This window comes from Anser brachyrhynchus (assembly GCF_964034855.1).
Source record: "Anser brachyrhynchus genome assembly, chromosome: 4".
NCBI classification, from domain to species: domain Eukaryota; kingdom Metazoa; phylum Chordata; class Aves; order Anseriformes; family Anatidae; genus Anser; species Anser brachyrhynchus.
The window spans coordinates 62580150-62702045 of record NC_137698.1 but is presented as its reverse complement, the minus strand read 5'-3'; the positions used below and the strand labels follow the sequence as shown (position 1 = coordinate 62702045).

The 121896-nt window shown below is 37.9% G+C and overlaps 1 protein-coding gene and 1 long non-coding RNA gene across 15 annotated transcripts; one reads left to right on the top strand and one right to left on the bottom strand.

Annotated features, from left to right (window-relative positions):
- Window positions 1-672: 672 nt before the first annotated feature.
- Window positions 673-80360, bottom strand: LCORL (ligand dependent nuclear receptor corepressor like). Of its 13 annotated transcripts, none has more exons than XM_080590074.1 (9): window positions 80075-80239; window positions 54775-54840; window positions 49808-49891; window positions 47511-47590; window positions 47146-47275; window positions 37737-37991; window positions 27814-27904; window positions 13712-18600; window positions 673-1559 (listed from the first exon to the last, which is right to left on the bottom strand). In XM_080590074.1, exons 4-9 carry the CDS (start codon window positions 47556-47558, stop codon window positions 1546-1548), a joined length of 5427 nt encoding a protein of 1808 aa, XP_080446200.1. In that variant the 5' UTR covers window positions 47559-47590; window positions 49808-49891; window positions 54775-54840; window positions 80075-80239; the 3' UTR covers window positions 673-1545. The 13 variants fall into 13 exon arrangements, with proteins under 13 accessions (XP_080446200.1, XP_080446196.1, XP_080446191.1 ...); XM_080590071.1 differs by lacking the exon at window positions 673-1559 and adding an exon at window positions 1570-5676; XM_080590072.1 differs by lacking the exons at window positions 673-1559; window positions 80075-80239 and adding exons at window positions 1570-5676; window positions 53387-53447 and having other exon boundaries at window positions 54775-54825.
- A 12749-nt stretch (window positions 80361-93109) lies between these two features.
- On the top strand, window positions 93110-101478 carry LOC308194101. Of its 2 annotated transcripts, XR_013950271.1 has the most exons (4): window positions 93110-93452; window positions 93687-93775; window positions 97081-97227; window positions 100635-101478. It is a non-coding gene; the product is annotated as an uncharacterized lncRNA (long non-coding RNA). The 2 variants fall into 2 exon arrangements; XR_013950270.1 differs by lacking the exon at window positions 93687-93775.
- Window positions 101479-121896: the final 20418 nt, after the last annotated feature.

Here is a 121896-nt window from a genome sequence, read left to right as displayed (position 1 = left end):
TGGTGCTCCACTGAAGTCAGCTTCAGCGCCTCTTCCCCAGGAAGCTGAATTCTCTTTTGGCTCTCTTGCCTGATAGAATTCAAATACCTTAAATAGTTAAGGTACATAAAGACCCTCTTAGTGTGGTGTGATGATGAATGTTCACTCTGCGTTGTCTGACATCTGGGTGACTCAGTATCCTTGTGAGAACTTAAGGTTGTTGTGAATTCCAGTAAGTCTTTATTTGAATTACTGGATTGCATCTGAAAGCTAACAAACTTACGTAAAGAAGAGTTGCATCTTCATTTTGTTAAGTAAGATGATAATTTTAAGTAAACCCTTGCAATGTTTGTTTTATAAATAGTGTCTTCCAAGGAATTGCCCTTCTGGAAAATTTGTTCTTTGCAAGTAAAGGACAGACAACTTAATGAATTAAAAACCCTCTACTCTAGCTATTGAATGTATGACTCCAGAAAAGCGAAATAGATTGTATGGTTTTATTCTAACACTCTTGTTATAGCTCTATTAATAATAAAGTTTTGATGAATGAAGTACATGAACCTTGCTAAAGCTGATTTAGGCATGGAATGTCTACAACGTAGTCAGCTACAACCATTTACTACTTCTTTGAGTAGAGTTTAAAATTTTGTTGTTTACATTGAATTTCCAAAGTACAAGGAAAAAAATGAAATAGGAGGAGCATTTACATCCATTTTAATTGGTGTCAGGCATAAATTCATAAAAACAAAAGGGGAAGAAAGACCATTTAGCAGAAACCTCAAAAAGTGCAGATACAGATTAGTTGAATGACAATCATTCGAGATTCTCCTGCAAGGTTGGCCTTTCTTTTAGACATTACAGTCATTAAACACTGTCACACAAAAGTTCTCAAGATAAATGAAGATGAAAGCATACTGCAGAAACAAACTAGTTGTTCGATACATTTTCAATCCATTTATGATGAAGGGAGATCTCGGATAATTTACCTTCTCTTTACTGCTTTGCTTCGAGGTAGTCGGTCTCCACCTGTTACAGATTTGTTTGAATTATTACCATAAATCTTTACATGGTGACCTATGCCACAAATTACATAATATATTAACTTTCGTGCACAAAAATAAAATTGGGAAATAATAATTAAACTTAAAGAACATAGAAAAATCACAATACCATTAAAGGGGAACATCTGATTCTGATGTAAATTTGTACTGTAAGAATCCCATGATGTGAAACTTCATATTTTAAAAAAAAGTACATCAAAATGAATAATGCTAATAGTAATATAAAGCCAAATCACACAAGATCATTTCAAGATCAATGTAATAAATGCTTATTATTCAGCAGAAAAAAAAATCAAGAACAATGTACAAAATAATAGTGCAAGAACAGCTGCAATCTATTTGTTCTCATCAGTTTGAAGATTTTGGTTAAAAACTTTACAGCTGGCGAGAGATGCTGCTGAAAAACTCAGATTCCACTCAGTGGGCTGATTAAGGCACATCTTTATGGACTTCAAATGTTCATTTTCTGTGTTCACGTCTATTGAATTCTGCGGCTCAGAGACTTTCACTTGTAGCGTGCTGTCAGAAAAGAAGCAGGGGTGGGAGGGGAAAAAATGAGAAAAAGTTTAGTACGCTTTCCTCTCTCTGCAAACAAGCAAACTGATATGAGGCAAGGTGAGGTGGCGGCAGATTGTGTATACTCGTTTTTGGTTTTGTTTTATTGCAGTGTGTTCCAGAAACACCAACTGAACCTGACCTGTGCTCAGCTCTCCATGTGGCAAAGGCAGAAGGGAATGTTTGCATAGAAGCAGCTGGCCTTGCTGGTGTGCACAGGCTGTATTGGGTCAGTCTCCTGCTACCGCCATTCCTCTGCACAGGAAGAGCGATCTGCAGCCTGACCTTTCTTAATTCAAGTTCCACAAAGTAAACCCACAGAATAGGAACTGTGCAAGAAGTATTTTTTTTTCTTTATGACATTAAGTTAGTACAGCCATAAGAGGACTAATACAGAGGTAACTTTTGTTGTGTTTCAAATCTAGGAGAATAAGTAATGGAAAGGACAAGAAGGTTAGGTGATGATCATGCTACCTGCACCCAGTTTCTCCTTTTACAGTGGCATTTGCAGCAAGAATCTCTCATCTTGTTGCATTTCAGGAAGCCAGGTCTACCACAGGACTTAAATGCAAATTATCAAGGATTGAGTCTGATGAAATATAGTGTTCACTGTAGTTATTATTTACTGACTATATAACCATACAATTGATTTTGTTGTACATCTTGAAGACTTATGCAAAATTGCTTATAATACGAGTGAACGGTCGGAGGACACTGAGTAATTATGAGTATAACCTAAAATGTATTGGTTTGTGTTACACTGTTGACTGATTTAGTTTAAACTTTTTCGTACTGGATGGCAAGAGGGAACAGCGAGTGTAACCGCTGAAGTGACAATTCAGTACTTTTCACAGATCACCTGAAACACAACTTTTATGCTTTTATGTTCTTATGCAAGCTCTCTGGAATGTTATGTGCCTCTGTGGCATGGCACCTCTGATTTACCAACCCTTGTTTCTAGCCCCCCGTAACTGGGGGTATGGCTTGTCCAACCAGTATTTCATTGTGTCCTTATTCTTCTGTGCTATCTTTTGTCTTGTTTTTGTTTTTGCACCCTATCTGTTCATTGTTTTTCTGGTTTGTACATGCTTTTTTTGCTCTGATCTTTTCTTTCCAATAGGAAACGGCATGTAGGTGGAAGTGACAGAAGACTAGTCTGTAAGGTTAACTTCTTGAATTTACAGCCTCTAAACATTTGAACCATTGTCCGTCCTTGCTTACTTTCAGGAAAGCCCAAGCCTCTTCTCAGGACCATGAGATGAAGCATATATGAGATGGGGCTAGGGCTGGCTTCTGACTTGCTGCTTTTGTCCCCCCTGCTCCTTATGTGCTTTCTAGGTAGCAAAGCTTGCTCTTAGCAGTGAACAGAAACAATCAACTGCTTCATGAAGTGATAGTGCTGGAGCTATTATTTTTGTTGTTGTTTTGAAAGGAACACAGGCCGTGGGAGTCTAGAAATTGTAAGCTAGAGGGTTGGGCAATCACCAGTTGAATGAAGCTCTACAAGAGCAAGTGCCAGATTCTGCACCTGGGATGGAGCAATCCTGGCTGTACGTACAGACTGGGGGATGAGAGGCTGGAGAGCAGCCCCACAGAAAGGGAGCTGGGGGTTCTGGTTGATGGCAAGTTGACCATGAGCCAGCAGTGTGCCCTGGCAGCCAGGAGGGTCAACCATACCCTGAGGTACCTCAGGCACAGCACTGCCAGCCGGTTGAGGGAAGGGATTGTCCTGCTCTGCTCTGCACGGGTGCGGCCTCACCTCAAGTACTGTGTGTGTGGTTTTGGGCACCACAGCATAAGAAGGACATAAAACTTAAAACTATTAGGGAGCATCCAAAGAGGGGTACAAAGATGGGGAAGGGTCTGGAGGCAAGGACATATGAGGAATGGCTGAGATCCCTTGGTTTGTTCAGCCCAGAGCAGAGCAGGCTGAGGAGAGGCCTCATGGCGGCCTGCAGCTCCCTCACGAGGGGAGCGGAGGGGCAGGCGCTGAGCTCTGCTCTCTGGGGACAGCGACAGGACCCGAGGGAACGGCATGGAGCTGGGACAGGGGAGGGTCAGGCTTGGGGTTAGAAGAAGGTTCTGCACCCAGAGGTGGTCGGGCACTGGGACAGGCTCCCCAGGGCAGTGGTCATGGCACCGAGCCTGCTGGAGCTCAAGAAGCATTTGGACAACACTCTCAGACACATGGTCTGATTTTTGGGTGGCCCTGTGTGGAGCCAGGAGTCGGACTTGATGATCCTTGTGGGTCCCTTCCAACTTGGGATGATCTATGATTCTGTGAAGTAGGATATAAATGCAAAATGCTTTGAAGAGCGAAGTTTGCACTGTCTTTAAAGCAGTAGACACACAAACCTTGCTTAATGCTGGGCAAATGCCAGATAGAAAATGACAAAGGTTTGGGCTTTTTCTGTGATTTGGCATGTTACTTTCCTCCAGAAACTAGGAATTGTACTGAGTAAGGATGGCCTGTTTTCCAACCAGACAGTACACCTACATTAGGATTTGGTGTAATTATGAACATAATTCTTTGCCATTAGATTGAACCACAAATCACAATGTGAAGAGCTAGAGGGGCATTCTTAGAGGGGCTGTCCTGCTATTTACCAAGTAATGTTCACAATGCCTACAGCTATGATCAATGTTCTGCCCTGCCTATATTACATAAACACATAAGACCCTGGTCTTAAATCTCTAGTCCATTTAATGGGGCAAGTTTCTATTCCCTTCCTCAAAGAAAACCTATGCATTTCATTCTGAACACGTATGTTGCCCATTCAAATCTTAACATGTTTTATTCATTTGAGCTCCTAATTCAAGTATTAGGGAAAGTATTTTGATATTCCATTGACTGAAAGATGACAAAATTGACTTTATTGCTAGGAGCTAATTGTTTTTATTTTTCTAGAGGATAGAAATTGTTTACAGCTTTATGGATTCACGGCTGACTAAAATATCAAACCCTGGAAGAAAGCTATTGTGGCAGACTATCTGCTCTTGAGGAACAACTGAAAGAAATGATTTGAAAACAGATCAGACTGACACGTTCCAATGTGTATGTTTTTAATCTAGTTTTGTAGAGGTTTCTGTATATGAGGCACAAATAACTTCGCAAAACTAGACCTGAAGGACATGCTGGTAATTTACCTTTTACGGAAGAACAGAAAACTCAAGTGTTGGGAATTTCAGGGGAATACTTAAAAACAGGAGTAGAAAGATGTTAAATCAACATCTTTTTCACTTCCCCAGTATGGGTAACATCAACATAAAAAGCTTGAGTATTTTTAGGAAATTTTAACCTTAATAAAGGCAAAGTGGAAAAAAGTAAGGTTAGAGATCTGCATTAATATATTTTTTTAACCAACATGGGGTTAGTCTTTCATCGCGCTTTTGGTTCTCTTTTATCTGTTGTGATTTATTTTCTAGTTGTTGATGTAATAAGTATGCAAATAGTGTATTTCAATTATATTTTTAAAATAAAGGACTGTAATTATGGACTAAAATTAAATAGAAGCGGTTGAATTTCTCCAGTCAGATTCGTCAGTATATTCTACTCTAAATTTTAACCCATTCTGCTTGTGAAAGGTGTGGTGTGCATTAAGCAGTCCTAGTGCAAAGAGGTGCTTTGTACAGCAACCCTTCTGCTAGGAGGAACTGCAGATTACAGCCTGGTGCTACCAGAAGCCATGAGGCCTATTTTGGTAGAGCTTGGTGTGGGGCTGTATGGAGGCTGGCTCCTCTACAGCCTTCTTGTGCTCTCCACTCTCAAGGCTTGCCCTGGGAAGAGGATGGAGCTCTCTTTAACTTCTTGAAATGAAATGTCTTGACAAAAACAGGCATTTTACTGATCTTAAATGGCAGTCTCTAAAAAGGTTAAAATTCTGAAGACATCTGTTTTCTATTATAGCAATTATCATCTGCTTTGGTTTTGTTCACTTGTCACTGACTCAGTCAAGCGGATTCCATGCACGCAATTTTTGGAAGTTGGATACAGGTGCTTCTGTAGTATGGAAAACAAATCCCAGCGATGGCACATTTGATAGTTCTGCTTTCCCTAGTGGATTTGTCACAGTCCACAGTGCTAAAAACCCAATGAAAAAGAAGAAAACACTCTTTGTTATCTCACACAAAGAAAGAATGTTTAAAGAATAGTGATAGTTCTTGAAAATTCAGCCTCTTTTCTTCTCTTTCAATTACACTACTCTGTATCTGCCCTTGCCCTCTAAATACTCAGGGAGTGCTGTACCATTGCTCAGTATACGGAGGATGTTCAGTTGTATGAATTTTTTTACTCCACATCATCTGGATGCTGCTGACAGCGCTGAGGATGAGGGATCACTAAGGCTATGTTCCCAAGTCGCCACCACTAATCACCTCTGAATTTGCTGTCTTTCAACAGTGTTGGAGAAGAGTAATTGGTGATGTTATTATAACAAGTCATAGCAACCAAATTAGATTAATGCTGATAGACTCCAAAGTCCTATCTAGTCCGCCTTGGCTAAGTAGGCAAGCCTGGATGTGGTCAAGTCTCCAGGCTTGCTAGGACCTAAAAGGATTCTTTCTCCCCACTAAATTTCCTTCCTATCATTAAAGCAAAAGTAATTAAATAGAAAGGTCTTTGAATCCGATCTTCTACTAAAGGAAGCAACAAGGGGCCTTCCCATGCTCAAAGATCTATAGATCTTTTCGATTCTTCTCCACACTTCTTCTATTTAAAACTACTTGAATACAAATATTTCTTTCTGAAGTTTTGCATTTGCTACTTTAGCTTTACCCAAATCATCCAGTTACAATAATAAAAAAACTGACTTTTAATAGTAGGACTAGAGAGCACTTCTGTATGAGGTGATAGGCAGCCAAGCATGAAAAGAAAATAATGTTCTTTGAGCTTTTTATTTTCTATGCAGTTTGTAAGTGCATTCCTCAAGAAAAACACGACTGTCACACCTACTGTATGAAAATGACAAAGTTGAGAAAATCCATTTAGCTGAAGTGCATACGTTTGTTGCATTACTCTCTGTTTACCAGGTACCAAGGCCACACAGAAAAAGCAGGCATAGGGATAACTGTTAGGTGCTCCTCAGCCCTTTCCATTGATAAGATTACTGTCAGATGGTGTGCATTTGTATTCTGTAAAATGACTATGAAAGTGTCATCGCAGGGTTATGTTTCTCTAAATATTTTGCAACATTCATTTCATAGCTTAAAAAAAAATCTCTTTCCCAACTAGCTGAGCTACCTCAAACTTTTTTTTTTTTCTCCTGACACAAATTCTGCAAACTGAACTTGTTAATCAAAACTTCATTAATGATGTGAAAATTTGTAACTTGGAAAGCAAATGTGCGTTCTTGACACACAGCACTGATTTGAGGCTTTTACAGAGAGGTTTCAAAAAGACTGAGTGGAAGTAGTAAAACTTAAGCAGCATAAATGATTTTCTATGTATAAACCACTCGAAGATCTCCCAGAAAAGGAAAATATTAGAACTCATACAAGTTAAATGCTACACTGACTACCGTAGCCTTGGCATGCTTGCAAGCAGGGATTGATTTGCTAATGCAACATACATTGAAATAAAGGCAAACCAAGCACGCACAGTCAGATTTATTGTCTATGAAATTTATACTCATCTTTACACAATGCCGAAATGCAACAACAAAGAAAGCTTTTTATGCCTCATTTCTAGTTATCAAACGGTTCTTGTTGGAATAAGAAATAGTATTTTTGAGGTGAATGGATGGAATCATTCTTGCTAATATGTGAGAAAGAAGTGCCCTGGAAATAGATGGCATACCCAACTAGATCAAAGGAATTCGGGGGGATAACCAATATTCAGGGACTCTTTCAAAAATTAGATATATTAGATATTGTATTTAACACAGGTGGGGTACTGTGAAAAATAAAACAGTAAAAAAGACCATAAGGAAGACAGGAGGTGAACGGAGTCAAAAAAAATGGGGCAAGAAGTCAAAACCAGTCATAGTAACAGACTGAAATTATGGTGGAAAAGTTTCTTCTGCTCTTCACACTAACTCAGAAAATGTTTTCTTGGTCTGAGAGAAAAAAATGTGTTGAGAAGAAAGGAAGGTTACATAAAAAAGAAGGAAATAGGCACGAAATACACAGGAAATATACAAGAAATATAACTAAGAGTTTGATAAATTGTCAAGAATATTTTATTAGTGATAGTATTAAAACTTAAAAAAAAGAGTTCTGTGATCTTTAATCTTTCATAGCATACTGCTTTCAAAAATCTTGGAAACAAAAAACAGCTAACAGTTCAGTAATCTAACAGTTGAAAAGAAGCATCATTAATTTCATGAGGAACATAATTCATTCTTAATATGGAGGCACTGCTGTGAAACGTCTGTCTCTTGCATGAAAGAAAACTAAATTTCTATGCATTACTAGAAGCTAGCAGCATACAAATCAATTAAAGAAGCAACAAAAATGTTGTGCAATGAATAGTGTTGAGTTCTTAGAAACATGCTATAACAGAAAAAAATGGTTTTGCTATTTTTATTCCACTTAATTATAAAAAGCATTTGAATAAGGTTAAAAAAAGGTTAATGTTGGAGGTTCAGACCTTAAGATGCTGGTTCGGGCTCATCTCAGAAAAACGAGAGCACCACCACCTCAGTACTATGATGAATGCAGCTACGTAAATCTTGTCATATGAGCTGGATAAATCTTTATTTATTTATTTATATTTTTTTGGCTTTACAAATGCAGTTATATTATGGAGGGAGATCATCTCAGAAATATGATGAGACAGTCCCCATGTGGCTTATAAGCCACCAGACTTCTGAATTAAGGAAGGTCAAACAATAATTTGCAAATAAGAAGTAATTTCCTTTCCTGAGATTTCTACTACATAAACTTTAAAACAGCTGTGAATAATGAACTGAGAGATACGAACTCAGGAGCAAAACATACAGAAGAAGAAAATTTTTGAAACACACCTCTCAATTTTAAACTAGAAATACAAGTAATCAACACGACCACAATTTTAAGAATTGATACCTTAAGCATAGCTCTTAAATCTTTTCTTGCATTGTAAATAAATTTCCTAAATTTGAAAAACAAATGATGAGTGCTTTGAAATTTATGCTGAACGCCCCAATAGGAACACTGAAATCTAACTTTAAGTACTTATTTTCTCCCCAAATGTAGCCTCCATTCCAAATGTCGCAAACATGTCACAAAGATAAAAAAGAACCATCTAAGTAAGCAAGAGACTATTTTTTTTTGATTAAAAAAATGTCATATGGTATTCTTACAGCTTCTAGATTTTTTTTTCTGCTAGGCTTCCATTTCATATACAGGAAAATAATCCTTTATTTGAAGCAACTAATCAAGATGTTAATGGTTTGAAATACACAACATGGACAGCAAGCCGTTACCAGTAAAATGCCAAATATACTCTCTTGTTTATAAGAGGATAAGAGGAACTTGTGACAACATCCATCTGAAGAGACTGACTTCCCTAAGCATCTTATTCTCTCTGTTTGCATGTAGCTTAATATGAAATGTGGAAGTCTCATTAGCCTTTCCTAGCAGGGCCACTATTTAGAAATATTCTACCCTGAGCTGCAAAGTGAAAACCAAAAATAAGAGCACTTACTTATTACACAGAGCTGTTTGGAAAAAAAACATGAAGAATATAGCCCTATTACTCACTCATGGCTTGACAATGTGCAACTGATATAAAACATTTAGAACCAAGTAGAAATGCATAGGCTTATGCTCTTGAAAGGATTCTAAACCCTAAGCTAGTGTTAAATTAAGGCAATTGCTAGTGGTAGGCAAGGCTAACGATGGTCATCACTAAAGAAAGAGCTAGAGCCAAGTTAAGGTGCTTGCCCTGCTTACAGACATACACCGTGTCGTAGGACAGAAGCACAGATCCCTTACACGTCTGCCGGAAAGGGGAGACAAAAGGAGCATGTAGCATTAAGTAAGAGGATGGAGAGTGGGTGAGCTGAATAAATGTTTGTGAAATAACTGTCTAGGTTTCATCTGTGGTAAGGGATAAAGCTGAATGCAGACCGAAGTCAGGTGAGTTTCAACTGCTGAAAGAACAAGACGGTGAAACCTGCCAGACTGACAAAAAGAACCATCAAAGGAATACAGAAAACAAGCCTAGATCCCATAAAGCACGAAGTTTCTCACTAGATATAGATTTACATCTTAATAAAGCAATAGATATTATTTGTACTCCAAAGAATACTGAAGAACAACCTAGAACATGACAGATATCCAGAACATGTGAGAAATCATCAGAAAAAGGTCCCCTTCCTTCAGTTAATTAAAAATTGAAAGAAGAACATAAATTGTTTCTAGACCTGTTCCATAAGTGCAGAAACAGTAACTTTTCTAGAACTCTGAAGTGTCCAAAGCTGCTGGCCAAAAAGCATGGAGCTAGGAAGATAACTCTACCTATACACCTGCTTTGGAAAAGACATGCAGCTTGGAAATAAGCAGCTGATGCCTTATGATAAGAAAATACTGTTCTTAAAATACGGCCAAAATCTCATTTCTTTTTCACAGCGGGGCAGGACAGGCTACGTCATCGCATGTGGCAGGGGGAATCCCGCCGTGTGAAGCCCGCCAGAGCATCGGGTGGTGGTAGGAGAGCTGCTGGTGCTGGATCAGGGGAATGAGGCAGAGACCATGAGGTTCATTAAACGAGTCAGGATTTATTATACGTGTAGTCAGCTATATATCAAGTCTACATTTCTGCTTTTATACTTCTGCATTAAAAATAGTCCACTTACTGAAAATAGTTGTTCTTTTCACTATTTTTTCTATGTTTTCAATCTATTTTCTTACTTTCTTTATGGCTGTGTGAAAAAGTAACGTCCTGCCTGGCAGTTACAGTTAGGAAAATGTCCATCTGCATCACAGGTGAAACAGCCTGAAGCCAAGTACTTCTGATGAAAAGCCTTCCAAGAAGAGCTAAGATATGGCTGTTAAGAGGATTGCTTGAGATCAGTAGACTTAATGACCGTTTCAATGCGTCTCTTTTGCATTTTACCTCATCTAATATTTAAAATTGGTTCCACTTAGGAGTGTAGAATGTGCTCCTTCATGAAAGGGAAAGCTGGGAAGACTTGCTAAAAAATGTGAAAAAACTGAAAAAAACCTGTAGAAAATATCCTAGGTGATCAGAAGTCATTTTAAAAGCTTTTCTATGTGTTCCAACCTTACACAAAGGGTATGCGGATGCGGATGTTGTGTCATCCGCACGCAGTGCTGCCTGCTACTGTATCAGGTCAACAGTCTTCTTTGTGTCTCTGATAAATCCACACCCTCTGTAGTAATGTAAAAATATATTCACTACACGGTGAGTCTTTTACTGTGTTCCATTTTATTGTGGGATAATAGTTTTTCTTATTTTAGCTTGGCTGTCTTGAAGTTTTTGGATTTAGCTTGGCTGTCTCCAGGGCATGTGAGTGCGGTCTGAACCACCCTCATGGCAAGACACATAAATACTTTTCTAAAAGTTTTTTTTTATATAATTTTCTTTGCCACCACGGACAGTAATAATGTTTCAATGTTCTTAAAGAAAGTAATTTATATAATCATAACACATATCTACAGTAAAAGGGAACTGCCCTCAACACATCAAATGCATTGTTGAAGCAAGAGTTCAGAAGTTGAGTAGTAACATACAACACACAGACCAATGTATCTACCATCCACCTTGCCTTGAATAAAACAGCTAATGTGAAAAAGGGATTAATTGTTTTCTGTTGCTATATTGATTACGTGGCTAGTTCTAGCTGCTTGGTACTATCCTGAGCCATAAGAACTCGACTGACTTTATTCCACTTGCATATTCTAACAAAAATCAGGTACACACAAAAATTTGACAACATTCTGCCTACTTGCCACAATGCTTCATAATAAAACAGCATCACAATACCTCCCTCTTTCAGGAATATTTCATAAGACACCAAGATCAGTAAAATGTGAAGGTAAACTTTAAATATCGATTGTGCCACCATAAAAACATTTCAAGCATGGCAACAGAACAATGATATAAATTATGGTACCACATCAACAAAAATACAATCCAGAGAACATATGAACGAATAATGATGTTTTCATGTGCATTAAACTTCCAGATGCAGGAACGATGTTTGAAAACACATGCATGCACAGCTAGAAATCATGTTCCTTCTTTTTTAGCCAGTAACTTACATGGTAGACTAAAAATATTTATATGATTTCCTTGGCTAGTGCAGACAGTACACAATGTTGAATCAACATGCTTAAACAAGACATCCTTTTCTATACTGCAAGAGTACACTGAAGAAAGGTTTGGGGTTACAAGCATGGAGAAAGCTCCAGAATCATCGTTTATCTTTTAACATTTCCTTAATCAATGACCCTTCTGTTACATCCTTTCTAAAGACAACAATTAATATGAGAAACTATGAGTAAGAAGGAAAATAAAAAAAAAAAATTGTAAATGAAATAATGTAAAATAGTTATCAGATTTCCTAATGATCCAAAACTAAGGGAGGAAAGTTATCAGGTAAATAAAATTGAGTCCCAATTAAAACTAACACGAGACCATATCACAGTAATAGGTCTTACATTGCTATAGCAAGAAACAGTGTGAAGATAAATATAAATTGAATGCAAAATTTTCTTGGCTACAGTCAAAATTATGAAAGAAAAAGAAGTATGAGAGAGCTCTTTCTTCATTTGCAAAAAAAAAGAAACATAGATGTTACCCATTCCTTTTCTAGTTCTGGCTTTTTTATAGCAATCTTGTGTCAAGGTTTGAACTTCTTAAAAACTTTTTTTTTTTTAATGTTGAGTTTGACGCCAAGTCAGTGAATTAAAATACAAAACAACAGTTTAAATGTAAAAAAACTCTGTATCTTGGAAAAGTGCTGAATGGTTACACTGAATGAGCTTAATATGAAGAATTGTATATATTACATAAAGCACAAAAGAAATGAAGTATACAAGAGCCATAATATTGTTTATATTGCAACTTAAATTAATACTTCAGTTTATTATCAGGGATAGTTTTCTACAATATAAAATACAAAGGGGTACATAAGATTTTGCTCTGTTTTGAATAGATTTTTTATCCTTTAGGCAATATAATCTGATTAGCTAATACAGTTTTGTTTCTAAAAATGAGTATTCCTGCAGTAATTTAATTCCTTATGCAGAACTCTTCTACTCTGGTGAATACTTAACACCTTAGTTATTTTATTGAAATGAGTTGAGACTTCTGTTTAAGGAGATCTCTTCACCCAAGAGAAGAAATAATTTCACAAGTGTACCCTCTTTGTAAGTAAAATAATGGCCTTTCTGTGATCACAGTTGCATAACAATTATTATAAATATCTAGCTTTAAAAATGGATTTAATTTCACACTAGCCTAAAACCATGCCAAACGAATGCATTTAGTATGGTAACTGCATGTTGAGTTTGACTAATTTTGTATTTGAAATTGTTCTGTAAGGATTCAATGCACAAACCCTTTAGAGTCAGCAGATTTCATTTGGCATCGAATGGATACTAAAACGGATCTCTGAATGAATACTTCTCAGAAGTACATAGTACTATTTTTTACTATTTCATTACAAAACCATTACAGATTTACATTAGAAATCATGACATGACAAAAATGTTCTGCTTTGTTTTTAAACAACTCTGTTGGTTAATAAACTAAATTTCTACTTCATTTTATAGTTTACCCTTCCTCACAATATGAGTAACTACACCATGGAATGAAATTCTGTTCATTTTGAAATCAATAACCAGCTGCCACTGACTTCAGAAATGTCAGAACTTGATCTGTTGCCTCTCTGGACAGTATCAGTTAGCATTTTTCTTTCATCTTGGCATGCTATAGCCATAACACAACGCAACTCACCTATTGTGGCTGAAAAGTTAGTGTAAAATATTCTGTATGTGTTAAATTTGCACTTTCTGCGTTATTCTGATGCTATGTTTAATTACTTCTCTGAAATTAAAATGATTATCATGCAATAAAAAATAAAAAATAAATCCAAAGTGCTTAGTTGCTTGACCTCTCTAATTCTTTAAGATTGCATTTTAAGGTGAAGGGGGGAACAGGAACTTACCTACTTGGCACTTTGGGTAATAAGTTGCCATTTGTCCACTATTGCATGATTGTCTCTTATGCCTTTTTCTTACATTTGTATCAGTGGTCTCCCATTGTGGACTTTTTCTTTTGTTTATTCTGATAACAACTTCAGAACTACCAGCAGGAATATCATCATGGCTTACACCACTACTTAATTTTCTGCTGTGAAACTGGTCATCCAGCCTTTCAGTCACTTTAGATGAATTAGATCCTTTAGATGTTTCCATTTCATTTTCTTGTTTCTTTAATGCATTTTGCTTAGTAGAATGGGACCTTAAAAGAGGATGCCTTTTTTCTTCCAAATAGGCCGGATGGCTTTTACTTTCAACAGCTTCAGGAGAATAAATGACATTATTTAACTTAAATGAATTGTGCTGCTCAATATGGTTGATTTTTCTCAGAAATATTCTACAATCTTTAAAGGTTTTGGCTTTCCATGTATTCTGAAACAGTTTATCTTGGCTTTGTTCTTTTCTACCATTTTGCTGGCAACAAATTGTTCCATTTGTCTCTGCATGTGACTTATAGAGTATATTTGCTAAACCGGGATGTGGGTTAAAGTCAGAAGATCCCATCATCTGTTGAACAAATGCATCTCTGGCTTCATTTTCAGTTGGCAAGAGGCTACTCTGAGATTCTACCAAAGTCTGAGTGGGCTGCATTTCTACTGTGTTTTTTTCCTGGAGCTTGGGCATTCCATCATTGCTTTCCCCACTTGTACTTTTAAACAACTGGCTTTGGCAAAAGAACTGTAAATTTTTCCTTTTTGATTTCCAGCCTCCAGGAGCCTGGTTATACAGCTTTTTTTTTGTTTGTCCCCACCTATCATGCTGTAACTTCTTAAAGTCATTTCTTTTTAATCTGGCTAATGTAAAATTACTTTTCATGCTTAAGACTGGAGACCTCACCATGTTATGTAATATCTGTAGTTTCCCTGCTGGTTTTGAAGGAGAGGATAGTGCAAACTTTTTAAAGTGCTTTCTGAAAGGGCAAGTACTAAGGTCAGATTGCTTTGTTTCCACCTTTATCTCTCTAGTACTAACTACTTCTAAAGGATTGCGAGCATTTGCCTTTCTCACTAGAGAGAGAGACTGCGTTTCTGTAGTTTGCATAAACCAGGTGCAGAGCTCATTCATATTACACTTTTTCTGGAAAAGCATTTTTATAGGTGATGTTTCAAGTTCTACAAGGCAGGAGTCTAAAGGGTTTGACATTTCAGTGTTACAGTCCTGTTCAACGGGATCCCTGTTTTCACACACACATTTATCAAACTCATTTCCCCCCACTCGCAACCAGGTATTCGTTATCTGTTCAAATCTATTATTTAGTTCTTCCATCAATGTGTCGCTTGAAGTGGAAGTAGCCCACCACCTGAGAGAAGGCTTCGATGAAAAGATGGGATCCGATGATACATCATTAATGGGCCCAAATTCGCCATCCTTAAGATCCTTTTTTGCACTTTTTTGCACTGAATTTCGCATTTCTGAGGTATCTTTGGATGTGGCGCTCTGATTTGATTGCCTACGTCTTTCCTTTTGATCTTTAGCTTTTCTCAGATGGAGCTTATAAGACTTATGTAACAAGGCACTTCTACAAGTAAACGCACTAGAGGATGCTAATGAATGTAAAAAATGCAGTGAAGGTTTTCTGTCTCTAACAGAATGTCTTAATGGAATTTCACGTTTCCTTGACACTGTCGTAATAACGTTGTTTGATCCATCTTCTCTAGAATCTTTCTGCATGCTCTTTACTTGACCCATATTATTGCACAGTTGATTGTTTCTCTCCTGTGGTATGTTTTTTTCTAACACATTCTGCTGTTGTAAAGGAGGCAAACAGTTGCTAATACTCACTTTTCTTTCCTGAGGTGAAAATCTATTAACAGTCACGGATATACCAGAGATTTTTACTTTTGCTGGCCTACCAGGCTTTCGAACGGTGGTTAAGGGTTTCTTAATCGGCCGTATAATATTGCTGCAAGGGTGTGGTGATGCTAGGTTACTCTTGATAGGTCTAACATAGTCATAACCAGAGACCTCATTTTCAGCAGAAGGCTTCTGTAAGGCTTTTACTATTTCATTCAAAGCATTTTCAGTTTCCGTGCTATGCCGCACTTTGCTGTGGTCATTGGCAACATTGAAATCAACGTGTTTTGTGGGCAGAGTGCCGATGACATTTGGATTACCTTCAGAAACATATCTTTTAGTTCTTCTTGACCTTCCAAAAACAACCGTCACAGTAATATTTTTGTTGCCGTTAACTTCTTCCGTGACTGCTGCATCTGATTTGGTACTTTTACCGTCACTGCTAAGTGCAGGTCTATGTTCCATACTTTCAGTTACGTCTATTTTTGGTTTTGGAGGCCGCCCAATAGGTCTCTTAACCTGCTTAACGACTTGAGGACCTATTTTCTTTGGTCTACCAGGCTTTCTTTTTAAAACCGATTCACTGCTACTGTTTGATTTCTCCACAACTTCATTTTGCTTTGAGTCATTTAAGTTAGTTTGAACAACTGCACAAGAGCTTGTAATTTCTTCTGCATAAGCACAGTTTGATTCCTCCTTGGCATCATTTTCTTTGCAATCAAAATCCTTGTCACAGACTGCATGAGAAAGATCCTTTGTGGTCTGTTTGTCTAACACAGTGTTTGCATGCCCCTGAAATAAACAAATATCCGTGTTTCCTTTAGAAGATGCAGTTGCAGATGTCAAAGTGTATTTGACTCCTTCACTACTATTAACCTCTGAGACAAACATAAGCTTAATAGGACTTGAGTAGCTTAAGGGAGATGAGATCTCCCCAGCTTCAGAAATTGTATGTGAGTTCTCATTATTGGAAGTAGAGCTGGATGAATCAAAAGTCAGAGACTTCAAAAGGCAGTCATTAATTTCTTGATCTATAACCATCTCTTGTTTGTTTGTCGTCACACACACAGTTTTGGTTTTACTGCTGCTTGGCACATGTGAATGTGGAAGGAAGCTTTGTCCTGTGTATCCAGTTTCACTCAGACTGAAAGGTAAACCTTGTCTAGCAAGTGGGTTGATAATCTGTTCATAGGCATTATCTTTTAATTTTTGGCTTATTTTGTAAGCATCCAACCATGAGCTGTTAGTCTTTTTAGCTAAGTTTATTGTATCTTCTAAACGCTCTACAACAACTTGCAGATTTGTGTCTCTCACAATTTTGCTTATATTTATGTCACTGCACCTTTCAGCATGAACATCTTTATTTATTTCCATATTTTCCAAACCTTCTAAAGACTTTTTTGCATCAGATGATTTCCTAAATACAATATTGTTTGTTACATACACAGAGTACCATCCAGGAGGCACAATGTTGCGTTTAGTTCTGCCCGGGATTCCATTACTTTCCTCCTGAGGAATCTGATCAGACTCTTTTAGGCTTTCACAATCTCCTTGTGTTTTTGCAAATTTAGCCTGGTTGGCTGCAATAGCACTGTTTTCTGAAAGAAATAGAAAGTCAGAGCTGGTTTGAAAATTAGTAAGAGGTAGTTTGAAAGACTCTGTTTGGTGTACTGGAAAGCACATTGGTTTGGTTTGGCAATTCGTATGCGGATTACTTTCAAGACATTGCAAAGCTTTATCTTCTATCACTGTAAAACTGTGTCTTTTGCTTGGGTATATCTTATCAAAAGTCTTTGTAGATTTTTTTGCATTTCTATCAGAAATTGACTTTTTTCTTACAAGTGTTTCATCAAGGCTTGCAAGCTGCCTCTTGATTTGCAAAGACTGTCGCCGAATGAATGGTGAATCAGGAGAATTATACATTGCAAATAACGTTTCCTGACGCTTGCGGAATCTTGTTTGGATAATTTTATTTTCCATTTGTTTATCATGTTGGCGAAGTAATTCCATAAAACTATAATCACTTGCCTTAGCGTTATGCAAAAGGGAGGTTATGAAGTCTCCTAATTTTACATCATTTTCTGGTGCCCTGTCACTATTAGAAAACTTTACAAGATTTGTTGCTATGTCTGTAGTGTCTATTGATTTTAACTTTTCATTAATACGGTCCATTAAATCTTGAAAAATGGCATAATGTTCACTGTTCTCAACCTTCTCAGAATTTATGTAATTTTTGCCTTCTTGATCTGTTGATTGCAGTGTTCTATCTGAGTATTCAGTCACTTTTCCTCTGCATGTTTTACCTTCACATTCAAATTCTCCATTGCTACTTTCAGCTGGCAAGAGGGATGGAGGCTGGTTGATGGATATTTCAAGCTTGTTGTTATCTAAAGTTGGAAAATCTATGCCTGATCCTTCTGATATTTCAAATTCTTTACTCTGTACAGGTGACAGGGGAGGTGGTGATGGGCTGCGAGATCTATTTGAATTTTTAATGCTGTTTAACAGATCACAGTCCTTGGTTGAAGACGTACATGCTGCTGCTTTTGCAGAATGCCTGTTAGAATTTTGCGATTGTTCAGCACAATACTTATGAGAACTACACGCTTTGTTCACCATTGTCTTAATACATCCAATTGCTACAGCTTGGCATGACAAAGAATGGAAATCTTTAATACAAACAGATAGAGGTGGTAAACAAGTGTTTGGTCTTTGATTTCGTAAACAGCACCTTTTTGTCAGCACATGTCCATTGCAATTGCAAAATGGAACGTGAACATCCTCTTCAGTAAGGGAACTGGGAGTTTCAGAGTGGACCAAATGTGTTTGCTTGCAACTGCAAGCTATAGGAACATTTTCATCTTGTATTAAAAATTTTAACATAGCCAAAGTCTGTTGCCAGTGATATGAACAAAAAGACTCCAAAACTTTGTTTAATGTTGATTTTCCTTTTTCCAAACTAGTTGTTTCCTCTGAATTTGCATCAGCTGTTGAGCTTGAACTGAAAATGAAAACAAATCAAAACAAAACATAAATTATAGTAAAACACCACATCTAATGTTTGTTACAATGGCTAAGCTCAAGACTAAAAACCTGAAGTCTGCAAAACAGTTCTGTTCTATTTGCACAGTTCACTCAAACTTGCAAGTTTCACTAGAAATGATGTGCATCTTGTATATAGCAGTGGTAATCCTACCATAAGAAGAAGAATAATCAGAAAGAAACTAAGGGACAAAAAGAATAGTTCTAAAAATAGCTTCTCATATCTAAATGTAATTATAGTAATGTTAACTTCCTCTTATTTCAAATTGTCTTGGTCATTAATGAAGTAAAACCTCACCATGAACCTGGGGGGCGTATTTTTTACTGCCATTGCACAAACTGAGTAGCTGAGGCATAGAGAGGGAGGGTAAATGACTTGCCTAACGTCACAATTCAAGCTTGTGGCTGAGGCAAGAATGGATCCATCTCTCCTGAGATACCTCCTAAGATAATCATGTATGCCTAAGTGTATTGAGCGCTCTTAGGATACTCGTTTAAGATCCTCTCAAAGACACTTATTTGTTCTTTCAAGAACACTTAATAGGCTCACAAAGAATTTTTAAAATAGCCATTTGCTACTGTTACTGTTCTTTTCAGATACAAGCTTCCCTTCTGGTTTTTAAATAAATTGCAGTGGTGCATCACAGGCTCTTCATTGCAATATATTACACACACATATACACACGCACACACAGTTTCCTTATACAGAAACAGAGATAATCGCCACTGGAATATGAAACTGCTGTGTCAAAGGTTAATATCCATTAAATCTCAAATATAGGGTAGGTCTTTATCTGAGAAAGACTTTTGAGCAGTTGTTCCCAAAGATATTAACTCAAAATAAAATCACTGATGAAATACTACCTTAACTATTTAATTCATTTCTCATAAATTATTAAAACTAATGTCACTACTTACCTAATCAATCATTTATATTGAAAAGCTGAAAAATTTCCATGGTAGAAATTAATACAGATAGTTCTTCAATTAAATACAAATTCCTTACACTGGATAGCAACTATCACCAGATAGTTATCATCTAATTCAAATGTTTTACTGAAACCAATTGCACGAGCAGAAAGTATTAAAAGAATTCTGTTTTAGAAAAGTATGTATTATTTAAACATATCACCAAACTCTGAACATGACACTAACTTTTTGTCCTAATATTAGCTTATGTAACTTTTTGCATTTAAGCCTGTACTTCAGAAAACCTTCATTTTGGTTAGTTTTACAACTGTGTTGAACAAGGAACATACATATTTAAAATGTAATATATTTATTAAAAAGTTACCTATTTTTTTGTTAGCTCATACCCAATGTAATTAACATCAATAATAACTTTTAGCTTCAGGTTTCTTACTGGAAGTTATACACACAAATTTGTATTTTTAATGTCCCATGTGGATTGTAATGTTTAGAGTTTAAAAACAGCCAACTATGCTTAATAATCCCTTGTGTTCTTTCCTTCCTCTGCAATATTTAGTAAGAAATGGAATATATTGAAAATCAATCATTAGGTTCCATTGTTAACTCAAAAGCCTAAGGTAATTGTGACACTACTAATTGAAAATGTGATTATATTTAAATTGGAGACATAAAAAGACTAAAACCCTCTTCGTACTTGTAATCCAAAATAAAAACATTATTCAAGGGCATGTTATGTCAGGTTTTAACTAATTTTGAAACACTCCTGCACTGGGAAGAGTCAGAACATTATTTCTCTGGAGTCACAAGGTGTCGAACTGTATCACTACACTTGGGAAAACAAAGCTTATTCTAGTAATACAATTATGGATAAAAATTAATTGCCCTCCCCACTTTAATGCCCTCCCATGACTTTAATGAAAGAATGTATCAAAAGGCTAAAGACAAAAAAACACAAACCAAACCAAACCAAAACACCCCAAGCACCAGGTCTTCAGTATTTTGTTTGTAAATCACAGTCCTTTTGCTACGTAATAATTTGCTACCTGATGGCTACTGTACAGATTTTATGGACCAAATCTCTAAACAGATGTCTGTGTCTTTCCAGGCTTTCAAGCTCTGTCTAATGCTGTTTCACTAGAGATATTTTAATGGAGGCTGCTTGTATCCATAATGTAAGTAATTGGTACTTCATATATGCTCACTGGTGGAAGAACCTTCCCAAGTGCTAAAACCTTCTCAAAGTTAAAACTGCTCTGAATTTGATATGTTGAGATTAATCTATTAAAAATTAATATCCTGGTTACCATGGACATACTGGACACTCTCCTAACATGATTTCTTTCCTGGCTACCTACCCTTGCGTAACACAACTATAACCTGCTTTCCCTTTGTGTGTGTTAGTTTCTAAAGCTGACAGACAACTTCACCTAGGGCAATGCTACCATACCCCAAAAGGTCTCTGAAGCTTGTGAAAATGCAGCATGGTCACCATTTAGGAGTAGTTTACTCTGCAAACACATTGAAGCCTTAAAGCAACGCTTTTTCTTTCAAGAGAGAGTCTCTCTCTGTAGAGATGTCCATATATTTAGACAAACTACTTTAATAGCTTTTCAATAAAATTGAAAGGGCTCCCCGTAGCCCTTTAAATTTGTGTTGTCACACAGCAGTTAAGACTCTCTTTGGGACAAAGGACTTTAGCGTTAACTGCACAGAAGGACGAGCTATTTCACAGCTGCATCCTTCCTTCACAGAACTGCCTTACACTTCCTACAAAAGACACAAAAAAAGGTGGCCAGCGAGAGCGGATAGGAAATGGAGGAGTTGAGAGGGGAAGGGACCAATACACGCTGCTCCCCCAATACCTTTTGTGTACAAAACCCCTGAAGACAAAAGTCAAGCATGGAATTACATTACTTGCAATGGCAGGGGCATTTAATACCACAGAGTGACGATTGACTGGAGTCCAGAACTGGCACAAAGGCAGAGGTGTGGTAAGGTTAAGAACTAGCCCTTCAGCACCTTATTTTAGATATAAGCAAATATTTCTCCTCAAATCCAGAAAGTTCTCAGGAAAGTGTTCTTATGAGAGGACTCCCAAAAGATCTCCTTCCCTAAAGTTCTGTCCCTGTTGGACCGACCTAGCAATGTCGCTGCAGACTGAGCAGAGGAGAACTGGGAACAGAACGCATCTGCAGGTACTTGTACGGACCGCACAGAACTCCGAAGGAAATATCCATTTGTACTTACAGAAATTTCCTAAGTAAATAAATCTCTCCCCAAAAGCTGTATTTTATCTATAATAGTATTAGTAAAATGAATATTTGTTTCAATTTAAGCACCCATATAGCTTTTGATAATTTTCACTGCAAACTAATTATCCTATCTACATAGTGTTGTATTCCGAATTTCCTCTCATTTATGAGTAATATTTCAATTCTAAGCAACCACCCTTCCTTAAAGCTATGATCTCTGCTATATAAAATTGTCATAGTAAATTAGTCGTTAAATGCTTAATTTGTACAGGTCTTGATCTAATGCCCATGTTAAATATGTGCCTCAGGAGTAAGTCAAATGAGTCAGTGTACAGGTTTTTTGTTTCTTTTCTTTTTCTTTTTTTTCTTTTTTTCTTTTTTTTTACTGAATGAGCAAATCAATCACACATCAGTGTTGTAAATTTATGTGCAAAAGCATTGAAGTGCTTTACTACAAATTACAACGTAGAAACACGTTAACTAAACAATTAAATTCATACAATCAGATTTAGGAATATAACAACACAAAGAAGAAACAGAATTACAGTACATTTACAACACAAGACAAATACATGGAATTCATTAGAAAATATTGTAATAAATAATTCATGAATTATAGTGCAATTGATTTATGCATAAATATAACTAATTGCCTAAAAATCAGTTGTTAACAAAAATCTGTCAAAAATCAAGGCAGCCACAGAGTTTTACTAAATTACTGCGACAATGGAAATACTGCAATTAAAAAACAAATACAAGTATTTGTACTGTAAACAACTAAAAAATCAGTCTCACTAAAGTTAATATACAATTTAATATAAAATTGTCATTAGCTACCAGAAATGGTTTAAACAGCTTTACTGAGCAGTAGTTCTAAAAACAGAGGCACTGTTTTTTAATATAAAATACTTGAGAAACATTCAAATAAGTAGAAAGCATGTAGGGCTTGCTTTCGCCTTCATTTAAAATTCTGCTGAAACATGGATTTTCAGAAAATGTCAATTACTAAGTAGTGACTGGTAACTGAATTTATAAAACAGTTCAAAGTGTGTAATTTAAATGACATTTAATGGAGTACATAGGGGTTGGGGAAGGAGAATCTACACATTTCCCTGCCTTTCCTTAGTTGTGTAATCAAGGTTAGCCTAATAATTAGAAACAAATAATTCTGTTCCTTTAAACACTTACAGGTTGAGTATCATCTATAAACTATCAAAAAATATTTTAATATACTATTTCTGACCAAAAAATAAATACAAGTACTAAAATGTTGAAAATTAATTATAATATTACATACAAAACTACTGAGTACTGTTAAGTCAATAGTAAAATGATCCCTGATATTATGAATCCTGTTAATTTTTTGGTCAGGTCATCTTTTAAATGATATAAAAAGAGTACTGTAACTTGCCTTCAATATAAACTTCGGACTCAAATTTATAATATTGTCTGAGGAGTAGAAAACACCAGTATGGTACAAATATTAGGCAAAGTATTGAAGCCCCAAATTTCTGCAAGTAAAACTGTATAAAGACAGATCTTGAAACGTTTAAGGTTTTTTTCAACTTCAGTTTTCAGTGGGGATGCATTAAGAATTTAATCCTTCTGGCCCTCACAAAATATGGCTTAATTCTTTTAAAAGGAAAGATGACCCTGACATTTGCTGTTTTGTAACCTCCTAGTTATCAGGTACAGTTCTGCGTAAAAAAGGATTCATTTTGTAATATGCAAGTAAACCTTAGTCACTGAAGAAGATTCAGTATAGATCTGAGAGACCAAAGAAGTGATACACTGTTTGTGCAGCTTCACATAAGGAACATTATTCTATTTTAAAATGTAAGTTGATACTTTTTAATAAAGGTTAATAAATATGGGCTAGATTTTGCCATCAATATTGCAAGTATGTTCTCTGCTGACTTTAATGGCAAGTTTATCTAGAAATCAAGTTACCTGATGTGGCCCATATGTATCTAATGTCCCCTTTCAGTTTTTATAATTAACCTATACACAGGCAAATTTAAGTGGGAAAAAAATTGACAATGTATGCATGTGCAACAAATGTATAAAAGTTGGAGTCTTTTTCTATCCCAAATTAAATGCATACAGAAGTAATAAAATTTTGAGAGGAAAAGGGCATTGATGTTCTGTATCAAATGTATGAAGCAAGCCCCCATTCTTCACATGTAGACACGTTCTTTGTGATATTCCATGAAAAAATTAAGTATGATATAAAGTCCAATGTGAATACTTTGAAATTCATTTAAAAACTGCAATATGAAGGTAATTGGTCTCCCTTAAATTCTATTAAAAGTTACCTATTTAAAGTGAACTGTCTAGCTTCTAACTACCAAATTTATAAAGAATGTATATTATTGAACGTTCAAAACAGCTTCACTGTTCAATATTTGTATTTCTATCAAGACCCTGAACTGCAAATTTGGTTATTAGCAAAATGATAATGTAACTTGGTATTCATTTTGATAAACTGAAAATGTTTTGAAATGTCACAGCAGCAAATACATTACAGTTACAGTGAGGTTTTTCAATAGGAGTGTGACACAATCCTTAAATAAATTTTAAGTAGTCATAACGTCAACTAACCAGCACGTTTAAACAAAAAAAAAAACAACAAAACAAAATGCCATTCTCAAGCTCATTCTGTGCACATTATGAACATGCTCTAAGTTGCATTCCAACCTTCTTTTTAAACCTTACAAGTCACCTTATTTTTCAAACTAAAAAGGAAAATTAGGTTTAAGTTTAAATTATTTTATGCTCTTAGTATTCCATCTTATTTCATATTTAATAATTCTATAACTACAGTAATTTCTCAGGTTTCATAAGTGTACACTTTGTAAACACCACTTTCTTTCTAAACCACCAACAAAATTGTCTTAAAATGATAAAAAAATGCAGTTTATGCCTGCTAACACACATTTTTAGTAATGAAATGTTTATTTCTTACTTGTATTGGATATTTAAGTAACGATGAAGTTTTTTTTTTTCTTTCACAGAATGTACTATATCCTACTAATACTTCACAAATTCACTTTCTTTTAAGGAACTAGCTTTTTAAAAAATCCCTTGATTTGTATAATCTGAGTTACTTACAATTTATTGCAAGTATTCTGTGAAGTTTAGAAATTTGCTAACCATTGATCGTGTATTTCCGTAATAAGATGGTTTGTTGAATGGGTAGAGTGGTTCTTCACCAATTAAAAATTATGTTTCACATGACAAATACTTGTTTTCCCAAAACATCTTTATGCTATTGACTACTAAATAAAACCTGAATCTTTTCACCTATTTATACAAGGATTATATTAAATACACACTATCAGAATTAAGTGAGCAACTCTATAATTCTGTCCACAGTGAAAACCCTGAATAAAACTATTTTTCAAAAGGCATGTATGTGGTTTTTGAACTGTATAATTTCACGTCTTCTGTCAGAGTGAACATATGTTTTTCTCACACAGTGTGTGTATACAGACATACATACACACACACACAAAACAATTTGCTAACAATTATTCTACACAGGCTTGCTACTATTTTTGCAGCTGCCAGTCCCTGAATCTGTCATATTAAATAAGCCAGTATCTGGTAATCGGAGTTTCTTCTTCGGCGGAGTCTTCAATGTTCCAGATCTTTCTTTTACTTTATATTCTAAAGTGCTGTGAGGTACCCCATAAATTCCTTGTGCTTTGGAAACACTCATTTTCCCACTCATTACCATTGCAATTGCTTCTTCCATTATTTCATGATCGTACTGCCGATAGCGGCCACGTTTTTTTCTTGGCTGCTTATTATCTTTACGATCCAAACTATCTTCTGTATTTTCTGAGGTTCCATCTACTGTCCCATTCTTAGCATTAAGACACAAAGGAGAGAGGTCCCCATGCAGAAAGTAGGAATCAACACTTGAGTGAGTTACAGGTCCAGAACATTCAATTTTGTTCTGTTTAGGGAGTATATTTTTCAATTTTTGAAGAGCTGATCCTTCTAAGACTGAGGAGGTTTTAGAAACGTGGTACATAACATCCAGAAGACCAGCAGTATCAGACTGTGGTTTGGACACAGAACTTATTCTTAGCTGAGGAATTTTTAATTGTACAGTAGGACTTGTAGTTTCATATTGTAGATTTTCACTTTTTTCTTTAAATTGTGTGACCATTCTCTGTAGAGTTAACTGGTGGAGGTAACTGGAAGCTGTTGGGAATTTTAATTCTGAGGTTTCAAGTAGACTGAGTTTACTTTTTTCTGTGCGCTCTGCTTGAGCTCTTGCCCACAAGGCTACTTTTTGTAGGACTGCACAAGTTTCTTTACTGTCTTTAAATGAATAACTATCATTGAAATCTCGAGTTTTGTTTTTAAAAGGTGCAGGCTTTCCTGCTGGTAAGGCTTCTAAGTGGAGAAGTAAAGTTTTTTGAGGTATGCCATAAAGTATGCCTGCTTTATTTATGTCCAGTGCTCCAGACTGAATGTCTTTCAAAGCTTTTGAGAGCAAACCATCTGCAAACTCAGCACTTCTTTCCACATAGTCCTCTCTGTGTCTGTGTAGTCTCCTGGATGGATGGAATGAAACGATGGTAAACTGATGTATGAGAGACTCTCACACAGCTATGGAAGGGAAGGGTCCACTCCTTTATTATACTCCTTGCTTCGGTAACATCACTGCTTCTGATACTTTTAAGCCTTTGAGATGTGGTAGTTAAATGATTATCCTAGCAAAATGTTACAGTTCTGGTAGGACAGTGCGTCAAAAATCATACGGTGGCTTCTACAGCAGCCCTTCCAAGAACTTTATATCCTAGCTCAGTATTCGATAATATTCTCATGTGCTTGCTATATTCCCTTGTTCACATACTTGCAGAGCAACACTGTTATAATTTTAATTATACAATTAACGTTCCATTAATTACCCAAATCCTGAAGGAGTTTTTGTTAGTAGAAACGTGACGTTACCGCTAAACAAGTAATAAAAGAGTCAACCCCCTCATAGAAAATTTGCAGCAATAAGTACATAACTACACACAACCATCCCAGACTTACACAAAACTAGGCTTTCTACAACCATAAGGTAAAGAGCTGTAGTTAACAATCAAGTCCATTTTGGCAAAATAAAACACAGGTTTAAAAACTTCTAGCCACTATTTACAGCTTTCTAATTACAAAGTCATATTAATTTTTAAACTTCTTCATATCAGCAAATTAATAAAATGCAATTTTACATCATCCAACAAATACTGCTATTGGACTCCTATCGGTAAGAAGTTATTTTGTAAGACGTACAGGTGACAAAAACGGTCCTGCTATGGCTAGTGGATGGGAGGATGCCAAAATCATAACGAAATCCAACAAAACAATGCATTTCACTAGCTTTGTGGTAGCTTTCAGCAGAGGCAACAACATTTTTCTTGCTGAATAAAGAAATTTAACTATTTGCCACCACACACCATAGCCAGAACCATGATGTAAGTATAAGTATGATGATTAAGAGCTCTCTCTCTCGCGCGCTTCCTCTCTCTCATATTAAGGAGTATTACAGATAACAGCCATTTAATTGTTCATGTTAGTTGAAGAATATTTTAAATCTAAATATTAACATGGTAATTTTTGTCAAAAATTGAAGTTTCCTAAGTAAACTCTGAAAGAATATATTTGCATTCTCTTTTACTGTCCTACTGCTTTTATTGTGTTACATAATCAATTTTCAGTTCATTTTTAGTAACATGAACTAAAGTTTGGTGATTGTTCTGATAACTTTTCTTTAAACAGAAAAAAAGGAAAAAGACAAATGAAACATATGATATATACATAGACACACACTTATGAGTGACACAAATTCTTTTGAAAGCAAAATATAAACCACATGTGTGTGTCAGTATATACAAATATGTTATGAACATAAAACCTGACTTCAGAGAAGTAAGAGAAACCCCAATTTTCTTTTACATAAGCCGAAGAGAGTCCTAAACGTTGCTTACCCAGACACCGAGTTTTCAGAACACAATGGATCATATTTGGGTTCTTCCAACCTTGCGCTTTTCTTTGTAGAGAGATCTAGCACTCCATCCCCTGCAAAGAATGAGTAGTTATGATAGCAGTTGTTTAAGGATGACCTCAGACATTTTGCTAGCAATTGTTTGTAGCTATGGCACAATTTTTAAGCAGTTAAGTTTACCTTTCAAATTTCTGGCATCCTATTCCTTTAACAATATCAGCTGTCTGCAAATTGTTTTATCTGATTTATAACAAAATTGTTTAAAATTAACAAAAATCAAAAAGCCAAAACGAAATCATGAAATTTAAAAGAAGAATGTCTTAAACAGCAACGTCTGTTTTCCTAAAAATCATGTATACATGGATATTGCACAGTTTACTTTCAAGGCAACCAGAGCAATGTACTTCATATTATTGTACAAACATACTGTAAACAAACGAATCTGATAATGAAGTTAAAGTGGACATAACTAAATCACAGACTTACAGGATAATTCAGACTAGAATGGTCCTCAGAGGTCTCTGGACCAACCTCCTGCTCTGAGCAGAGTCAGCTATGAGATTAGATCAGGTTACCAGATGAGAAAGGAATAGTAGTACCCCAATAATGGGAAGAGAGCTCAAGCCCATAGTGTTTTCAGTGTATGTGACCTATGTCATTAAACAGCTTAAACATTACTAACTGTTTGTTTATACATACTCCCCCTGCTGCCCCCACATAGAAGTAATGACGTAACTAAAGGATCAGAAAGACCTAAACTGGGATGGGAGTTCACCCTATTCAGTCACTGGCAAATGTTATATTCAAGATTTATAGCCGGATGTTGAAATCTATGAATTTTTGAAATAGCCATATTTTATTTCAAATCAGTATTTACAAACATTGAAAATTAACAAACCTCTTCAGTGCCTGACATTTTCCTTCCAGTAAGTGTTGAGATTTTTTTGGTTTATATTTTTTTTAAATCACATTTAATTTATAGATAAATTGCCTAACCATATATAATTTCATACCTTTTTCCTTGGTTCTCTGTTTCAAACTTGGGCTGTTTTGTGTGCTTGTGTTATAGGAATCCAATTTTGAGTTTTAATATGTAGCTCAACATTCAACTCTAAAAGCAATCTTATGCTAGTCCTTTATACAGTAGTATCATTTTTATGTTATCATGTATTATTTGCAAAACATCAATAAATTGTATATGTTTTCCTACAACCTTCGATTGAAGACATGAAGTATTGGTTGGATTTTCCAAATGCCAAAACTCAAATGAGAATTCAGAAAAACTGTTAGGTTAACTTTGCTTTGTACCAATATTGCAAAGAAATATATTTTAGTGTTAGTTGCCCAACTGTTTTATGTTGGAAGAAGAGTAAAGAGAGAAAAATTAACATTGTAGGCCAATATAATAATATTAAGCATATTTATAAATACACCACTTGTTAAAGATGCTCCTTTTCTCCTAAACTTGTTCCCTTCAAAGTCTTCCTTAGACCCTAAAGGAAGTTAAAGTAAGGACTAGTTAATGCTAATCAAGCTTTCTGAAGCAGTAATATTCCAGAAAGAAAAGCCAACTAAAATCGCTACAGAATTATTCTGCAAGGAATATCCAGACTACTACCCAGCTGTTAAAAATCCCGAATACTTGCAATGACCCTGACTCCTGTGCAACAGACAGATTTCATCTGTTGTGTTTCGTTAGCAATACAAACTACGTTACCCTTTAAGGGTTTGTGTGTTCTCTTTCAGAGTAGTTTCTCCACCTTCAGTTGGTATTCACCGGCACCGTGATATAAAATGTTTAGAAGAGATAGCTGGACAAAGTCACTGGAAAAATACCTCAGAAAACTACCTCAAAGTTCAAACTCATCAAGTTGCAAAAGCTAATCATTAGGTAGACCACTATCAAGTGACTACTAAGAACAAAAGAAAACCAAGAATAGATTAAAAACAAAACAAAAACACCAAAATGAAAATCCATTATGAGAAACACTGTTGAAAACCAAATTAATCTACAACTTTGAAATACAGAGTTTTGCTAAAGACATTAGAATATCAAGACAACCAACATGAATGGCTCTTTCTAACCACTCTACAAAGGAACTGACGCTAACAAGATTTTTTGGATATTCCAAGATTCCAAAACGAAATGTGAACAAACCAAATCATTTTTATTTCCAGTCTTTCAGAACTGGCTTTGACAACATAAGCCCCCAACAAACTGAAAAAATGACTAAAAAGAGGACAGCACTGAAAATACTGATTCCTGAGACATGAAATTAGGTACTGCCTCTAAAAGGTAAGCAGAATGGAATATCCATTTCAGGTTCAAGACAGCTGAATAAGTATATGTATGAAGAGTTCCCTGAAAACAATGTTCTATGGGAAGGCAATCCTCAGTAAAAAGAGTGAACGAGGAGTATGTGAGAGATTTGATATCCATACAAAATAGCAGATAAAGTCACCACAGACCAGGCTTTTCTTCAGTGATTTCAGTCAAACAAATAAAACAACAATCTGATGCAGGAGGTACTGATAGGTCAGAAAGTTTCATTAAAATGCATAAATCCTAGTGTTGGTGGATCTTTCTGCTTTACAGTAGAATCAATTACGATGAAGGAGCACCTCCAATTAGTAGGAACGCAAGAGCACTGGTAATAAAGTTTTAAGACCAAATGAAATTAAATGAATGTATGTATATATAAACAGTAGAGATCTTAATTTTTGTTAGGTTCAAGACCAGAAGTTTACAGAGCCAACTATCTATAACGAGATGCAAATAAACCTGTGTCTAACCACATCTCCAAGCCAGGATTTTCAAAAGAAGCCCTGCTTCTGTGGGTACAGCAATAAATTTCTGACCTGCGTAAAGTTACAAAGCATTCTAATGCTTACTCTGTAACATTAACACACCTTGTGCATACACTTACCCAGTCAAATATGATCTTTTGGTATCCTTTGTATGTAATGAGGGCATTAATCCAGGTATTGGTTTTTGTAAGACTGTTTTCTCAGCCTAACAAAATTTCTGTTGTAATAGGATATTCACACACAGTCTAGTAATTTTATGTACATATCTCCTGCATGACAAACAGAAATCTGTTTGAACAGCAGCACCCCCTGAGATCATGCTTGTCCCCTGGGTACCTTATTGTAAAGGTACAGAACTGAGCAGTTGCAACTCATCCTTCAGCTCCTGCCCTAATACAGGACCCAAGTCACACAGTTTTCTAGTACTAGGGAACAAAAAGCAGATTGTACAGGTGGACAACAAACCTTGAAAACCTCCATTACTTGCAAGGTAGGAACAATTATTTTAAAGCCAAACCAGCACTTCTATTATTTCTATCAAATCACTCAAACCACATGATTTAGGCAAAAATTCTGGAAAGGAAGTGAATAACATCAGGAGCAGAAAAAACTCTATATAATGTGGGTCTAATAAGAGCCATGGAATTGCTTGTACTTTTCATCTGAAACCATGACTATTACAAAAATAGCCTTCATAAACAGATACTCTGAAATACTGGTTAATATAGAAAAGTTATTACAAGTTTTTCAGGTCTGCTCCTTGTGACCTTCTAATGAAATTCTTTCTGCTGAAATCCGATGATTTTGAACTTCAAAGAAATGGCTTTACCTCTGGACCTGACTGCTCAGCACCACATCATCAGGTACAACAACACCAAGGTACAACTAAGCTACAACATCTTCAGAATAAATAGGACCACAATAATGTGAACCTCCACCAGACTAGCAAGGTTACAGAAACAGAGAAAAAATAAGTCTGTATCAAACACCTGAGTTCCTACAATTGGTATTTCAATACTGATTCTGGCAAACACGTCATCTTCTGGTTTTCAGGAAATCTTTCACTGGTTATCTGCCCGACCAGGTCAGATGATCTACTCTACCCAGTCCTCTGACTCCAGTCACAGCAGAAACTCCACTCCCAGCATGGGAGAGCACATCAGCCTGGCCACCACCTGCAGCTTGTTCCTCTCCTACTCTCCCAGCAGATGCCACTGGATCACAGAACCCAGAGGTCTCTCTCCCTGACTGCTCTTTACTATCTGGCCTTGGTTATATTGGCTAGGAAGTTATGAGAGGCCTTTTTTGAACCCACTGCCAATGTCCGTCTCTACCACCTCCTGTCACAGCAGTTCCAGATGTTCACAATTCACTGTGCAAAAGAAGCCCCTTACCTCTTTTTTTATTTTCCTTTTAAAATGTTTCAGCAAACCTTGCCTAGTTCTAGTATTTTGAGATTCGGTAAATAACAATTATCCCTTTACCTTATCCATCATACTGTGGCAAACCTCAATATAGCTTTAAATAGGAACAAAATGATACTGCCTTGTCTCTAACACCTTTCTTGACGATGCCTTGCCCTTTGCTGTCTATTTTTATGGAAACGCTGTTTTCAGACGACTATCAGTAAGAACTCCGAAGTCTTTTATTACTTTTTAACTACCCCTTTGACTACCCAATTTTTGCTGACCAGGGAAGTTATTTTATAAGATGAAGAACTCCCAGATTGGCTATACAGTAGGTGCATGTGGCAAGGTGCTGGCAGCAGTGGGGCTGTCCCATGCTGGTTGACCACTACTGATTCCAGTCAGCTCCAACAAACACACTGCAGGACACAGCTGAGCCCAGCAGCCAAGCTGGTGGCACCTCTCAAAAAACATGGGAGGGAAAAATGCCTCTTTGTTTTAATAGGCAATATTTAAAATTAACTTTCCCCAAGGTGAGTCTTGGTCCATGATGGCAAGCAGTAAGCCAGCACCCTGTCCTTAACTCAACTTGTAAGCTCTTGTTTCTGGTCTTATTTCCCCCCCTGAGCCACAGAAGGAGTGAGCAAATGGCTCCTTGGGAGTTTGTCAGTTTTCCGCTACTGGCAGTCAAAGAAACAAAACTTCTTCTTTTCAGAAGGAGTAGTCAGGCATCGGAACGGGTTGCCCAGGGAGGTGGTGGAGTCACCGTCCCTGGGGGTGTTTTTAGGGACATGATTTAGCAGGTGATACTGGTGGTAAGGGGATAGTCGGACCAGATGATCTTGGAGGTCTTTTCCAACCTTAATGATTCTATGAAAACCCTGGACGCTGTTCCAAGGATGACCTTTTTACACAATTATTAAACAATTTGTTTCTTGAATATATTTGCAGATTAAACAATTTATGTTTTTGAAACATAGCATGTGTACCTTCAAGGACACAGCATTTTTCCCACTATATATAGTGAGAACAGTGTATTAAAATAAAAAGATGGTAAAGGATTATTTTATTTGAATTTTTTTCAATACACCCGATTGTAGCAATCAAGAAGCCATATATGTCATGAGTCAAGTTGCCATACCAAGTTGAAGGAGGGTTTTCAAGTTATGAAACTACTTACTTCTCAAAAACTAAGAATTGTTCTGTTGGAAATTTTGGTGATTTCATATGCATATAGGAAAACTGGATAATAAAAAGCTGTTTTAAATCATTCAAACTGAATTTTAAACTCTGGTTATCCTTACTTTTCCTACTTCAAGAATAGCCAACAACGATATAGCTATAGAATAGCTTTAAGAACTTCAGTGCAGCAAAACTTCCCTCTGTCATCCAACTCTGGAATTACTAGTAAATAGAAGACAATCTATGATATTAGTTACTAGTAATTTCTACTTATGATGAATCAAGGAGGCATGAAAAAGCTTTAAGCAAATGCTCTTGCTTTTTGTGTGTGCTATGTTTACACCCTATCAATCAACAAGAAATTGTACAGCTAAACTAGCTTCTTAGATTATGTACTTGTACAGTTTATACTTTTGCCTCTTTGCAAGTCGCTCTGCTTATGAGCTTCAGGGTGATGAACCCTTCTGTGTCTATTAAGGGAAAGAAGCCTCTACACTGAAGCAGCTGCTGCTGGGCTACACTCCCTAAGATGCCGCACAAAAAAATAAAGTTGCTGTAGGATAGTCCAAAACTGTTCCTCACTCCACATTTTATTTTGTGAAGATGCTGCTTTATCATTAGCTTCATTCAGAGAAGGAATGACAAAAACCATACACAAATACCCCATATTTGTTAGGAACACTGCAGGCAAAACAAATTTTCTCTTGTGATATAAACACAGTATACTCTTTGTGAGTCCTTGGTAGCGTTAGAATTACACAGATTAAGAAGCATTGGATACTAGTGGTAGGATACTAGTGGTAGGATACTAGTGGTAGGATACTAGTGGTAGGATACTAGTGGTAGGATACTAGTGGTAGGATACTAGTGGTAGGATACTAGTGGTAGGATACTAGTGGTAGGATACTAGTGGTAGGATACTAGTGGTAGGATACTAGTGGTAGGATACTAGTGGTAGGATACTAGTGGTAGGATACTAGTGGATGTACTCAAGTTGAACCAGGGGAAGTTTAAGTTGGAAATTTCTCTTAATTTCTTCTCAGAAAGAGCAGTCAGGCATTGGAAGTGGTTGCCCAGGGAGGCGGTAGAGTCACTGTCCCTGGGGGTGTTTTAGGAAAGGTTGGACCTGGTGCCTAGGGGCATGATTTAATGGGTGATAGTGGTGGTAAGGGGATGGTTGGACCAGATGGTCTTGGAGGTCTTTTCTGACATTTTACTGTCAGTTAGAAGTAACTAACTGAGCCTATGAGCCCAATTATTTACTAGCAAGTTGCAACGGAAATTATCACTCTTACACATACAGTAGAAGGCAAAGCACAATTCTGGTACTCCACTACCAGAGTCGGATGCTAGCTAGAGGTACTTGGATGTCTGTGCTTAAAAGCTCATTACTGAATGATTCAGTACCAGGGTTGTGACGGGTTGACCTAGGTCAGCAACCAGACACCCAGTCTCTCTTTCTCCTCCTCTGTCAAGAGGCCAAGCAGAAAGAAGTGAGGTAGGAGGGAAGTAAGATGAAAAAGCTCATGGGTCAAGACAAAGACACCAATTATTGTTACAGTAAAAATGGACGTCAGTTATGAAAAATTAATTTATTGCCAATTTAAATAGAGTTGGATAATGTGAGGAAGACAGAGATAGAACACCTCCCCACCCCAACTTTACCCAGGCTCAATTTCCCTCCTTCGCTCTCAACTCCACCCCCCCACTTCCCCTGAAACAGGGGTTACAGTCTCCTCTCTGCAGCTTTCCTCCTCTCACTTCTCCCCTGCTTGTGTGGGCTCTTCACAGGCCTCATTTCCTTCAGGAAGTGCCAAGTTGATCTGATGTAGGGACTTGGATTGGTTGCAGTGGGGATATCTGCTCCAGACCGCTCTCTTCCATGAGCTGCAGGGAAACACTTGCTCCTTCGTGGTCCTCTCCACAGGCTGCAGAGAAACAGCTGTAGCACCTCCTCCTCCAATCTAGGTGTTTGCAGGGTTGTTTCTCACTCTGCCCATCCAGCATTTTCACTCTTACATGTTCTCAGAGAGGTGCCACAAACTTTGCTGTTCCACTCTGCTTTGACCCGTGGTGGGTCTGGTGTAGAAGTGGCTGTGCTTTGCACAGGGCAACCCCCAGCCTCTTCCTACAGAGGCCACCCCTGAAGCCCTCTCTCACTACTAAAACTGGCACATAAACCCAATATGCAGGGGTTTTGACAACATGCAGCACTGTTAGTGTCAAACCTGAATATTATGAGCGTTCTTCAGAGACAGTCTAGGGATAACAAGAGAAGGTAAGAAACTTTGAGGTGAAGATAAGATCATCCAGATGTCTTCAGTGGCAGAACCTTTGCTCAGCACTGAACTAGTGCTTAGCTTGGACGGGCTCAGTGCAAGAAAACGCTTCTTGTGATCTGGAAAATAAAGCCTAAAACTTCCTCTGAGGTAGTTCAAGAATCATTCCCATAGTACAGATACAAGACTGCCTGCTTTTTATTATTTACATCTGCCATTTTTAAATGATACTATGGTAAATAAAAAGCACCTGCCTGACTAAAAAGATAAACCTGAAGAACTTATGTTTAGGCCATCACCTGCTTCACAGGAGACAATTTGAATTCAAAAAAGATATCAACTTCAAGGATCCAACAACAAACGTACAGATTTGAACTTTGTACTCTGTTACTGCCATATAACTTGGAAATTACAAACAAACAATAGATTAAGAGGTGCAAGACAATTAAAAGATTACTAGAAAGGCAGCAAATAAGAACATATAGCTTTTTTTCCTCCAGTCTGGAGACTCGAGTGTTTTATGTTAGACAATTAAAAAAAAGTACAATTAAAAGCTGAAATCATTGATCAATTGCATAACAGTGCCTAAGGATCAGGATTACATTAGTTGTATAGACTAAATCATCCTAAAGAACCACTGAAAAGCTGGTCCAAGATCATACCTGTTTATAGTATATTGCTGTTTACCCTAATTATAAGATTCAGATGACATGGAAGATAAAAATACCTAAAACTCTCTCTATGATCTTTTTTGGAGAAAAGATCAGTGTACTTCAAAATAGCTGAGTGACTGTAGCAGTAGAATTTTCTTCCTAACCCTATCCCATTGCCCCATTCACCCTCTGCCTTCCTTTTCATTCCTTTAAGACTTATTTGTGCTCAGTGACCCAAAACCTGTCTTTGGGGACTTCACACCCTCAGGCACATTTTAGTGTTAAAATTGGTTCTTCTTTATAGCCAGCTGTTGGAAGTAAGCAGCAGGTTATAGTGCTGATACCAGAAAAGTACTTTTTACCATCCTTGGGGGGGGGGGGGGAGCTTCAGTCTAGAGACTGTAAATCTCTGAAATCTGTAATTCATCCACAGTGGAGGCATATCAAAACACAGTGGATTTTTTCTCAGGATTTCATCTGCACCAGGTATTTAGTCTGCATAAATTCATGTCTAAATCTAGACATGAACTAGCTTCTGCTAACCACACAGAATAAAAGCAGGAACTTCAAAATTTCTTAATGATTGTCAAAGAAAAGTTGCCTAAATTTCATCTAGAACAGATATGTTTAGCAAGGTAGATCCATGTCAAAACCTTTTTCCCCAATGATGCATCATCTAATTGAAGACTGCATCATTAAGCATAATCATATGAAAACTATTTCATTATGAAAAATATAGTCTTTTAAAAGTTTATTTCTGCAGTTCTATCTTCTTTTAACTTCAGTATGATATATGACATACAGGTTCACTTTTCTCTGTGGTCTGCAATATAGTTGGACTAATACAAACCCTTGTATTTGTCAAAGACTAACTGATTTTGCCGGTGTTCACAGTTGCACAACATTTACAATCCTCCCTGAAAACTGCTGCTATTCCAAATCAAGTTTGGAGTCCAAAGCACTCTCATGATTATATTATCAGTTTTGGATAACAGTATTTGAGAGTAAAGCAAGAAAAATATCTCTCATTATCATTTACAAATATGAAATACCCTTCCTTGCCTTGAAGAATAAGGTTGTTTAATTCTTAATCTTTACAGATCAGTACAGAAAATTCATCCTTCCATCATTTTAACCAGTACTAAAAGAATCAGTGTCCGAGGGTTGAAACAGCCAGAATGAACTTTGCTCTTTGAAATTGCAGTACATTCTCTTTTCTCAGAAGGCTTAACAGCCCTTTCCTTCAAAAAAAGTCTTGAGCCACTGCTACCTGTGACAGCCACAGATAAACTGACTTAAGATTTGGTATTCTGACACCGACAAATTCCCATGCTACTTGAAAGCATGCACCCAGAAATTAGGATATTTATCACTGAATACACAATAAGAAAAACGCTTTTAGAAAGACTTCTTTTAACCACACAATTTCTTTTTTTTCCCTTATGTACTGAGCACTGCTTTGAAAAGATAGAATATATAGTTATTTGGGACAGACAAGAACAATTTATTTATTTTTAAGTAGAGACACAAGGTAGTACATGACATCAAAACACAGAAAAGCAGATAGAGGATATTTACCTTGCTGAGTATTCTGTTCTTGAGTTCGATTCACAGTGAGGTCTAGAGGGCTATCCTGTTCTTCCTGAAGGGAGTTTTCCGTTTGGTTCATTTGGATACTTTTACATATCATACTTGGTTCAAACGATGAACCATTTCTGTTCTCTTGAATTTTGCTACTTTTTGAAATGTACTCAATCGCAAACTGGCGGATCATTTTTTTCATTAATTCCTGAGCAACTAGGGGAATGTTAGGATCACAGTTCTGAGGAAGATCTAGGAATAAAAAACAACAACAACACAAGCAACAGATGTATTAAGAAAAATTGAAATACTTTTTTAAAAATAAAGATTCCACATACACACATGAGCTCATTGCACACATTCATTGTGCTTAATGAACGCGTTAATTAAGATACCTAAGGTGTTCTTTCGAATATTCCTTACTGGTCATTTGCAAGAGTGTGTTTGCATCAGCAGTTTTTAATTATCATGGAATTTCACTATCATGGAATAAGTCAGATTATATGGGAAGATAAGCAATTCAAGTACGAGAATCAGAATTTGTATTTATTGTTGTTAATTAAGATGAATTTTCATTTCAAGACAATTTTCAGTTTAGAAAATTTTTTGAATATTTAGTGCAAGGTAAATAGAAGTATGAATATACAAGGAGTTACTTTCAAAGAGCGAATAAAACAAATTATCTTTAAACTACAATTCTACAGATTAGTCCTTTGTATAATATAGAACAGTTGGACTTCTGAGAAGTTAATCTTAGAGAAGAATTGTAGAAGAGTTGTTTCATGTGCATGTTAGATCATCGTGCCTATTTGAGATTCAAGGTTGCAACATCAAATCTGATATGATATGACTTGAGATGTCCCATATAATTTGTAGTAATGCAAGCAACTGAATTTTACAATAATCTTCAGAGGTCAAAGTGCTAACAATGAAATCATTTGAGAGAAGAAACATTTCCTGTTCTTAAAGGTATACACACTATATGTATATGAGGACACATGTATGTGGATACATGCAACAATCCCATGGAAAAAAAGCATTTCATTTTAAAAGCACAAAACAAATACAAGGATCAAACATGAGATCTCTATAACTTTATTTTAGTATCTGCCAGCTAGACAAAAAAATTTAAAGTTCTTCTGACTAGCAAAGCTGAAACTACATTTGTGAATCACCACGATAAAATCCCTCCAAATGCCAAAAACAAAATAAAAATTACATTTTTATGCTAAGTTACATAAGAAATCTACTAAAGAGTAAGCTGTATTACTGATTAATGCAATACCAGAAACTGCAATATTTCAGTTCAAAAGATGAGCACAATTGTCCATACTCCAATATCTCTGTTCTTCCTTAATGTGTTCTTCCCTATACACACACAAAAACATGCATTTCAAAGCTTTGTTTAACCCACTGTCCATCCTCAAGATCACAGGTAATCAGCAAAATAAATTTCATCACAACAGACAGAGGTTTAAAGCTTAAAAATAAAATAAAGAATTGTGAATGTGAAAAATTAGCTTTTAGATGATTCTTGATTGCCTGAAAGAAATGTCAAAAGGATATTGTGGCAGTTACCAGGGAACTTATATCAGTCCAGAACAGATAAGTTAAAAAAAAAAAGCTGAGCAGTTGAGTTTTGTTTTCCTGGAAGCTGAGAAACTGAAAGGACTGGATCTCACGAATATTTCATTCAGGCAGACACTGCTGGAAGATAGATGGATCACACAGTATTTGCTTGAGCATTTTATGTCAGTGAAGCTACACCCATCTACCAGCAAGAGTGATCACTGAGATTGGACCAAAGAACACTGTTCAGGTTTAGGATGAATGTATATAAGACTGTTTATTTCAGTTTTTTCAAAACATTCCACTTGAATTCATTTTCACCAAGGAAGTATTGCAAGACATTACAAAAACATATCTGATCTGCTGAGGCAGCTGACTGTTCTGGTGCTTCTTGATAATGCGTTTTGGTTACCAGATAAGGTAAAGCTCCAGCATTTTCAAAACCTCAGTATATGCTAGATGTCTTGGCTTCAAGAGACCTTATGCAAGGCATGAATAAAAAACAAGCCTGCTTATGATTGAATGCCTATCTTCTGACACTCCTTCAACCAGATTGCTACCAGAATTTCTAAAACTTGATCGGAGCTTCTGGAGGAAGGGCACAAGGTAAAATTCCAAATGCAGAATGATCCATATAGAGAAAAATCTCTCCCCATCATGTAGCATCCAGACACAAGTATTCTTTGTTTATTGGTATTTCCTGATTCCTGAATGATGAATCCATGAAGTGTTCAACTGGCATTTGGTTAGAGACACAGAAGAAAACAACTTGACAAAAGATACTGAAGCAGCAAGGCAACAGATGTAAAAATGTTAGTGTATATACACATCAGTAACAAAAGAACAAGGGAAGTTTGGATGTAGAATTAGAAAGTTGAGTTACCTAGGAACAAGAGTGTCTGCCTAAAGCTACGATTCCACCACTGTCAAGCAAAGAAAGTTACTGATCAATAACTTAGCTTAAAAAACAAGCAAAAACCTTACAGTGAATAATCAAGAAACTCAAAGACAATAAAGTATAAGAAATGTCAAAAACACCAGTCTAACATATATAAGAAGGGTCATTCTATAACAGTTGAGAAATTAGTCTGCTGCGTGCAGCCAAGAAAATCTTCTTTGAAGATTTTTTGGAAAACAGGTGATTATGAGCCCAAATGGGGAAGAGTTACTTTACATCCTGATACAATCTGTGCCTTTGAAAAGCAAGAGATCAGAAGCACAGGGTATACCCATAATTAACCAAAAAACACAAATACCTGGAATAAGCATCTGCCTATTAATCAACAACATCAAGTACTGTAACTGAGACAAAATTCTTTCAGAACTACCATGTTTCTATTCTCTTCCTATTCTATTTCAGACTCTTCACACTGGTAATATCCAAGCATTAACTGCTTTTAGACATTTGCCTAACAAGCCTGCTTTTCCATTAGCAGCAAAGCCATCTTTTGAACTAGCTGGAATAACAAAGAATTTATTTTTTGCTCCTATATACTTTATTAGTCTTATTTTTTCTTAATTATTTCCAAATACCCCCTACGGAAGAATAAATGCAGTGAGATTTCTCATAACTGCTACAACTACTGACAGTTTACATATTTAATTTACTATAAAAGGTAGTATTGAATGTAAAACACACACCTTGGAGCACAATCTAAAAAATGTGCTCCAGGTGCACATTTGCAGTATTCTATCTGCTAACACATATAGAGTCTACAAGGCTAGACCCTAGTTAGACCAAGCTTAACTGCTAAAAATGCAAATAGCGTGACTATCACGTCTTCAGTATTTGACTATACTCACACCCTTAAATCATAATTCACATTGGAAGGACCGTAGGAGGTCTGTAGTAAGACTGCATGCTCAAAGCAGGGTCACCTTTAGGATCAAAGCAGACTGCTCTGAGTTTTACCCAGCTAGGCCTTGAAAATTCTGTTGGAGACTGTACAATCTTTCTGGGTAGCCTGTTCCACTGCTTGCCGATCCTCATCTCTGCTTATGCAACCAAGAATATCTCATTTCAATTTGTCTTCCATTGTCCTGCTATGCACCACTGTGAAGAGTTTGATCCTCTCTTCTCAGTAACTTCCTCAGAGGTATTACAAAGCTGCTGTTGATCCATTTTTATTAATACTGCATCCTCTCTAACGGAAACAAAGCTTATGTGGATACATAACTTGTAATATTAGGAAGAAGTAACAGAGTACTCTAAGTTAGAAGTGATTTCCCACAGCTATCCAAATAAAACAGAAGAGATGAGAGATGTTAGACATTCAAAAAAAAGTGATATGTTTTCATATACAATTTTCTTTTTACACACTATAAATTTTATAAAAAAATTAGACTAAGGATAAATATAACTTTATATAATGTTTTATCAATATAAGACTAATCAGAATAGGGTACATGGTTAATGTGTATGACAGTCTGATTGCTTACATTCAATGTCTGCATTACTGTAGAAGTATGCAATGAAAACATGTTGAGACCTGTAATTTTAAGTTCATGGTGGTGAAGTTTCACTACACATTGGAAATCTTTAAATAGTCATACAAAGTTTGTAAAAGCAATTTAATGTATTTTGTGGGAAGAAAGTTATTAGACCTCTGAGCTTAGTTTCACAAGCAAATATTTCTTAATTATTATCAGCAGATGGCACCAAATATACTTTGTATGAACAAAAAACTTTTTATTCTAAAAGATGTTTTATTAGGAGTAATGATTATAGCTAGTTTAAAATTCTAGATTTATAAGCCTACATCTGTTTAAGCTTCTATTTTTCAGATAGAAGATTTACGCAACAAGGCAGCTGTATTTACTCCAAGGATTGTGTATGCACATACATACCACTTCAAACCCAGCAAAACAGCCTCTAAGAATTTGGAGTAATAGGTAGCTCTGATGGTCCTCTAATTCCTCTCACATCACTGTAGACCCTCCTGATATTATGATACAGCCCGGTATTTTCTGCTTGTGAAATATTCCAGCCAGAACGATATACAATTATGACTAACTGCAACAATTTATTTTTTCAAATCTCACATTTAGGATTAAGACTCCCTCAGTTTAAGTACTACATACCACCTTGTAGCTATTCAAATCCATATGCTTTACTATTCTGTACTTTATGTGAATTAGACTGCACAAAGTAAAAAATGATTTAACAGGTAATTCAGTCTTACACATGTATTTGGCAGGACAACAGACAAGGAATTGAAAGCTCCCAAACTTATGTTCCACATTAGCATTTTGTATCTTGAAAAACACTATTTTTTCCCGTTTAAAAGGAAATCGGGACAACAACTCTTAGTTTCTCTTCTGATACCGTACAAAAAGACAGCTGAAATCAGCAGGGAATCGTAACTCTCCTTGTACCTTACAACGCAGTTCTGTGAGTAGCAGAACTAAAGAATACCAGGTTGCTTATCAGCATTTCCTGTACCACCTCTCCCCTTCACAAAGGGGCTGCATGTTTTCTAAAATGATCCCATCTTAATAGCCAGACTGTACCAGCAGCATCCTTAGCTCCCCATGTAAACTTGTCCAGCTCACTGTATAATCATCAGCAGGTTAAAAAAACAGAATACAGCCATTTATTCTGAGCTACCCCTCATGATTAGTTTAGTCAGCTTAATTGATTAACAAACAGAAGAAATAAGGGCCAAGTTTATTCTAGTTTTCAGCTCCTGTAAACATTCAAAGTTATTTCCTCCTCTACTTAAATGGCAATTTTCTTTACTTTGTATCCTTATACCTCTGAGGATTCCCTTAAATGAAGTTGAAAATGACCAGGAAATTCAAGTTACTAGAGACAGTAACACTGGCAGACAGACAATCAACACATTGTACATTTTACTTCCTTCAGCAAGCAGTTGAAATCCTGCTAAACATTCTTTCCTGATGAACCTGAGGGACAGGCAGCTTGTGCAGTACACTTGTATGACATCCTTGCTATGACAGAGTTCTCAGTTCTTACAGTTGTATTTAACCTAATTTATCAGGTAATACCAGGCTTTGAAAAGACAAATCAGATTTCTTAGAATTATTAATAAAAAGGAACTGCAGGTATTGGATTAAGTAGTATGCACATCTCAAAACTAAACTTCAAAGTAAATTTTTAAAAATTGAATATTTAAGAACATTTCAATGGTTTTCTGTAGTTTGAGATTATAGCTGCAAGTCTAGATGGGGTTTACCAAACCCTATATACTGCCTGGGAAGCGTAATCAGCTCTTGACATCTCTGCACCTCTAAGATGCAACTAAGTAAAGAATGAGAACTCAGAGGCAATGGCAATTATATGGTATGTTATAAAGACATACTTATGAAAGGAAACATTTTAGAACATGAGACACCTAGAAACAAGAGAAAATTTTAAGCTTAAAAGGAAGTTATTTTGGTGTCAAAAACATGATACTGAAGATACTTGACAGAGTTACCCATAGAACCTAGAAAGATTGAAGTCATTCAAGTCATCCTGACTATTTTACTCCCTCCATTTTTCTACCTCAATTCCTTTATTTCTATAAAAGATTTTCAGGTTTCTGTCCTGGCGGATCAGGACCTGAAGGTAGAACCTGATTCACAACTGTGATTGTATTTAACTGACTTTTTTGGTTTAAGAGTTCATACTAATGTAATAGTGTCTGGAAAGAAAGGCTTCCAGGAACATACAATGTGGATTATCAGAAAGCCAGATAATTAATATTCAATGATCAAAAATGTCTGATAAAGCTCTTGAGCAACTAGAACTCTGCCATGTAAAGATTACCGCATTCTGTGATATTCATAGTGAAAGAAAAAACCTATGAGTTTCTTAAAGCACATTGTATTTTTTTCTTCATGGCTGCTTTGACAAAAGAAAACGGATATTTTAACATTACTTAAGTGAGGAGTCTACTCTACTTACAACACCCATTGGGCAAAGAGAGATGTCATACCTAGGAAGAAAGCATTTGGTTTTCAGATAAATTGTTTAGTGTAAACAATCAACACAACAGGGGCTACAGCAGGTAACAAAAACTACTCCGGTTTTACTGAGGTGCCTGCCAAGGATAGGACTTCCTTACAGACAACTGTCTACCAAATTTGTCTTTCACTAACACAAAAGTAGCTACCTAAAAGAACAAAGTGGTAGCTTTTTATTATCTTGGCAGTAATTTTATCACTCTTAAAAGGAAAAGAATCATCATCTTCGGGATTTTACAGACATCCTCATCAACGAATGCCTGCAGGTTGTATGCTATGGACAACATTTATAACATGCCTGCGTGTCTGGAGGCCATCTGAACTAGATTCCTGGTGCCAAAAAAAAAGTTTGCAAATTAAAATACCCAACCACATCGTAGCATATTCTGAAAGTAAAAGGATAATGAGACCAATAAATAAAATTCAATTTGCTCAGTCTTAGAAGTTGTTCACAGATGCCCCAAATGAAATTCCGCTGGTCATGACAGTAAGAGACAGTGTATGCCCTTGAAAAGTTTATAGTCAAAACAAATGAAATAACTATTACTTCTGTTTTAACGACGGCCAACCAATACTTCCACAGTACTTTGACCACAAAAGAGTATCTCTTTTACTACTAAGTGTAAAAAAGCTCCTTAGGCTAAACAGTTATTTCAAGTGTTCTGATTCCCCCCCTTCCCAGCTGATAACTGATCTCAAAAGCCTACAAAAATTCTTAAAGGAGACTTGGGATTTTCCTAGCAAAACTCTTTGGCTTCCTCTTACAAAGGAGAAACTAATATCTCAGAAATTGGCTTTACATGCCCTTTGCAAAGAACAATTTGTTCCTCTTCCTTCCATAATTTGAACAACTCACAAGACTTTGCTGAACCTGAACTGAAGCAGAATTCCTAGAAAACTCCTCAACACACTATCAGTTACCCAAGAATACACAAGACCATCAGAGAATCACAAAGATAATCAGGAAAGATTTTCCACTTGTTTTTCAATACACAAAACCTTTCAAACTGAGCTGATCTGGCAAATCAAAAAAACTAAGAAAGATGCTAAAAATCAAGAGCTTTTCTGAGAAATTTCACAAAAGTCACTCACTCTAGTAAGGTGAAGTCATACCAAGTTTCACTTCTCCCATGATAAAATTTCCCCCCAAAGAGAATCAAAAGACAGAGTCTCTATGGAGATACAAAGCTATTATAGAGTATACAAGGGAGGGCAAAGATAGTGAAGGGTCTAGAGGGGAAGACGTATGAGGAGCAGCTGAGGTCCCTTGGTTTGCTCAGCCCAGAGCAGAGCAGGCTGAGGGGAGGCCTCATGGCGGCCTGCAGCTCCCTCACGAGGGGAGCGGAGGGGCAGGCGCTGAGCTCTGCTCTCTGGGGACAGCGACAGGACCCGAGGGAACGGCATGGAGCTGGGACAGGGGAGGGTCAGGCTGGGGGTTAGGGAAAGGTTCTGCACCCAGAGGGTGGTCAGGCACTGGGACAGGCTCCCCAGGGCAGTGGTCATGGCACCGAGCCTGTCAAAGTTAAAGGGACATTTGGACAACACTCTCAGAAATACTGATTTTTGAGCGGTCCTGTGTGGAGCCTTAAGTTGGACTCAATGACCCTTCTGGGTCCCCTCCAACTCAGGGCATTCTATGATTCTATCTAAACTAAGTATAAAGCAGGTAATGTTGGAAAACACTGTACATCACATGACCAAGGAAACAGCTGAGAATGTAGAAAATTGAAGGAATTTAAATACTTGCCTAGGGAGGTGCCATGCAACTGGCCCCTTAATCAAAATATAATAGAAGTTTCATAAACACTGAGGTGGCAACATTTTATTTCAAACAGAAAACAAGTGGTTTTAAGCAAAGACAAGGAATGAAGATGAACTCAAAATACGTACTGCACTCCACTGAAAGCCTTAAGTAAACTGTAGGCTGAACAGACATGTGCCCCATATGGAAAGAGATTATGACCATCCCAGGTTCAAAGGCATAGTAATCTCTTCCTGCTACAGCAAGGTAAAGCAGGAGAAAGTTAACTTCCCTTTTTCTCCCCCACCTATGTGAAGGTGAATATGAGTGACTTGCTCTACTATGACAGAGCACAAGAGGGCTGTCACTCACCCCTGTCACACTCACCTATTTTGACATTCAAGTACACTGACTAGACTCCAATAAAAACCTGTGAAATCTGTGATGAATAAAGCTGCACTCACATTCCTTACACAGGAACTTCAGGAAGAAAATTAATAATTTCGCCTCTATCAATAGTGACTAGCTTACTGGCAAATAACCTACATGAACCAAGCTGACCTGTCAGTCACTTGTGTGCTGCTATAAGTTGCCAACTGCCAAAGAATGACAGTAGTCAAAGAATAAAATTTCTAAACACTGTTTTAAGAAGCTTCAAACACTGACTTGGATATATATGAAATCACAACTTCTATGTAAGACGATCCCAAATCCTATTTTGTAATCTGTAAAACACATTATCTCACCTACAAGAGTTTGCCTACTGAAAACTAGAAGTAAAAGCAGTTTTGGAACAGAAAGTGTTTAAATACTTAAAAATTCCAGAGAACAGCATCACAAGTTGGCATAGAAAAAGTTAGATCATAGAGGAAAAAAAGAAAAAGGTAATGAACAGAGATTTAAAAGAATAACAAACAATGCAACAGGACTCACAGCAATGGCGAGCAGAAAGAATTAGTGCTTCATTTACTAAAATTATAGGAAAAGATTAGGGAAAAAAAAGAATAAAAAAAGAACAGCATTCACAGCGGATTAATAGAAACTACTTCAGAATCAAAGTCAACCCTAAATCATTTGATCCTGCTAGATTTGTGTCATCTCTTAATAGAAAAGACGTGCTTTCATTACCTTTCTTTCGAAAGAGTGCATTTAGATAGTTTTCTGCTTGGCATTCAATCTTATCAGTGTTGGACTGGCCCTGAGATGATAGTTCCTCTGTAGGCGTTGACTGTGAAGAACCAATAATTGATGCACGATCCTAGAAGATACATGGAAGATTATAAAAATCTTTCAGAAGTTAGTTGTGTATTATATTATCAGTAGGCTAAGTTACTGAGCCACTAAAGAGATTTTTACTACTTCCCATCATAACCAAGCTATCTTAAGTCAAAATGCAGTATTAACCTATTTGCAAAATTCAGCTCTCTGATTCATATTTTCATACCAAAAATTAGGCGTTGGAGAGTCATGCTTGATATCATGTTCATACTTACACTGACTGTTTCTTTGTGTAAATTACAAAAGGAACATTTCTCATCCATAGACCAGTCAGTTAGCTCTTCTGGCTCACAGTCTTAAAAGAAGAAAAAAAGCTAGATGTTTTAAACACATAAAAATGGATTCAGAGAACAAAATACACATCCTACAATTCTCTTAACTAAGTTCCATTGTAATCTAATATGCGTTTATTGGTACAATGTAGTCAATAGTATTCAATTCTTCAGTTATTTCAGAAGTCTAGTTTGGCTCATATGGTTCAACTTTCAAATCAGAGGGCATCTTCCTTAAAATGAAAAGTGAACCTGTACATTTCAGTTGATTACCTATCACAGTTACTGAAGACATCTGCGTACAGTAAATTAAGCTCTGATACCCAGTCATTATTCCTTTTAATTAAACATTCCTTTTAATTAAAGTCTACAAGCTTACACCAATCTAAGCTAGGAATTTGGATACAGTCCTCTTATCATTTGAGCAAGATGTGTCATATTTAGACTCATTTTATACTATTACTACAAACGAACCAAAACCCTACATTCACTTGTAACACTTCATTTATTCTGATAAAAACAAGAAGAAATTTAAAATCATCTGAAGTCATACTTTAGTCTTGAAGGAATATAGGACTTAAATAGATCTCAATGGAGACATACAATCTATGTTCTTTAATCAAGTTATTTAGCTCCATTAAAAAAAATAGTTTTCAACCACATACTCTTACCAAACCACCAATCACTACAGATTTTCCAAAACCCACTGCTTTAATAGTTAAAATTAATCTTCTAGTTTCTTGTTTAAGTTTACATATGGCAAGTTATTCCAATCTGTTTCTGTGGCAACATTGTTCTTACACCTAAACAGTTATTGCTCATGGGTATTTAGCACCTTGATGTACTACTTATAGAGAATGTTATCCCTCCCCTTTACGCTTGATTTTTTTACACTTTATTTTGCTATGCTAATCGAATCTACCTGAGTCTCTCATGAGACTCAGCCCTCATCATCTCTGCACTATCCCTACTTGAACTCCCGTTTCTTGAATACAGGTGACCAAGGTCTCAAGATAATAAACGGTACCTTTCCTGCAGCACCCCAGTTGCATATGAGTCTTGATCATGGCTGCATCATTTTGGCAGGAGAATATTAACCACGTTAACTACAGATCTTCCTACATCCCAGTCATTTCCAGTTCATGCACTCACAGCTTAAAAATTTGTTTTCCTTATTAATACCAAATACATCTTCCCCTCAATCACAGCATTACAACTACAGTTCTGCTAGGGAGGTTCCTGAGGTTATCTGCTTCCAGATACTGTGGTGGGTTGACCTTGGCTAGCTGCCAAGGGCAGAGGGTAAAAGTAAGATGGAAAAGCTCATGGGTCAATATTAATGCAGGGAGATCACTTACCAGTTACTGTCACAGGCATAACAGACTCAACTTGGGGAAAGTAAATTGTATTTATTGCCATTTAAAGCAATTTCCATAATGACAAAAAGGCAAAACTAAACGCCTTTCCCCACCTTCTTCACAAACGGTCTTTCCTTCCCGACTCATCTATCTCCTCCCTGATCCCAAACAGGGCAAGGAAGATAGGGATACAGGGGTTGCCATCAGTTTGTAAGAATTGTTCTCTGCTGCTTCTTCCTTCTCACATTTTTCTCTTGCTTCAGCATGGGAACCCTCCCACAGGCTACAGGGCTTCTTAAACTGCTCCAGCACGGGTCCTTTCTACAGGTTGCAGTTCAAAGAGCAGGTCCTGTCCACGGGGCACAGTCCTTCAGAAAAGCCTGCTCTAGCAGGGGTACCCCAAGGGCCACAGTTCCTACCAGAAAACCTGCAACTGTGTGGGCTCTTCAAGGGCTCCAGTTTCCTTTTCAGGCCACCTGCTGTGGCATAGGGTCTTCCACTGGGGTGCAGCAAAGGTATCTGCTCTGGCACAGTTCTCCAAAGGGCTACAGGAGCTTTCCACTTCACTGTGGTCCCCTCCACAGGCTAATGCAGGGACATCTCTGCTCCAGCACCTGGAGCACCTCCTCCCTTTCTCTCGCTTTGGTGTCTCAGGAATGTTTCTGACATTCCCCTCCATCCCCATTCCCCTCTTACAAGTGCTCTGCAGGTTTTTTTGGTTTATTTTCCCAAATAGGCACAGAGGAGCCAAAAAATAAAATGAATCAAAAAAATGTTCTTAAGTTAAATAGGAACGTGACTAGATTTAAAGAATAATACTGAGTTACTTGGGTTACCTCAGCTGTCAAATGCTAATTTAGAGCAGAATTCTGTATTAACAACCTGTTATATACTTCCAGGGACGGAAACCAGCAGTTTTGATGGGTTGGACAGCTGATGATCAAAAAAGACATGGGATTTTTCCAACTGCACAATAAGAAAAACAGCGAGTTATTTTTGCTAAATTAATCTAGACAGCCCTGATTGTCAGAACTATTCTTTCAGGATGTCTGCACACAAAAAACTTCAAACATTATACACGTTCATAAAAACTTCATATTTTCATAGTTTTCCTTGCAAATCACAATAGGAATCTCATATAATGTGACTACTTATACTTGAGATTGTGCGTGCAACTCCAACACAGCTAGTAAATTTAGCAGAGTAATTCTTCTGCCTTGGAATCCTGAAGTTCCACTGGTAAAAGTCTAGTTGGAGAACAATCCTTCTGTGTCACCAGACAAGCAACACTTGAGAGGTGTAAGGTCTACATCACACTAAGTTTATTCAAAGAAGCGTAAATCATGTACACGGTATCATATTAAGATTAACAGTATAACATAAGAATTCAGTGAGTTAGAGAACACTGCTATCAGAATAAAAACTCAAAAATATAGAGGCGATTGATCAATTCTGAGCTTCTCTAACAGAAATATTTTGAAAATTAACAAGGAAAAGAACAATTGTTGTTACCTGGAAAACAGTGGTTAAAAATCGTAATACTGATGGAAAGAGAAAGCCTAAATGCTCTCTCAGTGACTGTCCCCTAAAATTCAAGTCACACTTCAGGAAAAAGATAAGTAAAAAGAAGAGAAGGCTCTTTACTATAAAATTATTTCCAAACCATCCTCTCAGACACCTTCCTTCAGAGCTGCAGACTTTCAGCAGCAGCAGCACAAAGTCAAGAAGTCAAATAAGCTTGTGTGCATTAATGATGCCTGTTCCAGCTCAATGTAATAAGAACTAACTACACATGCTTGCCTTTATATCCAGTCTTTCATTAGTTAATGTTACAGCAGCCATAGACCTAGACTCATTGCAATTTACTTCATGCACCGCAGGTATCTTTTGAAAGAGTATCCCCCCCCCCTCAAAAAAAGAACAAAAATCACCACCAAAACAAAACACACAACCAAATATCTTATTCTTCACCTCAGACCAGCGCTTATCCAAAATAAAAACAAAAAACACAATAAAACAGCAAATTCCCAGAAGCAACTGCCAGGGCTGTTGCTTGATGTATCAAATACATCAAATGTCAGGCACACAACAGTCTCAGGTCACCAGAGGAAACATACTGATGTCAGTATTAGTTTTTAACTACAGATAGGCCATCTGTGCCTCTGATCTTTCTGACAGTATGGTTGTCTCTCTCAGATGCATTCAATTTAGGATCACGATCATTCATTCCCCCATTTTATCTTGCTTGGGGTTGGCTGATAAAAGATTTGGTGACAACTTAAAACAGCAGCCAGCCCATGAGAAAAAGTTGCTGGACTGTGCAAAAAGCATTTTAATGTTAATGCATAGTTCGGACTACTACTTCAAACCAATGTCATTTAGTGCAAAGCTATTAAACCGATTTCCTTTTTTTTTTATTAAATAATGACCTTTGACAAAAATTACCACCTGTTTTCAGTTCATAAGCCATTCAAATGTTTGTTTCCTCCCATTATTTTTTTCCCCTCCAAAGTCACATTGAATTAAGTTAACAGACATCTATAGTACCAATCAGCTTTCATATTTATCTCTTAAAATGTGAAATTCTCTACTAAACCTAAGCCTAAAAAAAAGTCCTACTTACACTTCCCAGGATTTTCTGCATTATTACAATGCCCCTACAAATTTTCCAGCAAGTTGTCACAATTTCAAACAAATCCCCTTTTTCATATGGCACTGCTGATTCTTAATAATTAAAATATCTGAGGTGATTATCATGTTCCTTCATCTTTTTAATTTCATAAAAACTTGACTATGACTAAAAGATTCGCGTTTCTAATGTAAATATTCACCCTATTACCTTCACTATGAATAAATATTCAAGAAAAACTTAAGAAAAAAGAACACAGCACACCCTCAAACAACCCTTTTGTACTATATAAAATTCCTCCCCCCCCAGCAGAGGAAGAATAGCAAGAGCTGTGTTTTACCCACAATAGCGTTTTTCTTTGTCCATAAGAGAACAGACCCCCCTCCTCTCAAATCTCACCCCAAATCCCAGCACATAGTGCCAAAAGAATATACACATACCAGAAGAAAAGCTTTCTATCAGTTTAACTGAACATGCAGAAGTAGAATGTAAAGAATAACAATTTACATGTGAATCTACTTGGCTGAAAATGGGCATTAAGTAAAGGATTAGGAAGCCCTAAAGATTCAATGACACAAGAAGCCTTGAGCAGTTCTGAGCAGGACCAAGGCTGGGTGCCGAGATATAAAACGTGACACCTCTGCAACCAGAAGATACACTATCAAAGCAGTTGGAAAAAAATGGTGATGAATAATAGAGGTAACGATAATCATTTAAGCAAACAAGCCCTACATAAACAACATGTAAGAATTTTAAGATTATGAAAAAAACTTGCCATCAGATTATCATCTGTTACCATGGGTGGGGTTGTTCAATTAGTTTGGCTGCTTAGTAAGAAAGTTTAAAGTTTACAAGATATTTTCTTTGAAAGGTAAGAAAAAAAGGACTAGCAAAAATGAAATGTACCCTTTACCATTTAAAATTGTCTTTTTTTTTTTACTCAAGCAGTTTTAATTACAGTAATTTAATCTATAGATCAAATACTATTTCAAGACAGAATTAAGGAAGAAATACACCAATTAATACGTATTAGATTTTATGCATATTTTTTGTTACACAAAAAATATAAGAATGAAAAAATAAGAGAAAAATGCTACTGTAGCTAAGAGGCATGTATTTCAGCCAATTCTCACAAATTTCTGGATAAGACATTTAATTTCTTAAGCTTTATTCAAAGAAACATACTCTCCTTCTAACAAAGCGTAATGGTGCATGTTGATAGTATGGATAGCACTGATCCAGTCGTCATGATGAGCAAAATGGACACCTTGCAGGATTTAAGCATGTTGCCGAGAGCCTAAAAATGTGGCTTCTATTCTATATACCAACCATGTATTTTAAGTGAGTCAAATTTGTCTCTTAGTTTCATTACCTGTGAAAATGGAAAAAATGGCACTTGAATTATGACGGGGAAGATTTATTGTCAATCTTACTCAAGAGTTCTGTATTAATCTTTATAATGCAATTCAGATGTCAGTTTAGAAACAGCCCTGCATCCTAAAATGTCTGTTTCTACTGTATTTATAGAGAACATGGGAAATCTCTTTCAAACTGTTGTAGTATCTATATCAAAAAAATGAATTCAAAATAATAAGGCAAGGTGGGAATCCCATCATCTTTCATCTCTTCTGCAGTTGCTCTAGAAATAAAACCAATTTTATAGGTGTCAAACAGAGAGGCTCTAACTGTCCAAAATTCAGGCACATTACTGACATTCTGACAAGGGAAAAAGAAATCACTTAAAACTTAACATTTTAGATACACAAATTTAATCTGCAAGGACAAAAAGAGCCACTAGGGCATCCAGACAAGCAATGGAAATAGTATATCACCTTAAACAGAAGGCCACAAGGAATCTTCAACAGCATGAGATAAATAAGCTGAAGCTTTTCCCTTAAGAAAGGAAGCAGCAAACATGAAGCAACTCTAAAGTAGTATTGTAACACTTTATGGTGGACTATTGGGCTCCTTTAGCTGTAATGCTTACGCTCTGGCCATTCGCTTGGTGCTTTGTCATCTTATGCAAAAGCCCAAAAATGTCCTGAATTTTCTTTCAAACTGTAAACCCTTTGATGCAAGAGAATAATAAAGCTTCAATCACTAATCAATGTGAAGCCTAACACATAGCAACCCATTAGAATTACAACAAGAAAAAGATATTGTACACTATTACAAGATTAACATCGCGCTGTTCCCTTTCCAAAGAGTAGTGTGCTTTTTTTTTTTTAATCACAGCAGATGGGAGTACCACTCAAGAAAACAAGCTCTATCCCAGATTTACAAGTTTCTTAAACATTTTTAAGAGTCTGACTAGTGTTATGCTTAGCTTTGTAAGTGGTAGAACGTTACTCTTAAAATAGCAGTAAAGTAATATTTCATGTTCTCTCCCTTCCCTTGAAAATAGTGTTATGCATATGATACAGGCCAAGGAACTTACACAATACAAAGAGGATAAAACCTCAGCCAAGTTAAAACAATTGTTCCAAACCTATTATAAACAAACATACACAGTATATGACACACTGGCTCATGTACTAGCAGTATATTAATTACAAAACTTCATGAACTACACTATCAAATAAAATTGTAAGGAAATTAAACAGAACATTTTGAAGGTTTGATAAAAAATAATGCTTTTTTAAAGCAATGAAAATAATTTTGACAGTACACTTCTTTCAACACTTCAAGGCAGTTTTGTGCTGGATTTTCTTTCCCTGCTTTTGTTCAAGACTGATAACATCTGGATCTTTAGTTAAGTATTTATTAACACTTATTCCAACAAAACCAAACCCATTTGGAATAAGAATAGGTCTTACAAAAGAATAGTGCATTTTTTTTTTTATAGAAAAGATTAAGCTTTCTTGACTACTACAAAAAGCAAACTAGCATTCATAATCTTCCTTTTTCTAATTAATATTGATAGGGAAAACAAGCTGCTCACCTTACTTTCTAAAAGCTGTCCAAAAAATGAAACCAGAATTACAATATTCTGGAAAAGTTTTTTTCATGAGAGCTTAACTAATTCCAAATTTCCCTACATAAGATTGCTTAGGTACCATTTTAACTAATGTTTTGCCTATGCACAGTACTGACATGAGCATGATGAAAAAACAAAACCAAAAGATTATTTTTTAAATAAACTTTACATGCTTTAAAATACTTCCAACTAAAAGAAAAGTTTGCAAATAAAGATCATTGCACTAAAAGCTGGCTCATTTACCTTCAAATAAACTGAGGTCTCTTCGTAGCCTTGGTCCATAAAGCCCTTCTAAAATACTTTCAAAACCTGGAAACGAAAGAAACATTTAGAACGGTTAATCAAAGGTTTCTTATAAAAAGAAATCAAGTTTGAAGACACTGGCAACAGATATTCTCGCAAACTCGAAGAGCAATTTCAAAAATTGTTACATTTATCACACGAGTGTTTATTCCTGACACTATAGTACCGTTCAGTAGAATTAGAAGATAAACATAAGACAAGGCAATTGCCATCTGCACACAGTCAGCCTATTAAGCCATGCCCCAACCACCCCATTAGACTTAAAATAACTACCACACAATCTTAAGGGTGGGAAGATTAACCTCATAGCTCTACACTAGTAGAGTAAGTCTTTCTTACACTGAGAATTAGACGTTGGGAAGAAGAGGGCGGGAGGACACAGGATTTCAAAATCAGAAACTTCTCATTTAGGCTCACGAAAAATTACATTATATGAGTAGGTTAGCATTGCGCAAATAAAAGAAAAGAAAGCTTATTTTGCTTCTGATGTTGTAACAGTTCTGTATAAAATAGTTTTAAAATTGAGGATTAGATAAATCCAATTATTTTCCAGATTTACTAGCTAGTCTGTTTTAGGTATTTGGTAAAAGCACATACTGCAGCAGGGGAGAAGAGAGACAGAGCAAACAACTGATTAATAACAACCAAAAAAAGAAGAGGACATGCAGGACAACTGATGAAACAGTCAGAATTTATAACATCAGTAAAACGGAAGTTTTGTTCAATATAGAAAGAATTTCCATGTGCCTCCTCTTCTCTCCTACAGACTCCTATATAATAAGCCTATTTTCAACTAAGAGGATAATTCAAAGCAGCATTTGAAGGTTCTCATTCTTTAATATGAACAGGTCTCGAGTATGAAGAGAGCACTTTGAAGGACTATTTTATCCTACTACATGAAAGATACCAGCAGTATCTTCAGGAAACATCTGCCTACCATCAGCAGAGAACACTTCTAATTATAAATCTGCTCATCACCCATCATGCCCTTTATCACAAGCAACGTTTACTGTTTGGTTTAGATCATATGTACACTAGTATGAGGAGGAATTAACATGCTACATAAGGTACGGTGGATATTTAATAACTTAAAATCCTAACATAGACAAGAGAAGTTAATTTAACATACAGGAGCTGTTCTGCCTGACAGGTCCCATTGCATTAAAAATTACCTTTCAATTTTGCATAATTCCATGGGTTTTATATACGAATTATATTTATAATATTAAATTGACTAATTATAACTAATATAATTTTATGATTTGAGATAGAAATAAATATGTTTCTAATTTAGGTCTCTTTTTTCTTTTTTCGCAATAAATATACAACAGCACAAAGTAACAGACAAAACCACTCTCCTCTCAGGAGTTTATTTTTTATTTTTTTTTTAAATACAGCTACAGAACTAGAAAGCAAAAATCCAAGGTCCAAGTATACACTAAAAATTGTATCAAAATATCCACTGACTCTGAGATTCAGTGTTATAGGAATTCAGATCATACTGCACAGATTCCTAGCTCTTCTGACTTCAAAGGCAAGAGAAGAAATCTTAAGTTGAGATAGCAATTCCCCAAACAACCACCCGAAAAAGTGAAATCATAATAACAAAGGCAGTGTAATGTTATAAACAGCAAGCCACTTAAGCTCAGCAGCTAGCCAATACTTAAGATTCTTGCAAGTTACAGTTTGCTGGAGCATTGCTTGGAAACAGCTGGGCTTATTCCAGAAGAACAAATACTAACTCCAAATTTTTAGTACTTTCTAGCTCTGCAAAACTGTTCTTCTTTCCAAAACTGCTTTCCATGCATCTTGTGTTATAAACGGTAAGTAGCACAGTTGGCTTTTATGGTTTTCTCTCCTGAACAAAGCAGGCACCAACCCACTTCACTGATGTTTCACCAAACTTGGTTCCATCCTACCCATCTAAAGTGGCGCTTCTCTTACCAGAGCTTCCCCATGCAGCCAACAGGTTTGACTTAACTACTGCTGATGAATACATGCCAGCACCATTTCATGAAATGTAACCACCTGAGCCCAGGAATTTCAACAAATCTTCATTTTATTGGAAATGGAAGCAGTAGCTTTGGAACTCTTCAAAACCTGAAGAGCCTACAGACACTGCTCAAATATACTTTACTTACACACCTGTATAAGTACTTACACACCTTTACTGATACACCTTTCCAGCAAACAAACAAGAAATCTGTTCTAAGTTCATTTTAGAAATGTCTTCGTATCAGTGTTTTGGTGGCTGATTCCTTGCTCGACTCCAAACTGCCTTTCACAACTACTGTTAATTTATCCCTGACACTTTTTGGCTCCGAACTGAAGAGAAACACCATGCTTTATTATCTTGCAATGCCCTAGTCTATCAACTTAATTCCTTTTACCTCTAGCACATTCATTGTGTTACTTGTCTTCTTGTATCTTTACATAAGAGTATCAGCTCTATCAATTACTTGACATCCATTATGATCCAAGTCACATTCCTCCAACAATTTTCATAAGCAGAAGTTTACAATACTGCTAGTCTTTTGACAGTTAAGGAAAAATGTTTCCACAGTTAGCTTTTCTGAATAAAGCCGTCAATTTCCCCTACAACAAGTATTTCTTCCTTAACCCCGTTATGATCATCCTCTACCAAATCTGTTGCTTTCCTCACTCAGGGCTAGGATAAGGACTCCCAGGACATGGCTGCTGGAAGCTGTGACTTCCAGCTACAGGAAGAGGGCTCTCTTTTTCCATCGGTAGTTCTTCAGGCACTGAAAAGGCACAAAGCCCAGGGAACAGGTCAGAAGGAAGTTCTGCCGGGTTTGGCCTGATCCATGGGTCCGCAACCAAAGCCACTAAAAAGAAGCAGTGACCAACAGTGGCTGCAGACTTCTGTATGTGTGGGATGAAGGCTTTCACACATGGGACATACTGTCTGTCTGACTGCAGAGGTCTGTTGTTTGCCTGGGGTCCTGATCTAGGATATAGCTGAGAGACTTTTTACAGTTCACCTGACCATTGCAATGTTATTATTTGGTGCTTGTCTACAAGGCCACTATGATACTGCCAAGAGAGATCTTCAGCAGATCAGAGTTCACTACAGATATCCTGGAACAACAGGAAGGACACTGGTGGTGATTCAGGGAAAAAGCTTTGACAGGAGCAAACACATCCTGGGAGTAAGCATCTGGTTATCTGGCTGCAGGCAGGACTTCAGATTTTATGGCAATAAGAGTCTCTCTGAGAAAGTGCTCAAGAGAAACAAGATTCATTTGGTAATGCAAATCTTCATTGCCAAAAGGCTTGCCTGGTAATGACAGCTCCAAACTCCATATGCCAGGGAAGTGCAGCCTGAAGTCCAGAAAGTGGGAGAATGGCAGAGAGGGTAAAGACAGGACAACACAAAAGCAAGGCTCTTCCAGTCCCCCTGGAAAAGCGGCATAAGCAGGGACACATCTCCAGTAGCATCCCACAGCTGAGCCTGCAAGCATGTTTCCAACAAGTTTCTTCAAATGACTCAGACCAAGCCTTAGGAGAACATCCAAGAAGAATACATATCATGTAACGAATAGAAGCTGGCATTTGAATACCGCTTTCAAACACACCACTTGGCAGGTCTGAAGTTGGAGCGAATTATTACACAGTTGGGGAAGAGAGCAGTAGTATATGTGCAAGTTATATTGAAGTGTTTGATATAATCTACATCAAATTCATTTCTGGATTCCCCTAGTCTTGGTTATTGCCATATTAACTCAGTATTTGCATCTTTTCCAGAGAAAACACGTTTTATTAAAGCAGAGATATTTACATCCATCCTTGACTCTCATTCCTTCCCATCTCTTTTGGTTGTCACCCCCCCCCCCCCCCCCCCCCCCCCATTTCATATATTCCTTTTTCAGCAGTAATACAATTCTACACCTTTAGCTACAAGGGTTACTTGTTCTTGGGGCAGTGGTGGTATAAGGTCAAAGGTCACTGCATTTGAGACACTTCACTGCAATTTAATCATCTTTGGTAAAAACAATTTATGCCTTTTTCCTTACTCTTTTACCCTACACTAGAACACATTAATACTAGATCTCAGTGAAGGCCTCACAAGGCTTAGGCAAACTCCAGTAACCACACTTGATGCAGGGTATATGGAGGTGGTGGTCTGCAGCCACTTATAACTAGTGACCTAGGAAGCCCCGTAACTAGCTACTCCACAGTAGCAACCGAGGAGAAGTGGAGTAGGAGGAACATCAGTGAAGGAAAACCCTACAACCCAAACTCTGGCCACACAAGTGACCTTGCAATAAGCTAGAAAATCCCTTCACTTATAGTTGTTCCCCTCTCTGACATTCCCTCCCCCCATACCCCACCTATGGAAGCTTTTGCCAGTTTAGAAAAGTTTAAGCAGATACTGATAAAAAGCCTTCAAAGAAAGTATTTCTAAATACCTTCACTTATGATACTTTTCTGCACTCAAAGACTGTTTTACTCATATCACTGGATACATAACAGAAGTGGTAGACAAATGGTCCTTACCTAGGTAGAAAAAATTAAATGGAAGAGAGGTGTTTAACAGTCTCGTTTAACCAATTCATATTTACTGCTTTATTTTTCACCTCGATGCAGAAAAGATATCTATTAGAAGAGATCACAGAACCATAGAACAGCTTGTATTGGAAGGGACCTTAAAGATCACCTAATTCCAACCCCCCTGCCACTGGCAGAGGCACCTCCCACCAGACCAGGTTGCCCAAAGCCCCATCCAGCCTGGCCTTGAACACCTCCAGGGATAGGGCATCCACAGCTTCTCTGGACAACCTGTTCCAGGGCCTTACCGCCCTCTGAGAGAAAACTTCTTCCTAGCATCCAGTTTAAATCTCTCCTGTTTTAGTTTAAAACCATTCCCCCTTGTCCTGTCGCTGTCTGCCCATGTAAAGTCACTCTCCATCTTTCTTATAAGTCCCCTTTAAGTACTGAGAGGACACAGTGAGGTTTCCCCAAAGCCTTCTCTTCTCCAGACCAACAAGCCCCAGCTCTCTCAACCCATCTTCACAGGACAGGTGCTCCAGCCCTCTGATCATTTTTGTGGCCCTCTTCTGGACCCACTCTAACAGCCCCACAATCCTTCTTGTGCTGGGGGCTCCAGGCCTACACACAGTATTCCAGGTGAGGCCTCAGAAGGGCAAAGCGGGGGACGATGACAATCCCCTCCCTCACCCTGCTGCCCGGCCTTCTGGGCTGCAAGCATGCACTGCTGGCTCATGTCAATCTTTTTGTCCACCAGAATCTCTCTCTGCATGGCTGCTCTCAGCAGGTTCTTCTCCCAGTCTGTGCTCATGGCTAGGACTGTCCTGAGCCAGGTGTAGCACTTTGCTCTTGGCCTTGTTGAACCTCACTAGGTTCACATGGGCACGCACTTCTAGCTTGTCCAGGCCCCTCTGGATGGCATCCCTTCCTTCGGGTTTATCGACTGCACCATTCAGCTTGGTGTCACCTGCAAACTTGATGAGGGTGCACTCAATCCCACTATCTATACCACTGATAAAGATATTAAACAGCATTAGTCCCAAAATGGACCCGAGGGATGCCACTTGTCACTGGCCTCTACCTGGATATAAGCAGCATTGACCACAACTCTGGCTGCAGCCACCCAGCCCTTTCCTTATGTCCACTGACTGGTCCACCCATTTCTCTCCAATGCAGAGATCAGGATGTCATAATGGAACGTGTCAAAGGCCTTACAGAAGTCCAGGTAGATGACATCAGTCGGTCTTCCCTTGTCAACTGATGCTGTCACTCCATCACAGAAGGCCACCAGATCAGTCAGGCACGATTTGCTCTTGGTGAAGCCATGCTGGCTGTCCTGGATCTCCTCCTTGTCCTGCATGCACCTTAACATTGCCTCCAGGAGGATCTGTTCTATGGCGTTCCCAGGCAGAGAGGTGAGGCTCACCAGTCTGTAGCTCCCTGGGTCTCTCCTTTTTAAAAATGGAAGGGACATTTCCCTTTTTCCAGTCACCGGGAACTTTGCCTGACTACCAAGACTTTTCAAATAAGATAGAAATATATTGATGGGTATGATGGATCACATTGTTTTCTTGTGCCTTCAAATAAAATTTTGCTTTTTCCCCCTTTTCTCCAGTATATTTTCATTTAGATCTAAAAAGGGTATGACTGCTGCACGCTGCCAGGAACGGGGCATCCACAGCTTCTCTGGGCAACCTGTGCCAATGCTTCACAGTATAGAATTTCTTCCTTATATCTAATCTAAACCTACCCTCTTTTAATATCCCATGAATTTCCATCTTCCTCCACTCTGTGCCTTACAACACTAGTAATCACATCTGAATTACTGTGGTTCAAGCTGGTTTGCTAGAGTCTATATCACTTCTGTTACTTACCACTCACCACTCTTCTGGTTTGCAGAGAAACACCTCCGTTAAACAACATGCGTCACACAAGGAAGACTGTTGCATACACCTTGTGTTTTGAATTTTTACTTGATGTTATAATAAAATCAAATGAAAAGTTAAAGGAGAAAAAATGCACATGCTAAGCAGCATACAGATTAGCACATTAATAATAGAATTAATGCTGCTTTTAAAACCAAACCTAATGTTAAAATAGTTTCAGGACTGCTGATTTTAATTGTTAAAGGACTGTAAAGATTAATAAATAGTATTCAAAATGTAATTAGGAAAATTCAAAGAATAGGATTATATTTAATGAGATTATGCACAAGTACAATACCACCAGACAGCATTAAAATTAAACTTCTTTTTTTTTGGTTTTCTGTAATAGTAGTGTTATTTCACCTACTGGCTTAAGTGACTCAATTACAACCAAGAGTTTAACTCCTACTTCTGAATTTGAGCCTGTGAACATTGTTATCTGGTCTTCATGTAAGTTCAGTTCCCACCCTGAAGTTATACATCACAACCTGTATTTTGAAGAGGTGTTTCCTAATCCATGAAGACTATTACACAAACCATATGAGGAGTCTCAGGAACTAAAATCACATTGGGAAGAAATTACAGCCTGCACACCCCGGACTGTCATAACCAATAGACAGCCTCCTTAACTGATAGCCTCCTTTCCCTCCCATATGCTTTTATTTCAGTAGCAATAACCTCCTGGCAAGGCAATACACACAGTGAGCAAAAACTTTCACTAGTCAATACCGATGTTCTGCTTATGAAAATAATATAATGGAGGTTTGTCATTTATATATACACTTGTCCCCATTCTATACAGCTTCACAGCTGCGTAATTTAGTTTGGCTCAGTACAGGAATGCACCTGAAGGAAGCTTTGTAGTTTGTATTAGTCAGCTGTCTTGGATTCAACTAAGTCATGCCACAGACATAATCCAGTTTCTTTAGTCCTGTCAGGCATTAGATTTATCTTCAGTTGCTTTTAAAAAAATAACCTATGCACCAAGTTTCACAGTCTCTTTGAATGACTAACTTCTGCTTCTCTTCAAGTTCCGTCTTCAATACTTACTTTAAATTACAGGTGCAAGAGTAGCAAGCACTATTTGTTTTGGCTTACTTAAAGAAAGGCAGATGACTCCTTTGCCTTTACAGGTTATCCTTTTGGATAAGAATGGGTCTCAGAGCTCATGTTTACTCATCTTTTAATTTCTAATCATGTAAGTTATAGCTTTCCAAACTGTATGCCCCCATTTCACAGGTGCTACTTGTACTCTGTGTTCCACTGTATTTGACAATGCACTAGGTCACTGGTTCCTCTGAAAATTTTTATCTACATATAAGTTTTACCTTTTTTTGTCTCCAAATAAAGTCTCCTGTTTCTAAGTAGCAGGAAAAAAAATTAATTGTACCAAAAATTAAAACTCTTTAAGAACATATGTTCATTAATCATCACCAAGTTCCTTTGGTTTGTCAGATCACTCTCGACTGATTTAGAAAGCATTTTATGTCATTTTTGTAGCAGTAATTCAAATTTCTGAAAAACATCAAATAGTTTTTTCAATCTCCTGCTCTATTACACCTAGCTATCTTTAGCCCATTACAATACAAGCAGCAACTCCCTTATAGCTTGTTAAAAGAGGAATATTCTGCAGACAAGAGTTACTTCCATATTTTATAAGAGTAAAGGGAAGGTGTTCAGCAGAGTAACTTAAATTTGACCTTCTCATCTGTTGGTTTCTTCTGCCTCTCCCCTCCTTCCACAGGTAGGGGCTGCCCCACGAACTATAATGGATTCATAAATCTACTCTTTACATATTCATATGATCTCAAAGACTTTTTTTTTTAGATCTACTATAACAAGAACTTGGAAAGGATCTACCATGTTATGAAACCATTGAGGCACTGAGTTAAAGAAAATAAAATATTTTTGCTATTTATACAAATTGTAAGAAAAAAATCCCACAGAACTAATTTGCTAGTCAAAATACCCAAAGTCTAAATCACGAGAAGTGAAGCAAAAATAAAATTTTATTTGAGTGTTACTCTCCCTATCCCCCTCCCCACCCCCCTAATCTGTAATGTCACTAGAGGATATCTATTCAGTAAAACTTGACAAAATGCTGGCCAGATTCTCAGGTGAAAAATAGCCCCATTTTCTTCCTGGAACATTCTTCTTGGGACATAATCAAGGACAATTTCACATGGGGGTGGCAGGATTGGGATAAGGCTGCTCTACACTATTATGCCCAGTTTGAACCCAGTTTCTGCTTATAGCACTAAAAAAAAGTATAAATGTTTTAGAACTTTCTATCTTATACTTAATACGTTCATTTTCTTTACTGTATTGATTCAGATCCCTGAGCAAACAGGAACCAACATACCAGAGATTCCAGCGTGAAAGGGAGGAAATCCTCTATTTAGACTCCAATACAAATTCAGAACCATAGCTAAGATAGATATTTGTCTAATGCAAACCTTTACCCCAAAAAATTAATCTGGTTGAGGACACTGCTGCTGCCAGAGAAAAAGAGACTGGGTGACCACAGATTGCATACACTTGTCAGTGAGAGGTGCAATGAAACTTACAGAAAAGCTTCAGTTCTAACAGGCTACTTTTCAGTTAGCATAAAAATCTATGCTTTTGAGTCTTTACGCTGTGCTTCCTCCAGGGGATGCACAGCGATGGCATGGTTTCCAAGAAGAACATGTACATCAAAAGAGCTGGTTAACCCACTGAGCAGCTCAGCAGAAGGCAGAGAGGGAGTAACATGCAGTGCTAGAGGCTGACACCGGCTATACCTCGGGAGCAAAACAAAGAGAGGAAGTGTTCCCCACCCCCTCCCCAATTGTTCAACAATTTTAAAGAAAAGGGTGGCAGCCAACAGAGCAAAAATAAATCAGATTTGTAGGTTAAGCCAAGACCAAGACTAGCATTAAGTTTGATGTCTAGTTTTCAGGTACTTGCACATCACAGTAAGAGAAATGAGGTTCAGTAAATAAGGAAGCATCTCTGCACTCTTTATGCCAGTAAGAATGTGCCCTTGTAGAACCCTACAAAGGAGAGCCCATGACACCTTTTACTGCAGCTTCAAGACATTGTCAATACACATTGCTACTTTAGAGATTAAATCTAGTTTCGACAATCTCTAAAGTAGCAGCAAGATACTTTGAGAGATTTGCATTATTTGTAATCTGAAAAGCTTAAGGAAAACACTTCAGAAGTAACTGAGCTGGTATTGGGGTGGGGGAAAGAAAATTGCTTTTTAACAGACAGTTACTAGAATTTCATTTACTCTAAAAACCTCTAATTTCTTGGAAAAATGGTGTAATCTAAATGTCCTTGCATGACAGCTAGGATCTGGAATTGGTCTGAATTTCACCAGACATCACGACCAACCTCAACTTTACATACTTGCAAGCCAATGAAGGAAGCATGGCCCTCTGTTACTGTTTGTAGTGACCAGCACTGAAGCAGCAGACATTCCTCTGTGTCATGTAACATGCAGAAATACTTCCATGATGAGGCTTCATTCCGTGACAAAGACATGGGTGACCAAGCCCAGGTAACTCAGTGCAAGATGCATCCACTATCTCCCAGAATAAAGGGACCAGAAACTGGCTAAATCATCTAATACCACTTCTCCCCCACTTTCACCACTTTTTAGACCTTATTCAGCTAGCCAGCCCTGCAGCAGTACATGGAATTGAGACATTTTCAGCCTGTGGTCAAAGGGACCTTAAATACATTTCACATTAGCATGGGTTAAAAGTTCTGCCGACACTGAAGCAAAGCTTCTGCTTTTCTTTGTTCCAGTCCAAACTCCACGGTAGTCTATACCAACTGCTATTCTGAACTGTGCAGATAGCTTCTGTTGGTTACAAGTTTATAGCTTCCTTAGAGAAGGAAACTGTTAGAAAGGCTTCATTCCTACATGCATGCCTATTCAGATGCTCATTGAATCATCACAGAAAAAAGCGAAGTCCACAGCAGGTCACTAACAACAAACAGGTCCCAGCACTGCTTTCCTACTGTGCAGCACCACACGTCTAACCAGCATCTGGATGAAAGTCTAGCAGTCAACTAATGAATGAGTTTGTCTGGCACACTTCCTGGATTACCAGGATCAAAAATATGAAGCCTTCTGCCCGAAAGGGAGATCTTGGGGAAAACTATTGGAAAAAAGACACACTTATCAGAAAATGGTAGGTCACTGAGCCAAAAAAGTATTTAATTCAAAACATCCCAAGCTTGATGAGCTTTTGAGAAATTGAAGCTGAGGGTTCTGCAACCACACCATAGCTCTGCTGCAAGCCTTCACATCAAGACCTTGCAAGCCTTCAGGAAAGCTCCATGAAACTGATGCCCAACAGCAAATTTTACCAGTAAACTTCACAGAAATTCATCCCTAAGGAAACCTGAGTTTCTAATTCATGGGAATTTTCAGGTGATTTCCTTTTGGCTAGCATTTCTGCCTCAAGCAGACAACTTGTCTATTTGCTGCATACTGTTTTGAAATTACATTGACATTTATTTCTTATCTGCTGAAGCTACTGAATGAAAGTCATCCTGTGTCTAGATACCAAACTATCATGCAGCAAACGCATTATCAACTCTATAAATATCAATCCTACATGCTTCAAAGTTTTTATTTCCAAACATTTTACTAGCATACAAACTCCAAAGCCAGTTTATTGAAAATATTAAAGATATTTCTGATAATCTTGGACATACCCTAATTTTACCAGTGAGTGCAACATGCCTTTAAAATAAGGCAATTTAATAAATCTGTCATAAGCTTACTTTTCTACATTGATAGTGATGCCATGTATTTCCACCTTTACTTTTATAAAAATCTGGTTTAAAAAAAAATCCATACAGCCACCATTTTTGCATCCAAAGAAAATTTGGCTTGGCAAATTAAGTTTCAAATGGCTAACATGTCAACTAGGTCAACAAGAATTGAGCACTGATCTGCTATGTAAAAACTTCACCTGAAGTAAAAAAAAAAAAAGTATTAACTATGCCTCTTTTCTCTACAAGATCTTCTAGAATTCAAAGTTAAAACTCAAAAGTGCCTCACTCGTGCTTCAGTTAGGCTGAAAGAACTCTAAGTTCAATTCAACTAATTTCAGATCTGGTCTTAAACATGTCCAGCGCAAACAACAAAAATATACCATTAATGAAAGTAACTTGAGATACATTGCCATTTACGTGTCAGGGACAACCAGCCTGCGATCTACATCTTATGAGTGTGGTTACTTCTGTTGAACCTGTACGATATAACTAAAACCATGTGCATACATGCAAATTTCTAATCAGGTAGTATTTAGCAAGAGCTAAATTTCTTCAATTCCCACTGGAGATTGGAAAAGCAGAAATACAGAAACAAAGACCCTGAATACAAGTTTTAGCTTCACATCAGGCACTCTCAGTGAAAAGATGACAGATGTAAGAGAACAGAAAAAAGTGAATTGGTCTCTTGTTTTAGCTTGTAGAATTAGAGATACCCCAGAGACTAATCAGGGTGTTTTACTCTTGTTTTTTAAATTTAAAAAGTAACTTGTACACATCTATACAAATTTGATTAGCTTGCTCCCAAGCATTATGTGGCACAAGACAAAACACCAAGTGATAATATTTAAGTTTTGGATTCAGACTCACCTCTGGTGTGGAACAGAAATCACACAGTTGCCTAAGTGTACATGCTCTGAGAATTCATTGGGCATTAGCAAAGTCTGTAATGATCTCGTAATTAGCTCCTACATTCTATAAAACTCACGTTATTAATGTCTGACTGGATGGGGGCAGGGAGAGAAAGGAAAAACAGACTAATTTCAAGTACATAGTGGCATGACTGAATACTATAATCATTGGGAGAACAAACGAGCTCTTACACAGGGTGCATGGATTCAAGCACAGTGGACTATCCCACCTTAGAAACACTCCACTCCTGTGTTCCAGCATTGGCTCCTCCTTAGGAGAACCACTCTTTATTTCTAGACAGACACTGATTTTCAGTTGTGAATTCATTAGTTTACTTTAAAATCTGAAGTGATACTTTCCCCCCTTTTCTTCATACCTATTTTGTTCTTTAAGCAGCTGAGAGATAAAGCATTTGCAGCAGAAGCATTAAGCAAAACAGCTAATAGTTCTTCTTCTGGAAGACCAGGAACGAGAAGAAAATCAGAAAAGGCTGACTCACCACCAGGTTTCAGTACTACTTTGACAATGTAGTGTTTCTTTGACCCAAGACAGTCATGTTATTGCTTCCAACAAGTTTCTAGTAACGCGAAATGGGAAACTTCAGTACTTCAAGCTGATCTTTACTTAGGATTTTTCCCGTTAATTAAACAATTTAGGAAGACAACAGCAACCACTTATGGAGGCCAACTTGAACTGCAAGGTCAATACAAGAGTAGGATTTTTTTTTTTTAAGCAAGTATTTCCAGCAAGAGGGAAACTACTGCAGGAAGCAGATAAATCTCAGTTCCAGCATTCTGGAAAACATCACATGGAGTTACTTCTCTGGTACCAAACTTCTTAGTCTCACAGGTCAAAGTCACTCATATTCCACACAAAGAGCAAATCAGTCTTTTTTACTGATCTGTAAGGTCAAGAATGAAGGAGAAAATGCCAGAGGACCATTAGAGATGTGCTACTGACAAAACTGCCTAGTAACTAGTTTGTAATTGTTCTACATGCCACATAATCAGGTCAGTTGGTTGTCAAAGGGCAGGTGGAGAAGTAGTGTCACAGAACAAAGGACAGTCAACTCTTCAAATACACCATCCAAATCACCACCAAGTAGTTACTCCCGCAGGCAACAGTAGAAGAGGCTGCTCTGGTTCTTGAGTTTGTGATGCTGTGGTGGGCAAATGAAGCTGACAAAGTGACAGAAGATGTGCAACCTGTTGTTCCTACCTAGGAAATCAATATAAAGTTCTTGGAAAAAAAACAAGTAGATGCTCTACTGCCTTTAAGGAGCACAGTTAACAGTTTCCTCAAAAAAAAAAAAAAAGTGATTTGATCCCTCAAGAAGAGGGATTCTGAGAAGATGCCAAGATCTCCTTAGACAATATGAACAATATGGGACAAATGACTACCCCTCACTTCAAGCACCAGCCCCCAAAATGCTACGATAGGCAGAAGCCTGAAAGAAAGTAAAACTGGGTTTGGGTCATCCCTCCTTAAACTACTAGGTAAGTATTTTTAAGGTCACCAGTTAAAAGGCACATTCAGCAAGCAAGACCACAAGTTTCAGTAACCAAAATCATCACGCTGCGTAAGCTTTTTCCCCCCACATGGTGTCAGTGCAGAAAGCTGCTGACAAAGCTGCCCTGCACCTAGCTCCTAGTTGTTCTGTATGCCACGTTATTAGGTCAGTCGGTCAGCAAAAGGCAAGTGGAGAAGCTGTGTCACACAGAACAAAGGACAGTCAACTAGAAGGCCCCACAAAATAGTGGGGGCATCTCTCAGCTTTTTCTCCCACAGTGTCAGTGCAGAAGGCATTGACCAGTTAAAAGAGAAGCCCATGATTCTTGAATTTTCAGTTCACTTCCTAAAGGTCTGTGGGACAAAGATCTCTTGCCGGAGACGATGGCCACAATTCAGGCATGACTTACAGCATATAAATCATTTAGAGCTAGGACAGATAGGGATCAGCATTTTGAGGTAAAATTTTGTCAAGCCTGAGGAGATAATCATGAAACACACACAAAATAGACATGGTACTAACAAGAAAGGAGAAGCTTAACAACAAGTAGTGCTGAAGAAGCCTGGAGATAGGTTATTAGATTTCATTGAGGGTAAGTTTTAGCATATGACTTGCTAAATACACTTTATCGGTGATCACAAGAAACATACCTGAAGTTCTGACTGTGCCAGAACAGAAGATGATGGCAGCCTCAAACACAAACATGACATTTCATCACATCCTGATGGTATGAAGTACAGGAACATACGCACCTGAGGACCACTGAAGAACCCATTAAGAGCTGAACAGTAGAAATTACTTTGACTGAAGGAGCTGTTTTCCCAACAGATTACAACACAACTATAAGCTGTTAAGTGAACAGTTCCTCAAGTTTAGGCATCAGTAGAAGAAGGTTTGACAAGACCTTCATCAGTACAGCTTTCAAACAAAGCTTCCCTAATCTCCTCCTTACAGCAGAACTCTCTGAACACCACCATCAGACCTCTAAACTCAAAAGCCATATATGACTACATAAAATGAAACAGCTTTTAAAAAATGGTAGAACTCCAAAGTGAAAAGGTGAGATGGTAGAAGTGAGTTTATAAGCTGTATTTCCAAGAGCCATTGTACCGTATCACTGCCAAGCTTGTTTTCCATCAATCAAGTACTACCAATGAGTTCTGTACTGCCTGATCTACAGAAATTTTCATTTCCAACCCCTCAGACCAAGCAGCTAACCCTTCTTTCTCTCCATCCTCTTGTAATAACATTACAGACTCTTTTGAACAGGAACACAAAACAAAAGCTTTTAAAAAAACTTCCCAAGGAACAGATATAGAAATTCTTGCATAGATAACTAGCTGGTTAGAAGACAGAAATGAACAGATAGTTTTCCCAGCAGAAGGACACAAGAGAGTCCCAGGGCTGCCAGTGCTCTTCCACCCAAAGAGATTATCTAATAGATTTACAGTTCCCTACTTGGCACAGTCTAGTATTAGCAAGGGGGAGGCAGAAGTCAAAGAATGTCAGGGAACTTCAAAATACTGAGGTGTCAAGGTGGTGAAATGGAAGAGGATAACCAAAAGCATGTAAGTGTTAAGCTGAATGGTGAAGAAAGTAAATCCTCACATTAGACAGCAACAGGCACCGAACTGACTCGTCACTCAGGTTTTAATCCTGGGGTTCAAACACACAGTTCTGTGAAAGAATAAGCTTGGTAAATGGCAAGTAACATACCATGACTTTATGGAGTTCTTAAAGGAGTATCTTCTGCATCGTTCCCCGGTTTGTCACCACAAATTGACACAATCTTGGCTACTACATGTACTTCTAGTTCCACATCATAAGATACAAGCAGAAAGAGAAAGTGTAAGAAAGAAGGGAAGAATGATCGAATTTAATACACAGCTTCTCTACAAGGAACACAACTCTTCAACTCGGAGGACAGAAGAGATTGCCAAGTGAAGATACGTCAGATCTTCAGAAAAAACAGAACTGGAAGAACCCCAGAACCACTCAAATAGGAAACACCTGTTATCACTTGCCTTTTTTTTTTTGAAACATATTTTAAATAATTGTTTCATATGGTGCTTCCACTTCTTGTTTTAGGACAAGCAAACGAGTCACATAAAATACAGAATCCATAACCAGAAGACAGAGATTCACTAAAGTTTTATGTTGCTTAAAAAAAAAACAAACCAAACAACCACACACCCACACAAAGTCGACAATAAGTAGGATCATCTACTAAGGCAGTTATCAGAACAAAGAAAACTTTCTCTAAAGGATCGAGATGAGTCGTTGAAGGATGAAAGGTATTTCTGAAATATAATTATGTATTCATATTTTTCCCCTAGCAGTCCACCACTGGCTGCAGACAACAGGTCCCAGACTAGACAAGTTTGCTCTGGTTTAGTAGAGCTGTTCTTATCCAATGATGCAGAGACACTATTACCACCCCCACTGAGCACAGCCCTGACTACACTTTGTTAGAAATACTGCTTGGAAGGACTCCTTAGAACCCATTCAAGCTGGAACAGGAGGAAAGGAAAGACTGCTCAAGGAGATCACCAGAGCAGAGCGCTCATTATGGCCCCTACACTGCAACTGGGATTGCACCACACTGCAGACAGTAAACTCTGGACAGTATCAGCTATTAGCAGTCTACATTAGCATGCATATTTGTTGCTGTATTTCCCCCCCCCAACTTGTCTGAACAAAAAAATTCAAACCCACTATGATGACTTGGGTCATTTGTACTCATTGTCCACTAATACTCAGTTTTTACCACGTTAAATAAGTGAGAATACCTGAATAAGAATAAAAAATGGGAGGAGGAAACAAAAAAAACCCAACAACCTGACAACGTTATCACAGTGCATATACACTGGGGATAAATTTAGGCTAGAAATTAGGACACTTCTAGCCAGAATGAGTTTGGAATCAATTTAAAAAAAAACAAAAAACAAATAAACAACAAAACAGAATGCTTTAGTCTCTTCACATGGGTACTGATAAATGTGCAGAACTCTCTGATAATAAGATAGACTTCTTGACCTGGCAAGATTGCCAGAGCCTGACATTTCCTGGATAAGGTGATATGACATACTCCTTTTTCCTCAAGTACCATACAGTGCATTATACAGCAGCAATATCTGAAGGAAGAAACTGAGTTGACTAAACACATAGAGAAGACTGACATCTCTTGGACTGAAGGACTGAAAGTATTATTTACTTGGTGAGCAAGTTTTTGATGTAATGCAAATAAACTATGAAGAAACTCCATATAGAAACATACCAAAAAAGTCAAAAGCTAAGAATATTTTTTGTGGAGACTGTTGTTAAACTTGCTTTAAAGCAAGAGAGAATAGATAAAGGTTTGGAAGTAAACACCTTGGTGATTTTAAGAAGTCAAAGATTGGAAGTTACTGCTGATGAAAGTTGAGGGATGAACAGATAGGGTGGTCCGGGAACAAGAAGACTGAAGGAACATGAACCAGACTCAGAAGGAAGTCCACAGTCTGTGTCACTCAGCTGGTAGCACAGCAAACTTTTAAGACTGAATTTGGCACAGCTGGCACTATGTACAGAGTAGTTTAAGGCAGCAGCGGATCTTGAGTAGATCTTGTTTTTCTTTCCCCCACTAGATGACCTGCACCCAATCTACGGGTCACAAATGGACACCTTCTTTCTATAATCTACATTATATATGGCAGCAATATTTGTTCATCATTAATCGAAGATACCTAGCAGTTTTGCACCGGTAGTATTTTAACCTGGCATAAAATTGTGTAGTTTTAAGAATGAAAAAATCTTTTAAATATGATCTGCAAAGATTTTTGGTATGAGTTATGAAAAGCAGAGCATATTCAACCCTGGATTATTCAACACTCCCCTGACCTATCAGTGGCTAAGCAGACTAGAAAGCTAGCTTATAAAGCTGTAGAATTATGACAGGGGTGACTAGTCTTCATATATAAGATTTTAACTAGCCTTTAACTACGACAGTTTGTAGTGAAGACTTGCAAAGTGAGGAAGATTATATTTTCAGATTATAAATATTTTTAAGAGCAGTTTGTAGTATTTCAGAATAAGGCACAGCAAAAACAGTAGATATTTCTACTGAAAAGCTCTTTAAACATGAGCAATTGATCTTGAGTCGCCACAAAAGCTAGGATGTTCCATATTTAAAAAGCATGGCATTACAAAGTTATACAGAACCTGAAAGCTGAGGAACATAATTAGAAGAAGTTACAAGTTCAGTCATCTTCCACTTACCACCAGACCTTAAAAAAAATTAAGAATTCACATCTAGTGACATTTACCCTTCTCACCCCTGCAATACAACACATGGTGCTACGTAGATGCAAGTCTAGATGGATGTTGAGAACCAAAGACAATTAAAAATAACAGCTGAGACCTCAAAAATTTTGGAAAGAATGAACCATTTATCTCAAAAGGGTTAATCCAGCTTCAAGATACTACACAGGAACCAGGTCTGTGCCAAAAGTGGACACAAAGATGATGATGGCCTGCTACATGGGTCTTTGATCTGAGAATTCACGTGCAGCTGACCACATCCAATAAAAACGGATATAACCTCTGTATCTTGATCCACTTCTGCAGATTCAGAATCCCCTGCTCTTTGCAATACATCATCTACCCCCTTACGGTCTCAAATAGATGAGCCACTACATCCACCTTCCTACTCTCTCCTCCCTTCTTCCTGGCTTTTCTATGCCTTTAGCAGATGGAAGGATAAAGTGGTAGATTAGCAGTGACAAAGAGATAGATCACATAATAGCTTTACACCCTCAAACAAGCTTCTCAGTCCCTTCCAGAATATATGGTAGTTAAATTTATAACGCCATCCTACTTTTCAGGAGTTTGATTCCAGAAATATGAATCTCACAAATTCATATCTCTGTCAATATTCCAAGCTATCAAAGTTTCCCCTATGTACATAGAAGAAAACAAAGTTCAAGAATAACATGAAAGACAAGGTCCTAACGAGGACAAAGAAGTTTAAGTTAGTGAAGTCTATAAAGCTCTGGCTGACCTCTACACTGTACATAAACATACTGAACTCTAAAGGTTAGAATAACAACCTTGTTCGAAGCCCTGATACTTGAGTCATATTCAAGAAGAAGGGATCCATTGTAACTATCTATTCAAAACACCCATATAATAGAGCTGAGAAATAAAGAAACAGCAGGGGCGGATAAGGGGAAGAGGTACTCATTTTTCCCATTGTGGCTGTAGGCAGCACAAGCCCTGGCTACTTGCCAGGAGCTGGAGCACAGCTAGCTCCTCAACAGCACAAACTAATCCGATGAATTGATCGGCACGACAAACTCCTATTTCCGTCCCCCCCCCCCCCCCCCCCCCCCCCCCCTTACACGATTACTAGTGCTTATTACTATAGCAAGCCCTTTTGGAAGACTCCACAGAAAACTTACCAAGAGGAACAACCACCATAGAGGCCCCTCAGAACCACTTAAAAACAGAAAGGCAGCCGGCTACTGGATCAGACCAGTTCCACCACAAAGGAGAACGAGCAGAAACACATTATTGTTAGTGGTACTGTAACCTTGCTCTTGTCAAGGATCGTGTTGGTTGGGATGCTGTTCAGCCAACTCAGTCTCTAGCTCATTTTGAACACCACCAAAAAACCCGTTGCTAGAAGTAGTTACTAAAAATCCTAAGCCTTGTACTCTCTAGTGAAGCCACTTATACTTGACTGAAGGAAAAACAGCAGGTACGTAGTAAACCTGACTAGGAAACCGAGCCAAGCTAAACGAGATCTGACCTTTCCTTCCCTTTTCTTTCTGCTGCCATGTTTCCCCTCATTTGCTAGGTTAGCTTTTTTATAAAATTAAGCTTATCATCTAGTTTGTTGGGTAGTTTAATGAATGAATCCTTATACCATCTACACAAACTATGAAGGAAGGTACAGTGAGCGTAGAACCAAAAAACCCACAGAATTGTGGTATGTATCAACACAAAAGTTATCAACTTAGAGGTCTGTACAGAGTTACTGAATGCCAGTTCAAAGAAAAAAAACAGACCGAGTTGCAATGACAACACATCTCGCCATTTTTTATTGGTTTACAGAATTTACAGCTTAAGCTGTTAGTGCCTACAATGCAGAAAGACCAGCAGAGTTCAAATTTCTCAGCTCACTATCAATCACACAAAAATAAACAGCTGCCATGTAAGAACATACAATAAGAAAGTTCAAGCTATGCCTAAAACCATAGACAAAGATTACAGCAGTTCCTGGAACACTTAAAAACTTGAACTGCTTCCATATGCTAATATCTAGAGACAAGGAGCACAAAAACAATCACAGGTTTTATGCGCACTACTGAAGACACGTGTATGTACTTGTATGCTCCAAAACACATTTCTGTTCTGAGGGCAAATAATTCCAGCAGAGCATTGCTTGCATCCCGCGTGGTCTGTGCAGCAGGTACCGTTTTGCCTGTCACAGAGGCACACTCTGTACCACCTTACAGCTGCAGGCTCACAGCAGATCAGCAAACTACTCAAGCATCTGCTGCTAGATATACGCAACAGTGCTGCACCTTCCCCCCAACTTTTTAAACTAAGTCCCTGGAAGTCATTACCCTACCTTCTGTATTGTTTCCCCAGGTGAAAATTTCTCTCAGGAATCCCATATAAGATATCCCTTTAAAAGCACATAATGACAACAGTAGGCAATGACTTTTTGAGAGAGGAGCTGATGAACTGGACAAGGCTTGTGAGAAAACATGGAAAAGAAGCTGATTTAACACTGCTTATTGAAGCAATGATATTCCAAAACGAGCAAAGCAAGCCCCACGTGTTTTCTCGTATTTCAATCCAAAGACAGCTCATGTGATATGCTGCAGAAGCCTCCAAAGACGTATATACATGCACTGGGTCTAAACGTTTTCTTTATTACCCTGCTGGTTACATCACAGCTCAAAGCATGACAGAACCACAGAAGACCCTACACCGGTATTACAGCTCACACCTGACAATGACTTTATGGCCACAGTAAGCTTGTTGGCTGTTTAAGGAGCCCACAGTACCACAGAAGCACGTATCATTTTGAAAAACGTTCCTGCACATAGCCTTGCCAGTGTAACAGAGCGTAACAGAGCACCAGTGCTGGCAGATACTGGCTGTCTGCAGCACTAGCAGGCAGACGTACAGCGAAATAGGTAGTTCTGCCACTCTGGCAGCTGTAGGAAGTCACCTACAACTGCGTTGGCATTACAAAACAAAACAGCAAAACCCAGTGACATTGTGCAGAGGACCTACAGCCACGGGAAAAGTGGGGACACTCCTGTGTATTGCGGGGATAAAGACAGGAAGCAGTTGATGCAGGAGGGCTCCAACAGGGGGGATAATTCCAAGTGCAGAAGCTACAAGCCTTTGGTTTGGGGGGAATTCCACTTGAGAACTAACTTGTTCAAAAAGAACAAGCTGGAGCAGACATTCAAATATTTAAAAAAAAGTAACTTTGAAACTTTAGAGTCATCAAAACAAACAGAATTAGATTTACTGATATACCCTAGTTTAGAAAGCAAAAAGTCTGAAACAAGTGACACTGAAAGCAAAGGAAATGGCATGATTTGATTTCACAGGCATACCAAAAATTACATTTTCATTTTGATCAACTTTCAGCTTTCATAAGAAAGCAATTCCAAGGCTATTTCCTGTCAAATGCGTGCCCCCAAGCTGTACCAAAGGATCAGGAGAACTTCTATCCTTCTCCTAAATAATGATGCATTTATTTTTTAAGAATTGGTTATTATTAAAATCTTTTACTTCCACATTGAAAGATCATTCCCACTCTTTCGTATTTTCACAATACAGTGCAAGGCCCTAGTAAGAAAACTTCAACTTCCATGACTGGAGTTACCTGGCACTCTCCATTAAAGAGCCTCTGCTTAACACAGATGATACCATGGTAATATACATAAAAGCACCAGTTCATGCTGTAGCTTTTTCATTTAGCAATTCCTAAGCCTCTCCTCTGTGCCCATGCCATGAAAGTTATGTGGGCTCAACATACCTGCCAACACTTTGCCTGTAAAATCCAAGTAAAGTTGATCAGTGGGGTCAGTGACTGTTTCAGAGAACTGCATAGATCCTGTTTCTTAAGGCTGACTACAGTCTGACACTACATTTATATAGCTCCACAACAAAGCCTCTCAACCCAGTGGAATGCATATAACCACTTCACACTGCAAAGTTTTAAACAGATAACTCAAAATTTGGGTGTGGTACCCTTCTGATACACACCTCTATGAATTTTTTTTTCAATTTACACTACCGTGGAATTCAGTTGTTGGATGAGTTAGGTACTTTAACTCCAAGCTTTCAGGCAGTTTTCATAAACACGGAATTTGGAATTAGGGTACCTTGTTTATTAGTTATGGAACAAAGATTGTGCCTAGGACAAAACACACCTGTAAGCAGGGCTCTGAACAGAACTTGTTGGCACATCCTGTGCACGATGCACGAACACCTACAGAGTCAAGAGCTGCAGCTGGCTTCTGAGAGCCTCCAGGTTTGAGCTTGGTGTCATGCAAGAGCTTGGTGCTCTGGAGCAAGGCACAGCCAGAAGGAGAAGCCTAGGCATCTTAGGAATGTTAGTGATCAAAGTAACATACACAAAGCTTACCATCTGAACAGCCATTTCATACAGCATACCTATTTGGGATTTATGTGAATATATTCCACTCAATTACAACGTGAAAGGTTCTTTGGGATACTTTCAAATACATTTAGATCACAAGTAACAGAAATCTCAGTGAAATTTTCACTGTTTTTCCTCCAAGCCTTTAAGTGCTTGAACATTTTGACCCGGGACTTAAAGTAATATTCCACAAGTCACTAATTAACACAATAGCCTGGCAAGAAACAAGCTTTTAATTCTTAAACCCATGCAAACATTCAATTCTGCAATGAGGTTTTGACAGATGAACAAAAACCCATTCAGCAATCAAACCCTTCAAGCAGAGGTCCCTAACCGTTACTGACCCTCAAGCAAACAGTACACTTCAGACAACCGAGTTATTTTCATCGTGCTGCTGTGGATACAAACAATCTGTTGACTATTAGCCTCAAGCTGGGCAATCAGTGTCTTGGAAGGATTACCTCTGGCTCAGTTTACCATTTCCGTAAAGCATATGGGTGAGGCATCCTTCACATATAAAGGATTTCAAGGTGCCCAAGCGACACCATAGCACAGAAATGCAAGCATCCGATTTAGCATCAATATAGCAAACAATGTAAGAAATCAAAAGGTTGTTCATCCAAACAGCTAGCAGATGACACGTTGAAGGAATCTCTGCTTTCTTGCTTCGCTCTCTTAACATACTGCTTAACAAACTACAGTCCACAATGTCACATCACCTTTCAACAATTTTGGTAATAAAAAAACGCTAAGGGTAGAATGACACATGAAATGTGGTTCTTTTTAGGACTGACATTAAGCTAGCTCAGGCACTGGTGGACTACTACTTTGCCACATCGTTCTCCTCGCTTTGTTACACAGGTATGACTCTTGAAAAAGGTGGAGGAAAAAAAACGAAGTTATACCAAATATCAATCATATTCACCACTTTCCCCTCCCCTTTGTTGCTGTTTCAGCCGTGAATTGAGCAATTGTTTAGACCTTCCAGCTAACACTAGCTTTGGTAAGACTCTTCAGATCTTTAGGAATACTTTGCTGAGGGAGAATAATTAACCATTTCTACTTTGAAAGTTAATTAGCACCAATACAGGGGGTTACTTTGCAGAAGTTAATGCTGCAGAATTTCAAAGGATTGAAAATAAAAGCAGTTAAGTGTACTCTACCTCCATTACACTGACTACCTACCCACTTTCTTGCCACTGCGTTTACACTTTCTCTCAGATAAGGGCTACTCAACAAGCGTGCCAAGTAACAGTTCTTAACAGAGATAGCTCTTGTCTAACTATTAAACCATAACCCATGCCCCTCCTCCTCAGCAGGAGCTAATCATAATAAAGGGCTCCTTTCTATTAATTAATTTTTGCATATGAGTATACGAAGAAATTACATCCCAAAAAACATTTCAAGTGGAATAAGAGAGCACAAAGTGGTAACACAGGTCTGCATGAAGTGTAAGTAATTATTTTCTGGTTTTATACATAACAAATCTCGGTGAAAGAGCAACCCCAAAGCGACTTGGAAGAAGTTTCTCAAACACAACAGATCTGCCCAGCAGAGGTCCCAGTCTACGGTGACATTTTATCTTACAGAGAGTTCATTGCATTTCTTCGCACTCCTTGTCCGCGCTGGTCATGTGGCGCCGTGTTCCTTGAATGCATCTGATAGCACACTGCTACAGCTCAAAGTCCCTTCAGTTATCAACTGTCAAGCAGGCTTTTAGGATCCCAGTTTAGATTTAAAAAGGAAATGTCATCAAGCAAGATGTAATCAGAGGAGCGGATGCTTCATATATAACTTGTGCGGGGTATCGGCCCGTCAGCTTTAGCAGTGCACCACGATGTCTGTGCCGATGAGCTAGCTCTCGCTATGTATTCTAGTTAACCTTAATTGTTTCCACAAAAGTGGAAGATGAATATACAAGTATGTAGAAATGCATTTTGTTTTCTAAAGAGCGTTATGTTAAACGGGAAGGATTAAGGAAGCGCACACACGTACAGGTGTTGTAGTATACAGAAAGGTGTTTGACAGCATGCATGAAGGAGCCACCGGGCTCCCCAAAACACGCAGCGGCAGCACCAGGACAGGGTCACCCCTCCGTCACCCCCTTCCAGGGCTCTGCCCGCCGGCCCTTTGGGACCGAGGCTTTTTGGGGCCGGAGCAGGGCGAGCTCCGTCGAGACAAGCGAGCGGGCACGTGCGCGCCCCGAAACAGAAGGAAAAAAAAAAACACACAAAAACTATAAAAGGGGGGGGTGGGGTAGAAAGGAAGAGAGCGAAGGGACAAAAGCCCGGGGCCGAAGCCAGCCGCGGGCGGCGCAGCGCGCACCGGGGCAGGCGCCGGGCGCGGCCCCGCAGGTACCCGGGAGCGCGCCCCCGCCCCGCCCCGCCCGGGAACGGCGCCAGGGCCCCGCGCGCCCCCGCTGGGATTGGGGGGGGGGGGGTCACGTGACTCGAGGGGGGAACCTCGCGGCCGGGGCAGCCCCGGGGTGGGAGGGGGGGGGAGTGAGGGAGAACTGCCGTCGCCATGACAACTTCCCGGGGGGAGGGAAAACTTCAAATCCCAACCGTCAGTGCAGGAGCGGCTCGCTCTTAAAGGCGCACACACACCACCCCCGCCGCCCCCCCCCCCCCCCCCAGACACCCGCGATGGAAGAAGGGGCGGGGGGGGGGGGGCGGCTGCGGGGAGCCGAGACAAAAGGAGCCGGAGCCGGGGAAGGGGCGAAGGCAGGGCCCGGGCGGCCCTCAGCCGAGCCGCGGCGCCCACCCCGCGCCGCCCGTTGGCGGCTCAGGAGACCTCGGCTCGCCCCCCGCCGCCCCTCATCCCCGCTGCCAGCCGGAGGGGGAGGCTCGGGCTGGGGCTGCCGTGCCCGCTCCCAGCCGCGGAGCCCCCCGAGCTTTCACCGCCCCGCTCCCCCTCCCGCAGCCCCCTCCCGGCGCTTACCCACACAGTGCATGAGCCGGTGCCGCCAGGAGTCGAGTTCGCGGCGGACTCCCCTGCGCTCCGCCGTGCAGCGGGGGCTCCGGCACTGCGAGGAGGAGGCGGCGGCGGCAGGAGGAGCGGGAGCCGCGGCGGCCATTCTGTCTGTTCCCTTTTCCATCTGCCTCTGACCTCACGCCCGCTCATTTACATACGAGCGCGCGCTCCCCCCCCCCCCCTTCAAACCTCGGCGAGCGCGTGCCCGCGCCCGTCCGCCCCCCCCCCCCACCTCCTCCCTTAGCATCCGGGGCGGGGAGCGCGCGCGCCGCCTGGCGGGGTGATTGACACGTGTCCACCCCCTCCTCCCTTCCCGCCTTCCGGGCTCCCCCCCCCCCCCCGCTGCTGGTCGGTAACCGGGCCGCCAACCGGCCCCCCCGCCTCCCCGCCCCGCTTCCCCTCCATGTCCCCCCTCCGGCCTACAAATCCCGAAGGGCAGCGCGCCACCTGCAGCAGCCCGGCGGGGGGGGGGTTGCGGCAATGCATGCCGGGAGTTGTAGTCCGCTGAGGGGAGCCGGGAGGGGTGTAGCTGAACGCCCACCCCGGAGCCGTCCCCAGCGGGGGATGTGAGTAGCAGCAAGCAGCAGCTTGGCAACCTCCTCGCTTCCTCCTTCTTCACCTCAGATCTGTTGCGAGCACCTCGTGTCTCTTACTTGCCCTGAACTTCAAACAGTCACCGGCCTCGCCTCAGAGAAACAGCGGAACCCAGGGCAACCCTTGCAAGGCATCATCAGAGCCCACACAGGGTAAATCGCAACCGTGTGAGGACAGAAGGCATCGGTTTCAAACTAATAATATCCTCTGAAGGAAAAACTGTTAAAAATGTATATGTATCTATTTTTTCTTCACAAGATGGGCTTCATAAATCCGGTTGTGCTTTTGCTTCTTGTGCAAAACTTTGCAGACATTTCCTTCTGAACTTGTTCAGATGTTTTTGTGGGCGAAGGACACGTTCAGAGATTGCCTGCAGAGCGCAGCCATGAAGATCACCTTTGTTTCCACTGGAATGAACTAAACTTTTGTAAAAGATGACAGGTCACGTCTTTTATCCTTTTTTTTTTTTTTCCCAAAGAGATTTCATAAAAATAAACTTTGTGTAAAGCAGCTAACAGAGCTTAATGAATTCAGCACACAGCAATTTTAAAAACTATTCATTTAATTGAACCCCGGAGGTCATCATAGTTCCATATGGACACAAATGTCCTTCATCTGAAGAGGGTTTCCTTTTTCTTTTTTTTTTTTGAGATGCCTATGTTTAAATAAAAAATAGACAAGACACCGCCCCCACTCCCTTTTGTTCATTTAACACCATTTTTGCTCTAGTTGCAAGTCCCATTGGAGAGACTTCTCCAGGCACTGCAGAAAAAAAGAACTAAACATGGCTGACCAAGCTGGAGGGTGAATTTCAGGGAGAGGGAGGAAAGGGGAAAGAATTTCAAACATTTTTTTTTTTTTCTAGCTCTCTCAGTTTTGTATTCCTAGGCCTTCTGAAAATACTGCTTAGATGTCAGACACTAGGTATTGAACAGCTCCCTCCCTTTGAGATGCCTTATTCTTCCAAATCTAAAACTAAAGCAGGCAACCCAAGGATCTTGTTTAGTCAAACCCTCAGGGGTGTTGTTTTTAAATTAATTGCATTGGTTTTCCTTCTGTATCAAAATGACTTCCCAGCCAAGAGATTACTGCTTACATGGATTCGGACTTGATTTTATAGAAGTGATTCCACTGTTGTGAACAAGGAAACTCCAAGACTGACTGAGGGCAGAGCCAGGGGCAGTGAGGGCTAATTTTAACTTGGTTCGTTTTAGCTGCCTATCCTAGCTAATTTTTCTGGGATCAGAGTCAGTTAACTTAGAAATGGCTCTGGAGGCAAAGTCCAGTACAATTTTGTTTAAAGCTATAAGAATTACTATTATGGTCCTTAGGCATGTTTCATCTCTCATATATTAATTTGGGGGTGAAGACAAAATAAAATCGTCACAGGAGCTTATCTACATCCCTATCATAATCTGAAATGTTGAATTAAAAATTTTTTAAACACATACTGGGGAGATTTAACTGTCTTATTGATACATTACAAAACTGTTCATCACCGAAACCTCTTTATAATTAATCCCCAAAGATGAAATTCACTCCTGTACAGACAGCTTTGCGTGGCTCTTTGTCACATAAGCACTGCTTTGTGGAAACTGGGAGTAAGGATGAAGTGTAATTAAAACAGTCTAACTTGAACAGACAAAGCCTTTGCAGATGGTATCTTGAAATGAGTATGTCCTGAAATGGTGAACCTCCCCCCTTACATGAACACAATTTGTAAATCTGGAAATTGTCAATGTTTCTGGTAAAACAAAAAGGGTTAAATAATGAATTGTACGATAGCTTTATGAATGAGTATTGCAGAGAACTATTAATATTTGAAAGATAAACGATGACAGAAAACAGAAGGGTTTAAAAAATAAATGCTAGAGGAGATTTCACAATAAACACTAACATGGTCATTTGGGTACAGGATCTAGCCAAACTGAACAAGCGATATTTAATAATCACTGTGAATATTAGATTACCAAAACATAACTGCTTAAATCTATATGCAATATACATATTCCAGTGATTTAGTACATTATAAAGATGCATAAGATCACAATCTTATATGCTAAAATACCACAAACTTCACAGATTTAGGCTGATGCACTGAACTGTGAAATGCTGAATAGGCAACAAATGTTTAATTCTGCTACTTCCCCTAAGGGATGGCAGCTTCCACCCGAGAGAGGTAAGCACAGACAGCTAGCAAATGATAAATATTTTGCCACTGTGGTTTGATATGTATGGTTTAGGGCATAACTGATCCACCTACTCTTTCAGCTACTTCCAGCAGATACCTCCACTATTCCAGGTTTGATATACAGCCTACTCTTTTTCCTCCAGTGAAGGAGGAAAGTAGCCTCCGGCAGCAGAAACCAGACCAGCAGCTGTAGTGCAGTGCAGCAGGAGTGCTATGAGAAACCTGCCCATGGCGGCAAGCAGCCTAGCCCAGGTGAAAAGATCATGACTAATCTAACAGTTCAGAATTAGAATTTCATAATATCCTCAATCAGAATGAAGTCACGCAAAAATAGCTTTAAAAACATAACTTCTTTTATAAAGGTTGAAATCCTTTACAGTTGCGGACATCTGTGTTAGGGGCTCTGTGTGCCTTGCAACAAATCTTAAACCTGAGACATTTTCCTTGCAGAATACTTGTTGTTCAGTGACTGCATGTTTCAGCAGTATATAAAATGAAAAATACTGCTCTCTCTTAATTACAGGGTCTGCCTTTGGGAATCTCATCAGCATCAGTTGATATTGCTGTCTTTCAATATATGTGCACAATTGTGTCTTTGCACAGGTTAATAGAAAGCCAACCAAGGTGAATTTCAAAATGAACAATAACATTTTTGGCCAAAAACTTCTCTTTGAATCTCTGCCTCTAAAAAAAGACCAAGAAATTCATAAAGTGAAGCTTACCATAAGTAGAAAGGCAGCACTAAGCCAATAAAGCCAGCGCTATACTTGAGTTCACGTTGTTGACCTAATTCTAAGCACATGAAACCTGATTATTGCAGACAGATGACTGTTTTTCACAAACATCCGTATCTGTCATAAAGGAAGGTAAAAAATGGGAAAATGCTTCTTCTTGCATGTTCTTGTCATAGTGCTCTTAAAGCTGTGAGGACCAAAATAGGTAAAAAGTTTGCATGTGAGTAGATGTTTTCTTACCAGACCATCTAACTAACTTATCTAAAAGCAGCCAAGCTTTCAAGAACACGAATATTCTTCATGTCCTGTCTACTTTAACTATACTAGCTGATTTAATAGAGATGTAACAGCCATGTATCAAACTAGCCTTGTCTGGGGCAAGCAAGGCTTACAGTAAAACGACACAGTAAATATTTATGATAGATACACTCAGTTTTACATGGTTAACTAAGACATTTATGGAACTGTTGGTTTATACCGTTTTGGAACCCAAAGTGAAATTTTCATACGTTATTTTCAGATCTGAGTTTATCACTATTCTTTAGAAGCTAAGGGTCTGGCAATGCTCCCCTCTGCCAAGGAGCTATAGAGAAAATTCATCTACTCTAATTACAGCATGATGGCAGAAAGTTCCCTTACAAGGTTGAAGAAAGGGGTTGCCTCCAAAACAACTCATGCAAACGATGCAGGTGCCATATGCATAGCTGTGGTCTGCAAGGCCCTCTCCATGAGGGTTATCTTTCTGTTGAGTGGACATGGTACACAAATAAATTCTTTGTTAGTTCCTAAGATGGAAACCTTTCCCTAAGCAGAAGTGGATCAGAATGAGGAGAGGAAAGGAAATTTAGTACTTCACACATGTCTATACTTATGTACACTGCCACAGACTCATCAAATATGTGATAATTTTGTTTGTTTGCTGAATGTGGGTCAGGTTGTATGGGTTACCACAGTTGTAGAGATAACTACACTGTGACTTCTGAGAGGGGATAGTATTTGTCTGTAGAGGATATACTATACACTGTGAAGAATTTTATGGGTGATTCTGGACCAGTGCCAATTTGTTAAATCAAAATTGGTTGCTTCAAACTGTAAGTATTAGCTACTCTCAGGAGATTGGTTGTTACCTTATTCATTTACTAACTTATTAAAATATTTCAATAAATCCACTAGGTATAGCTACAATTCCTCGTTTTTCATTTTCTTTCTTTTTTTTTTTCAACCTGCATATAATTTTAATAAACTTAGTAATACACTGAAGCCAAGATTTTGAATCAGCTCAGACCTACTAATTATCAAGAGGTAAATGTACTTCAAAAAACAGTAGACAAAACACACCAAATGAAGTGCAACCTCGAGAGTGAAACAGAAGCCAGAGAGTTGCAAAGAGCAAGTGTTTCCCCTCTGGTTGTTAGTCCCCTTTTGCCTTCCTTTCCAGTGTGCTGCACTATCACACCACCTGATACAGCATCATTTGTCCTCCTTTATTTGGTTTTCAAAGGCCCAGCTATGAACCAGCCATTTCACCATCTGAACTGCTGTCAGGAGCGAGACAGAAATGGGGTGACAGAGACTCGTGGAATATTTCTGTTTTGCCCAATACTTGACTATTCACCTCCCCATGCTTTCACAAGAACTGTAATTGCACAGAGCTATTTGGTATCATTCTCAATGTGTTCCAGAGAAGTCCTTTCCCTTTTCAAGTTTCCCTGTTTTCATTCCTCCTCTGAATTTTATACCTATTTTTTTTTCTCTCTATAACAATATAATTCACAGTCTGCTTTATCTTGCTTTCTAACATGCAAATGTGCTTAGGTTTCCAGCATAATAGAAGATTCTTCAGAAGCAAAAATGTTTGAAAAAGAAGAGGAAATATCTCTCATTATTTCTGCACGACAAAGCTAAAGTTGGCATTTTAATATTCTGCTTCCCTCGTTCATAATCTGACTGATCATACCATGGTAAATTCTCTGCTCTCCAACTCTGCTCTGCTAAACAAACTCATTTAAAATAAACAACTCTTTAGGCAGTCAACAAAGGCTGGGCCAAGACTGACTGCAAAACATTGCTATGGGCTACGGGATTCAGGATAAAGATTTTTAATACTGATTTCCACTTTTTTTTTTTTAAATGAGTAGAATTAATTTGTGGGCTTCTGAGCAGCAGAAGTATCATTCTCATCCCGTGGCAGTACTGCCATCTTTTATGGCTCAAACAACAGCCCATCAAGGTACTTGCAAGCCGCAGACCAGAACATGAAACAGATGGCCTAAACCTACCTTCCCCTTCAGCATCCTTCGAGAGTGGACGGACACAAGCTGTATGATGTTGTTTTTGGTGGCCCACTCTGTGCCACACTTTTCCTGCTTATGTAGCCAAGGGGTCATGTTCTCATCACGCACACTTTACTATGCAAGAGTGCATGTGTATTAGGGCTGCAATCCATTTGGACAAAACTATAGAGCTGGAGAAAAAAAAAAAGAAAAAACAAAACAAAACAAAACAAACGAAGACAACAATTTTTATGGCGAGCTGAGCACGTTTGATCAGAACGGTATCCCAAATGTTACTTCACAGAATCACTTCACAAAGCAGAGCTACAGTTAGGTGGATATTAAGGTAGGAAAAAAAAAAAAAAAGCTTTAAACAATAGATGCTTGCAAGGTGATATTAGATGCTAATATGCAAACTACATAAAATATTCTGTGTTTTTATCTTTTAAAAGTCAATCAGAGTACTTTGGAAGTAGAAATATAACAACTTTTGTTCAGTACTGATTTAAAACATATATTATTTTTAAGTGCTTTTCTGAGGATGATATATCCTATGTTTCAGCACGAGCCTGACAGAAAAAGGTGTGTAAGTGAAAGGATCCAGCTTGAAATAAAAAAAAAAAGAGGAAAAAATAGTCTTCTATAGATTAAGCTGCTGTTTTAACATGTCATTATATGACTATTAAAATTAAATTTAGAGGGAAGGTAAAATCCTATATATATGCCTAAGTGATGTCTCCATAGCACTATCTGTCAAATATGGCTGTTTTTGTCCTTCCATTTAAACTGTTATCCTATGTTCCACACAGCTGAGTAATGTCACTCACTCTCTCTAAAGTTTCCCAAGTGGCTAAGTAATTTAAGTATGCCATCACCAGAGCAACTCTGCAGCTGAAAATATACTGCCATTAAACCCAGAGAGAATAGATCACTAATTGCAGCTTAATATTAGAGATAGACATGAAATACTGAGCCAGTCATCAGGGCAACGTGCCGGTAATCCAAACTTACACTAGTGAAAAGACAAAGAACTGTTTACTGTCAGCATGAATGACTTCTACAATTACACTAGCTAAGTACTCCCTAAAACTAAATACCGCAAGGGCTGCTAGCTCTTCTGCGGACCACAGATTAATTACAATTTAAGCTAAGGAGGATAGTGTTTCTCCAATACTACTCTTCCTTGCATGGGACATCACACTGGGTAGGTTTTCCTGTAGTTTCTGGCATAGTCTGCTATTTCATAGCCAACCAAACCAGCACCCACCATGGGAGGTGGCAGGAAATGAGACTGGATGGCTCATCGGTCACTCGAGTAAAGCAGCTTATTTCCTGGAACATCACTTGCACAGTTATTACTCTTCAAGCAGAGCTTTTCATGGTTTGATTTAAGACAACTATTTTTATTACATCTGTAAACTTCATCTTATCAGTTTTACGTATAACCTTTCTCTTAGCTGAATTGTCTGTGTTTTAGGTTATGTTACCTTCTGAATTCTCCACTTAACTCCCTTCTCCCTCCTTGCCCACCAGTTTCATCTCGTCCATTTTCAAGCTAAACATCTCAAACTGGAAAAAAGTAGAAGAAAAAGAAAGGGGGAACATTGTGAATGAAATTCACCACTTCTTTAGTGAAATAAAAAGAGAGCAATACAATTTCTCAGACCCAAAATTATTTGAAAATAAGGACCTAGCTAGATTAGTGCTACAGGGTTTAGTTTGCTATGGCCTTCACATGACAATTCTTGAAATGGTTGTTTGCTTTTCTGCAATTCTCAATATTTGTCTTTTCATATGATTTTAATCAGTCTCAGTACTGCTGTAAAGGAACAACAATAAAATTTATATTTTGCAAAGACAGATAATGCATTTAACATAACTGTGATTTTCTTATTGTACCTTTTTTCAAATGTAGGTTTTAAAAATCAAAGATATGGAATGATTTTTATGTTCATTTTATTTTCCAGTAGCTTTTCTGAAACTTGGTTTTCTGATTTTCTTATGTTTTCTAGCCATAAAGTTTTTCCCATTAATTTTTAAAGACTATTTTTGTATTATGTTAATTCAAACAAATTAATAGAAAAATAGAGATTCACATTAAGTACTTCTTTTTTGGGACTGTGTGAAGTAATCCCCTCAGATAACAAAAAATGAAGTCACACTAGGATGGATATGACAGACCAAACAGTTCCTCATTGGACTCCTGTTGAGAAAGACAGATGGCAGAGTAGATCTACTGTGGATCACCATAAGAAATGGTGCAACATTGCTGTTGTCATTTTCCATAATTTGATCACCCCCAAACGGCCTTATTCCTTCCAGTTATTCATGGGTTCAGATGCTGACAGAATGAGTCTTTTCCTCCTCTATCTTATGCAAGTCCACTTCCTCAAAACAAAACATTGCTTTCTTCCCTTTCCTCTTGTTTAAAATTCAAGAGTTTAGGCTTTCACCATTTGCCTTGAAGGACACTTTCACAGCTAGTTATCTACATTCCCCAGCAATGTGTGCCCACAGCAGGTAGCAAAGATGGCTAGCTAGGAGGTGTGGGTCTGAAAGCCCTGTCGCCATGTCAGAGTAAGGCTGGGATCCTGCTCCTTCCAGTTTGGGTGCTGTGCCATGGTGATCCAGACACATTGCTTCTCCATCTAGCCTCTCTGTTACTTTCTATTGTGCCTTTTTTTTTTTTTTTCCCTTGTCTTTCAGTTTAGGATTGAATCAAGGGATGTATTTAACCCTTTCTGCATTATTATGTCTAGAATTTCTTTGAAGTGGAAGTCAAAAGTCTCCCATCTTCACTTGATTCCATAATCTTGGGCTTAAAAAAATAAAAGATTTTGAGATATGAATGTAAGAACTGACAATGTTTTGGTAGAGACTCTGTCATAACTCTAGTGCTTTACTATTTATGATAAGTAAAATAAAAAACAATAGACTTACGTGTTAAACAAGTAAATATTGTTACAAGCCAAGGTTGTACCACCACTTGAGCAGGTTTCACAATACTGAGTACTTGCACAGACTTGTGACAAGTCCTCCCCCATTTAGATTGATTCTCTCATTCTTAGGCAATCTCACAATCAGCTTTTCTAAACATTTGTCAGCCACGTGTTAGTGCCATAAAATAGATTCCGGTGTTATTCAAATAATCCTTCAGGCTGGAGAACCAAAGGAGGTGCTGGGAATGCCTTTAACCAATACCTTTTGTTGCTCTTGGTTAAAGTGGGCTCTAATCTTTTATCTTTTTACCTATACGACTATGAAACTGGAATAGAATTAGTTACTTGTAAAATCCAAAGCAATTTTGATCTTGATCTCATTCTAATTTATTTATTTATTTATTTGCTTTGAAGGTGGCAATTCTCTAGTGATGCTACCTCCAGTCCACAGGTCTGAAGAAGTTATGAGAGGTCACACGCTTCCAGTAGTAACTCAGCTATTTCATTCTGAAATTCATTTAGAACTCAAGTGAAGACTCAAGTCTCGATTTTTTTTAGTGTTTATTTAGCAACTTTTTCCATAGATCTTCCACAGCCACTTTGATATCAGACAGGTCCGATGCCAGGTTCCCTCCTACCAGAAATAAGGGTTCAGCATAAGGATCTCTCCAGCTTCTGCCACCTCCAACATCAATGCAAAGAAATCATTAAGCTCCTCAGCAGCGTCCTTGTCCCCCATGAGTGCTCCTTTTCATACAAGGAGCACTCTTCTTGTGTTTCTAAAATAAGTCTCAGTTCCATTTCCATGCTGACCTTGCACAATTGCTTTGCATTATTATCGGCAACAAATTATTGGAAATAAAATCTTTTCACTCCTAGGATCAATATTTCTTATCAGTGAAAATAAAAGATTTTAAAACATCTTGCACTTCCTCTGTAGCATAGAAAAGTATAGGAAAAGCATGCTAGCTTGCTGGTAACTAAAACTCCTCTCCTGTTATTCTCACATGTGGGCAATCTGTTGGTTAAGAGTAGGGGAAACTCTAAAAAAACATGTCATGTCCCAAATATTTAAGCTAATTCTGTGCCCAGTAAAGGGATAACAGTAAGAAGGTTCCTACCTCCAAAAATTAAGAACACTTCTTGAATTTAATCAAACAAGCCAATTCTACTCTTACTGTTGCATTTAGCTCTGCAAAGAAAAGAAATCACTGCATTGTTTTTTCCTATGATGCCCACTCTCCTGCTATTCCCAGCTGCACAAATCTTTTGGTTAAAACAACCCTACTTTCTCTTGTTAAAGATACCTAAGAGCACCGTGCTTAATGTTTAAACAGCTCCATGTGTACCCAATTATGAAAGCTATTAATTTAGTCAAAGACTAGATTAACTGCCATCTGTGGCCCAACTGTTTGTTAAATTTGAGTACCTGAGTATACTTCTGATCAAAATTATCATCAACAAGATCTTATGTGGCATGTGATCCAGTGATAAGCCAACGTTGCCCAAGAACATCTTGATATGAAAAGAGTTGAACATTAACTGTTAATTATTATTATATCACTTGTATTACCGATTTGTGCAGAGTGCATGGTTAGGAATGCATTTTGTTTCACAGAAATAAAACCTTAGAGTTTGCTAATAAAATAATACCACTTTTAGTGGTTTAATAGGTGTGATACAAGAACCAAGTCCAGGATGATAATCATATATATAGTAGGGAAGAAAAAAAAAAAAAAATAAGCTGAGGGGAGGGCCAAAACCCCTGGGGGTTTTGAACAAAAACAAACTGGGGAAACAAATGAAGCAGAAGCTTGAACTAAGATCATCCCTCAGGACAGGGCCCTACGTAGAGATACAGCTAGTCACCAAATAAGTAATGCAAATATTTAGCTAATCCATACAAAGTGGACAGCTGTAAAACTAAAGGGCATGTAAGTCCACAGACAAGGAAGCATTGCCCTAAGCCCTCTGTAGTATGATAACCATCAGGCTCTTCTCAGTGCTCAGACAAGTATATTCTAATTTCCTAGGGAAATTAGAAAACAGGATAATGTGATTTGGGTTACCCATGATCTAGGTGAATGCCATAGATTTGGGAAGGAAATCAGGCAGAGCCTCTCTTTCCCCTCCTGCCTTTGCTAAATGAGCAACATTTGTGAGGGTTTTCAGATAGTCCTAAAACTGTATTTTTATCAAGTAAACAATGACAACTTTATTTTAAGAAATATGCTTCACCATGAAATAAATTCATTTACATTTTGAACTGACATTTATTAAGTGGATGAGAGGAAAAGTTCAGGTTTGGTATGGTGTCTAAGAAGTATTTAGGTCATAATTCGAAGCCTCTGATATGTGGGAGAGGGAGCAAAAAGGTATTTATATATTGCAGTCACAAACTAAGCCATATTCCTCAATTTTCATGTATTTCTTTATTTACTGTGATCCTTGCTGGCCTGTTTTCTAGCTTTCCAATGTACTTAAAAAAGGAAGTATAAGAGCACATAGCAGAATTTTTAGAATAACTAAAGTGAAATTCTGGCAGGAAAAGGACTTCAGGTAAAGTACTTCAGTACTTCCTTGCAAGAACATAGCTGTTTGATTCACATTAATCTTTCTAGAGGAACTAATTTGGTCTGTCCTTGGATTTATTTATTTATTTTTAGACCAGCTTGGCACTGCCTGTCAGCCTTTACTAAGTCCCACTAAAAAGATCATTTTGTAAGCATTCCCATTTAACCACTAAACTTTCAGACCATTCACATCTTCAAATGAAGATTAAAAATATTGTGCTATATTTCTAATAAAACAATGTAAAAGTCAAATAGCTTACAACAGGATAGAATGACATAAGCTATAAATTGTTCCTGCATTTGTCTGTAGTTATTCTGGCCAACATAGGTATTTGCTATACCCTCTAGAGCTGGAATTTACTCTTGGGAGCACAACTGTGCTCCCACTAGAAACAGAAAAGACGATCTAGTAGGCCTACCTAAAGAGATAAGCTTAAGTGATGGTGGTGATTCTGGACATGGGATTACAGTCACCCTTTTGGTCATGTGGAAGGACATTTCCTCGTGGTTACAGAGGCATTCAATCAAGCGATAACATGCCTTGGAGTAGGGAAATGGATTTAAAACAAGCCCATATGTTTCCTTAAAATGCCACTTTGTAATGTTAAAACAAACAGTCTTTAAAGGTGGAGAAACAGTTCCACATTGCACAGAATCTGGGACCAGCAATGGATTTTTCTCTCTGAGAAACAAAGCCATATATGTATACACACACATATACCCTGCATACAAGCATATAAATGAGTAGCAAACCCTTGTCAGGCAAGCAAAGCTCAGTATGAAAATTAAAATTAAAAGAAAGTAATATTGAAACACGTTATTATGTATTTTTGCCTCCTTCACATTGCCTCTTATAACAATAAAAGAAATTAAGGTGAGTGTAGGTTTTTTTTATTTGTTTGTTTGGTTTTGACTATATATTAAGGACAAGTTTTGCTTCTTTCAATATGTGAGAGGCAAGAGTAGTTAGAGGAAGAGGCTGTAAGGAAATCCTCGGTACAAGTTATGCAAGCTTCTTGAAGTTTCATTATGACATTTCATTTCAATATAGCTACATTGAATATATATATATAATATTTCAATACAGCTATGACATTTAATTTCAATATAGCTAGCTTGAGAAATGATAATTAGGAATCATCTTTTCTTAAAATATTGAGTGATCTGGTAGTCACCTTGCTTCTCTCTCTGAGAATAAGTAAGTATCCAGGAGTTTATGGAAATGTTGAGGATCTGCTAACTTGCCTCTAATGCAAGTAATACTCCAGCACATACTATGGTCTTTGTAGGCAGTCTCAGTAGATTAAAAAAAAAAAAAGGGTCCAGAATCCAAAAACTTCAATGCATCATCTTGAGAATAATCAGATCAAAGGAAAAAAATATTCAAATACTCACCCAGTATAATAATATGAAACACATGCTAATCAGCTCCCAAAATGAGTGCTATAAATCAGTTTTTTTTTTTTTTTTTAACTTATTTGTAAAGGAGATCCATTTCAGAAAGGAAGATAGGACAAATAATAAACGAAAAAAAAAGTTGAAATTTTATCTAACCTGATAATCCAAGCTTAAGGTTATTACCAATGCTATCACAATCGTCAATAAAACCATTTGTTCACAATTTATTCTATGCTATGTTTCATTAATCAGCCTGTGACTGAGCATGGAGAATAGCTGCCTCTGTGCTGTTCTGGCTGCTGCACTTTGGTCAGCAGGGAGGAGACCCCCTGGGAGCAGTTAGCATGTTCACCTGGGAGAAGATTTTGCTGTGAAAGAATAGGATCACTACAGTAGGTGATTTTACTAGATGATGAGAAAAAATGTTGCCATTTGTTCTGAGAAAGAGGGTGCAGTGAATTTGCAACTGGAAACAAATTTGAGAAAAGCTGACAATATTGTTCACACACAAATTGTTAACCCTCAGAGGGAATGGAAAAAAGTTGGCTTTCTTAAGATTATGCAGAATTTTTTCAGTTTGGGGAACTTCTGGGTAAAAAACAATGGACTGCAAGGAAGGTCTTAGCCTCTATGGTCTCAGCAGGTAGGGGACAGATTTATTCTCAAACCTTTTTTTTTTTTTTTTTTTCCAAATCTCAACATTTCTGAGTTTGCTCTAGTTACGGGATTAGTTTGTTCTACTTCATTAATATTTGTCCAATGGAACTTCCTTTTAGGGATTCTAAATCTATAATGTCTTTGGGTGGGCTCAAAAAAGGTAGAGCTCATCTAACTTCAAGTTTCTGGCTAAATTTGAGTTCTTTTTGAATTATTTTAGGCCTTGATCCTACAAGAGAATTTATATGGACAAATGTTTGCTCATGTAGCAATCTTCCAAAAATCCCATCCTTGCTTACCTGACCACAGGTAAGGTAAGGGTATACGCATAGCTAAAAAATAAACATCTTTTTTTCATTACTGAGATCTACAAGTCCAAAGTAATTTTTTTCTGTTGTCATGCTGTAGCCATTTTTTGAGACACAAAGGTGTGGAAGGGTTTCTGCATGAATTCAGAGAACAAATATTGTTGAATGATCATTTTCAAGAAGAAACATTCTGTTTTATTTACAATGATCAATAGGATTGTACTGACTCTACCTCATGTTTTCTTATTTGTTATTTTTTTTCCTTTGGTTTAATCACATCATCATTATGTATTTCTCATTCTTTAAAAATTAACATTTTAATTACAGTGTGCTTAAATTATGTCTTTGTAAATATTTACTGGGAAATGTGCTTTGCCAGGGTGAGAGACAGGAGCCAGCTCTCTGCCATACACACTGCACAGTTATAGTTGGAAGTACTGCAAACCTAAAATAACCATATCTATTTAGCAATAGAAGTAAGAAATGGTAAAATTTATTATAACATGGAGAAAAACAAAAGGCAACGTGAAAAGCAAGAAATGTTTTTCCCTCCAGAAACAGTTTATTGCTTTGAAATATATCTATCTCAAATGACAAAAAAATCAAATGGATTTCTAAACAAAGGTCAAGCTGGTATGACAGCATTAAGAAAGCACACAAAACTAGCTTGGATAGAATTTACTCAGCTTCTTCTCCCTTCCTTTAATCTGAATACATTCCTTCTCTGCTTCTGTATAGAATTATAAGATGGAGTCTACATAAAGATATCGTCATCGTGTATAGCAGTGCATGGCTGTAATTCAGGAAAGCACTTAAGTAGGTGATTAACTTCAAGAATCCACTTACCCACTTTCCTAATTAGAAATGAACTTAAGCTGTCCTGGTTTTGGCTGGGATAGAGTTAATTTTCTTTCCCCTGCTTCTTCACCTTCCCTTTCCCCTTCACCTTCCCCTTCTCCTCCAGATGAGTTATAATAGCTCTTGAGAATTTTGAATATCCTTGGGATGTTCAAACCAGCATGTTCCTATTGCTATGTCTCCTGAATATGCCTCTGGTTTTGTTTAAGGTTAAAAACTATTTAAGAATAGCACCCAGAGGTCTGTTTCAAGGCAGGATAATTATGAGTGGCAGAGTGTGTGGAATAGTATGGACAGGTACCTGTGCCTGTGGGCACCTCCTGTGTTTTGGAACTTCACCCCTGAACCAACTCATAATGCTGAAAAAATAGTAAAATATTTGGGAAAAGTATACTGTCACCCTGGCAATTCCAGAGATATACATGCTTTTTTCTCAGAAAGAGTAGTTGTCGGGCATCAGAACGGGTTGCCCAGGGAGGTGGTGGCGTCATCGTTCCTGGGGGTGTTTAAGGAGAGATTAATCTTAGTGCTTAGGGACATGGTTCAGTGGGTGATACTGGTGGCAGGGGGACAGTTGGACCAGATGATCTTGGAGGTCTTTTCCAACCTTAGCAATTCTATGATTCCATGAAATCACTCAAATGTGCTGGGGCCTGGCCCAAGCCTACCAAGCCTTGTTCACCACTATTCAGCACCCTCAGGGGAAGAGAAGGCCCCTGGATCTGCTAACGAAACAACAGGCCCTGTGGCCGAACCAGAGAAACAACCCGTGCCGACATCTGTCACCCATATACACAAAAAGAAACAACGGATGTGAAAGTCAGCTCATTTAGTAAGGGAAGAAGTGGAAGGAGGCAGGAAGGAGGCTCCCCCTTTCCTATTACAGGGAATGAGGAAGAAATGTATGAGGCAGGCTACTCTCAAGCAGGGCCATTGGGAGAAGAGGAGGAGGAAGAGACATCTCATAAACAGGGCAATAACCACTCCATCTCTATCACTGGGTGAACTGTGAGATATGCAAAAGGATTTCAGCCACTGCCCAGGCAAGCACATTGTCACCTGGCTTCTCTGATGCTGGAATAACAGGGCCAGTAGCACGATATTGGAGGGCAGGGAAGCCAAATGACTGGGATCCCTCTCTAGGGAAAGGGACATTGACAAAGTGGTTGAAAAAGGGGAACAAGCCGTCAGCCTCTGGAGGTGACTCCTGTCAGTCGTGAAGGAATCTTCTTCAAGGAAGATGTATACCACCCAGGTGGGTGGACAGCCATGGAGAGGGGTGTCCAGAATCTGAGAGAACTAGACATGCTGGAGGTAGTTTATGGTGACCTGGACAGCAACCAGTTATTCAGAGGTCCAGATGAAATCAAATGCATGCAGCCCACGTGGGCAAGTTTATACGGAGTACACCATCACTGTATGACAACTCGCTGGCAGTAATGACCTGGAAAGATGGAGGGGGGCAAATGGTGGATGAATTGGCTATGTGCCATATCAAAGGCACTACAGTGAGAATCACTCAGATTAACGAAGAATGAATTTTGATGGAACTGAGTAAACTGCAGTGGTGATGGCACCATAACTGGCTTCAGCATGCAGCAATCCAACACCACATACCATCTCTCCTGCCCTGAAAGTCTGTTACGCAGATGGAGCCCAAAGTCATAGACTAAATGAACTCAATGGACATTTTAGAAGGTTGGTCCACAGACTAGGGGAATGATATCTGTGTGTGTATATCAAAAGACAGGAAAGGTTTGTGATGATTAACTGGGATGTATTGGAAGGTGTGGAACCTGAGCATGACATAGATGGTATAGAATAAGGGGTAGATATTGTCCTGGTTTTGGCTGGGGTAGAGTTAATGTTCTTCCTAGTAGCTGGTATGGTGCTGTGTTTTGGATTTAGGATAAGAATAATGCTGATAACACACCAGTGTTTTTGTTGTTACTGAGCAGTGCTTACACAGAGACAAGGAGCTTCAGATACTGCCCTGCCAGCAAGGAGGCTGGGGGTGCACAAGGAGCTGGGAGGGAACAGAACCAGGGCAGCTGATCCAAACTGTCCCAAAGGGATGTCCCATGCCATGTGGTGTTCTGTTGAACAATAAAACTGATGGAGTTGGCTGGGGGATGGCCACTGTTCAGGGATGAGCTGGGCATTTGTCAGCAGGTGGTGAGCAATTGTATTGTGCATCACTTGCTTTGTATGTTCTAGTCTATTGTTGTTGTTGTTATTATTATTATTATTAATTATTAATAATATTTATTTCATTTTCTGTCCTATTAAACTATCTTTATCTCAACCCACGAATTTTACCTTTTTTCCTCAATTGTCTCCCCCGTCCCACTGTGCGGGGATGAGTAAATGGCTGTGCGGTGCTTAGCTGCCTGCCGGCTTAAACCACAACAAGCGCATACCAAAAGTTTTTTCCTGGATGGGTTTTAGGTTATGCCTATTGACTGCAGCAGCGCAGAGAGCTGGCTGGAGAGCAGCTTGCTCGGGAGCTGGCAGCAGCCACAACCACAGCTACCTGGCACTCAGGCTGACTCCACTGACCGGCTTCCAGTGCTCACGGTGCCTTGCAGAAGCCTGGTAAGTTCTGCAGCTTGCAGTCCACGCTGCCTTCTGTTAGTCTGCTCTTGTTCCTGCTGAGAAGTCACCTCTGTTTATTTTCCAAAGGTCTTGCTGTTTCTTTGGTAGGGAAGTGCTAATAGACTTCAAAATCACAGGAATCAGAAACAGCTTGAATAAAGGGCTTCTGATCATGAACACTAAAATATGGTCCAAGAAGACCTTGCTCAGTAGATTTTTCATTCCAGATGCACTTGAATTTCTTTTTTTCTTTACCTTTAAAGGTCCACTTACATCCAGAGCTGTGTTTCTGTGCATGTCCAAGGCTGCACGGAGCTTGCTTGTGTTCTCCCTCGGACCAGCAGTGATCTGGGAACAGTTTCTCTACCAAATCCTCTAAGCAGCTTGATCTGGGAGGAATTCTCAGGGCATACTTAATACTTAGTACAGGATTAGGGCCTTGGCAAAATGCAGTTGTAATATTTTTTTGAAACCAGTACTAGGGGTGGCTTTTTCTGTAATGGCAACTACATCTATTTACCCACAGACTGTCACCAAGCATTCTCATCTTTAACAAAAATGTCCTAACCAGCAAGTTAGAGCTGAACTCTCTCTTTCTTATCCGATTTATCATAAATTTCTTCCAGTGTGATGCCACAGTATCATGCCACTGAGAGCACTCTCTCCCATATATTACCCACAGGTTTGTGGCTATAGATATTTCTTCAGAGGGAAAGGTTTAAATCCCTGCAGATAGAGGTAGAAGTGAAATCTGTGTCATCTTCCTGATTTTGTTATCTGGATGGTGATGACATACTGACAAAAAGGAAATGTTGGTTTTTAATGACTTGTACATTTAAATATCAAACCTTCCATGGCACTTTTCTGGACAGAATGGTTAAGTGCACATCAACAAGTGGCTTCACACCTTGAACCTGCAGAGTTGAACATCGGTGATCAGATCTTATGTCTCCATTATTCATGTTTTTCAAGGCTTTCCTGGCCAGACAACATAAGGTGTGCCTCTGGAGCATACCTTCCAGTATACATTCACCTGAGAAAACTTCAGGTTTTGTACTTTAAAACAGCTTTTTAATGTGAAGTGGAGCGTAGTATGTGGGGATGAGTGAAAGACATGCTTGAGAACACTAATTTTTTTGTTGAACTGAAATGCTAATGTGGGTACTTCCAATGCAATGTTCCTTCAGTAAAGGTAATGGTCTAATTCCAATTTATTAATAGTGAAGTACCTTGTCTGAAAATATTGAAATATGAGCAAGACTTTACTCATGACCTCATTATATCTGAAAGAACTAAGTGAAAATATGACAGTAACTCCACACTACCTCATAGCAAACCATGAATGAAATTAATAGAGCATTGAGGGTTTCTTGTTATATGGATTTTCTAGCAAAGTGAAGAGAGAGTCTTTTAGTATTTTTCAACACACAGGCACAAAAATATTTCTTTTCTAATAGATATTCCTGCAAAGTATATTTCTTAAAACTTTTGGAAATACTTTTAAAAGTCTTGTTTCTGGTATTTAACAGTTCTTTGGTTTATTCTTTGGTTTTTAATGCTACCCCACAATGAAGTACAGAGTCAGCTGATCATATTTCAATTAAAAAAAAACTCATTACCCTCAGATTTTTTTGCCTGAAAACGAGCAGCTGAATAAGCTGTTCCGGATAATCTTTTCCCACTTGCAGTGATCTGTCACCATCTTCATGTCTGGCAATTCTTGCAGGTAGAAGGGAAAGCCAATTCAGGGCTGTGTATTACCACACTCATTACAAGTGACTGCTTAAGTCTCCGTTGGGCTCTGCTGCATAAGTGTGTACTTGAGAGCGGATGCACTCAGCACTGTTAGTTTAGGTGCCTGGCCAAATAGCAGCTAAAATGAGGCAAAGGGACTTGTGACTTCAGTAGGATCAATATGGTTGAGGACACTTGCACTGATCTTTTAACATATTCAAAAATGATGCAGAATTGGGGTAAAATGAGATCAATGCCAGTGTGGTACTGTCTATAAATGCATACTGTGTTTATGCGAGTTTGATTTTTTGTTATTTGTAATCTCTCTTATTTCTTAGTTCTTTATTCCTCCTGCTCTGCCAGAGCACAAGTTTCACTTAAGTTAACAGAATATTTGAGCAATTAGCCTGTTAGTGCAAATCCTATGGCTGTTAAAACACACACCTGCTGTTTGGAATTGTAATTAACTCATTTAAAGTGTTATGACATAAAAATGGAGACATGATTTCAACAAAAAAAACCCTCAAGTCTACATGGAAGTTTGACATGAGGATGGAATGTCAGCATTAAATGTCAGCTGGGTAATTGAACACTTTGATTGTATCATTGGGATTATTTCAGTGCATTTTATTGCAGTAAATACACTAGGGCATGCTCAAGTCAGTATGAATCATCAGTGTACTATCAGAAAGATATAAAGTAAATAAGTACTCATATAAGTAAAGCCATAACTCACAGAAAAGACAGGTAATTATATACATAAAAGTAACATCCTTGCTGCAAATTTGTCCCCCAAGTTTCAACTCCATTATCTCTCTCTCTGGCTTCTCACTAAGGTTATGATGGACACTAATTTTGCACATGCTGCACTTGTCTCTTCATTTGTGTGTGATATTTAGTTTGATCTAGAAGATTTTGATGTATAGTGGTCAAGAAATCAAGAACTTTGCTTTCCATATTCTTGCTATCTAACTGATGTCAATAGGATATTGGTCTGTTTAGCCCTCACGTCTAGTTTCAGTTCTGACAACTGCCAGCTCCTGCCTTTCCACACAAACTAGGTCTTGACTCTGTCACTCATCTTGCATTGACTGTATCTTGGTCGCTCAATAGGCCAATATATTTTTTGCATAAACATAACATAATTACATTTAAGATCTGTAGAATATTATTCCATTATTACAGTATTGCATTCACTTCCAGTTTTCATTATAGGAAGATTCAGACAATCTTTTGAAATTTGATTAATATGGTCGAATAACTAAATTTGCAGCTGAGATAGAAAAATCATTATTTAGACCTTGAACAGTTAGAAAACAAATTGATTTTTTTTTTTTGGGGGGGGTGGTATTTTTTGGGTGTCAGTGTTGAGTATAAATCAAATGCTGAGTATATATTAAAACATTGACTTGATTTTTAAGATTGTATTTAATAACCAGACAGCTTTTGGTTTAGAGCCATACTCACAACTGCACTACTTTGTGCTGGACTCACACGAGGAAGGGAAATGTCAAGTTGAGTCTGTTTTTTTAGCTTGACCATAGCACAATTTAATGTAGTGCTGTGCACAAGCCAATGTATGACTCTTTAGGGACCAGGTATTAATTGGAGACTGCCAGGGTAAAATATCACCCTCCATCGCTCTCCTGACTTCTCTTTCTGTCCCTGACAAGGTCCGTGTGTTTCTGCAGTGGTGGTGGCAGAGGCAGAAAGGCTGGACTGGAGGTTGAATGGAGCTGCCCTCATTGCCTCTGCGGTTCCTAAAGCCTCCTCCACATCCACATGCCAGGAAATTTGCAATCCTTTTGCAAAATGGGGCTGAAAAGACCAAGGCAGGGAAATGTCTGTTTATTATCTAAATGTTATTCTTATTCTTACATCTTTTAGGAGCTAATTCACAAAATTTTATTTGATTTATCTAATTCTCTTTATGTAATCCATTAAACAATTATTGTTTGCAGAAATTAATTCTAATCTGGAAGCCAAGGCATTTTATGTTAACTCTTGTAAACATTTTTTTTTGTGCAACTGAAATTGTTTTTATGGATATAAAGTAGTTCATAACCACTGTGAATCAGATGTTCTTTTTTTTTTTTTTAATTAATGTAGCATATTTTACAGTGAGAGTTCAATAAAAATTGAACTTTGTAGATAGGACTTCAGAGGGTAGCACTGTTTGATAGCTACCTAAAAAATAAAATGAAAATAAAAAGCAAATTAATACAATATTTAAAGATCTGTAGTTACTCATTATATTCTAATAATAATTAGCAATTTTCAATATGGAAACTGACATAAGATCTAAGTTGTTAAATACATTAATTTTATCTGCTTTTTTTTTTGGTGTCAAAAATAATTTTAATATTAAAGGACAACTGTAGACTCCTAATGACTTGAATACAGTTTGACTGTTTTCATGAAGTGCTCTGTGGGATGTCAGAATATTTAATTCAGGATGTTAAAAACATCCCAAAATGTCACAATAATTATATCACAGCAGGCAATTAAAACACTGGAAAATGCCAACTGACTAAGTGTGTTCTCTGTTATTTAGGAAACTAATGAGTGAGTGACACATAAAGCAGAGAATACAAATTATAACTGCAGAATCCAATATACATTATAATTAATTTTAATATGAAATGTATATTAAAATAAAGCAACCTGCCTTAACGAAAGCAAAGAAATACTTATTTAAAGCTGCCATTTAACCTTAGGCTCTATAATTCCCCAGGCATAAGAAACTGTTTTATGTCTCCTCTTCATTATTTAGTTAATTAGTTATATGTTTGTATTATGACACTGTAATATGGGCTTGCTCATGATGCCCTTGCTAACCACAGTGGTTCCATTCACTGCGCCGTAATGGTCTCTGCCAAATTCTCCATGTGTGTTGAAATTAGTGTTAAGGGCAGCTAGGGAAGATGTGCGTGCTTCATGATGGGGCCGAGGCACTGCAAAACCTACACTGACAAGGGGAAGCTAAGGCACAGATAACAACCCTGGTTCATAGGAAACAATGGAGGCTTGGAGTTCTCTTAGCAGAATTCTTGCATTTGAATGACAATGGGTTAATCGAAATGGCAACGCAATCAGAGGGTTATGCTTTTGATTTAATTTGGACGGGGATTTGATCCATTATTATTAAGCTCACATCCTATTCTAGCAGCCACAATGGGAATCAACTCGTCCTATTCAACTTTGAGGAAAGAAGTGCAGTAAGAAGCATGACTATTAAAAAAAAAAAAAAAAGGAAGGATTTAATAAAAATGACAATGGGCAATTATTCTCATTAGTTAGTGAGGCTGGAATAGCTATCATTACTGCAGATGAATAGCTTAAATAACAGAAAAATATATGAAGTGTCAGGCAGAAGAGGAAGCTGCCAGATGTGGCTGAGGAATCACTGTAGCTGATCCCATGAAAAGCTGCAGTAGGCAACAGTCTGTGCCATTTTAGGGTTTTCTGTGGCAGCCTTTACCTGGGGATCCCACAGCAGTTTAACAGGCATAACCCGTCGCTGCTACTGAAAGGCACAACCGAAATGCTTAGTCTTGCCCTTTCCCTTGAGCAGGGATTATCACTCGCGTAATCTTCATGGGGATGAGGCCTCTGTCTGGTTCACCACTAGTCCTCCTGAGTGCTGATGCTTGCACAAGAGAGGGGCCAGGGATTTGGAAGGGAGGAAGAAGACAGGCTCGACCCCTTCAGCAGTGGTGTGGCTCTGTGCTGAATTAAATGGGGGGTCACAACATAAAGCATCGTATTACATTCCTGACTGCAACACTACAGACAGAATAAATTATGGCTGCATCGACTCGAGCGCTGGAAACTTCAATATTTAGTAGTCTTTTAAAATTAGTACCCTTTTACAGTTCCTTGACATGAAATAATCCTCAGATTTATGTAACAGAGCTGCATGCACTGAATGCCTCAAAACCATCTCAGGGAAAAAAGGTAACAGTTAGTTTGTGTTTGTTTGTTTGTTTATTATAGCCCCCATTGCTCACATATATGAATTTAAACATTATTTTGCACTTCTTTGGTTGTATCCACATGTTCAGCTCTGGTTAGGGATGATCCATATGTAAACTGAGTTTCCTTATTTGCAACAGGCATCATATGGTGGTCAGGAATTGCTCAGCCCTTACAACACTAACATTGTGTGTTATTTTGATGTGTGCTACTTTGCTTCTGGCTCCAACATGCAATTTTTTGGGCATGCTGTTGAGAGCTGGCGCCTGCCTCATTGCACAGCCTTTGAGCACCACTTGTTGCTGGCAGGTCTTTAAAAGCAAGCTTTAGGGGCCAACTGATGACCTGTGCTACAACTTCTGGAAAAAACTACTCTTTTGTCTAGTTTTGAGTCAGGCTGAAGGGAAGAGATTTAGATCCTGTCTTTCCTTGTTGAGTTGCTTAGGTAAGTGTACATACCACACCTACCCAAAAGGTGATTCCTCTTCTCATTGAAGACCAACCCAGTGCCCTCAAAGAGACAGAATCCATCCCTGGGGGTCTGAAGGCTAAGTTGCTGAGCCATAAAAATTGATGTTCTTCCATGTCTTCACATACAGACTAAATGAACTGTTTTCAGTGTGTCAGCTCAGATAAAACTGAGGCTCTTAATTCTGTCACTTTTATCTGTATAGGTCCCTTTTTTCATTATAAACACCTTCAAGACTGTTCTTTTTGAGTTACCAAGAAAAGTCTCAGAGTAGTTTGTCTTCTGGAGATATCTTAAGTAAAGACATGATTTATATATCTACATGGGGTATATAGAAAAAGCTTATGGATATATATACATGTACATATCTCAAAGAATTTTTTCTTCAATGCCAGTGTACAGTGAGATAGCCACTAAGACTACTGGCTAGATCTATTCCACTTGAGAGGGACTTTTTAAATTAAAAAACAAAACACAAAAACCACCAAAGCAGTGTTGGAAATTCAATTGTACTCTCATACTTTGTGTGGACCTTACTCTTATTTACTCAACTCCGTGTTTCGGTGGCTTATTTGATTTACTGCATTAAGGAGAGCACTAAGTAAACAGAGAAAAAATATCTCCTGAAATGGCAGACAAGGTGTGCTTGCACAAGAGCTCTACAACGTCTTCAACTTCACTACCTGCTCATATTATTATAGATTTCTTGTAAAAACAGCTGCAAAATGTAATTTCAGAAGGTACACCAACACCTCCTTTTGCCCTTTGGGACTTGTTTTATATCTGCTCTGGTGTTGGGAGCAATGGGTGAGGCCCATCTAAGGAAACAATGAAAACAGCAATCCTACCTGTTAATCTGGTTTTCCTGTTTCCCTTTATTAATCCAGAAATGTTTCACTTTGTTTTACACACTGAAGGAGAACTGTTTTTTTTTTTTTTTTTAAGTTTGCCGTCCTAAAGTACTACTTTGCAATGATACCAGCTACTCATTTTATTTTATTTTATTTTTATTTTATTTTATTTTATTTTATTTTATTTTATTTTATTTTATTTTATTTTATTTTATTTTATTTTATTTTATTTTATTTTATTTTATTGCAGGTTTATTTTTTTCCCCTTTGCTATGAAAGGGTGAATCTTGCAGAGCACCTGTAAAGAAGAGTTAAAGAAGCCAATTTAACAGGAAGAAATTACCAATTTGTGATTTCCTTGAGAAAGAAAATCTGGACAGACAAAGATTATACTCATTATTATGAAGCTCTTTTCAGTCACAAAGGCATTAGAAAAGGTATTTATAGCTGACCTTTGAAGATTCATAATTCCTTTCAGTGGAGAACTATAGAATTTTACACTAAATGTTTTATTACATCCTCATAGCTAAAAATGACACATGCTATTTTTGATAGAAGTTATAAAAGATATTTAGAAGACCGTTCAAACAATATCAAAATATACTTACAATTTCCATTGCTTAAAAAGTTGACATGATCTTTGAGGATATTTTTAGTTGATAGAGTAGAAGGCAAAATATTATAAATAAATAAATATCTATTGTATATGTCTGAACTTGAACTTCGTACTTTTGCTGTACAAGGTAATTTTTTTTCCTGTTTTATTGAGGGAAGAGAAGTCTTCAAAGCTCGAAGAAAAAGAGTATGGAAGGAGAAAGCTATGAAATATTTTTTTTTCTTAATAACAGTAAAACATTATAGCCTCTTTGGTTTAAGAAGCACTGTGAAAAATTGTTTTTTCAAAGGTGAACTTTCTTTCTTTCTTTTTTAATATATTTTTTATTTTTCTGTAGCCAAACCTGCTTTTCTAAATACATGTTTGAAGTAGATCACCATGCTACAATTCTGCAAATTGAGCAAGTTTACTCACATTAACTAAACCTCTTAAGTATCAACTGGGTTACTCAATATAGTTAATTTTATAGCCACAAGGTTATAATAATGTTTTATCAATCTCCCACATGTTTTCACCTCTTAGCTGAGGTAGCTAAAGAGTGAAAAAAACACACCCCAAAGCATTAGATTTACTAGATGCCTTAGGAAGTTTCAGTACATAAATGATAGGTACTTTATTAGCTGCTTAGAGGTATTTATCTTCCATAATATATAGAAATAATATTTTAAAAAATGAAAAGAATCCTGAAGGATTTTATAGTAAAATGGTAACTTCCTGTTAATTATTCTTAATGTAAAGTACTGAAATTATTTCAATTTATTTTTTCTTTCTTTTCCGCCAAAATGTCTACTAAAATGAAATTCCGAACAAACACTGTCTCCAGTTCTTGAATTCAAGTAAATACATTTTAGTAGCAATCTTGAACTGCAAGTTGCAGTGGAATTAACTCCCCCTTTTCTTTTCCTCTGTGTGGTCAGAAGACTGCAGAATAAAACACCTATGATTTACAACTAAAAATTGTTTTTTCAGTTCCATCATCTTCTGAAGAATTATTATTTTTTAAATATGTGAATATTAAATTGTGAAACTAAGTATGTTTAGTCTACTTGAAGGTCTGCTTGAACCTTCCATATAACATCAACTATGGAGCTGAAAAATACTACTGTATTTCTACTTTCTCTTTTGTCATCTGGAAATTGCAGAAAATTAATCATCACAGTATTTCCTAATAAATAAATAATAATAATAATAAAAAAATCTGTCATTGAAATGTATCTATTTTTTTTTCTTTTTTCTTTTTTTCCTGTAGCTTTTCTACGGGATTGTTAAAGTGCTGTAGTTAATGAGAGAATTGCAATTTTGGCATACTTATTTTTTTCCAATATTGGCAGCTTTCTGAAAGGTAAATTTGCAGGCAAGAACAAACAAACAAAAATTACTTTCTGTAAAACTACAAAAAACAACAGTAGAGGTGCTAACATTTCCTGGTGGTGCATACCTCTCTGCTAGAAATCACAGCACAAGATGATATAGCTTGGGAAAATTGGTTGAAATGTGTCCTGTAGGTTCTTGTGGTCATAACTGAAATGCACAAAATCCACTTAGCTCTTTTAGGACTGAAAAAATAAAAATAAAAATTCAAACATGCCTTAAAAGAGGTTTACATGGGTGTGTGCAAACTGTGGGGCTGTGAAGATGTTCCCTTGTCTTTTGACAGAACTGATGCTCCTACTGCTTTTACATCTGTCTCAGTGTTGATATAGATTTCAACGAGGAATAAAGTGTTCAGCTCAGAAAGGTAATTAATCCCTATAAGCAATGTGCTTTGTCTTTATTAGAAGAAGATGTAGAAAGACATGATAGTTGCTTTTAGGAAGTGTATTCCTGGTACATCTTGAAAAAGAAGATGCACTGGGGGAAAGAGAGAGCATGGCAGAAGCTCAGCAGGCAGATAGACCCGAATTTGTATCCCTTCTTAAACCAAGACAGTGCAACTCCAGCAATTTCCTGCTAGCCAGACAGCATATACATGGCCTATGTATCAGCCTCTGCATGAGCTGCTACATGACCAGACAAATGAGTAGGCTGCACGGAAGAGATTTAAGAGTTAGGTATATCAGTGGGGACTGCTGTTGTGTTTGGCTACTAAAAATGAGTTTCAAAAGCTACTTGTAAGGGATAAGACCTAGATGTGCTCCTGGGTGCAGAAGCATGTTCTGGCTGTGTCCCCACTCCCTGTCCAAATCTTTTCCCTGTATCTGCATGGGGCCATGATGTAGTCCAGCCACATCTTTCATCTGGGTGATCAGGCAGACCTGATACACCTGCCTCCTTCCTGCATGGTTCAGCCAGTGCTATAGGAACCCTTTATACAAGATGTAGATCAGTGTAGTTGGTGGCTTCTTACGCGCTTGGGCCGAGGTCAGAGGGTGCAGGACCTCTGAATCAAGGCAGTTCAATTAACATATTTTTTACCTCTCTTTTGAACCCCCTTAATCATTTGAAGTTTAGATCCCAGGTGTCTTTCATATGGCTTGTACCTGAGAGTTTATTAATATTCAATTATGAATGTACAAATAATAACTAAATTGAGACCCAACTGAAAAATCTGATAAAAGAAAAAAGTCATGTGAACAATAAAAAAAAACAACAACACACACACAAAAAAACCCAACCACACCAAAAGTCAAGCGAACAGTAAAACTCTTGATGTGCTAATGTTCTCCTCTTCCTCTATTTTTTTCTAACTCCTGAATCCCATCCATCTCTTCCCTTCAACCCATTTGGCTGGTCATGTAGCAGCTTATACCCAGTCTGATATGCTGTCTGGTTAGCAGGAAACTGCTGGAGTTGCACTGCCTCATAAAGAGGGACTTGAACTGGGATCTATCTTTTCCAAACAGAAGTCAGTTTTCAGACACATTTGCAGAAATTTGCATTTTTTTATTTGAAAGTGGTCAATGGGATGAAAATGTATCAGAAGACAGAGGGATCAGATGAAAACTGGGCAGTGCTGTTACATATATGTCATTTACTTATCAAATCAGAATAAAATGGATGTGAGAGGGCACAGAATAGAGATTGGAACATACAAAAAGGTTCTTAGGGGAAAAAAAAAGCAAAACATTATTAGCTTTTTAAAAATTATTTTGTGTTGTTCAGGTCAGGGAAAATAGCTCAATTGACTTGAAATTAATCCTATGTTTTCTGGGTTATTTCTCATTTTATAAATTGCTTCTGTTCCAAAACAAATATATAGTTCTTAAACAAAAAAAAATATTTTAGAAAATATCAAAGTTTTCTGATGTATTCAATTTTTTCCTCTACTTTTGAAGTTTAGTTTTTCAATGTATCTGCTATTTATTCAGTTTTCTTAATTAACTTCCTGTAGAATTTAGTTTTGATACTGTAGGTGGTATAATAATTGTTTCAGACATTACATTAGCCATGGAAAGATCATTTACTTGGACACCTTCTGGTGATTTATGAAACATATGTTTGTGTTAACAATGTCCTTTGACTTTATCTTAAAAGAGTAATTTTCTACTTATTTAGTGACTAGATCTCTGAAATCTTCCAGTCTCTTGTTTGCTATGATTTACCTTGATCTGGCCTCTTAACCCAACCTGTCTCTTCTGTTCTTCCACTGCTCATCTGTCTGTTGGCAGAGACAGAGAGATATGAAAAGCAAGAAGATTGAATTAGCCATGACCATGGAAAGTAGGTCAGAAAGCGGTGATAGATTTATAGTGTTTTTCGGTCTGAAAGCTATTCGGCTGTAAAAACCTTTGTGTGTTAGTTTTTGGGCTGTTTTTTTTTTTTTTTTAGTGAAAAACCAACCCCCACATTTGATTGCTGATTCTTTTTTTTTTTTTTGACTCTTTCATTTCCTATAACTCTATGAAATCATCACGTATGGTTGTATTGTGTTTACAATGGGTAAAATATATATAATTTCCCCTCCCGTGCACTGATGATGTTATTCCTGAGAGATCGTGTTGTTAATTCATTACCTGCTAAACCAAATACCTTTCAGTCTTTTCTCTTGAAACGATTTTAAATATAAAAACCATCATGTTTTTTCTGTCTGTGAATTCCTATTACAACTGATGATACAAATTTGAAAAGCACTCATTTAATGAGGAAAGGTGAAGTTTTTAATTTAACCTTGAGAGGTTTCAACAACCCTTTTCTTCCCTAATGCCTTCTCCCTCTGATCTGAAAGGCTTCAGCTGGCTTTGGTAGCTATGTTTTTATGCATGGTCTTTCACTAGAGAATTAGCAGGGCTACTTAGGAAAACAGCACAAATAAATAGCTCTCACAGTTGGAAGACTAATGGCATACAGTGAACAATCATTAAATAAAAAAAAAAATAATAAAAAAATCCAGAGTCAGAATAACAGCTGAAAGAAACAAAGACAGTTTAATCTGTAACTTCTGGTTATTTGAAAGGATTGGTGTCCCAAACTTTCCTACAAATCTGCTTAGAAATAGGCATCCAAAGCATCAATTAAGCACTGAAATAAATTCCACGTTTCTCAGTGTTAGAAGAACCAGCTCTGATTCTCCATGCTGAATAACCACTTCAGGCTTGATTTGTTTCCACTGTCACAAGCGATATTTCCTTGGCACTGCAAACTGTAAAACTGGGAAATTGCTATCATTAAGTAATCGTGCTGTGTCTGTGACCAAGGCAGTCAGTTTCTAACCTGCTCCAGTCCCGTGGATTACTGACACGTGTCGTGCCAGCTCCAGTGATGTGAGCATTGTCTGCTCGGATTTGGACAAAGATCATCATTGGCTTCGCTCAGGATAAATAAACAATCATTGGTCTGCCCTGGATTCAAAAGGAGAATGCACACAAGGCGATTTCTGTCTCTTTTAAGCCACATTTTAAGAAATTGAGATATTTTAAAATGACAGCAAAAAAAGTGGAATGGCTCCTGCTTTATTCCTGGCAGGTCTGTGCTCTGTCCCTGAGCTTGTTACCCGGGGAACCGAGGCACCAGACATCTCTGCTGGGCACCTGCTCAGGCTGCCAGGTAGTTGGCAGAATTTAGGGTGGTGTCTTTAATATTGCTTGAAAGTTCTGAAATTTTATTTTATTATTGTTATTATTATCTTAAAATCTGTGTGAGAGGTTAAAGTTGGCTGCTTTCAAGTTGATTGCAACTGAAGAGTATATTTAGGAGTGTGGTTAGAGAAGGTCAGCTGGGGGGGTTGCAGGCTGCATTAGGTCAGTCACTGTGAGTGCCTGAAAGTGCACTGAAGCTTTCCTGATTGCTCCAAAAAGTTATTTAAATGTTACGTCCAGAATGCAAGTAGCAAAGAAGGCATAGCTGCAGCCTTCACTCCACATGTTGTAGAATATATAGACATTATGTACATCTGCCAGTTTATAAGAAGCTCGGAGAACAAATGATACAGGGGTCGTGTGGCAGTGAGCTTTTGCTGGGAGGCCTCTGAATGGCCGAGTACCCTTTGCTTGTGGCACTTGTTCCCATGCCATTATTAATATTTACAAAAGGCGGCACCTACAAGTTTCAGACTTTATAGGAGGCAAAGTCTTTGGGAGGCAAACCTGTGACCCAGCTCAGAGGAATTCACCTGTACTACTCATAATCTTATCATGTAACTAAGAAATACTGTTTAAACATATATATATTTTTTTAAGCTTTGCTAATTTGTTTAGGTAGAACTTTTGTCTTTCAGTCTGTGAAGCTATGGTACTGTAGCAATGTAAAAAACAACTGAACATGTATACTGGAGTTGACACAGTGGATCACACTTGTAGCCAGACTTCTCCCAGTATCCAGTGACCAGTAGCACAGGTTGAAGAAGATGGTACCCAAACATCTCCAACAAGCAGCTGCAGAAAAATCTGACCAGGAATTAAATGCAATCCTAACTGCTACTATGCAATAATTGGCTTAAACCATGAGTTTATTTTTTTCCTAGGTCTTTCAGCTGGAAGTTTTAAAATAGCTTTAATTACTGTGTATTAGAAATCTTACCCTCCAAATATCTAATCCTTCCTCAGATTTTAAACTGTACTACCTGCTTTAATGATCTCCACTGATTGTCTTTTGACAATTTTAATTTTGTCATTCTTCTGTTCAAGAAACACTTTTTTACTTAGTGACTGGTATTTCCTCTTTGAGGAAAAAAGAAACAAACAATCAAGCACAACAACACTTAACCTGTAAATCTGAAGAGATCTGTGAGAGACAAACCACAACTTCTGACTTCAGAGGGAAAAAAATGGTGTGTGTAAGGCAATTAGAAATCTGCTTTCCTGTCCTGTCCCAAGAAATCCCTAGCAAAATCTGCAGTATGGTTTGGCTGTTTATGTTCTGCCTTTCTAGATCAGCCTGTGCTTCCTACTGTAAGATGCAAAACTTCAAAAGGGATTAAAGGGATTATCACTAAAAATGTACATTTTGATTTTATGACTGATGACTCTCTAAATAGGATGTTTACAGCAAATGCTTTAAAATTTTGGGGAGAGACTGGAATCCCAGAATTCTACTGCAGTAATCTACAAGTTTCCAGTTATGCTCTTTTACAAGACCATATGTTCAGAACAGGATGACCTAGCAGTGAATATTTCCAGACCTGACCTAAAATACTTAAAAATCTAATACCTAATGAAGGAACAGGATAAAGAAGGAATTTACATATATCTATATACATGTAAGAAGTTGTTGAAAGCCTCACACAAATACCAAATAATAGATAAACTAGGTGAATAACAAAGTATAAAACTATAAAAATGTAATAAAACACATTTTTCCAAAATACTGCATAAAAATTCATGTTAGAATGTGTATGGATGGGAAAGGGTGGGGAAGGAGAGGAATAAAGATTTTATTGGCACTTCTAAGAATGAGTTGTGTAACTCCTTTGTGAGGAACATAGTCTTCCCAGAATCATGTCTATAAAACCTTTTATCATTATGTGTCCTGTACCTATTTGATGATCTTTTCGTGTCATTTTAGTTACATAAAATAGAAAAAGGCAGATGCAAAATAGGGTGATCTAACTGTTCCACAAATTACACAATAGTTACACACTAGTTATACAAGCTTTGGATTAGCGGTTTTATATAATTCATTGCTAGAGCCTGATTTGAGTTTCAAAGAAAGTCAATTTCAAATCAACCTGTAAAGAGATATGTCTCTTTAGAAGAGCAACTGACAAATTGTCAGTTTAGCTGCAGAGCTAAGAAAATGCAAACCAGCTTTGGCCCATATTTTAGAAGGGACTTTTAATGGACAACAAATGCCCAATGAACCTTGCCCTGCAGGAGCTTGTTTTCTGAAAAGGAGTTTGGGGCTTCCTGAAAATCAAAAGCTCATGAAATATTTCAGCTTATGCATCTGAAGATGAAGGACCAGATTTTTAACTTTTTTTTTTTTTCCCCATTTCTCTTTGCCCATTGCATTTTAGGGGGGACAAAAAAGGTGTGGGTTCCACAAGTGCCATAACTGCATTGTTGCTTTCAGCAGGCACATTAGGAACTTCCACATTGCTGAAGAAAATGCCTAACTGGTATTTTGAAATATGAAACAACATTTTTACTTTGAATCGTTGTATATTTCAGCTGTTGCTCATAGGTTTATAGAGAATATAGATAATAAGCTATCAGATGGTCATACTGGTTTTCCAAATCCTCTTCCCTGACTAGAGTTTTGGAGAAAACACTGTGCTCCAGGAAGGTGCAAATACACTCTTTAAAATAAGCATGAACTTGGGCTACACATAAAAGATTTCCTGGTTCAGGAACTAGAAGAAGATTCTCTGAGAGGTCATCAATTGTGAAATGTATTGTGAAGAGACAAGAAAGCCAAAATTTGAAGTATTTCTTATGGGATATAGTAGTGACAATTTTTCTTCTACCTTCCTCTTCTTCCTCCTCTTCCTCTTCTTCTTCTTTTCTTCTTCTTCTTCTTTTCTCCCTTTTAATTTTATTTTTATTTTCTCTGAAGAAAACAGCCAAGGCTTTTCCATCCGTCTAGACCTTTCTTGATGAAAAGAACAGAATTGATGCTGAGGAAAGCCTGCAAGATAATGCAGGCCAGATTTGAAAATCTGTGACTAGGCAGTATCTGGACTGAGGTGAGAGCTTCAGTGAAAATGCTTCACCCAGGAAAGATCTGGGATGAAGAAAGGCAATCCAGGTGACTGCACTAGGGATTCAACCATTTTTAGAGTTTGTAACATTACTGAGTAAGAGTAAAGGCATGAAAGATTCTTTTCCTGCAGGGAACAGTGAGTTTATGGCCTTAAACATTGCGTTAGTGCTGTGTTATTGGGGTTTGGCATGCTTAGCTGTCCATAGACACTCTTATGGTGCTGTCACTCTTTGGGACTCATTGGTAGGTTGTTCTGATGAAGTTTTATTGCTTTATGTGCAGATTGTTTTCTGCTAATGTATTTACTTTGTGTCTGACCTAAAGGTGGTTAGGAGAAAAGATCTGGTCCCAAACATTTGGAGGCACTAACCAGCTTCCCCATTTTGCTTGTGGAACCGTGTAATAACAAGGCCATAATTCTAATTCTGTTTGAGAAGATGTAATCTAAAAGCATTGGATATATGAGTTTAAGCAATATGCTGATTAATATGAACTAACATTTCCATGTGTAGCTGGTGGTACTTCATTCTTCTCAAGAACCTTTCACAGGTGTACAGGATGAATATACCATACCAAATTTAGACAAGTGCCATCAGATGTTTGAATATACCTTAAGTAACTACAAGCACAAATTAAACATCTACATAAAGCAGTAAACCCCTTTTGAACATAAAAATGAGTGCTATTAGCAGCTGGAATTTGCATAGAACCTTTTATATTTAAAACCACTTTTTCTGCACTCAGAAACCGGCAACATATGGTGGTGGAGCACAGAAACAAGCTATATTTAGTCCTGTATGACAGGTGTAAAAACAAATGTTTAGATTAAAGAGGATTCACATTTTGCTGATGCCATATTCTGAAACATGCATTTTTCCAGAAGTGAAATTCTTGTAGATTTGTCTTTGGCTACTGAATATTTTCTTACTTATAAGCAGAGAAATTCTAATTTTCTTTGCTGTACATGTTCTTATTCACAATGCAGAAATAATTAAAAGTCTATTGAGAGCTTCTACAAGAATGTGGTGGTGATACAGAGCTCAATTTTTGCCTGCAGAGCTTAACAGTGGCTTTATTGAAGGTAGTTCAAAACCTCCATGTTTCCAAATTAATTAGATGACCATTATAATTGTAATGGAAGAAAGTAGAAGCAATTAGAATACGTGTGTGTGTATATATACATACATATATATATATATATAAAATCTGTGGTAGCATGGCTTAAATGTAAATTCTGTAGGCAAGTACTGTGGAAAGTCCACGATGTAAAAAGGAAGGAATGGACATAGGATCATTTTTGTGCTTTATTGGGACAAAAGCCTTTTTTGGTAGCACACTCAAGTGGAGTGCACTTGTCCCTGCTTGATACTGGGCTCGGAGGCTGTATTCTGGCCAGGACATAATTCCTTATTTTAACACTGGATCAAAGCACTATTAAGAATTCAGACTGCAGTTTTATCTAGCAAGGAAGAGAACAAGGCATTCAGGATTGTTACATTGGGGCACGTTGTGCAGTTCCAAGTGCTCTACAACTGTGGAACAGATCTGTACATAGCCAGGCTACATTTTGGTTTCAGAGCCCATAATGTACATTTGAGTCACTTTTTTCAAAAGTGTGACTTCAACTATGGCAGCCTGAAATCAGTATTTCAGTTACATGAAAGCTACTAGTTATATTTCATGGCTTCATTGTGAGAGCTAAAGCCTTAAAACCCTCTATCTTTACTGAAAGTTCTTTGGCTTGTGGAAAGAGTGGCCAAGAAATTGTCAGCAATCAAACTCCGGTGCAAGCAATGTATTGTGATTTCCATTGTATATTAACAGTGGGGTGCAGTCTTGAATCTGGAGTTTGGATTTTGTGTTTTTCAGGTAGCCTTGAAAAGGTTTCTTCAACTAAATGGGACAACTCAGCTGGTCTGCAGAGTGATCTCTCTTAATTTCAGTGTGAGCTGGTAATCGTTTTCCATGTGTAGGTTTGGGCCCTCTACTGAACGTGAAAATTGCAACAACAACTACAACAATAACAAGGGCATGAATATGTTTGGTTTAGAAATTCCTTGAGTTTGGTGGTGGGTGGTAAAGAAAGGCTGCATTTGTCTGCACCTATCACTAGAAAAACCACAAACCACACTGCTGATGGTTACCCTCACCTGCCAGCACTGCAGGGCTTGTGGGCTCTGCCAGAAGCTACTGCTCACTGCCCCAGGGTCTACATCTAATCCTCTCTCTTAGTGACCAGAGTTGCCCAGCCACAAAGACCAGCTGAAGTAGTTCAAGACTGGCCTGGTTCACCTCTTGCATTTCTTCATTAAGGCTACACAGCAACTAAAAACCATGAAGAGTAGTTTGCTGCTTCATCAGCAGCACTATGATGTTGACTGTCCAGCATCTTGAATCTAAATTACACCTCTCCTTCATATACGTCTAATCAGTTCCTTAGACAAAAATCCTATAGATTATAATTTTCATCATGTGCCTTTTTAATTGGTTAATAACTTTATTCATATGCAAAGCATGTACACAAGAACTAGCACCACATGCTCAGTACAAGCTATATATGTTTGAAAGCTATTTTTTTTTTTTTTTCCTGAGGCTGCATGTCTTTCTCTGCACATTGCCACAAGCAAACTTCCATTTGTTCTTCAGTGGACTATGGACATCTTTCTTGCCAGTCCCCACTTCATTTGCACAGCTACAGTAATTAGACATTGTAATTTTCACATCTTCACAGGATTGCATTGATGACCTTTGCCCAGTTTTTCCTGAGCATTCATTTGGTCAACAGGAAGCTTTTTACACTTGAGAAGTAAGCTGGCTGAGATAGGGACTTTTCATCACATAGGTGTACAGTGCTTAGCACAGTCCTCAATCCGGAGCTGGTGGAGCTCTGCTTTTGAAGTATTTCAAAGTATCTGAAACTGGCAGCAGAATTTAACACTTCTAGTTTATGTCAACTTGGCATCATCAATCTGTTTCAGTATTTGCCTGAGAGCTGTTTAAAGATCTGTAATAATCAAAAAATTTCTATCATTAGAGAGCTGAGACTATGGCATTTAATTACAAAATAGCAGCATGAGCTTATGATTTAAGCAGCTATCACTTAGAAATAAGCATGCTGTTTCTGATTCCTTTTCCAGAATATGCCCATCTATTGCGATTTGCATTCAAAATAAGTGATTTGTAAGTTAGAGGTTCTTTAAATTGAAATACCTGTTAATGCCACATATTCATTTTGTGCAATTAAAAGTTCACAGTGACATACTTCACAAGAGATAAGTACTAGAAATAAATAAAAAGTCTGGTTTTGCACAAACAGGAAGGACTCTGTTCTGCTCTGTAAGCCACACCATACCTCCCTGTAGTGAATTTGATATTTCTGTATTTGCACATCACAGTGAAAATCAGGGTCCTAATGACAACTGATTATTATTGTATGTACTATAATTAAATTATAGACAGCTTCCATTTTCTACTTGTCTCATTGCACGTGGGAATAGAGTTGTATTTAATAATTCAAACATCAATTTTTGCAAAATGCATGCCCTGAACCCATTTTTTTTCCATTATTACAAAAAGATCTCAGGTCACAAAATGATCTGTAGTTAAAAAAGAAAAAAATTCAGAGCAGCAAACAGTCAATGGTGATGGAATAATCATGCCTATAATAAGATATCTGGAATGAGAGTAATTTATGACATACATATTGGAGGGAAAAGGAGAAGAAAACAAAGCAAATACACTATAGCAGCAAACAACAGCATTTAATGATAGTCTTAATTACTAAATCAGCTTACAAACCTTATGGTAACTGGGACTTTAGAATGAACTCTGTAGTATCCAGTGCTCTAAAAAGGCAATGGAAAGAGACATTTACTACTTCAACCACTGTATGATAAAAAGGAATGAAGGAATGAAGTTGAGCCTGAGAAAAAGGTGGGGGAAGGTGTTTGAATCTTTGTTTCTCACTACCTTAAATTTATTTTAACTGGACATAAATTAAATTAATTTTCTGCAAGTGCAGTCTCTTTTGCTTATGCAAAAGCTGGTGAAAAATCTCCCTGACTTTATCTCAACCCATGAGCTTTTCCATCAAATTTTCTCTGCCTGTTCTGTTGAGGAGGGGAAGCATGGAAGTGGTTGGGTGGGAGTTTGTTCCTCAGCTGAGGCTGACACCCTACATACACATTTACTTTCCTTAGGAGAAGAGCACTTTCCATAAACTGGAATCCAAATGCATAAGTAATTCCAGATTTTCTAGATTTCTATAGTTTTACCTTTTGGTAAGAGAAAGCCATTACTTCCTTATAGTATTTTGTCTTTTCTTCTAAAGCGGAAGCTCAGAAAGAACTGAGCAAACATCCTCCTGTTCAATGATCCAGTTCTTAAAAATATTTTCATTCTAGTCCTATTTTTCCTATTTGGCACAACACAGAGACTAGTTTCTGTGTGTAATCTGAATTTTTGATCCTATGTGGGTTCTACTTCAAAAATTAATTATACTTTTTTATTTATTACATATATATATATATATAAACATTCTGGAATTCCAAGAACTAAACCAGGACCAAAAAAATGGACAAAAATATGTTCTGATTATTGGAAATGAAACATATACAACAGGACACACCTATTTCCTCAAGAACATTTAGCTATTATCAGTCTGCCCTCCATATATGCAGTTTCTGTAAGAGACTACCTTCCTTCCTTCTTTATTGAAGTAAGCCCTTTAAAAGGCTTTCCACCTTTTTCATTATTGTAACTGTTACTCAATGTGATTACTTACAATAAATACATGGCTCCTCAGCAGCACTTTTGAATAGCAGCACAGCCTGATCCAGTGCCTGGGGAAGGTGAGGTCTGCTGCCTCCAGCGGGCTGTGGCTGGGCACATCGTGCATTGCTCCCTAATACCCTGCTTGGCCACTTTCCCAGATTGCCCTCCATTCAGATCTGGATTCTAAATGGTTTTCAATTAAAGTAACAAGACTAATTAACTGTATAAGTGCAGGGATTTTTCTTAGTGTTACTGGCAAGGCATCTACTTGATACTACCTTGGAAATTCAGTGCTAATTGCTTTGAAAGAAAAGTACACAAAGCCAGTGGTTACTGGTGGTGAAAATAACACAAATTTCTTTCTTTGCTTCTGAACAGGAACTAATCACAAAGTTACTAGAAAAAATTAGTCTAACCAAGATGAGACACCTTTCTGACTGGTTCTCCAACAGCTTTACCAGTCAGCTTCTGCTGAAATTAGAATCATACGGAGATGCTAGATTGATTTCATAGCTGAAGATTTGCAGAGATTCCCTGTACTAGTATGTAGCACTCAGGAATAAGAACTGTTAAACATAGTCATCATGTACAAAAGAAGACTATCCTCTGGGCTCCTTCTTGTGGTCATGTAATACTTTTGTTTTCAAGGTTCACTCCTGGACAGCGTTAATGAAATTTTCCCCATTTCGTTTTGCTTAAGCCCTGGCTTGGGTAACATCCTGAATGTTGAGAGATCATTTAAGCCTCCATCATTCAAGGTCTTTACCTGATGTTGTTACCAAATGTACCAGTTAATATCTCTTTGTGTTGTGGGGGTATGATCCCTTGCTGTAAGAAGGTGGAATGTGACCTATATTATATAAGCTATTAAACACCAAGAGATGGTAAGAAGTTCTGATAACCACAGCTTTTGACACTTGAATCAGGTACCTGAAACTGAAAGTTGATCGATTTACTAATCCTACAAGACCTTTTATTGCAGGTTTTATGGACACGTATTTTAAAAAAAAAATTGAAATATTATCTAAATAAGAAAGGTGTTCTAGTAACATACAGTACAGGATATATGATTCAGTGGCTTTGAGTACAATATATGGTACTGTAGAAAGTATAATATCTAATTCATGATTCCTTACTATCATGTATATTTCTGGGTTAGGAATTATTTTTATTATGAGAGCTAGTTGCTAATCAATAAATAGAACTGCAGCGGTTTTTCTTTTTTTTTTTTTTTTTTTCTGTTAAAGAATGCTCACTATTTTCTTAAATGCAACCAAAAGTCAGCAATAAAAGAATGAGAAGATGAAAGAAAATAGTAGCACTGGTTTGTTTCATCTTATTGAATAGCAATATATAATATATATCTTTCTAATAATATTAATCTTAGTTATAACATGAATGTTCTATACTAATATTTTAATTTAAAAGCATTCTACTTAGTCTGTAAACCAAGAATGATGCCTCAATTATAAATAGCCCCTACAGACCAGACTGTTTATATATGAGGGGGGAAATTTTCCCCACAGTCTGTGCACATACAAACTACATCTCCTGCAGAAAAGATTTATTTTCATTGCTTTGTATCCTTTCTCTCCTTTCTTTTTCTTTCTTTCTTTCTTTCTTTCTTTCTTTCTTTCTTTCTTTCTTTCTTTCTTTCTTTCTTTCTTTCTTTCTTTCTTTCTTTCTTTCTTTCTTTCTTTCTTTCTTTCTCTTTCTTTTTCTTTCTTTCTTTCTTTCTTTCTTTCTTTCTTTCTTTCTTTCTTTCTTTTTCTTTCTTTCTTTTTCTTTCTTCCTTCCTTCCTTCCTTCCTTCCTTCCTTCCTTCCTTCCTTCCTTCCTTCCTTCCTTCCTTCCTTTCTTTTTCTTTCTTTCTTTCTTTCTTTCTCTCTTTCTTTCTTTCTTTCTTTCTTTCTTTCTTTCTTTCTTTCTTTCTTTCTTTCTTTCTTTCTTTCTTCCTTCCTTCCTTCCTTCCTTCCTTCCTTCCTTCCTTCCTTCCTTCCTTCCTTCCTTTCTTCCTTCTTCCTTCCTTCCTTCCTTCCTTCCTTTCTTCCTTTCTTCCTTCCTTTCTTCCTTTTCTTCCTTCCTTCCTTCCTTCCTTCCTTCTTTCCTTTCTTTCTTTCTTTCTTTCTTTCTTTCTTTCTTTCTTTCTTTCTTTCTTTCTTTCTTTCTTTCTTTCTTTCTTTCTTTCTTTCTTTCTTTCTTTCTTTCTTTCTCTCTCTCTTTTTTATTTTTTTTGCTCTTCAGTTGAGCTGAATCTTGAATTTGTGGCCAGCAGCTAGTAAACTGCAGTAATGGTATTTTCAATTATTTCTTTGTTATTCTGCAGCCTCACTTTACAGTTTGCTACTCTTCAAAAACAGCATTAGAAGTCACTAGGGAGTCTCTTCTATCTCTAGAGGAAAGAAATTTCTTTGACAAGGCATTGCTATTCAGATCCCATCTGAAGTTTATTCAATTAAATAGAGAGATTCCCACTGATTTCACTAAGGTTGAGTTGGACTTTCAGTGGTGCACTTGTGATTCCGTGTGTTTTTAGTGGCATATATAGAAGGAAAAGACCTGATTAAAAAGACCTGATTATTTTTTCATGTGGACAATAGGTAGTTACTTTCATCTCAGCAAAACAAATGCAAAACATTACTGTTCGGGTTCTCCTCTTTGTGCTGAAGTAAATATTCTTCAGAATTCAAGGCAGTGAAAAGTCAGACAAACGTAGGATCAGGGAACTGTTTAAGGACAGTAAAGTTGTCAGTGGAGGTATATGTAATGAAGGGCAGAATTCCTACTGATAATTAAGGGAAACCCAATCAATAAATCACCTTTAAAATGCAGCACAAACCTAATTAGGAGCCACCTACTGAAACAGCTTACCTGATTAAAAATGAATGTGTAATATGTTGTGTATAGAATAATGCCACAGCTAATGCTCCATTTGTGTACAGGGTATGAAAACTTCAATTATTTTTCAAATCACTTCTGAGGAGAGGCTCACAGGAAGAAACTAAACCATTCGTTGCTGACCTGTGCTATCCTTTTTTATTTTTGTTTTGTAGAAACAGTTAGACAAAGACTAAAAATATATATATATATTTTGCAATTTGTTATTGTAAGTTAAAAAACACAGGCACAGGATCCAAAAGTTAAGGTTTTATCAACAGCTTTGCTTTTCTTCCTTCAAAAACACAGCAAGCCATCAACAATTCAGGGGAATGACAGCTTAGGGACAAAAACGGGAAATGTGAACAAAAAAAAACACAGAAAAGTTTATGTTGCTGTCTTTCTAACAACATTTCATTCCTCATATTTCTCTCAACATGTCTATATGTTGTCTTCCATCTTTCCCCCATTTCTATGTGACAACAGCTGTCTGTTCCTTTTGCAATATAAAAATGAAACTCTTCTAACTGTAACTGTTATTCTTCTAACTTCCCCAAATTCCTATAATTCAAAATACTGTAATTACCACAATTATTGTTAGGAGAATAAGCCCATTTAATATCAATGCCATAGTTACTATTTCCTATTTTTGATACAGAAATATGATTCTCAAAATCACTTGCAGTTTAAACTCTACATGCTGTAAATTAACTTAGAAAAGTATTACATTTGTGAAACAGCATTTTTACAGGTGCTGGTGGTGCCTTATATGAATTTTAAACTTATTCCAAGTTCTCTCAGTCTCATAGTTTCATGCCCATCACATAATCCCAGTTGGATTGGAGATTGCAAAGGACCTTCCTCCAGAGATGTCTAGACGCTTAGATTAGGTTGCCCAGCACCATCCCCCATTGGATTTTGAATACCTCCAAGGATGGAAGCTCTGCAGCCTCTCTGGGCAACCAGAGATGTTCAGCCACCCTCATAGTTAAGATTTTCTCTTATATTCAAATTTTATGCACTGACCTGCTTCAGTCAGTGTCTGCACAGCTTCCGAACACAAAAGGGCTCTTTAGCAACAAGAGCAAAAAAGCAACTCTAATGACAAGTTTCTTCCCAGGGCAGGGGAGACAACTTGCACAACAATAGGGATCAGTGAAGGCTATTAATAAAAAATAGTTTTTTTTTTGAAAGATAAATTAATTCCTGAATTTAAATATACATTTTGATTTTCATGTATTTAAAGGGCACATCCATTATCTCAGATAAGGAAAGCAAGATCAAGCCATTAACTCATAT

Coding starts and splice junctions, on each gene's coding strand:
- LCORL (XM_080590064.1), bottom strand. CDS start 80,231: ATGGAAAAGGGAACAGACAGAATGGCCGCCGCGGCTCCCGCTCCTCCT. Junction 47,276..47,510: donor TACACAAAGAAACAGTCAGT/GTAAGTATGAAC, acceptor TGTATCTTCTAG/GATCGTGCATCAATTATTGG. Junction 5,677..13,711: donor TTACCCAAAGTGCCAAGTAG/GTAAGTTCCTGT, acceptor TTGGGTTTTTAG/CACTGTGGACTGTGACAAAT.